Source organism: Anabrus simplex, chromosome 1 (assembly GCF_040414725.1).
Source record: "Anabrus simplex isolate iqAnaSimp1 chromosome 1, ASM4041472v1, whole genome shotgun sequence".
NCBI classification, from domain to species: domain Eukaryota; kingdom Metazoa; phylum Arthropoda; class Insecta; order Orthoptera; family Tettigoniidae; genus Anabrus; species Anabrus simplex.
In genome coordinates, this window is record NC_090265.1 from 104,503,923 (window position 1) to 104,648,101 (window position 144,179).

Below are 144,179 nucleotides of genomic sequence, written 5' to 3' on the forward strand. Positions count from 1 at the left end.
AAAAAATCAGAAAGAAGATCTCATAAGTTCAAGCGCGCTCCTTAGTTGGGCGTAACAAACCAAGAAGAAAATAGTAATTCAGCTTGATCTCCATAAATTTAGAACCATCCCTCGTCACCATTTATGCATATATTCAGAGGAAAGCTAGTTATGATATACATAAATATTTAATTATGAATTTTTTTTCACAGTGAAATGTTTACTGAACTGTTGTTTCACACGTATAAAGCCCTGGAGCACATATATGATGCTCCCTCGTACGTATAGGGAAGTAACATTATAAGTAAACCTGTCACAATGATTCACGCGCTGGTGAGTATAAGAATGTTGTCTTCCGAGGGAATCAGTGCTGCCGATTTTTCTGTTCTTAGATGGCTAAAGAGACCATTTATAGAACCACAAAATCTACTGCAAGGCTGCCGCATCAAATCTACTTGTTGTAGTATATGATGGCCATTTTCTCGTTCTTTCTACGATCTTTTATTGGAATAGTGTCTTCGCCGCTGGTGTTCAAAATGTTCGAGAAGCCAAGGACAATACGTCGCCACATTGTCCCACCTTCTCAGATAGTGTAGTCAACACAGAACATACCTGCTTCTTCTCTGAACCTACCCTATATACATATGAGAACAAACACCATACATACCGGGCGAGTTGACCGTGCGGTTAGGGGCGCGCGACTGTGAGCTTGCATCCGGGAGATAGTGGGTTCGAATCCCACTGTCGGCAGCCTTGAAGATGGTTTTCTGTTGTTTCCCATTTTCACACCGGCCAAATGCTGGGGCTGTACCTTAATTAAGATCACGACCGCTTTCTTCCCACTCCTTGGCCTTTGCTATTCCATCGTCACCATGAGACCTATCTGTGTCGGTGCGACGTAAAGCCACTAGCAAAAAAAAAAAAAAAAAAAAGACACCACATAGATACAGGTTATTATTCAAAATCTTAAACGGGATAGTAGGCCTTTACAAAGATGGATTTTGAGCTTTCTACTTTTAGGCTCATGTGTTACAATCAGCTTCGTAGCCAGGTCATGGAACTGGGATCATGCATTGTTAATTTCCAGAGCTCGGAGGCTGGGCGTTTAATCTTTCTCGAACTTTCCTGAAACTCACACAGGACATACTACAATACACTAACACACAGTTTACATAACACGGCAGATGTCACCTTCACTCGTTCCAAGGGCTGCTCAGGGACCTAATATCCACACGGAATTATTACTATAGTACACGGGTATGATGATCAAGGTATCCTGTATCGCTTACAAAAACGCAACAATAACATATAACAAGACCAAATCGAAACCCCATGGGGCAACAGGCCCGAAGATTCATGCCCTTCCATGCGACCGCTCCTCAACTCGAGAATCTGCGAATTACGAGGTGCAGTGTGGTCGGAACGAATTTCTAGACCGGCGCCACTATTTCACCGCCAGATAGCTCCTCAATTGTAATCACATAGGCTGAGTGGACCTCAAACCAGTCCTAAGATCCAGGTAAATATCACTGATCAGGCCGGGAATCTAAACCGGGGCCTCCGGACAAGAGATAGACATGCTACCCCTACACCGCGGGGCCGGCAGTAACATATACAACTTACTAATACTTCCATAATAATAATAATAATAATAATAATAATAATAATAATAATAATAATAATAATAATAATAATAATAATAATAATAATAATCCGTCTCATTGCTTAGTTGAAGATGTTTCAGATCTGAAAGAACTATCTTATATAGGCCTGTATATATTTAGAAATAAGTTTTTAAGTTTTTAGCGGTCCATCCCTTTTACTCAGTTGAAGAATACTTCGAAATTATGAATTGGTTATATAGGCCTACTGAATTTAAATTATATGGTATTATATTTTGACAATGCCTATTATATGTAACGTACTTAATGACTGAGTAATATCTATTTATCGTCATCATCATCATCATCATCATCATCATCATCATCATACGGCCTCAGCCACCCTCTGCATACATTTTAATCTGAATTTAGGATGCTTGATGATCAATTTCGACGTTCTATTTTTATCAAACTTCCGAGAAACGAATAACCGAGTTTTGATTAATTTTATCGGTGAACACCAAGTGTGTCATCAGAAATTTTTTTTATTGCCGACATTGTAGGACATGGAGTGCTGAGTGGTCTTCTTTCCGTCCTTAAAAAATCCACCTACCTCTGCTGATATTTAACCCCAGGTCGTGAGATCCAAAGGCTGACCCTCTACCAATGATACACGAAGGGAGCTATTATTCCCATAATAAGTACGTAATGTTGATAATATTCCATTCGCAAACTTGTAAGTGAGATGGTCATAAATCATGACTAAAATGTTTGCTTTATTCTTGGTTGGGAGATGTTCGCCTGCGTGGGCACAATCAAACATCTGCGCTCATTGATCCTCAGGACTGATTCCATTCTCTTACGAAGCTCCCCGAGGAGTATTTCAGTATTCCCGTGACGTTACACAACCAGCTCGCCGAGAATGAGGTCACCCCTCGGCCATCAAGAATAAACCACACCTGTTCGCCGTTCTATCATTTCTTTTGCTTCTAGTCTCATTCACAAGAATCAAGTGGATTAATAGAAATATGAATATCTTGGCTCATCGCCCGAGCAGCTGATATATTCATGTGTTCTGCGAGGGTAGATTGGCTGTTTGCATTCCCCTCAGTTTCAAAAACTTCGTGCTCATTTACATACATGAATTACAAATGGCTATGATGCGGCGAATTTCTTTTCCCACTAAAGGGTAAATATTTTATCTTATTTTTATCTTGGACGGGATCCGGATGTTAGGACTGCGGTGTATATTTAACTACTATTACCCACGCACTTCGCTACACGTATAAATAGGAAGTTTCAGAAAAAATATCTAACGATAAATGAACACGTAAAGGATCTGTTACATAATAATTATTACAAATATAATATTTAATTATTATTATTATTATTATTATTATTATTATTATTATTATTATTATTATTATTATTATTATTATTATTATTATTATTATTATTATAGAGTATGGAGTGACCGAAGAGATACGATGTACGCCTGAGACGTGGGACTGCAGGCAGTCTACGCCTAAGATGATATACTACACCTTACAACGGTACGACAAAGAAGTTGCCTGCATAGCAAGGTGGAGCCAGCCAAAGTTGGGTTGTTTGAGGACATTTAAGTACGTGTCGTTGCCTTTCGGAACGGACGATAAATTCTGATACCCTGACGTCTCTTAAAATCCATCCCTCTCGGTAGGGGTGGTAGATAGCATGCACGGTATTCCCTGCCCGTCGTAATAGGCGACTAAAAGGGCCCAAGAGGTTCTTAACTTGGGAACGTGGGTTGACACCACGGGGTCCTGATCTGAGTCCTGGATTTGCTTCTACTTACTTGTGCCAGGCTCCTCACTTTCACTTGTCCTATCCGACTTCCCTTGGTCAACTCTTGTTCTTTTCCGAACCCGACGGTATTAGGTATTGAGGCCTAGGGAGTTTTTCGTTTTCCACGCCCTTACCTTGGCGGCTCTGTCTTTCTTTGGCCAATACAATTTTTCGCAGTGTCGTTACCCTTCCATTCTTTCCCTCTGATTAGTGTTAATGGAGGATGTTTGCCTAGTTGTACTTCCTCTTAAAACAGTAATCACCACCAGCACTCTCTTAACATCTATAACAAATGAACAGGCAGAAAGCAAATATTTATCATCATCATCATCAGTAGTAGCCCTATGGTGTAGCTGTAACATGCCTGTCTCTTAACCGGAAGCTTCAGGTGAGACAGAATGAGGCGTGGACTTGCTCTATATACGCCGAACCGCTACCCTTTAAATCCGACATTTAGAGCATTAACAACGGTGTTAGGAAAAAAACTGATAGCGGTATTTGAAAGAGGAATAATTGAAGATTTCTGTCCCTTCAGAAGGGTTATCTTCAGCCTCACAGACCAACTGAAGAGCTGTCTCGCACGAGAAGCCACCGACGCGGTGAAGAATGCCAAGCAATTCACCCGGAAATGTCATCATGCCACTTACTAGACACTGCAATATCTGCAGATCAGCGTACTGGCCTTTGGTGTGTTCCATTTAATAACCATATGTCGTGGAAACTGATACATGAGGCACTTCGATACCCGGCCGGTCTGAGGATTTAAACTGCGTATAGTTAATTCCTCTGGTTCGGAGACTGGATATTTCTGTTCATCTTAGTACACTTCTGTCAATCAATCAATCAATCAATCAATCAATCAATCAATCAATCAATCAATCAATCAATCAATCAATCAATCAATCAATCAATCAATCAATCAATCAATCAATCAATCAATCAATCAATCAATCAATCAATCAATCAATCAATCAATCAATCAATCAATCAATCAATCAATCAATCAATCAATCAATCAATCAATCAATCAATCAATCAATCAATCAATCAATCAATCAATCAATCAATCAATCAATCAATCAATCAATCAATCAATCAATCAGGGCTGTTGTCGAAGTGGAAGATTCCCTACCAATTGTTTCTTTAGCCTTTTCTTAAATGTTTTCAAAGAACTTGCAATGTTTTTGAACATTTTCCTTGAACAACTCGCTACACTACCAACCACTACAGAAACATGTAATAGTGAACACATCCGTTCGTATAAGGTTATCGTCCGGAAGGGCATCCGTCTGAAAACTGGACTAAATGCACGAAATTCCTATACTGATAAATTAAGAGAAAAGCCAAGGGAAAGATTATTATTATTATTATTATTATTATTATTATTATTATTATTATTATTATTATTATTATTATTATTATTATTATTATTATTATTATTATTGTATGAGCCTGAGTGAATCCAGAGGCCATAGAGGTAACAAGGAGTTGGGGAATATCCTTTAACAAGTTAGGAATTCTTAGTGGTAGGGTAATTCCATCTTTACAGTACTATAAGATGTTTATTCCTTTTTTAAAAGGGACATGTTTCGTCTCTCTTATATGAGACATCTTAAGCTTTGATACAAATATAGTAAAAAAAAACACGTAATATTCCTGACATTATGTGTTTTACGTGTGTTCTCCGGGTACCCCGGTTTTCCCTGTCATCATTCATTCCAGCAACACTCTCCAGTATCATTTCATTTGCATGGTGTGAAAATAGCAAACCACGGAAAACCATCTTCAGGGCTGCCGACAGTGGGATTCAAACCATAGGTCGTGGAAACTGATACATGAGGCACTTCTCGTTGTCCCAACCTCATCCCACTTTTCTTTTTGTTGGACACTTGATGAGCCTGGTGTACGAGACTCCGATTGAATCGGAGAAAGGTCTCACCGCTCGAATGCTTGCAGTTCTCTTCCTCTCCAACAAATGCCTGGAGACTTTGAAGTGTGCGATAGACTATGGGAAGTCATTGCAGAGCTTATATTACAGAAGAGGCCGGACTGTTAAACAATTTTTGTAAAGGATTACAATTAAACTGAAGGTAAGTTTCGTTTTCAGTTACGTCAAGGGGAGTCAAGATTGAAATTTTGAATCTCTACAAATTACCACTTACCAAAACCAAATTTAAAACTCAAGCACATATTAATATGATACAGCCCGACACAAAACTTGGAACTGATTAGTTAATTGGTTGCAAAGTTATTGAAAAGTGATTTTTATATTCTGCAAGGAAAATGTTCCTTGTGTCACAGTTTTAATTTCTTGGGCTGTAAATAGTCTAATTTTTAAGGATAACCTCAGGCTTTTCAATCAGGTATAAACTATTGGATACATATATTTTTTCAATTTTCATTATTACTCAATAGGCAAAAATCTAGTTAAGTGCTACTTCAGGAGTAGAAATATGAAGGTAATATTCAACTGATGATAAAATGCAGAACTTAATTTCTCTACATATTCCAACGTTCTCTAAAAATCTCAGGTGAATCGGACAAGAACTCTGTCGCAAGGGACATTTTATGCATGGTAAAGATCTGAAACAGATTTAAAGCAGATAAAGGCATTTAATTGAAAGTTTTAAGAAATATACTTGCTATGAAAAAGCCTCCGTGGCTGAGGCGGCAGCACGCCGGCCTCTCACCGCTGGATTCTGTGGTTCAAATCCCGGTCACTCCATGTCAGATTTGTGATGGACAAAGCGGAGGCGAGACAGGTTTTCCTCCGGGTACTCCGGTTTTCTCTGTCATCTCTCATTCCAGCAACACTCTCCAGTATCATTTCATCCGTCAGTCATTAATCATTGCCCCAGAGGAGTGCGACAGGATTCGGCAGCCGGCACATTCCCTATCCTCGCTGCTAGATAGGGTTTCATTCATCCCATTCCTGACCCGGTCGAATGACTGGAAACAGGCTGTGGATTTTTTTCATTTTCATTCATTTCACTTGCTTTGAAAGTGCTCTGGACAGTAATTACTCCCTGAAATGTCTCCCCACTCTTACGCACAGTGTAGGCCTACTACAGGTAACCAGCGGTATTATTGAAAAGGTAGTCCGAAAGACCTTTGAAGCTAATTTTGGCAGATAGTGTGAGATAAACAAGCGTAGGATTGCTCTATATACGTCAAACCACTACCCTTTAAATACAGCATTTAGAGTTTTAAAAATGATGTTAGAAAAAAACTGATAACTGGATTTGAATGAGGAAGAATTGGGAACATCTTTAAGTTTTAAAATTGCAAATTCACTTTTTTGGTCAAAAGTGCGACATGTTTGTCATGACTCCCCTTAAAACACCTCAAGTTTCAATTTATGAGCTATAGTTATTTGACAAAAATATTTTCTTTGGTCACATTAATAGTTCCTAGAAGTTTGAGTATTCACTTTTGTTCGAGAAAGATGTAGAATATATTTCTGAAACCTTTTCCTGAGTGTACTGATAATATTCCATATTGCGGATGCTACTGTAAATAGTTTACTGCGCAGTAGATAAATCTTGCCAGTGTAAATGACGTACAGTGTATTCCGATAACTTCAACAGACGCCTGATTACATTAGAACACAAGGAACAACAGCAACTTAATCCAATTAGCTCTGATGTGTTTGGTCCAACTTTCACCAACCCCATAATTCTGCTGATGAACGGGAACTGAGACTACTTAGCTAAACACAACACGCTCCAGCTTGTAAAATACAACTTGATTCGGCTGAAAGGAAAAGTGAAGAGCTTCGTATGATGTAATTACTTGACTGTACAACTGAGCAATAAATTCTGCTGCATACGAGAGATACACATTATTAAGATTTTTTCAGCGGGAATGTGATAGGGATGTGAAAGTAGCTGCCGACGGTGGGATTCGAACCCACTATCTTTCGAATACAAACTCACAACTACGTGACTCTAACCGCATCGCCAACACGCTTGATATATACAAGTCAGTGCTCGAGGGTGTGAAATCAGGTGTGTACAGGTGTGCAATCGTTGGTGACGTCGATATATGGAGTTTTAGGGAGGCCGTAATTTGTATTCTAATTGAATATCGACATACCAGCAAATGTACACGTGCTTCGCTACGGTATTCTACATTGTATTCAGATTTCTACATAAATTACTGTACGCGCAGTGAATAAGATTTTATTAAATTCCCAAAAACCAAAACCCAAACCCCATGGCACTACAGCCCATGAAGGGCCTCGGCCTACCAAGCGACCGCTGCTCAGCCCGAAGGCCTGCATTACGAGGTGTCGTGTGGTCAGCACGACGAATCCTCTCGGCCGTTATTCTTGGCTTTCTAGACCGGGGCCGCTATCTCACCGTCAGATAGCTCCTCAATTCTAATCACGTAGGCTGAGTGGACCTCGAACCAGCCCTCAGGTCCAGGTAAAAATCCCTGACCTGGCCGGGAATCGAACCCGGGGCCTCCGGGTAAGAGGCAGGCAAGCTACCCCTACACCACGGGGCCGGCTTTTATTAAATTCCCTTTTAGCGTTATGCGAGAACAACAGGGATGTTGTGCCGTTTTCATATGACGTTGACTAAAACAGCACGAGTGCCAATGAATGGAACCAGAATCGGAAGGACTTACAAACAAGGCACCGGAGTAGCCTTGATATGTGTCTATATATATACGTCACGATTTAAAAATGTCAATTGAGAAGAAATGGACTTCATTAACATTTTAAATTCAATATTGCACAATCTTAGTTATGTAGTGACAATTTTAAGTGTTATATGTTTTGTAATTTGTTATTTCACAATACTAAACCAACAGAAATGCATGTAAATAGATGTTACGCATGGTAAGATATCAATATTATATAATCACAGAAGTGACGATATCTATAAAATAGCAAACTTATATTCCTTGAAATGGTGTTCAGTCCGTCAGCGATTCCGCTGGTGGGATCCTCAACAGCTCTGCCACCAGCTGTCATAAATGGCCTAGGCATCACTGAAGAGGCGTTCTAAGGAAATGAGGAGTGAGTTTCCCGTTGCTTTTCTCACCGAGCCAGAGTTGCTATTACATATCAGTCTGCCAAGCCCACTGAAATGCATGCATCAACCGACCCTATGAGCAATATTTTCACACCATTCATAGTAGGGACTGGCTGCGTAAGGAATGGCATTACTAGCATCGCTCATACCTCAGTCACTTTCATATTGTCAAAGCCAAGGATAAGATAGAGACAGATCAATGAAAGTAACAAAATTGCTCTAGCCTATACCAGAAGACATAGTGCACTGTAAACACTCGGTCCTGCCAGCAAAGGCTTCTAAAAATGGTAAATGATGTTATTGAAAAATAATCCGTTGCATGTCACTGTTATGATGAAAAAATATAAGATAGAGGATTATTGAAAAGGTTTAGACACATAAAGGAGGTTTTCGAGTTGGTAGTACAAAATATTTAAGGAAAGCAGAAAAAGTTGGAATTGTCTAGTAGAATATACTGTTGTTGTTGTTGTTGTTGTTGTTGTTTGAATCATCAGTCCATAGACTGGTTTGATGCAGCTTCCCATGCCACCCTATCCTGTGCTAACCTTTTCATCTCTACGTAACTACTGCATCCTACATCTGGTCTAATCTGCTTGTCATATTCTAACCTTGGTCTACCCCTATTGTTCTTACCACCTACACTTCCTTCAAAAACCAACTGAACAAGTCCTGGGTGTCTTAAGATGTGTCCTATCACTCCATCTCTTCTTCTTGTCAAATTTAGCCAAATCGATCTCCTCTTACCAATTCGATTCAGTATCTCTTCATTCGTGATTCGATCTATCCATCGCACCTTCAGCATTCTTCTGTAACACCACATTTCAAAACCTTCTATTCTCTTTCCTTCTGAGCTAGTTATCGTTCATGTTTTACTTCCATACAATGCCACGTTCCATACGAAAGTCTTCAAAAACATCTTTCTAATTCCTATATCAATGTTTGAAGTGAGCAAATTTATTTTCTTAAGAAAGCTCTTCCTTGCTTGTGCTAGTCTGCATCTTATGTCCTCCGTATTTCTGCCGTCGTTAGTTATTTTACTACCCAAGTAACAATATTAATCTACTTCCTTTAAGACTTCATTTCCTAATCTAATATTTCCTGCATCACCTGCCTTTGTTCGACTGCACTCCATTACTTTTGTTTTGGACTTATTTATTTTCATCTTGTACTCCTTACCCAAGACTTCGTCCATACCATTCAGCAGCTTCTCGAGGTCCTCTGCAATCTCAGATAAAATAAAAATATCATCGGCAAATCTCAAGGTTTTGATTTCCTCTCCTTGGATTGTGATTCCCTTTCCAAATTCCTCTTGGATTTCCTTTACTGACTGTTCTATGTAAACTATGAGTCTAATAATCTTAATCAAGATTGTTACAGGCACATTCTGCTCGAGAAAAACGCATGCTTGTCTGGAAAATAAGCAAGAGTAAAGAGATGGAGGGCTCAAATGTAAAAGTCTGCGGATGCAGAAGGAAGTACTGGACCGTGCGCAACCTTAACCCTGGTCGACAAATCAGTTAATCTTTATATGTTAAAGTTAAATTATGTTATTTCCTGCAGTTTTCCTTCTTTCATTGTATGTAATTTCAAGTAGATTTAGATGTCCTAAACTACGATTTTTTATGGAGTATACACATAAGTAATGGTGTATATTATAGTAATTCAACATATTACGACTCGTATATATACACTGACTGAAAGAGCAAATGCAACACCAAGAAGGAGTGGTTCGAAAGGGATGAAAGTTGGGGAAAAAACAGAGACGGCACGGACGAATAATTGATGTTTATTTCAAACCGATATGTAGGTTACACAATGCGCACGGCATCGACTCAGTAGGATGTAGGACCACCGAGAGCGGCGATGCACGCAGAAACACGTCGAGGTACAGAGTCAATAAGAGTGCGGATGGTGTCCTGAGGGATGGTTCTCCATTCTCTGTCAACCATTTGCCACAGTTGGTCGTCCGTACGAGGCTGGGGCAGAGTTTGCAAACGGCGTCCAATGAGATCCCACACGTGTTCGATTGGTGAGAGATCCGGAGAGTACGCTGGCCACGGAAGCATCTGTACACCTCGTAGAGCCTGTTGGGAGATGCGAGCAGTGTGTGGGCGGGCATTATCCTGCTGAAACAGAGCATTGGGCAGCCCCTGAAGGTACGGGAGTGCCACCGGCCGCAGCACATGCTGCACGTAGCGGTGGGCATTTAACGTGCCTTGAATACGCACTAGAGGTGACGTGGAATCATACGCAATAGCGCCCCAAACCATGATGCCGCGTTGTCTAGCGGTAGGGCGCTCCACACTTACTGCCGGATTTGACCTTTCTCCATGCCGACGCCACACTCGTCTGCGGTGACTATCACTGACAGAACAGAAGCGTGACTCAACGGAGAACACGACGTTCCGCCATTCCCTCATCCAAGTCGCTCTAGCCCAGCACCATGCCAGGCGTGCACGTCTATGCTGTGGAGTCAATGGTAGTCTTCTGAGCGGACGCCGGGAGTGCAGGCCTCCTTCAACCAATCGACGGGAAATTGTTCTGGTCGATATTGGAACAGCCAGGGTGTCTTGCACATGCTGAAGAATGGCGGTTGACGTGGCGTGCGGGGCTGCCACCGCTTGGCGGCGGATGCGCCGATCCTCGCGTGCTGACGTCACTCGGGCTGCGCCTGGACCCCTCGCACGTGCCACATGTCCCTGCGCCAACCATCTTCGCCACAAGCGCTGCACCGTGGACACATCCCTATGAGTATCGGCTGCGATTTGACGAAGCGACCAACCTGCCCTTCTCAGCCCGATCATCATACCCCTCGTAAAGTCGTCTGTCTGCTGGAAATGCCTCCGTTGACGGCGGCCTGGCATTCTTAGCTATACACGTGTCCTGTGGCACACGACAACACGTTCTACAATGACTGTCGGCTGAGAAATCACGGTACGAAGTGGGCCATTCGCCAACGCCGTGTCCCATTTATCGTTCGCTACGTGCGCAGCACAGCGGCGCATTTCACATCATGAGCATACCTCAGTGACGTCAGTCTACCCTGCAGTTGGCATAAAGTTCTGACCACTCCTTCTTGGTGTTGCATTTGCTCTGTCAGTCAGTGTATATTCGAGTATGGATTTTCGAAATATATATGTTAACAGGCGTGTGCGGGATCATTAATTGAGAAGTTCCGACCTCGATAGTTTCAATATCGGCGAATATTATTATTGCTCCTCAGTGAACAGTCTAACGCAAATACATGTGATGTTCAGTGATTAGTAGATCATTTATGTCGAGGTTATTTAAGAAGTGCTAGCTATTTGCTTTAAGTCGCACTGACACAGATAGGTCTTATGGCGACGATGGGATAGGAGAGGCCTAGGAAGTGGAAGGAAGCGGCCGTGGCCTTAATTAAGGTACAGTCCCGGCATTTGTCTGGTGTGAAAATGGGAAACCACGGAAAACCATCTTCAGGGCTGCCGACAGTGGGGCTCGAACCCACTATCTCCCGATTACTGGATACTGGCCGCACTTAAGCGACTGCAGCTATCGAGCTCGGTGAGAAGTGCTAGCAACATAGGAGGAAATGATAATGTGTTTTATGATGTGTGTTATGTGTGTTATCATATATGAATGTTAACAAGTGAATTGCCGAATTAATGACTAAATATTGTTCACGACATGGCTTATAATGGAATAATTACGCCAGGTATTGCATATAATGGTGTCAAATATTGATATTACGCAGGTAAGCCATGTACTTGGTGTTGATTTGTGGATAATATTGGACACGTGAATTTATGTTGGTTGGTTTACGGCGAAGAAGTTTGCGATGTCCTCATACGTTGTTTCCAAAGTAAGGTGCGCTTGGGGATTATTGATGATAATGGCAGGCCGCGTTTCTTATTGCCATTCAAAATCGAGTTCGGGAATTTCTACTATAACGGCAGGATCACTTCACATTCGAGATGGGGAGTTTTTATTATAAAGACAGGACCCTTTTCCTCATGCAAGTCACAATCTAGTTGGGGATATTTGATTACAATCGAGAAGTGCAGCTCCTTCTAACTTAAAAGGGATCAAAATACGACAAAAGTTCACAGGACCGAAATTGAAGATCACTTCAAACTGAGCGCGACTGTGCTATCTGCTTTGTGATACGACTTACCTAAGGGATCGACGTACGAAAAAACGTCATAGGACCGAAGTTGTAGACTACTCCAAACCGAGCGCGACTGTGCTATCTGTTTTGTGATACGACTTACCGTTTACCCAGAAATTTATCCGAAATAAAGGTCTGCACCGTCGCTAAAATTGCCCCCATTTTTCGATGTTTTTCAGGGCCAAAATGTAACACATTTGAACATTTTGAAATGTATTCTCAAAGGTAGGTGCCCTGGTTTCGAAAGCAGCATTTGTATACATATGGACAAATTAAGGAAGAAAGAAATGCAGTTAAGAAAACTGACACTAATTGAAGATGGGATAATAGCTGAGGCCAGTAGGATGATAAGTATGTAAATACCAAATGGATGTATTGGAAAATAAATTGTTCTTCACAAAATTGTGATGATATGAGTTCTGTATTTAAGAAAACGGTAACAGAGGATAAATTAAAGCAGAAAAGATGTAGAAAACACAGTAAAAATTATACCACATGCCATAAAACACCTTACGGTGTGAAATAATAGGCTACACTCCTCAGTACTGTTGAAGTATTAACAGCCACTATCAGTGCTATTCGAAGACGATTGTAACCTCCAACAGTATTCTGCAACTATCCTGCAGAATGGCAGCTTGTCGTCTTCCTCGCCTTCTGCCCAAGGAACAACCACGAGTTTACAGGAATGATGACAAAAATGGCATTACGCTATTTCTCTGTTGGCAACCAGCCAGAGACGTTGCTATGATAACCGGTAGGTTCGCTGTCGGTCATTCAACGCAATTTTCTCAGTCATTAAGAGTAAGGGAAATTATGTAGATAACAGAACATGTATAAAATGAAGGTACGTTTCATTATAGTCTACAGATTTTACGGAAAGTCGATAGCGTATGAGAAAATATCAAATAACTAGTCTGACCTCCCTATAAAACTCCAGTCTGTTCCGTGATTTTTAAACCATACGCATACCTAAACCTGCTCCTGTATGAGTATACTCTACATATGAAGTCTGGACGAGTACGGCCGTTTCGCTGTAATGGTGGAATAGACTGACAGACTGAGAGACAGATAGACAGACGGACACGAAAGCTAAAAACCACGGATACGGTCTTGAGTTGATCTAAAACGAATAAATATCTGAAAGTGGGCAAAATATACATACAGCAGACCCCTACAACTTTATTTATATATAGGTTTATTTATTTATGGTATTGCTTTTTTTGCATTATTATCCGAGGACATGTTCGGATCGCTTGGTGCATGTCTTTCTATGAGACGCTCATGGGTGACCTGCGCATCTGAATGTGAAATAATGACGATAATAAGGCAGGGAGAGGGTGAAACCTGGTGTCGGCGCATAACTTATTCCTATCGAATAAAACTGTGAGAACTGCTCAGGCTTAACATCTCCATCCAACGGACGAATCACCATCAATAGATGTATACGCCTTCCCTCCTGCGGCGAGGTATGGTATTGAATCCAGGATTTTAGCAGGCAATCTAGTGATTAGAAAATGTATACGACCACCTCTCCTACCCCGCTGACCAATATTCTTTCTTTCTTCCTTTCTTAACCTATTTAACATCCAGGGTTGGTTTTTCCCCTCGGACTCAGCGAGGGATCCCACCTCTACCACCTCAATGCCAGTGTGCTGGAGCGTTAGACTTAGGGTTGGAGTTTCAACTTAGAAGGAGGACCAGTACCTCGCCCAGGAGGCCTCACCTGTTATGCTCAGCAGGGGCCCTGTGGGGGGATCGGAAGATGGGAAGGAATATATAAGGAAGGGGAAAGCAAGCGGCCGTGTCCTTAAGTTAGGTACCATCCTTTAATTTGCCTGGAGGCGAATTGGGAAACCACGGAAAACCACTTCGAGGATGGCTGAGAAGGGAATCGAACCTCCCACTACTCAGTTGACCTCCGGAGGCTGAGTGGGCCCGTTCCATCCCCCGTACCACTTTTCGTATTTCGTGGCAGAGCTGGGAAACGAATCCGGGCCTCCGGGGGTGCCAACTAATCACGCTAACCACGGCACCATAGAGGCAGTCTGGCCAATAATCTGATGGTGAATTTTTTCCACCTGTGGGACTCGAGCCGGTTAACTATGGTGTCAGACCATATGGATCTGACACCTTAACTTTATTTCTTGGTGAATCTGCTGATGTTGGTTGCTCTAAGCAGGAAGTTGAGGAGGTCGATAATGTTCCAAGTTGCGACTTCGTAAGAGCTATATAGAGTTACCCACACCGTCATATGCAAATTAATGTGAGAGGATGATGGGCCTCTCTTAACCGCTATAATTAATGTGAGAGGATGATGGGCCTCTCTTAACCGCTATAATTAATGTGAGAGGATGATGGGCCTCTCTTAATCCCTATAATTAATGTGAGAGGATGATGAGCCTCTCTTAACCGCTATAATTAATGTGAGAGGATGATGGGCCTCTCTTAACCGCTATAATTAATGTGAGAGGATGATGGGCCTCTCTTAATCCCTATAATTAATGTGAGAGGATGATGAGCCTCTCTTAACCGCTATAATTAATGTGAGAGGATGATGGGCCTCTCTTAACCGCTATAATTAATGTGAGAGGATGATGGGCCTCTCTTAACCGCTATAATTAATGTGAGAGGATGATGAGCCTGTCTTAACCCCTATAATTAATGTGAGAGGATGATGGGCCTCTCTTAACCCCTATAATTAATGTGAGAGGATGATGAGCCTCTCTTAACCGCTATAATTAATGTGAGAGGATGATGGGCCTCTCTTAACCGCTATAATTAATGTGAGAGGGTAATGAGCCTCTCTTAACCGCTATAATTAATGTGAGAGGGTGATGAGCATCTCTTAACCGCTATAATTAATGTGAGAGGATGATGAGCCTCTCTTAACCGCTATAATTAATGTGAGAGGATGATGAGCCTCTCTTAACCGCTATAATTAATGTGAGAGGATGATGAGCCTCTCTTAACCGCTATAATTAATGTGAGAGGATGATGAGCCTCTCTTAACCGCTATAATTAATGTGAGAGGATAATGAGCCTCTCTTAACCGCTATAATTAATGTGAGAGGATAATGAGCCTCTCTTAACCGCTATAATTAATGTGAGAGGATGATGAGCCTCTCTTAACCGCTATAATTAATGTGAGAGGATGATGAGCCTCTCTTAACCGCTATAATTTATGTGAGAGGATGATGAGCCTCTCTTAACCGCTATAATTAATGTGAGAGGATGATGAGCCTCTCTTAACCGCTATAATTAATTACGTATTCTCATGTTGTGCTCGTGTGCTGGATGTACACTGTACTTCGGTCGTTTCGACACTTGATCGTTATAGAATTAAGGATATTATAACTAAATGTTTGGGACATTCCTAATCTTGTTAAAAGAGCTATGTTTCGACGCAGAGGGTTGTGTGTGAGATTTGATTAATAAGTTACTTCATTTACTTCCCCTGTTCAGGCAAATTGGAATATTTTCATAATACAGCTATCGATACGCCTGTTTCACTTACCTCCAAGTCCGCAGGAATTCCGTGGATAACTGGTTAAAATGTTGGCCTTTGGTCAAAGGGGTCCTGGATTCGATTCGCGACTTGTTCGGGGATTTTAAATTTCATTGGTTTTTTCCTCAGGCTCGAGGATTGAACGTTAGAACCATCATCAACATTAGCTTTAATCCTAGACAAGGATCCATTCTCACAGACGGTCAGGTCCCCCAAGGGTATCAGGTTGAAAAACCTGCACCAGGCATCTCTGGAGGCCACTCGCAGTTACTATTATTATTTTTGTTTTCACAATTTGTTTAACGTCGTACCGACACAGAAAGTTCTTATGGCGACAATGGAATAGGAAAGGCCTAGAGTGGGAAGGAAGCGGCCGTGGCCTTAATTAAGGTACTGCCCTAGCATTTGCCTGACGTGAAAATGGGAAACCACGGAAAACCATCCTCAGGGCTGCCGATAGTGATGTTCGAACTCAATATCTCCCGAATGCAAGCTCACAGCTGTGCACCCGTTACCGCATGACCAACTTGCCCGGTACTATTCTTCTTCTTCTTAATCTGTTTACCCTCCAGGGTCGGTTTTCCCTCGGACTTAGCGAGGGATCCCACTCCTACCGCCTCTATGGCAGTGTCCTGGAGCGCGAGACATTGGGTCGGGGGATACAACCGGGGAGGAGGACCAGTACCTCGCCCAGGCAGCCTCACCTGCTATGCTGAACGGTGGCCTTGTGGAGGGATGGGAAGATTGGAAGGTATAGGCAAGGAAGAGGGAAGGAAGCGGCCGTGGCCTTAAGTTAGGTACAGGTACCATCCCGGCATTTGCTTGGAGGAGAAGTGGGAAACCACGGAAAAACCACTTCGAGGATGGCTGAGGTGGGAATCGAACCTACCTCTACTCGCTTGACCTCCCGATGCTGAGTAGACCTCCTTCCAGCCCTCGTACCACTTTTCAAATTTCGTGGCAGAGCCGGTAATCGAACCCGGGCCTCCGGGGGTGGCAGCTAATCACGCTAACCACTACACCACAGAGGCGGGCACTATTGTTACTAAGTAAAATCAAAACCCATAGCGCAACACCCTGAAGGGTCTTGGCCTACCATGAGACCGCTGCCCAGCCCGAAGGCCTTTAGATTACGAGGTGTCATGTGGTCGGCACGACAAATCCTCTTGGCCGTTGTTCTTGGCTTTCTAGACCGTGTATTATTATTGCTACTACTATTGTTATTATTTTTCTCCTTGAGGTTCTGGTTTGTACGGGATTCGTAGAGTCTTCTACAGGCGAGAAGATGTGCTTAGACTTGGATGTATCCTCATTCGCACTCCGCGCCGCATCTTGCCAGAGAGACACCACCAACCCCTATCCCCTTTTCCGAATGTTCGTCTTACACTTCGAAACGAGGCCTAAGTCTGTTACAGCTTCTCCAAATGGTGTAAATGAGACTCTCTCCTCTTCCTTAACTTCCATGACAGATCTTCAGCTTATTCTTCCACTAATTAAATAGAAAGAAAAAAAAAGGCTTATGGCTTTTAGTGCCTGGTGTGTCCACGGACAAGTTCGGCTCGCCAGATACAGGTCTTTTGAACTGACTCCCTTAGGTGACCTGCGCGTCGTGAAGACGACACATACACCCAGCCCCCGTGCCAGTGGAATTAACCGATTATGGTTAATATTTCCGACCCTGCCGGGAATCGAACACGGGGCCCATGTGATCAAAGGCCAGCCAGCTAACCATTTAGCCATGGAGCCGGACTCTTCCACTTACAGATAAGATTAGTTTCTTGGAATCGCGGGCCTGAGTAGGTGAGATATTAGAATGGTGGCCTTTTGACCCGAAATTAGCGGGTTGGATCTCGACTTAATTCGGTGTTAAAAGATTTACCACCATATAAATGAATTCCAGCGGGACAAAAATCTCGCATCTTACGTCACCGAAAAATCACAAAAGTAATTAGTGGGGTGCAGAACTAATGAAAATTATTATTATTCATATCTTAACATGAAATCAAATTGCAGCCTGAAATCGACATAGCCCAATAGTCTGTGCGAGGAAATGTTTTGGCCTTGAGAGGCTACTCAGGATTGTACAACCAACTGGGTCCCATCCATTCTATGCGTTGTGCTCCAAGGAAAATATCACTTCGCTAAATATCATGTACACCAGGTCATGAAAACGACCGCAGTGGAAACAGCTGTCCATTCGACATATACTACAATTGCCTTTCGTTTATATAATGTTTATATAATAATCACTCCTTATTGTTACAATTCCCTTATATTCTCGCATACTACGATTAGATATACAAACCATAATTATAATGGTACATTTCTCTCTTAGTAATTCTAATGAACTGGCATAAACGGAATTACGAATTACTTTCACAGAGCGAGTCGACTACGTGGTACGGTTCATGAACCTGTAATCTTGTATTTTGGAGACTGTGGGTTCGATCCCCACCGCCAGTGTCAACAACCCTAAAGATGATTTTCCGTTGTCTCCCCATTTTAACATCAGGTAAATTCCGGGCCTATACCTGGATTAAGGCTTCTCCTACTAACCTTACAAGTCTAACCCTTTTATATTCCATCATTGCTGAAAATCCGCCTGTGTAATGCGACGTTGAATGCCAGCAAAATAATAATTCCTGGCAACAAAAATCCCACGTTTGTCATTATCATTGCGTTATTTTACATGAATAATTGATCTCTATTTTCCATAATATTTTAAAATATTTCGGTGTATTATTCTGCTGACCAGCATTTGGATATAACAGAGCCATAAGTTTCTACTCCAGTTCATTACCTACCATTAAACAGGCTGGACTCCTCAGGGCAAAGTGATGCGTTTGTCAACACGATAAAAACATTGGCGTATGGCTTTTAGTGCCGGGAGTGTCCGAGGACATATTCGGCTCTCCAGGTGCAGGTCTTTTGATTTGACGCCCGTAGGCAATCTGCGCGTCGTGATGAGGATGAAATGATGATGAAGACTACACATACACCCAGGCCCCGTGTCAGCGAAATTAACCAATGAAAGTTAAAATTCCCGACCCTGCCGGGAATCGAACCCGAGTCCCCTGTGCCCAAATGCCAGCACGCTAACCATTTAGCCATGGATCCGGACAGTCAACACGATAAACATGGAATACAAACAGAGCTCTCCACGCCGTTAGAAAAAAATGTACTCGTATATTGCAGTCAAAGCATGTATCAGCTAAGCTCACTGTGATTTAGCCCACACAGGCAAATAATCGCCCCCAAATAGTCCTCAAGCATCACATAAAAAACAGGAGGAATCCAAGACGGTATGTTACGACAGTGTCAATCCAGCCTTATAAACGGATGTTTCCACGGTGACAATTCTTAATTACTACGACATTGATACAGAATTGGTAAAATTTTCCTTTCATCCAGTAGCCTTCCCGTTGATTCTTAAAGGGTGGGAAATAAAGGTACTGGAAGCTGAATATGAACAAGTGACGCACAGGTTCAAAGATTTTATAGAAATAATTGTAACCCACTGGTAAATGAGATAGGCAGAGTGTGGATACACAGCAAATAAATAAATAAATAAATAAATAAATAAATAAATAAATAAATAAATAAATAAATAAATAAATAAATAAATAATCCTTCTGGCGTCCTCTCTCCACAGACACTTGGTGACCAGCATGGGATGATTATTTCTATTTTAGTACTTCCCGTATTAGAGAAACAATATCGTAGATGTTGAACCATTGTCGGAGGTTCTGCATCCAGTATAATCTCCTTCGCTGAAGTATTGATTCAAACGGGAAAAAAAGGAAGTAAAAGAAAACCCCTCAAATATGGATCAGGGCAGTTGTTGGGTTACTATCAAATCATCATCATCATCCTGTACTGTAAAAGCAATGCCTTGTCGCTGTAGCCACATCTGACGATCTTCTGCTAGCCTCTTCATGTTGCTGTATGAAGCACATGCCAGTTCGCCCAGGAGTTCCTGATGTATGACAGCCTTGGTCGTTCCCTGGGTCTCTTTCCCAGTACTTTACCTTCAATGATGGTTTGGAGAAAAGAGTCATATCTCAGTACGTGTCCAAGGAACTTTGTTTCCTCTTCTTTATCGTATTTAATAAACATCGATCCTCTTTCACGCTCTTTAAAGCAAGGTCATTTGCTTTTTATCCATCCAACTGGTTTTTGTAATTCTTCCCCAAAACTACATTTCTGCAGCCTCAAGTTTTGTTTCTTCCTGTTTCTCTAATGTCCATGTTTCGCATCCATACAGTAGAACACTCCAAACAAAGGTTTTTCTGGTCTCCAAACTGAGATGGTTGTTTAGCAGTAAATTTTTCTTATTTTGGAAGGTTTCTTTTTCTAGCACTATTCTTTTATTGATGTCTGAGAGTGATCCATTTAACACGCTACCCAAGTAGGAATATTCTGTTACTTCTTTTATCGGCGTGTTATTTAAATTTAACTGTTTTCTTGTTTTCTTTATATTTATTTTAGTTTAAATTTTTCTAACGATTTGTTGAATGTTCTTAGCATCTGACTGATATCCTTTTAATAATTAGCTAAGAGAGCAATATCATCTGCAAAGAGGATACTGTGACCTGAATACCGTTAAAATTCACCCCTTTAGTATACGCCTTCATTTCTCTAAATGTATTCTCTATGAACAGGTTAAAGAGATATGGTTACAGTGTGCAGCCTTGTCCTACTCCTCTTCTGATTTTTGCACCTCTTGTAGTACCATTAATATTAACTTCCGTGGTCTGAGCTTTATATACATTAAGAATAAGACGCATGTCTTTCCAGTCAAGTCCCATATTCCTAATTACTTGGAAAAGCAATTTCCACTCGCATTATTGTCCGACTCGTTGGCTGAATGGTCAGGGTACTGGCCTTCGGTTCAGAGGGTCCCGGGTTCAATTCCCGGCCGGGTCGGCGATTTTAACCTTCATTGGTTAATTCCAGTGTCTCGGGGGCTGGGTGTTTGTGCTGTCCCCAACATCCCTGCAACTCGCACACCACACATAACACTACAGTATCCTCCACCACAATAACACGCAGTTACCTACACATGGCAGATGCCGCCCACCCTCATCGGAGGGTCTGCCTTACAACGGCTGCACCTGGCTAGAAATAGCCACACGAAATTATAAATTATACTCGCATTATCGAAGGCTTTTTACAAGTCAATAAATATATATAGCCTCCGTAGTTCCTTTCTATGTTCTCAAGCCATATTGATCATTATCCAATTGTTGTTCAGTTTTCCGCCTAATTCTCTCTTTGATGCGGAGTAAAATTTTAGAAATGTGTGAAAGGATCGCTGATGTTCTAAAATTCGAACTATCGCATGCACTTTTTTTTTTGTGGAGTGCAATTGTTCTACTTGTAATAAAATCTATGAAAGCATAGTGTTGATTAATTTTCTCAAAATAAAATTAACTTCTGCAAAGTAATAAAGTTGCGCCCGCAGAACTTTAGAATACACTTCTCCAAAAGAAACCACTTCTGTATACAGATAGCATAGTTACAGGATTCATATTATTAGGAAAATACGAGAAAACGATTCTTTTGAATTTCGATCTGTTATTAGTTTCACCACTGGCATGATCGATCCACTAAAACTTTTCCTACCTTTCACATTTAGACCATACTGAGTCATCAAATTAATATTATTCTCATTTTCATTCTAGGCTCAGTAGAATACCTCGGTTCAGTTTTTATGACTCATCTGGGCATTTAATAATGGACTTTCTAGATCCATCTGTCGGTCTTCTTGAACATTATTTTTCACTTTCCATTACGTTGTACCGACACAAGTACTGTATATCTTACGGCGACGATGGGATAGGAAGGGTCTAGAAGTGTGGAGGAAGCGGTTTTGGCCTTAATTAAGGTATATGCCCAGCATTTGCCTGGTGTGAAAAATGGGAAACCACGAAAAGCCATCTTCAGGACTGCTGGCTGTGGGGTTCGAACCCACTATCTCCCGAATGCAAGCTAATAGCTACGTGACCCAAACCACATGGTCACTTGCTCGGTATGAAGAGATGAGAATCTACATGATATATATATATATATATATTTATTTATTTATTTATTTATTTATTTATTTATTTATTTATTTATTTATTTATTTATTTATTTATTTATTTATTTATTGCACATTGAACTTTGCAGGCTTCTGCCCAAATACATGTTCACAATACCCCCAAAACAAAATGAACCATTCCTCCTACCGCCTCCTACCAAATATAATTACTAATTTATATCTAACCAAAGACATATAAAACTAATAAAACAGGGAAATTTTTAGCTCCTACTCGGAGACATGGCAGTAAAGAAAAAAATGCCTTTCGGCGATATAAATAATAAATAAATAAATAAATAAATAAATAAATAAATAAATAAATAAATAAATAAATAAATAAATAAATAAATAAATCGGCACTCCTACAGAATATATTGAAGGAAACATGTCTGCATTCCACAATACGCTACGTTAATTAGTTAATTAGCCTCGTTGGTATTTCCTTCTTTTCCTATTTATACCAGACGGTCAAGAAACAAGGTCTCTGTTGGACGACTTATAGTTAAATTTAAATTCGGTAAACACGAAATGTCTTATCCGTGATCTGTACTAAGCAAAATCGTACGACGTACATTGGCTAATTGACTCTTTTCACCCCCTCAAAAATTTGCTGCCGGGCTGAGTGGCTCAGATGGTTGAAGCGCTGGCCTTCTGACCCTAACTTAGCAGGTCCAATCCTGTCTCAGTCCGCTGGTATTTGAAGGTGCTCAAATACGTTAGCGTTGTGTCAGTAGATTAACTGACACGTAAAAGAACTCCTGCGGGACTAAATTCCGGCACGTCGGCGCCTTCGAAAACCCTAGAAGTAGTTAGTTGAACGTAAAGCCGATAACATTAATACTATTATCAAATATTCGTCTACCTCTGCCGGGTTCTGAACCCTTGGTCTCTACCACTGTTCTACAGAGAGAGTAATGAGAATAGTATCAATGCGGCTCATACTCCCTCGCTTCCCTCATCCCATTGCACTCCAGACCGCCCGTATCTTCTCCCTATAAATTATAACGTGAGTCTACGAGGTCATCTATTTACATAACCGAGCTGAGCATACACTACTGAAATATACTATATATATCATTCTGCCAGTCTAGTCATATATTAAGCATAACAGTCAGGTGGCGTAATACTTTTAGGATATATGACACGCTACTAAATTAATATGTTGCACGACGGGCTGAAACTGAAATCTTTAAAAGGGGTAGAGATTTATAATATTTTATATCACCCAGTCCATGGGCAGTTAATTGCTATTTGTGTGTACTTCACTACGTGATGGAATATGGAGCTCAAAAAATGTTTTGCATATTCTGGTCTAGAGCACTTACAGGATTATTTAGCTATGTGTATGTACATTAAATGTAACATAACATCTATCCAATCTGTCACACACACAATTTCAACATAAATTATAACAGTGTAACATCCGGTAAGCAAATACAAACTACCGAAGCGTAGTCCGTTGTCTCCAACGGCAGAGTAGATAAGTACAGAAGTATTTCATTAAATGATCACGGTGATAGTTGAATATTAATAGCACAGTCATCTCCGTACAGGCCATGAAGACCCTTGGAGGGGTGGAAGGTAAAGGCTTCCACTATCCGTAACCTCGGCACGTGATGGTGTAGGCTGAGTGAACCTCAGGGCCATATGTACCTTCGGAAGTGGAAATCTCACGTTCTTCCGGCGAACCTATAATGCCTTTACCATCCCGGCCAGGCAGCCCCTGGTTGAATATTAATCCAATCATAATTTTTAATGGTCCGCCTCTCTGGTGTATTGGTTAGTGTGATTAGCTGCCATCCATGGAGGCCCGGGTTCGATTCCTGGCTCTGTCACGGAATTTGAAAAGTGGTACGGGAACTGGAACGGGTTCCGCTCAGTCTCTGGAGGTCAACTGAGTAGAGGTGGGTTCGATTCCCACCTCAGCCATCCTCGAAATGGTCCTCCATTGTACCTAACTTAAGGCCACGGCCGCTTCCTTCTCCCTTCCTTGTCTATATATTCCAGTCTTCCCATGCCCCCACAAGTCCCTTGTTCAGCATGGCAGGTGAAGCCATCTGGGCGAGGTACTGGTCAATCTCACCAGTTGTATCCCCCGTCCCAATGTCTCACTTCCAGGACACTGCCCTTGAGGCAGTAAAGGTGGGATCGCTCGCTGAGTCCACGGGAAAAGCCAATCCCGGAGTGTAAACAGATTAAGGAAGAAATAAATAAATATACCGAGCTCGATAGCTGCAGTCGCTTAAGTGCGGCCAGTATCCAGTATTCGGGAGACAGGAGGTTCGAACCCCACTGTCGGCAGCCCTGAAAATGGTTTTCCGTGGTTTCCCATTTTCACACCAGGTAAGTGTTGGGGCTGTACCTTAATTAAGGCCACGTCCGCTTCCTTCCCACTCCTAGCCCTTCCCTGTCCCATCGTTGCCATAAGACCTATCTGTGTCGGTGCGACGTAAAGCAACTAACCATAAATAAATAAATAAATAAATAAATAAATAAATAAATAATAAATAATAAATAAATAAATAAATAAATAAAAAATAAAAAATAAAAAATAAACATTATTTGTTAATACTTGTTCATATTACCACCAAACGTTCTATCATTGACACGTTTACGGAACATAAACAATACTGTACGTATATACGCATGACTTAAGTGTTTTGATATGATCTGAGGATGTTCTTGTAAAACGAAATAAGTCATTATTTGTATAATAGTTTGTACGTTTTTACAGGATATTATAATGTTATATTTTATATTGAAATTGTGTGTTTGACAGACTGGAAAAATTTTATATTACACTTAAATAAGTCGACACTGGAAAGTATGACTTCCTTCTCAACGAAGTATGCACATTAGGCTTTACTTCACAAAAGAAATATACAAAGCGAAACAGCACAGTCAGCTACACACATTCAATAGAAATGCAACAAACGCACAAAGTTAATAATGTGAGATTGAACATAAAATTATCGTTCATTGTATGGCAGGACGGTGCCATTTATGGCCACCTCGGTCCCTGAAGCAAGTTCTAACACGATGAGGCATATTCAACACTAAAGGTTCCAGCTTGTTTTGGGGCGGATTATCTACTTCTTGATAGCCGCTTAAGTACGTTACTGAATGTTTGCAGGGGAATTAGGACATTCGGTAATTCGATGCCCGGAACGAAAGGATTACAATTGTTAGGGGAAGAATTTAATATTTCAGCAGTTTACATCATTACCTCTCAAAAATACAGTTGTTACACATAAAAAAATGAAAATTGGTGTATACATAGGCCTACTTCTTACATACAGTACCTTGTTATAATCTGGAAAAGATTTACAACTCAAAATGGCCCTTTCGAACTTAGTGGCTACTGATGGTGATTTGTCCGTCGGGTGGAGACGTTAAGCCTCGAACAGACCTCATTTTGTGTGCCGGTGCCGGGTTTTACTAAATAACGTCATTTATTTCATCTCTAACTCCTCTGATGAGGTTGACGTCAGGAAAGGAATCCGATAGTAAAATCTCGCTACGAATATCCATCTCATTTCAAAACTATCCCCGTGTAGAATCGGTAAAAGGGTTCAACACACACGTCTTAATAATAATAATAATAATAATAATAATAATAATAATAATAATAATAATAATAATAATAATAATAATAATAACATACATACATATACATACATTATCATTATAGACTGTTATGCCTTTCAGCGTTCAGTCTGCAAGCCTCTGTGAATTTACTAAACGTCGCCACAATCCTATAATAATAATAATAATAATAATAATAATAATAATAATAATAATAATAATAATAATAATAAAGTCTTCTTTGACTATCTACGGTCATGCGACACATCACTGTGCTGTCCTGATAAAGAGCTCTTTGTTAACTTGTCAGAAAATCTATTCACACGAGTCTCTGGTATTTAAGTAATCTTTAACATCAACCCACTGGAATTCGATCACGCAACCTGTTCGGTCAAATGGAGCAGACAGCATTCCCAGATGGAGATAAGAAAATTTCACTAAATCTTTGCACTACGATCTTGCAATAACAGCATTGTGATTCTAACAGTCTCTAATGCTATTTTCTTTGTGTTAATAGGCATTGTTTCTGTTAAGAAACATACACTCAGCGCTCAAAAGACACTTTCCGAGGCTTGCTGGAATTGATGTGTTGGCTACATTTGCGAAACCTGTATGCACTTCCATTCTACGAAAACAGCACATCAATTATACATCTCGTTTAGGAATATTTGCAGCTGTAGTTTTAAGCTATTCATGCTGTGTATGTATGTATGTATGTATGTATGTATGTATGTATGTATGTATGTATGTATGCACTTTTCATACATAAATAACTAAAAGTAAAGTAAACTCGTTCCCGAGGTAGTGCAGATTTTTTCAGGCACACCCCCAATGGGGGTGAGCTGCATGTACCACTTTAACAACACACCAGTCCTCCTGCCATTCTTCAATTTCTGGCAGTACCGGGACTAGAACCTCGAGGACGGCAGCCAATAACACTAAACGTTACGCTACTGAAGCGGACATAAATATCTGATTGATTAAGTTTAGATAGTAAATCGTTTAACCATATAATATATTATTAATGTTAACATACCTACCTTCTTTTCAAAATGAAATCTAGGATCTAACTGGGGAATTGGTAGGCTTGCCAATTCTCTAAGATCGAACTGTTAACTGCATGCAGTGATGTGTTGGCGGGGTTCCCTTCCTCCTATGGCGCAACAACCTCAAAAAATGCAAACACACTAGTCCTATACCGGGTGGCTGGCGTATGTGGGGTTAGAAGCACGAAAATATAGGACAGAGCGAGTAGGGTGGGTAAGTAATAACAAGCTATATCGATAAGTGTTTATGAATCAATGACTATATAACACAATGTCTAGTACGGAAGAAATTAGGTTCCTTCCTAAAAAGCCAGTGCCTCGTAACGCACTATTCACGGTTGTTACACTTCACGAGCATGCACTTAGCTAACGAGATTACCACATACTGGGTAAATTGAAGTCTCCATTAAACTCCTTAATTGCTTCAAATCATTCTCGTTTAATGTATATGCAATACAACTCCTCTCAATGTAAATACGTTTACAGCAGTTTCAATTAAGAAGTTTTATGTAGCACACTATAACAGTCCTCAGGATACGACAGTACCAATTAAGGTTGGTCACAGTACAAAATATGTCTTACTTCTTTGCTTCCTTTAGTCAGAACTAAATTTCGGACAGTAATCGTTGTGAGAATTTGTTGTGAATACATTTTTGTGAGTCCTCGTACGAGGTGATATTGTATGCGTGTAAGTAACTTTCTAGGACTTACATTGTTAACATTTTCTAGGATTGCAGAAAAATAATGTAAATAATGTCCGGCTCCATGGCAGGGTCGGGAATTTTAACCATAATTGGTTAATTTCGCTGGCACAGGGGCTGGGTGTATGTGTCGTCTTCATCATCATTTCATCCTCATCATGACGCGCAGGTCGCCTACCGGAGTCAAATCAAAAGACCTGCACCTGGCGAGCCGAACATTTCCTCGGACACTCCCGGCACTAAAAGCCATACGCCATTTCATTTTTCAACGAGAAAAATGAAAAAAATCTTGAAATACATTTACACTTTCTTCTTCTTCCTCCTCTTAATCTGTTTACCCTCCAGGATTGGTTTTTCCTTCGGACTCAGCGAGGGATCGCACCTCTACCGCCTCAAGGGCAGTGTCCTGGAGCTACAGACTCTTGGTCGGGGACACAACTGTGGAGGATGAACAGTACCTCGCCCAGGCGGCCTCATCTGCTATGTTGAACAACGACCTTGCGGGGGGATGGGAAGATTAGAAGGGATAAACAAAGAAGAGGGAAGGAAGCGGCCGTGGCCTTTAGTTACCATCCCGGTATTTGCCTGGAGGAGAAGTGGGAAACTACGGCAAACCACTTCCGGAATGGCTGAGGTGGGAATCGAACCCACCTCTACTCAGCTGACCTCCCGAGGCCGAGTGGACCCCGTTCCAGCCCTCGTACCACTTTTCAAATTTCTTGGCAGAGCAGGGAATCGAACCCCGGGGTGGCAGCTATTCACACTAACCACTACACCACAGAGGCGGACAAAAATTAAATATTCTGTGATGAAATTCATCTGAACAGAGCTGAGATATCCCTACTTCTTAACACGAAGTTCTATTTGCTAGACTCACCGAGAACAGTAAACTAGATAAATATATAACCTGTTAACTAAGGTTATACAGCTAATATACTTCAGGGATTCATCAAGCCGTATCACTACCGGTATGTTCACTTGTTCGAACAGTATTATTCTACATAAGAAATGCCTTTCGATTTCAAATGTCCTTCATCCATTGTCCACCTTGGTAAGGATCCAAGGAATATGGCAAGTGCCTATCACACCCACTTGAGCCTAGGACTCGAACCCGGTCACGGATATAGGTCGGCTTTTTTGTGAGTTGATTTCATCTAGTTCCGCACCAACATGCTATATAATCACTACCGTATATTATCGGAAGTAATGATAATATCAGTAAGAACGAGTTTCTCTAGAATGAGTCACAATTGTGAGTGACTGTGTGATCAAACAATAGCGAAAGCTAAATTTAAAACAGAAGTACAAAACGTTGTGGTTCAAGATTCAAAACATTCTTTCTTTCTATCTTTCTTAGTCCATTTACCGTCCCGGTTTGGATTTTCCCGCGGACTCAGCAGTGTTCTGGAGCGTAAGACATGTGGGCTGGGATACAACAGCGGAGGAGGACCAGTACCTTGCCCAGATAGCCTCACCTGTTATGCTGAACAGGAGCCTTCTGGGAAATGGGCGGATTGGAAGGAATAGGCAAGGAAGAGGGAAGGAAGCAGCCGTGCCCGTAAGTTAGGTACCATCCCAGCATTTGGCCTGGAGAAGAAGTGGGAAGCCATGGAAAACAACTTCTAGGATGGCTGAGGTGGGAATCGAACCCCCTCTACTCAGCTGACATATCGAAGATGAGCGGACCCCCTTGCAGTCTTCGTACCACTTTTTAAATTTCGTGGCAGAGCCGGGAGTGGAACCTGAACCTCCAGGGATGGCAGCTAATAATGCTAACCACTACACCACAGAGGCGGACTAGGTCACATTTTTTCGTTACAAATGATCCGTCTGTACTATTGCCGGATAAATCGGAAGATTGTGGGTTCGATTCCCACTTGTGTGCTATTGGCTTCTCTTCGAAATATAATTATATATGATGAACTCGACCTAATAAATTGAAAGTCTCTTTGGAGTACAATGTAGTCGTAAAAATTGAATATTCAATGATGAAATTCATCTCAACAGTGCTGAGACATCCCAAGTTCTTAAATTAGAAGTTATATTTGCTCCAATCATCAGTGAACAATACATCAGATAAATCACACTAATCACTACATGATTATCAATTATTTTTGCGGAAGGAAACCACAATATAATTTCTCCGTTTGGAAATACGAAGCATTCAAGCTCTTTAGTATCATTCAATCGGAAATCGTATTTAATTGTTTATTTTTACAGTCCAAGTAGGAGCACATATCTCTCCTAGTGCACTCTCACTGCATTGCTCTATAGCCCTGCTAAAGCATCTTGCAGCGGTTTCTCAACCGGATTTCACGAAAAACTGAAGATCTTGTGGCCATGATATCAACAGTCACGTAATGCTACAAGCTTGCTTGTTTGCATCAATGTTTCTTAAACTCTCCGTAACTACACAAGTGTTGGCTGGTCTTTATGCTCTAATTTCTTGATAGTGGCAAAGACTAGTAAATACCTCTTTAATCTGTAGGTTAATAAATGATACTGTATTACATCCCCATGTGAAATATTCAGTCAAATATTACTGCCAGCAGACCATATATTCCACATATATAAGTGCAAGTGAAACACGCGTTAACACTCGAGTTAAACAAACTCTTTACCTGTAGTGATATCGTCAAAGGAATGTCACAGTTAATGCACATCAAAGCCATCATTAGATCAAATTCCACATTTATTATCCACACCTTTATTTCATGTGGACGATATCAAACCGTGTTCACTAATTTTGAAGTTTCACACCGTTAATTAACACTCGTGAACTGATCTAAATAAACCAGAGGTTTACTGCACTGTAAACAAACCAGTAATTGCTTGCCAAATGATCTGTTTGAATTTTAACTTCAGTGTGGAATGCATTCCGAATGCATTAATGTACAGCACCATTTCGCTGTTACTTTCAACAGGGCCTTAGCTTTCCAGATCTTTGCCTGGACTAGTGGTTTTCTTTTTTTTTTTTGCTGGTGGCTTTACGTCGCACCGGCACAGATAGATCTTATGGCGACGATGCGATAGGAAAGGCCTAGGAGTTGGGAGAAAACGGCCGTGGCCTTAATTAAGGTACAGCCCCAGCATTTGCCTGGTGTGAAAATGGAAAAACACGGAAAACCATCTTCAGGGCTGCCTACAGTGGGATTTGAACCTACTATCTCCCGGAGGCAAGCTCACAGCCGCGCGCCTCTAAGCCTCTCTGTCTGTTCTTTGTTTTTTTTATATTTGTTGTTGTTTGAGTCATCAGTCTATAGACTCGTTTGATGCAGCTCTCCATGTCACCCGATCCTGTGCTAATCTTTTCATTTCTACGTAACTACTACATCCTACATCTGCTCTAATCTGCTTGTGATATTCATACCTTGGTCTATCTCTTCCGGTCAACTGAACAAGTCCTGGGCATCTTAAGATGTGTCCTCCATTCATGGGCGCCCATATGACAGTTTGTAGGGGGGGGGGGGAGGGGAGCTATACCTGTGGGTATTTTTAAAATTTTGGAAGATGAATGGCGACTTGTATTCCACAGCAGAATAACACCCATGGTATCCCCTGCCTGTTGGTGGGGGCTGTACTACAACTTCTACGTAATACAGACTTTTAAATCATTTTATTGAAAGAAAACACCTGACCACATTACCCTTTTGCCTTTCCCTGAGAGCTAGAGGGGGGCCGCGGCCCCCCTTGCCCCTGAGCATGGGCGCCATTGCCTTCATTCTATCCCTTTTTCCATCAAATTTAGCTAAACCGATCTCCTCTCACCAATTCGATTCTCACGCGGAGAGTTGGGAATGTACAGGGGAATAGAAAGTCTCAAATTAACAATCGCCCATACTCGGAAAATAGCCGCCAAGAACAACCTGTCAAGAGCTACGAGAACGTAAATTCACGTCCTGGTGTTCACTACCGTATAAAAGGACTCTGAGTACAACTTTACAAAGAGTACACACCAGCAAACTCCTGGGTGCGAGATCACACCGGCTGTAAAGATGACTGCTAATATTTCTGCTGTGCGCTCGGCGCCAGGCAGATTCCTGGAGAACAACCTCTGTCGTATTGCCAAGGAGGGCAAGAAACTTTTAGTCATGTCGTGGGATTCTACAGACACGGGGAGCTCCTAAGATACACGCGGCACCACCAGATCAGATCCTTCATTGTCGAAGAACTGAGAAAGAAGGATTTCAATGTACATGAGGAGGTACATGGGCTGGCCTTAAATTGTAGTTCTCAGAGAATTGACATCATAGCCTTTAAAGACAACAGTTCTCAGGGATCCATCTTAGATCCGACTGTCAGGTTCGAGTACCATAGCGGTCTGCCAGATGGGGTCAATCTAGAAAAGATTCAAGAAAAGTACAAACCCACTATCTCTTACTACAAATCTAAATACCACCTTCAGGAAATTGAAATAATTATCGGAGCTGGTGGTGCCGTACCTCGTTACCTTGTTGACACGTGGAAGCGGTTCCAACGTCCAATGAAGCTCATTCCCAAAATTGTAACTCTCATCCCCCGAGGCTCCATCAAGATCCTGAGACACCACCTCTACAACACTGAAATGCCGCACTAATTACACTGTTTATCATATCCCCTTTATAATGTGGAGTTTCAATTCACTATAGAACTTTATAGATAAAATTTGATATGTTTTACCTTGTTGTAAATACAGAATGTTGTTCCTAAATAAATGAAAATATATATGCATTCGTGATTCAATCTACCCCTCTCACCTTCAGCATTCTTCTGTAATACCACATTTCAAAAGCTTAATTTCTCATTTCTGAGCTTGTTATCTTTAATGTTTCATTTCCATACAATTCCACGCTCCAAACAAAAGTGTTCAAAAACATCTTTCTTTCCTATATCAATGTACGAAATGAGCAGATGTCTTTTCTGAAGAAAGACCTTCCCTGTTTGTGCTAGTCTGCATTGCATGTCCTTAATTCTGCCACCGTTAGTAAGTTTACTACCCAAGTAACAATATTCATCTATTTCCTTTATTGGTTTATAAAATGTCCGGCCCCATGACTAAATGGTTACCGTGCTGGCCTTTGGTCACAGGGGTCCCGGGTTTGATTCCCGGCAGGATCGGAAATTTTAACCATCAGTGGTTAATTTCACTGACACGGGGGCTGTGTGCGTGTGTTACCTTCAACATCATTTCATCCTCATCACGACGCTCAGGTTGCCTTCTTCTTCTTCTTCTTCTTCTTCTTCTTTTCTAGCCTATTTCAATCCACTGCTGGATATAGGCCTCTTCCATGTGCTTCCATCGTCTTCGGTCTTGAGCCACTTGGAACCAGCGTGTTCCAGCCAACAGCTTTATGTCGTCGAGCCATCTCTTCAGGGGTCTTCCAATGCCTCTCTTGTGTCCCCATGGTCTCCAGTGAACAATCCTAGAGGTCCACCTGTTGTAGTCTTGTCGAGCTACGTGTCAAATCAAAAGACCTGTACCTGGCGAGGCGAACTTGTCTTCGGACTCTCCCGGCACTAAAAGCCATACGCCATTTCAATGGTTTATCAAATGAAAAACTGAAAACAGGACACGAACTTAAAAAGGAAGGGTAAGATGAAAGCAGAACAAAAGCTTTGGCATGAACAGCAAAAAGCGGGAGACGAGTGCTTTGTTTAGGACCGGACCCTGAATGACGCGCAGGTAACGTCGCTTCAGCAGCTTACACTATACGGTGTGGTCAGGGTATGAAAAATCCCACCACCAGAGTGGGCTTCGGCTTAACAGTGGCTAGTTTTATTATCCTTGCAGCTATGAACTCGGGAGGCGGAAGACCTACCCAATCTCCTGCAGTAAGGCAAATGCCGAGACATACCATTATATAGAGGCCCGTTATCCTCCTCACATCCTCCGAACCTCATATCACCGCTTCAGTTCACCTTGGCCTAAGAGAGGGCGTTACCCTTCAGGGTACTGAGTAACAGAGTGAGTTGGCCATGCGGTTAGGGGCGCGCAGTTGCGAGCTTGCATTCGGGAGATAGTGGGTTATAATCCCACTGTCGGCAGCCTTGAAGATGGTTTGCCGTGGTTTCCCATTTTACACCAGGAAAATGCTGGGACTGGGACTGTGCCTTAATTGAGGCCACGGCCGCTTCCTTCTCATTCCTAGCCCTTTCCTATTTCATCTCCACCATAAGACCTATCTGTCTCGGTGCGACGTGGAGCCAATTGTAAAAGAAATGTACGGAATGGAAATAGTCGTAGTAGTTTAATTTCAATACAGAAGTTATATGGAAGGTATTTCTTCTTCTTCTTCTTCATCGGTTTACCCTCCAGGGTCGGTTTTTCCCTCGGGCTCAGAGAGGTATCCTACCTCCACCGCCTCGAGGGCAGTGTCCTGGAGCTTCAGACTCTGGGTCGGGGGATACAACTGGGGAGGATGACCAGTACGTCGCCAAGGCGGCCTCACCTGCTATGCTGAACAGGGGTCTTGTGGGGGAATGGGAAACTTGGAAGGGATAGACAAGGAAGAGGGAAGGAAGCGGCCGTGGCCTTAAGTTTGGTACCATCCCGGCATTTGCCTGGAAGAGAAGTGGGAAACCACGGAAATCCACTTCTAGGAAGGATCAAGTGGGAATCAAACCCACCTCTACTCAGTTGACCACCCGAGGCTGAGTGGACCCCTTTCCAGTCGTCGGACCACTTTTCAAACTTCGTGGCAGGGCCGGGAATTGAACCCGGGTCTCTGGGGATGGCAGTTAATCACACTAACCACTACACCACGGAGGCGAACATGGAAGGTATTTAAGATGAGAAATATTTTTATGCACACATTTAAGCATAAAAACTAGCGTAAAATTCTGGTTTGAAAACCTTAGTCTGCTTATAAAGTAGTCATCTAATGGACCTGGTTCAAGCTATCCGTTAAATAATGCTCCAAAGAGCCTCTTTTGTTTTGTAATGCAGAGGATTCCTTTGTATTAAAACCTCCTTATATATATATATATATATATATATATATATATATTTGGTATTGGCTTAACGTCGCACTAACTGATCGAAGATGTTTGACGACGCAAGGATAGAAGACGGCTGCCGATGGTCGGATTCGAACCCACCATCCCCCCGAATGCAAGTTTACAGCTGCGTGACCCTAACCAAATGGCCAAGTCACTCGGTTTACTTTTTACCGTGAAGGCATGTCTCTACTCATGATTTTAGTAGCATCTAGTACTGCAATGTATCGCAACATTTTAAGATTTTGGATCAGTACATAACCTGGATTTAAGTTTATCTGAAACACCCTTAACGAACTTTTCAGTATTTCCGTATTTTTTGAGACTCTTTTGGAGTAGTGTTCAAGCATGGCCATTTGAAACACCACAGCGGAAGGACGAAATTCAAAGAGAAAGAGTATGGAGAATGTCAGAAGGGAAACTCTAATTAGGGGAGTTAAGCAGAGTGTCTAGGACAAGGGTGTCAAACCTTAAACGCAGTGCCCGTGTTAGAAATACCTGTGCATGCGGACGCAAGTCTCTCTTCCCTTAAGTCAGATGTTACTTCCCCAAGTTGCTGACTCAGGGCTGGGCACGCCTGTCGATGCCAGGCTCCAACTACCTGCTTTGATCTACAAGGAATGTTTGAAATATACAGTACAGCCATATAGGCTGTGGCCCAGGGATTGACACAGTATTTTGTTAATGTACTCTTGTATCTGTGTACCTTTGCGTACTTGCTGCAGTCTCTGTTCGGCTGATCCTGAGTACTTTTCTCTCCAGGGATGCTCTTCATCATTCTAAGGTCACCTCGATAACTTGATAAATGATTGTCTTATGTAAGTTCCTAATGAAGAATATGGTAGGCTAAAATGTAATAATAACATGTGGCTTGGTGAAGAAATAAACGGAGATCTTCCATATTCCCCGCTTCCCTAGTAAGCCCACAGAATAACGTCTGGGCTTTCTATGATAGTAGTGGAACTATTGGGTCTCCAACCTGCCTTTGGGTAGACAACCAAGAAATCAAATAACATTAACATACAAATACACTCTAGATAGGTCGAAATTCACTTTGTTTGATGCCCCTAACGTCTAGACACTGAACATGCTAATCGGGAGTTGATTGGAAGTTACGAGACAACAATATCCCGGAACTGAACCTTCGGATTATAATTTACTAATGAACTGCTGCTCAGTGACATTATCACAGGGAGGCGTGCAATTAAGGGTTACGGAGCAATTAACTGACGGATTGACTGAGAAAGAGAGGACCAGAATAAGTTTATCGACTCTAAATGCACGAAAATTGATGGTTCCATCTCCTTTACTAAGAGCAGAAAACTGTAACAGGCAGCCGGTGTTATTAGGAATGTTGAGCGCACCCATTCCGTAACGAAATCATCTGAGATAGAACAGCGGTGACTGTGGGGCGCTTGTAGGTTTAAAACGTCAATATGACATATCAGTCCCAATGAGATATGAATTCCATTACTTGCTGAAGTGAGGTATACTTTCAATTGTAACAATTTCAGAACTCTCTGCATCTTCATCCATTAGTTGAACGTCAGTATTAGATGACACCTATCTTGAAACTCAAGGTAACACATACATAGAAAGTTTCAGATATTAAGTGTCTAGAGAATGCAATATATCTTAAGAATTATCATCCTCAAACACAGATTTTTACATTTGCATACAGATAAATCCACGTATAACCACCACTATTTTCTTTCTTAACACTCCAGCGTTGTTTTCTCCCACGAAATTCTTCTTCTTCTTCCTCCTCTTAATCTGTTTACCTTCCAGGGTTGGTTTTTCCCTCGGACTCAGCGAGGAATCCCACCTCTACCGCCTCAAGGGCAGTGTCCTGGAGCGTGAGAATTCGGGGCGGGTGATACAACTGTGGAGGTAGACTAGTACCTCGCCCAGGCTTCCTCACCTGCTATGCTGAACAGGGGGCCTTGTGGGGGATGGAAAGTTCGGAAGGGATAGACAAGGATGAGGGAATGAAGGGGGATGTGGCCTTAAGTTAGGTGCCATCCCGGCATTTGCTTGGAAATAATTGGGAAACCACGAAAAACCACTTCGAGAATGGCTGAGGTGGGGATTGAACCCATCTTTACTCAGTTTACCTCCGGAGGCTGAGTGAACCCCATTCCAATTTTCGTACCACTTTCCAAATTTCGTGGCAAAGTCGGGAATAGAACCCGATTCTCCGGGGGTGACAGCTAATCACGTTAACCACTACACCACAGACGTGGAAGAGCCACTATTTTACGTTTTTATATATGTTTTGAGAGAGGGTGTGACACGCAAATGATGCGCTCATTGACATCTCACTAGCGCGGTCACAATTCGAATCTATCCATTAGATATACGAATTCGGAAATGAAATATCCAGTCACTGTGGTTTGGATTTTTAAGTAACGCTAGAAGTCCCGTGGCTGTGATCGCATCAACATACATCATACGTACGTCTTGACTGATAACCTCCCCGGAATAAGGATGTAACCAACAAATTTTTGAAAGGTCCTTTTACAGGACCAGAGCCTTTCCTGGGAGTATCACTCCAAAGTGTGAAACTGGTAATATCCCAGTGGGCAAAAAAGTCTCACTTAGACATTTGGAAGAGGTCAATTACGGCAAGGCAGGCACGCGAACTTATCGAAGGACCCAGCCAAAGAAATGAAAAGGTCCTAATAAACTTGAATATGACCAGAGTACGAATGGTAGTTGGACTGTTGACAGGACACAACACCTTACAGAGACACCTACACATTATGAAAATCAATCGAGATCCGATGTGCAGAAGATGCGGTAGGGAGGAATGGACATCCGCGCATGTACTGTGTCAGTACGAGGCTCTTGCACGTACTAGATATCGATGTCTTGGCTCACACTTTGTGAACTTGGAAGACATCAGGAATGCCAACATCCGGACACTGGTATCCTTCATAGGAGCACAGGGGCTGGACTAGACAAACCCGTTTAAAGGACACAAGGGGTCTTCGTAGACCTGGGTGTGGAGCCCTGCGAAGGCAAGGCTCACCCATTCTTTATCTATTGATCTATCTATCTATCTATCTATCTAACAAATTTTTGAAAAGTGAAATTTCAGTAGAAACAGGACTTATCATCATGTATCTATGCTGTAGTGTCATCTTATGTCTTACATTTGAACATCAAGCTGGTTTATAGCCAGCACAAAAATGGAACATCAATCCAGATGACGGACTGTGCTTCTGTTGGTTCATCACCAGGCGTAATAGATCATTTAAATGAAGGCCGTAGACGATATCACACCTATATTTTGAAATATTTTCATTTGGGTTCGAAGTGCATGCACAAGATTTCTATTCTGTTATACAAAAATATAATACATACAGTGCTGGCAAAAAGTTTAAGGACACCTGTCAAAAGCAGATAATTATCTACAGGCCTTAAACATTGTGCTAACATACATTTTTGGCACTGGAGCTGAAAGTACAGCAGAAATGCCACCCATTAATGAAAACCAGAGGTCTCTAGCTCCACCCATTCCCAACTTAAGGTAGTTTTGTAAGTTAAGGCATGGTTTAAAAAGCCACATATTTACAACAAAATAAATAATAACTTGAAAAACGGTTTGAGCCAGTTTTATGAATTTTGTTATACAAGCAGGTGTACTAGGTAGAAATCAACCAGTTATTACTAAACGCCATTTAAAAAATGTGTATTAAAATTTCAGGGGTGTTGATGTTTGCTGAATTTTATGAAAAAGAGAAAAAATGTAGGAAGAAGAAAAATAATTTTGAATTTCCCTCCATATGATGGCCATGTAGCCAAAGACTTTCCAGCACACTGCAGTGACCCAAGGAGAGACGTTAGGAAGATGGCTACATGGCCATCATATTGAAAATAAAATGATTCAAAATTATTTTTCTTCTTCCTACATTTTAACCCTTTTTCATAAAATTCAGCAAACATTCAACACCCCTAAAATTTGAATACACATTTTTAAATGACTTTTAGTAATAACTGGTTGATTTCTACGTGGTACACCTGCTTGTATAACAAAATCCAGAAAACTGGCTCAAACCGTTTTCAAGTTATTATTTATTTTGTTATAAATATATGACCTTTTTAAGCAAACCTTAACTTACAAAACTACCTTAAATTGGGAATGGGTGGAGCTAGAGACCTCTAGTTTTCATTAATGGGTGGCATTTCTGCTGTACTTTCAGCTCCAATGCCAAAAAATGTATGTTAGCACAATGTTTAAGGCCTGTAGATGATTATCTGCCTTTGACAGGTGTCCTTAAACTTTTTGCCAGCACTGTACTTGCAGATTATTTTCTATTGCATCACCTCAATTTTGTACATTGCGTTTTAAACCTTCAGTTATAAATAAAATGGTTTCTAATAGATGAACTCATTTGTACACTTGCACATGCAATTAGTTAAAGAAGTGTATACCATGAAATAAACCGCTTTCTTCAAAAAGACTGATCTGTTGGTTACATCCTTATTCCGGGGAGGTCTTCAATTATAGACTTATGCATTCCAGCGTTCAGTCTGTTTTCTTTTTTTTGGAACTTGCTTTACTTCGCACCGACACAGATAGATCTCATGGCGACGATGGGACAAGAATGGGCTAGGAGTGGGAAGGAAGCGACCGTGGCCTTAATTAAGATACAGCCCCAACATTTGCCTGGTGCGAAAATGGGAAACCACGGAAAACCATCTTCAGGGCTGCGGACAGTGGGGTTCGAACCCACTATCGCCCGAATACTAGATACTGGCCGCACTTAAGCACCTGCAGCTATCGAGCTCGGTCGTTCAGTCTGTAAGCCACTTTGAATTAACCAACGCCTCCACAATTACCGTGACTTCGTTTAGCGCCATTCCACTTATCTTTACATCGTTGAAGCTGAGCCTAACCATCGTCGTCTCAGGCCCCCTATACTTATCTTACTCTCTATGACAGATTCTATTAATCTCCTAGGTAACCTATCTTCCATTCGTTCAACATGACCTCACAAATGAAAACGGTTTATACGTACAGCTTACGCCGTAGAGTTCATTCCTAACTTACCCTTCATCTCCTCATTCCGAAAATCCTCCTGCCATTGTTCCTACTTGTTTGCACTGGCAATCATTCTCGCCACATTCATGTCTGTTATTTCTAACTTATAAATAAGATATCCTGAGTCCACGCAGCTTTCACTCCCGTACAACAAAAGTACAGCAATTTCAGTCACCATCTCACCACAAACGGAGGAGGAAATTGAACTATTAACAAAAACCATGTGCTTTAAGAGGAATTTAAACACTGCTCCATTTGCGAGGTGAACATTTTTGAAATGGCTTACAACTTTCTATAAGAAGCAGAAGAAGCAGAAGAATATATAAATGCGAATAAGCCCATTAGAACTACGCAAAGTACTTAGAGACGTGTGTTTGCCTTTCTTTGTGCCCATATATCTTTCGTTCGTTTACTGTGAGCTTCCTTTCTGTCTTCAGACCATATTGTTCCAGTCTTCTTGTTTGGTCTTTCCTCTTGGTCAACTTGTCATTTATGCATTTCGGATTTGAAGATTATCCTGTTTTGGACAACTGCCGGTGGAATTCCTGCCTGTTTCAAATCCGCTTCTTAAGTGCGGTCAGTATCCAGTATTCGGGAGATAGTAGGTTCGAACCCCACTGTCGGCAGCCCTGAAAATGGTTTTCCGTGGTTTCCCATTTTCACACTAGACAAATTCTGGGGCTGTACCTTAATTAAGGGCACGGCCGCTTCCTTCCCACTCCTAGCCCTTCCCCGTCCCATCGTCGCCATAAGACCTATCTGTGTTGGTGCGACGTAAAGCAACTAGCAAAAAAAAAAAAAAAAAAAAAAAAAAAAAATCCGCTTCGATTTTGCCAATCTATTTCATTAGTCTGTTTTAGACTTACTCCTGTTTTCATAGAATTCGACCATTTGGCTTTATCTGGATGCATTCTTTTAATATGTCCATAGAATCCTAGCCTGCGTTTTCTAATGACACTGTGAATATTTGTGTATAGTTTGATTTCCTGTCTGCCTCTAAGTTGGTATTGTCAGCCGGTGAGTTTTGAGCCTAGAATTTTTCTTATGACTTTCCGTTCCTTTTTCTCAATAATGGAATGAGGCCTCCGAAGAGGCCTGGTACAGATATTTCGAGTTGATGCCGTATAGGCGACCTGCGCATCTATGCAGATTGGGAGCTCCCTGTGATGAATTATAATTATGACGTCACACGCACCTAGACCCTGAGCCATCGGAATTAACCAATGGAGGTTAAAATCTCCGACTGAGCCGGCAATCGAACACGAGACTCCCTGGACCCAAGGCCAGCACGCTAACCATTTATCCATGGAGCTGGACTATCAGTGATCACTTGATGCGGGTTATTACATCTGGATGAGCTAGCTCGGTCAATCGATATATTATTATGGAGACGTTAAAAGGAGAACATACATGTTTACATAATCTAAACCAGAGATTATCACTTTAATAGCCGAGCAAACATACGTCCGTGCCTGAGCTCTATACCACGCTGTTTGCGGAGAGGGATAAACACCGGACACTGTGCAGAGAGAGACGCAGCCATGACGTCGCCACTCGCTCAACCCGACTCGTCGGTCTCGTCTACATCGTCAGTAAAGACGTCATGGTGCTGCTCCAACATAGAAAACAATTTATGACCTCTTTTTATCATCCAACACAATGGTGCCCTTAATTGCTTCTTTGCAAACACTCTCAGATGACATTTAAAAAATATTTAACGCAAAGCAACGAAAGTAAGAAATACCTCGGCTAGCCGTAAAGCTTATGAAACGACGGAATGAAACAAATGTACCGGGCGAGTTGGCCGTGCGGTTAGGGGCGCGCAGCTGTGAACTTGCATTCGGGAGATAGTGAGGTGAAATTCCTTGAATATTTTGAAGGAAATACATTCTTGTATTGTTGGATATTTCGATAATGATGATGTTTGTTGTTTAAAAGGGCTAACAGCTAGGTTATCGGCCCCTGATGGTACGAGGTGAACGAAACGAAATTAAAACTTCAAAATGTATCCACTGACTAGAATCTAAACCGAATGGTGATGAAAAAATGATTGTGAGACGAAAACAATCAGTGGATTCAGTTTACAATGCTTCATTACTGGGATGATACCCATTATCTGGAGGGGTCCAAAATCCAGGTCACCGGCCCCTCATAATGGTACTCATCACTGGTAAAGCAGAACCATGGTGTACCTCCTATAGTGGTACTCATCACTGCTAAAGCAGAACCATAGTGTTCCTTCTATAGTGGTACTCATCACTGGTAAAGCAGAACCATAGTGTTCCTTCTATAGTGGTACTCATCACTGGTAAAGCAGAACCATAGTGTTCCTCCTATAGTGGTACTCATCACTGGTAAAGCAGAACCATAGTGTTCCTTCTATATTGGTACTCATCACTGGTGAAGCAGAACCATAGTGTTCCTCCTATATTGGTACTAATCAATGGTAAAGTAGACTCATGGTGTTCCTCACATAGTGGTACTCACCACTGGTAAAGCAGAACCATAGTGTTCCTCCTATAGTGGTACTCATCACTGGTAAAGCAGAACCATAGTGTTCCTCCTATATTGGTACTAATCAATGGTAAAGTAGACTCATGGTGTTCCTCACATAGTGGTACTCACCACTGGTAAAGCAGAACCATAGTGTTCCTCCTATAGTGGTACTCATCACTGGTAAAGCAGAACCATAGTGTTCCTTCTATAGTGGTACTCATCACTGGTAAAGCAGAACCATAGTGTTCCTCCTATAGTGGTACTCATCACTGGTAAAGCAGAACCATAGTGTTCCTCCTATAGTGGTACTCATCACTGGTAAAGCAGAACCATAGTGTTCCTTCTATAGTGGTACTCATCACTGGTAAAGCAGAACCATAGTGTTCCTTCTATAGTGGTACTCATCACTGGTAAAGCAGAACCATAGTGTTCCTCCTATAGTGGTACTCATCACTGGTAAAGCAGAACCATAGTGTTCCTTCTATAGTGGTACTCATCACTGGTAAAGCAGAACCATAGTGTTCCTCCTATAATGGTACTCATCACTGGTAAAGCAGAACCATAGTGTTCCTCCTATAGTGGTACTCATCACTGGTAAAGCAGAACCATAGTGTTCCTCCTATATTGGTACTAATCAATGGTAAAGTAGACTCATGGTGTTCCTCGCATGGTGGTACTAATCAAAGGTAATGTAGACTCATGGTATGTCACACACAATGGCACCACTCACAGGTACCACATACCTATGGTGTTTTGAACATAAGGGTACTACTTACAAGCAATGCAAACCCGTGGTGTTCCTCACATAGTGGGACTAATCACGGGCGGCGGTATTCCCGTAGTGAGTCTTACTTTGTGGAACTAATCACAGGCCACGTATACTCATGGTGTTGTTCACATAGTGGTACTAATCGTAGACAATGAAGACACATGGTGTATCACACATTATGACAACGCCCACCGGCAAAAAACCCATGGTGTTCCTCACATAATGGTACTTCTACTCTCAGGCAACACAGATCCATGGTTTTACTCACATAGTGGTACTAATCACGGGCGCCATCCAAATGTGTGGTATTTCTCACTTAATGTCACTAATCACATGCAATGTAGACCCATGGCATTTCTCATAAAGTGGTGCTACTCATAGGGGTACCGCAGACCCACTCTGAACAGAGTGGAACCTACCGGTGAAATACACACGGTGACCATTATCACAAACAACGCCCAGACCTGTAGTGTTTCTCGCATAATGGTACTGCTCCTATGTAACGTAGACCCATGGTTTTTCCTCGCAAGGTGGTATTAATCGGAGTAACGTCGGCCCATTGTGTTCCGCACATAATGGTAATAATTACAAGTATTCTCATGTCTCTAATTTTTTTTTTTTTTTGCTAGTTGCTTTACGTCGCACCGACACAGATAGGTCTTATGGCGACGATGGGACAGGAAAGGCCAGGAATGGGAAGAAAGCGGCCGTGACTTTAATTAAGGTACGGCCCCAGCATTTGCGTGGTGTGAAAATGGGAAACTACATCTTCAGGGCTGCCGACAGTGGGGTTCGAACCCACTATCTCTCGGATGCGAGCTCACAGCTGCGCGCTCCTGACCGCAAGGCCAACTCGCCCGGTCGGTTCTAATTTCATCATTCCTCGGTTGCCCCTTTTAGTCGCCTCTTACGACAGGCAGAGGATACCGTGGGTGTATTCTTCGTCTGCGTTTCCCACCCACAGGGGGTGTTGGACATTTCTGTAAATGGATCTCTTGTATAATGGTAGATACGTACATTCATTGAGGAAACTGATGACTTACATGGCCACTTAAATTGCAACGAGGAGCGTGATATGTGAGTGACATATGTCACTGACTTCTCATCAAGGTATCCGTAGTTCGAATTCCACACAGGCCACATGGAATCCGAAACGAAAATTTACGTCTCTGTGATTCGGTCTCCACGTAAACCTAGAGGTTCTCTGGCTATGAGCGTATGATTATGACATCAACAGTCATATAAAACTATAAGGTTGCGTTCGTGGAGCAGAGAAACATTAGCAAATTTGCGGAATCGTATTTGTTGTTAATAGACTTTATCTTATGCATATTTCTTGACGGAAGTAGTATTTTTGGATCTGTCTCTTGGCGCAGTCAAGAGCAAAATGTAGCTTCCACCGAAGTCTCAGTCTCACCCATGGCTGTGACAATATGGAAACTGCTGAGGGTATGGGTGGTGCTGAATTACGACATTCATAGAGATAGTGGGTTCGAACCCGACTGTCGGTAGCCCTGAAGATGGTTTTCCGTGGTTTCCCCATTTTTACACCAGGCAAATGCTGGGGCTGTACCTTAATTAAGGCCATGGCCGCTTCCTTCCCATTCCTAGGCCTTTCCTCTCCCATCGTCGCCGTAAGACCTATCTGTGTCGGAGCGATGTAAAGCAACTAGCAAAAATAAGTACTGAAAACTTTGGGCTGCGAAGACATGGGAGTAAGGAGACCAGATGCTCAACTGTGTGGTGTGTTTCGAGCTGTCAGTGGTGAGTTGGCGTGGAATGACATAAGTATAAGAATAACCTTGAGTGGAGCTTTAAAACTAGGAAAGGTCATAATATGAAGATAAAGTTAGAATTCAAGAGGAAAAATTGAGGCAAATATTAATTTATAGGACGAGGAGTAACGGACTGGAATAAATTATCAAGGGGCGCTTTCATGTTCGATAAATTTCCCACTTCATTGAAAATATTATATTGTAGGAATAGCTAGGTAAACCATTATAAATAATTGATAGGTAATCTACCACCTGAGGGCCCGCCCTAAATGCAAATCATTGATGATTGATTGACGATAAGCTGAATATTCGGAAAAAAGTAATGTTAGTAGTGTGTTCCTTAATCTAGAGACTGACTGCAATACGGTCTTCATTACTTTTTGCACTTCACGGCCCGAAACAATGTCACATAGGATATTGGTACACACACAAAGGATGCGTAACTTCTTCGTCGCTAACATACTCAATTTTAGGCTCTTACATGTGAAATCAATTCTATATTAGAGGTACTTACAGCCCGTCATTTAATCTAATTCTTCTTTGTATACGACATTCATCGTTCTGTTACCATGAGCACAAACGAAGTGTGATTTAACACGTTGGCTGCCGCCTGGCGCGCTTGTGCGTCATGTCTTGCCTGCGCTACATGCCATGTGCGTCATTGTAAATCATCCAGTTTTCCTTGTTTCTACTCGTAGGCACTGTGATTGTGCTTCCTTCTTCTGTAACGGCACACTCCTATTGAGGTTCCAGTTACGTGTTCGGGTTATTGGTTCGTGACCAGTTGGTTTCAAACATCGTGTAATAATGGATGCAAGTAGCAATGAAAATTCCACTGGTCGTTCAAATTCCAATACAAAGGTAAATGCAAAAAGTAAATCAGAGAGGAAACGACGTAAATTATACCAAATAGGGAAAAATGACTGACTTCATTAAATATTATTGCCCTCAGTTTCCTGAAAATCCTGCACTTTGCGTAGGGACTTGCTTTTATGATTTACTGCTAGTGATATACATGATTCTAATAACTACAATAATATTCACTACTGCATAGAAAGCAGTTCCTGAAAGACATTCTTGGCGTGAACGATTATTACATAACACTAACATCATTTGTTACAAAGCAATATAAATATGCTGTAATAACCGACACATCAGCGACACACATGCATTTAGGTTATTATATCGTTCTTCAGTACCGATTACTCACATCGATGAATTTGCATGTGCATGTGTAAAAAAAATCACTTGTAATGATAAACTTACCATCTATTACCTTCTAACCAATTTGTTTTTGCTAGTTGCTTTACGTCGCACCCACACAGATAGGTCTTATGGCGACGATGGGAGGGGAAAGGGCTAGGAGTGGGAAGGAAGCGGCCGTGACCTTAATTAAGGTACAGCCCCAGCATTTGCCTGGTGTGAAAATGGGAAACCACGGAAAACCATTTTCAGGGCTGCCGACAGTGGGGTTCGAACCTACTATCTCCCGAATACTGGATACTGGCCGCACTTAAGCGACTTCAGCTATCGAACTCGGTACCTTCTATCCAATAGAAAGGAAAACATATCGGCTCCTGGGTCGATTTATACGTTTGATTAAGGCTGCAGTGGGTGTGTTAATTTTACTAACAAGGGAGTATGAGACGTGCAGTTAGCCGGGTGAGAAACAGCTCGACTCGACGTCACGTCCTGCGACTCTCGGAGTCTGACCCTGTGACATTTTGATAATCATCGCCAAGCACGGAATGACGGGTAACTGCAAACGGAAACTAGCAGGCAACCTAAGTTATGTTACTGTCGTATGTGTGGAAGTGTGCGCTGCAGCTACTGAGTGTAGGGTTAGGAATGGTGGTTTGGTACTCGAAATGATATACTACCTAAACATTTCCCTGTAATATGGAGGAACCACATACAATTACTACACTCACAACGCCCGGTGTAGCGGTCCAGATTTGAACTCTAGGCCTCCCAACAGTACGGTGAATAAAGGCCTCAATATTTCACTAGGAAATGAAATATTATTATAATGTCACTTGCCCAGTTATATAGCGGAAAGTGCATACGAGTAAACAATTTTAGAAATTGATTTCCATTAATGTTGGTTCATTTGGACTGGGACGTTATTTGGAAGAGTAAATTCCCTGTTTGTCTTCCAATAAATCTCCCGTCCATTCAGGGATGTTGAAATATCACACAATTCGCGGCCTTATTTCAAAAGCCTTTCGCGATAACGGATGAAGAACTGAACAGCTTAGACGAAAATGGTGGCACGAGAAGAGTAGTTATTCTAGCCATCGATAATCAGAGAGATCGTTCTGTAATATTTGATCCAACGGTACGTATAGAATCAGGCGAACGACAGCCGCACGATGTGCACTCTGAGAAGCAGACAATCTAGTTCCAGTTTCCATTCAGAAATATCATGTGAACTCCGTCGCCGTTTACGGATTGTTAATGGGTGCAAGAGGTACCATACCGGGGATGATGGCCGAGTTATGTAAGAGGTTTACCCTCAAAGAAAGCTACATAGCTACGACTGCCAAGGCGGCTGTGTGTGCGATCGTGCTTCTTTTAAGGAACCATTTATATTAAAAAGCACACAAATTTTACAATACTATGTATTATGGCAAACCCGTTGAAGGTCAGTTTGATAAGTAAAGGTTTCATATATGTATTGACTTGAAGACCTAAATATGAAATTTGATTAAAATACATTCTGTATTTTTTCAGTTAAAAGATATCTGCTCTATGTGCAACAGCTTTTGGGCTATGTCGAATAGGACTTAGATTGTAAAACATTCCGTTAATGACAGCTCTCTATCGAAAAAATGTATATAGAAACAGTTTTCCATTAAGTTCGGTCATTTCAATTAAGGTTGGTCATGTATATTTATGGGAGAGTAAAATCAGTTTCGATCTTCGAATAAACCCCAGACCATTCATGGATTTCGAAATGATATTGACCGCAAAATCTTTCTGAGGCTATGTGGATTCCAAATACGAAGTTTTATTGAAATATATCGAGTAGTTTTACAGTTATAAGAACTCAAACAGACAGCAAAGCTAAAATAGGTGTGGATGGTCATTATTACACCAGAAACAGATAATTATAAGAAAACTTCGCCAAATATTCAATTTGCAGACACAAGTTCATTTTGATTGTACTTAGGACTGGTACCTTCTTATGAAAATATTCAACGGGAAACCTTACTAAAAATGCCACCAACTCATTTTTAAAATTTTTATGGCTGGTTCCTATCCGCTTAATCCCGGTCAGTCATATTATGTGGTTTTGAAGACTGAAGGGAATGACCAAGGCAATAATTGATGTACCGATCATTGAACAATATCGCTAAGTGAATAGCTACACATTACAGTTTTGACAACGCAGTACTTTATTTGCTCAAGTATTATGAGTGCAGTTTAGAATAATAATTATCCTCATTCCACTAAATGAAACGAGTAGCCGTTAAATTAAACGGTAAAATATCCATTTTACATGCATATTAATTCCATTGATTACTTGTTAGCTGTGCAGGCTTGGTTTAAACCAAACATATTTTGTATCCAGGCTGTGTGGTCGATAGCCCTACTGCAAGCTCAACAAGGTTCCTGTAACGGCAGTCATATCCCTTACGAATAATATTACGTAAATGGTGATCAGAGAGAATAAATTATCCTGCAGCTGCATTTAGCTGCCAGCAGTATCGAATGCCAGGTGAATTATTAAAGTATACGGGGAATCAAGTCCATTGATTAAGCTGCATGTAAAAATGGGAATATGCAAACAGAATACATTTTGAGGCTAGGATTTGTTACGATGCTAATTAGTATGCTACAGATCTGCAGCTTAGATTTCAGTCTTTAACAAGGGACGGAAGAGGATCAAATATGAATGTAAGTCAATGGATTTCAAATTCGTAATACTTTAGTTATAAGACAGGTAAGTAATTGTTATTGTTCGGCTCCTTGGCTGAAAAGTAAGAGTACTGGTCTTCGGTTCAGAAGAGCCTCGAGTTCGATTTCTGACCCCGTTAAAAAGTTTGAACTGCATATGCTTAATGCCATTATCTCGGGAACTGGGTACTTTTATTCGTCATTTTACACTTCTCTTCATATACACACAACACACCACATAAACAATAATCATGGAAACATGGAGTAGCGAATACATCCCTCCACGCAAGGTTGGCATCAGGAAGGGCATCCGGCCGTATAAATGGACAAAATCCACATGAAGTGCTACCACAATAAATTGAGAAAATATTCAAGAATACTAAAGGGAAAAAGAAAGATAATAAAGTTCGGCTGGTAATTTCTACTAGTCGAGAACGAATTTGCACTGAATGCGACTTTAGAAAACTCTACCTTACAGTACCGGTCAGAAGTTTAGGACCACGTAAAGAAATCACGAAATGTCATCTAGAACAAACATTGTGCCACGAGATATCTTTAATTTTCTTTCTGAGCTCTCACATCTAATCGGATATATGTCACCTGATTTCATTGAGTTAGTCGAAATAATGTGGAAGTTATGAATTTTTAACTCTTGGACGGTCACAACAAAAGATCAGAAATGTTGGTTATATAATGTACTGTACACTCGAATTGGTTGCAAGTATCACCGTCAAGAATTTTTGTAGACTTAGTGATAGGTGGGGCCATTTTAGTATAAATATAAAACTTCCGAAAATATGCGGCACCTCTTTTCTGGCGTGTTTTATTTTTTTCGAACCAGGGCCAAAATGGTTGATTTTTCTTTGCCTTTGTCATGTATGGCCCAAGGCCTCAGGACGAGCTATCGGCATGAAACTTATCTGCCCTGATAGTTCCATTTGCACTTTGTGGATGGCAACCAAGGACACATTTCTGATGACGATAGCTCACACTGACACCTATGACAAGAACAAGGAAAAACTGACCATTTTAGAGCTGATTTGAAACAAAAAATAAAAGCACAAAAGTCGGTGCCGCATTTTTTCGGAATTTTTCTATTTATACCAAAATGACCCCCAACTATTGCTAAGTTTGTAAAAGAATCTTGTTGGTGATACTTGAAGCCGATTAGAGTATATAGTACATAATATTTACAAAAATGTTGACTTTCTGACGTGACCTTCCAACAGTAAAAATTGTATAACATATACACTACTTGGAGTAAATCACTGAAATCATGCGACGTATATCATATTAGATGCGAGAGCGCAGGAAAAAGATACAGAGGTCTAGTAGCAAAATTTTAGGTTGTAGATGAAACCATGATTTTTTAATGTGGTCCTAAACTTTTGACCGGTACTGTACTCAGGAATGCACAAAACAATTTTCCTCTCCCGTATCATGCGTGATAAAATATTTTGTTATGCTGATGTTTCATTAGATAATATCATTGAATACGTCAAGTTCCAGTACTCTTTTGTTTATTTCCTTGCGACTGAAGAAATCATAACTGACACTTTAAAATTTGCGTATTATTTGAAGAAAGTTTTTCAGATGAAATGTAAGAATCAGAGCTACACGCGAGTTCATACTAGGCCTACCAAAAGAACAACCAAACCAAACCGCATGGAGCAATAGCCCCGAAGCGATATCTCGTTATGTCGAAAGAAGTTTCCTATTTATATTGATAGATAAAGTTAATGACTTTAAGACCTGAATAGCCAGACTGTAATCATTACCATTATATTAATAATCTACTCCCACTTCATGACGACAAATATATTACTAAACAATTGTTACATAATACTGCAGTAGAGACTCAAATGATGGTCCCTAAAGCAGAAAGATGGCAAGCGCTTCCCTAGCAAGACATGCCAACTACAATCACGCGACCTTCTGACGTGATTGGCTGAAGGAAATCCCACTTAACGCATACTCCTCCTGCTACCAAGGCTAGGAAGTGTAGGAGTAGCGTCAAAACATTGGCATTCGCTATTTATAAAGAGACAACTGTTACTTTTTTTTCCCGCTTTGCGATAGCATCATACGGTTTACTGTAGAATGTTTATCAACAGGTGATGTGGTGAGGCAGAGAAAAGATGGAAGACGATCACACCTGATTATGGTGGTGATTTCCGTTTAAAGAGTAAAATAGTAAATCATCCCGTCCAAAAACTAATTAGAGTAATATATAGTAGCGTTCCTTCCCTTAAAAGAACGCTTGCTTTTTTTGCTATTTGTTTTACGTCGCACCGACACAGATAGGTCTTATGGCGACGATGGGACAGGAAAGTCCTAGGAATGGGAGGGAAGCGGCCGTGGCCTTAATTGAGGTACAACCCCAGCATTTGCCTAGTGTGAAAATGGGTAACCACGAAAAACCATCTTCAGGGCTGCCGACAGTGGGGTTCGAACCCACTATTTCCTGGATTCTAGCTCACAGCTGCGCGCTCCTAACCACACGGCCAACTCGCCCGGTAAAACAGACAGGCTTTATGGCGACGAAGGGATAGGAAAGGTCTAGGAGTGGGAAGGAAGCGGCCGTGGCCTTAATTAAGGTACAGCCCCAGCATTTACCTGGTGTGAAAATGGGAAAATGAAGAAAACCGTTTTCAGGACTGCCGACAGTGGGGTTCGAACCCACTATCTCCCGGATGCAAGCTCACAGCCACGCGCCCCTAACCGCACGGCCAACTCGCCCGGTTTAAAAGAATGAATGGATCAGTAAAAGTTAGAGAAGTGTCATGATGGGCATGAATATAAAATACTTACTAGGCCTCGCAAGCCTAATACTATCGAGACTGAAAGAGAATATCGATGGCTTACTTCTAAAATCTCGTATGTCCCAATGCACTAACTATCCATTATATTCCATAAGACTGGTCACGCTTCCCAGCCACGTGTGATAAGCGGCCCATCAGAACAATTTTCGTTGCGTTCATTTTTTCTAGGGTTATGTGTAAAGGAAAATGAACCGTGAATACATTATCCTTTTGGGGTGCGTAAATTCGCTTGCAGACAACATCCCTACAATACGGTACGGTAAGGTATATTTTCCTTTACACATTATCACAGGAAAATGAACACAACGAAAGTTATTCTGATGGGCTGCGTATAAATATGTGGCTGGAAGGCGAGACCAGTCTGAAGGAATATAAAGGGTAGAAAGAGCAATGGGACATACAAGGTTTTAGAAGTAAGCCATCGATATGTGTTGACCAATGGAAGCCGGATAGGGAAGATGGAAGTGAGAAGCCTTCCAAAAGTAAGTGGGATCAATGGTAAACTTAGATAGGGGTCTCGCGGTTGCCTATCCACACTCCGAACATTCTTCGGAGTTCCCCATCCAGCCGCATATTACTACCGACAAAAGATGCCATAGATGCATTATAATGTCGTTGAGCCTGTAAAAACCGCTAACATTTCAGGTCAGAACTTTGCCCGGGAAGGCTCTGTCATCTGAGGCAGAGGTATTCAAATTGTTGGTTCGTGTACCCCCAAAATCCAATTGTTTTGCCTTCGTACCACCGAAGTCAGAGTATATTGCGATTATACCAAAATAACAAATGATTGTTGCTGAATTCCAAATAATATTATCTATAATCGTCATCATCATCATCATCATCTGGCACTGAGGCATGAAATAGTTATCGTTATAGTTATCTGAGGTCGCATGCCCTTCCGGACAGCACGGGATTTTCAACTGAAAGTCCCAACATTGCAACACCAGAAATCAAACCGCGATCGCCAGAATGATTAGCAAGCAGCTGAGATGCTACACCACCCTGCTCCCCAATAATAATAATAATAATAATAATTGTTACCGAGTTTTTGCGGTAGTTAGAGGTGAAAGAAGGTGCGGGGTGGTGAACAGGTCTCAAGCTACGAAAGTAAAATTAATTTAAAATTTAACAAGGTTATATCTTCTTTTCAAACTAAGGAAATAACAAGCATGGCAGGTACAGAGTAGCAAGTCAACAAAATGTAGTTACACAATTTACTGGATTTGGGCTTCGCGCCCCGACTTCACAATGCTTGGGCAATCAGCCCAACCTTACTTCAAAATAAGTTTTAACAGAGGGGCAGAAAACCCCATTCATGCTCAGGAGCACTTGCTCCAAATTACACAGAAAAGCCTCCTCGAGGCATACAACACTCAATTTTCAAGAAAGAGCCACTCGCTCTCAAACTTTAAGCCTCTGAAAGGCCACACCAAACTCCAACTTCAAGTTGTCCTCTCAGGACATAGACACAGGGGTAAAATACCCAACCTACTGAGGTCTATTAAGTGAGAAGATTAATTACATGACCTCTGAAATAACAATTTGAGAGGAGGCGAACTTGCGCTCCTAATAATCTTTGTTTAAAACCTACTTGGCACTAGGCCGTTAATACAAGGGCTAATCCCATACTAAAGAGGTGACTTAAGAAAGAAACAATTTACATTACGTTAAAGAAGAATACGTTGAGAAAAATAAGTTCACCTCAAAACAATATGAGTGGGAGCTCGAGAGGGTTAAGCACTCTCTATCCCGATATGTAGTTTAAAGAGAATAGATACCAAAGGTCTTTACATTTTAAGGAAGGTTACATTATGGAAAAACTTCGGACCCGCCCCGAGAGTTAAACTGCTGAGCTAGCAAAGAAAGAAGTTATTAATCGGCCATTACCTTGTTGTTGACCGGTGCCGAAGAAAGAGGCGCTACCCGCCCCCTGCTATGTACTTTACACACTGAGAGATGGTACAGAAGTGGCGCAGAGACCCAAAAATCAGCAGTTTATATACTCTCGCGGAAAGTTCGAGGCGTTTTAGGGAAGAAAACACCCGCCCACAATCACTTTATTGGGTAGGGTACAGCAACATATTCAAGTTGGGGGAAGATACATCAGATTGGTCAGAAATTAATTAAAGAAATTCGGGATTGGCTAAATACAAAACAAGGGGAAAGAGAGGGGTATACAGCCAACTTAAACAATGACTGAAAGAAATTTAGCAAAGAACAAACTTTTGAAATTAAATTTTCTCCAAAAAAAAAAAAAAACAGTTCTTTCACTCCGCACTAGGGTGCACTATTGTTGATCTTCAGTAGTGTCCTCTAGAAGAGAAAGTTCACACTTCTTACTACAAGCAAAACAAAAATACGTCGAAAATGACACAGTTCAAAAACTCCAAAATTTCCACGTAGTGACATCTTCTGAGAAACTTAAAAATTAATACCGTCAATAAAGTTCAGACTTCCTCCAGCAGAGGAGTTTCAACTGGCGCAAATTTTAAATTAGCGGCGTGGAGGTGTACCACCCGGTACAGACCTCCCCCCCCAAAAGTTCCTCCAGGGGTGACACATGAAATTTGTTTGAAAGCAAGGTCCAAGTTTTGATGTTGATATGGAGATTAATTGCAGAAGTATTTATAAGATTTTCTTAATTTGGTTTGATTCAGTTTCAAAATTTTTGTAGTTACTGGTGAAGTAAAATCTTTATGTTTGTAGAGGTTGAATTCAGAAGGAAGACTTTAGTTTTTAAAGTTGGGGAAAATTTTCTAAGTCCACCAAATAGTGCCGTAGAATACCCAAGAAAAGGTAGTAAAGTTGAACTGGAATGTCCATATAGCTGGATATGTACTTCAAACGTTGATGATTTTAACGGCCAGACCAGCCGCCACTGCTTGCGTTCAGAGGAGGCCGCCCGGGCCCCTCAAGTACCCTGAGATACCGCTCGCCCGCACTATGAGGGGAGCCGAGGTGTTGAAGCACGCCGCGCCCGCGGTGAACAAATACAGGCTGCGGGCCAGCAGCAGGTCGTGCGCCGCACATCAGCCTTGGCCGGGAGGAGAGCTCCGGCTCGCCGTGCACATGTCGTCCTCGCTGGGATCGAGGGGGCCCTTCCTCTACCCCAGTCGCGGCACAGTGCCGCGCGGCTGCGGGGGCACTGAAACATGAAAGTTAAGCGGCAGAATTTCTGTTGGACCAGAATAATAGTAGGGTACATTCATTGTGGAGAGGTTGAGGGGCCAGCAGCGTGCAGCAATTCATTTCAGAAGCGAGCCACTGTGTGTAGTGGAGCAGGAGACGGGAGCGTGGTAATGGCCGTGGCAAGGACAGGATGGCAGTTTAACGGTTCGGGGCAGGTTTTACAAAAATGCTTACATATAAAACAAAATATTATAGAAGGGGCAGAAAGCCTTAAAAGTGAAACTCAAAAAAAAATATAACCTTCATATTCCTTTTAAATTATATGAAGCAAGTTAACACAAAATTTACACTGGTTTCACCTGTGACAGATGAACCCTAAATATCCTCTCGGTGGCTGGATTACTCAATAACAACGTAACCGGCGTAAGGAAATCGAGAATGACACACGGCGCATGAAATCTGGGGGCAAGCTTGCCCGCGGGAACAAAATTCTTGACCATTACCTGGTCACCTACCTTCAAATGGGTGGGTCTCCGTCCACGATCATACCTTTCCCTAACCTTTTCATGAGAGACTTTAAGATTGGCTTTAGCCTTCTTCCAAAGATCTTTAATATTATCCGGATCTATTGTCTCGGGTAGAATGTCACTCAGAGACCAGAGGTTAGAGAGCGGCGTGTTGGGAACGAACTTGAACATCAAAGAAGCTGGAGTAAACTTGTGAGATTCATGAACCGCCGAATTCAAAGCAAAAGCTAACCAATGCAGGGACGTGTCCCACCTGGAATGATCTTCATGATGATAGGCAATAAGCGCGGACCTGAGATTACGGTTAACCCGTTCAGCCAGAGATGGTTGAGGGTAATAAGCAGAAGTAGTTACATGAGAGATGGACAAGTCGAAACAGAATTTACGAAAAAGATTTGATGTGAACGCCTTAGCATTATCAGACACAATATATTGGCACGGACCAAAAGAAGCAAAAATAGAATTTAGGCAAGTAATGGTGGACTGAGCGGTAGCCAGCTTAGTCGGAAATAACCAGGAAAATCTTGTAAAACCATCTACGCATACAAAGATGAACTTGTTGGCATTTCCCTTTGACTGGGGGAAGGGTCCTACATAATCAATATACAGGCGTTCCATGGGGCGCGACGCTTGATGTGAAGACAAAAGGCCTACCTTGGTGGACATGGTGGGTTTACTGAGCAAACAAGATTTACAAGCTTTTACAAGTTCACGGATTTCACCGTCCATACCCTTCCAGATGAACCTTTCACGAATCTTTTCACGAGTTTTAAAGATTCCAAGATGCCCTCCTAATGGGGTCTCATGATTGTACTTGAAGATCATAGGCACAAGAACAGCTGGAACGACAACCTTCATCATCTTATCATGCCTCGAAGGGCAACATAGAACACCATTCCTCAGAACATAAGGGACAACATGTTCCCCAGAAGAAAGGGTTTCCATTATCGGAGCCAGAGTCGGATCTTCACGTTGGTATTTCTCGATATCCCTAAAGAGCATGGGAGCATCTGTTAAGATGGCATTAACATCAGATAGTATGGACTCGGGAGGTGATGAACTGTCGACCGGTTCATGGGTCTCGAGATCGTTGGAAAACATACGGCTGAGTCCATCAGCGACAACATTTTCGGTACCTCGGATATGCCTGACATCAAATTGGAAGGCAGAAATACGGATGGCCCAACGGGCTATACGACCAGTACGACGCGGCCTACCTAAGACCCAGCTTAAGGCTTGATTATCTGTCTCCAGGTCGAATTTGACATGTTCCAGATAGAGACGGAACTTTTCTAAGGCGAATAAAACTGCCAAACCTTCGAGCTCATAGATGGAATACTTGGCTTCTTGAGCCGACAAGGTCCTAGATGCATAGGCGATGGGTCGCCTCCCTAGTTCAGTCTCTTGAAGAAGGACTGCAGCTACTGCTGACGACGACGCGTCGGTTTGGACGATGAATTTCTTAGAGAAATCAGGCATAGCAAGGACAGGGGCATTACAGAGAGCTAATTTCAGATCTTCAAAAGCGGCTTGTTGAGAAGGTCCCCACTCGAATTTGATGCCTTTCCTACGAAGAAGGTTCAAGGGCGCCGCTCTATTAGCGAAGTTAGGAATAAACTTCCTGAAGAAATTCACCATACCAATGAACCTGGCGATACCTTTGATGTCCTTGGGAGGTTTAAAATCACGGATGGCCTGTGTTCTAGAATGATCGACTGCAACACCATCAGGTGACACAATATGCCCTAGGAATGACATAGAGGGCTTAGCAAAGGCAACCTTGGACAACTTGACAGTTAACCCAGCCTTACGAAGGCGATCGAGAACTTCTCGCAGATGATCTAGATGTTCTTCAAAAGTCTCTGAAAATACGACGACATCATCCAAGTAGTGGTACAAGTACTCAAATTAGATGTCGGAGAAGACCCTATCTAGCAGCCTAGTGAGTACAGCTGCTCCCGTGGGGAGCCCGAAAGGCACGCGGTTGTATTCGTATAAATTCCAGTCCGTGGCAAACGCTGTAAGATGTTTAGACTCCTCCGCAAGGGGAATTTGATTGTAGGCTTGATTCAAATCCAAGATGGTGAAGAACTTGGCCTTACGGAACCATGAAAAACAAGAATGAAGGTCGGGAAGGGCCACAGATTGTAACACCACCTTCCGATTGAGAGCCCTATAATCAATGACAGGCCTGAAGCCTCCTTGGGGTTTCGGAACTAGAAAAATAGGTGACGAATACGCCGACTTAGAGGGCCTAATAATACCATCCTTCAACATCTGATCGATGATTTCTTTCAGAGCCTTCATTTTAGGTGGAGATAGCCTATAAGGTGGAAAACGGACAGGAATCGAATCCGTGACCTCAATTTAGTATTCGATAAGGTCAGTAACACCAAGAGTATCAGAGAACACCTCTGGAAATGACTGACATAATTTACGAATACTATCAGCCTGCTCCTCAGGTAGATGTCTAAGGTCTAACAACATCTCATCCTGGGTAGGCGAAATAGATGAACATGATACAGAATTACACTTTAACAAGGGAATTTTACAATTGGAAGTAAATTTGAATGTGCACGACTTACTCTGAAGATCGAGCACAAGACCAGTGTGAGAAATGAAGTCAGCTCCCAATATGATGGGGCAAGACAGGTGCTTAGCCACAAACAATTTGATTTTCCAAGTAAATTTAAAAATACGAATTTTGGCATTTACAGAACCTAGGATTTCTAATGGAGATGAATTAGCCGAAACATATTGAACAGGAGAAGAGACATAGTCAGGTAGTTTACAAACAGATTGCAATTTTGAATACCATTGGTCCGAAATAATTGAACAAACACTGCCTGAATCTAATAGAGCTGTTATAGGCTCGTTATTTAACTCAATCTTAAGGAAAGGAACAGGTGCGGGGGTATCTGCCGCAATCCTAAGACACTCTTTGGGGCATTCAAAAGATGAATTTGACGACTGAACGTTCCCTGAATTTACGACCTTTTTGCCAGGGGCTGAGTCTTGGGAAGCAGAATTAGTCGACACAGCCGAAGCCGCTAGTCACTTGGTATTATTGGCATTGGTGGGATTTGCTCCAGAGGTTGAGCAGGAGGGGGTGCTATTCGAATTGGGACAATTCTTGGCGATATGTGAGAAAGCCCCACATTTAAAACATCCTTGTGATGAGCCAGCTCCATTATTTGCCCTACTAGCTTTGATCAATGGACACTTATTGCGAAGGTGGTCAGGCGACCCGCAAGCATAACATTTACGGGGTGTGACTGGTCGGCGAGGTGGAGGCCGAGGATTACTAAACGAAGGAGGGGGTTCTTTCGCGACACGCAAAGAATCGGCGTATCTAACTCCTTCCGCTGAGACGGCCAATGCTTCAAGTTCAGAGAAGGTTTGCTGGCACGCCGCGAAACACAAATATGACCTATAGGATGGTGAAATTCCTTCTACAATAGCCTGTACAATCTGCTCTTCAGGAAAATGAAGAGCAAACACCCTAGTATAAAATTTAATGTCTTGGATAAAGTCTGCCAAGTTTTCATCCAAACGCTGTACACGATAATAGTACTTCTGAATAAGGGAGGACCTGGCCCTAGCCGGGATGAAGTTAGCTAGCAAGTGGGCGTGGAAATCCTCAATAGATGATTGCTCGGCAATGGCTCTTACGATTTTGTCTGAGAGAATACCAATAGCATAGGGATAGATGATTTGCAAAATCTGACATGGGGAAAGAGAAAACACAAGGGCATGATCCTGAAATTCAACTAAAAATCTTAAAAATGAAATTACGTCACTGGTGGTATTAAAGGAAAACTTAGAGATACCTCTGAGCAACATTGCCAATGGATGAGGCAAGCTGCTAAACCCGGGTGACATAGTAGGTAAAGGTTTCAGTGGCAAGGAAGTTAATTCCGAACGTATATTATTCAACGATGCACGGCGTTCAGACTCGTTGTCAAATGGGGCAGAGATAGTTTGAGCAGCAATGGTTATCCTATTGACTTCTCCCTTAGGAGGCTCTTCCTCGCTACCTACATTCATCGTGGTGGGTTGATCAATTTTGGGAGGAAATTCCCCAGTTAACAATTGAGTGACCTTGCTAGATAATTCAGAAATACTCTCAAGCAACGTACTAGCTTCCTTCCTCTGAACGTCATTCAACTTCAGAGACAACAGATCGTTAACCCTATTTGAAAAATGATATAGCCTGGCTTGCACACGCTTAATTTGATTAGGAGAAGGATCATTTTCATCAAAAAAACTAACTACCGATGCTAGCCCAGTAGTATTCTCGGTGATCGTGGAAAGAGAGTCATCAATTTCTTTTTCTCCCAAGTTGGGGATGGAAATAGGCAAATCAAGGGACTCTCTAAGCTTGTTGGTGTCTATCGCAACCGTGCCTCCAGATTGCACATTTCTGATAGTTAACTCATAGATCAACTCCTCCTTGCGCAAGTAGTTAAGATGGAGAACATCGCGAGGGCCGGGCATGATGACAGAACAATTTTGAAACAGGAAAGATAAAAATTTCCAGCAACTGAGAAAATTGTTAGAGTTTGAATCAAAGCAATGTTTAGCCGTCAAAAGGGGCTAAATTGAGACCCACATAACTACGCTCTGCTACCACTTGTTACCGAGTTTTTGCGGTAGTTAGAGGTGAAAGAAGGTGCGGGGTGGTGAACAGGTCTCAAGCTACGAAAGTAAAATTAATTTAAAATTTAACAAGGTTATATTTTCTTTTCAAACTAAGGAAATAACAAGCATGGCAGGTACAGAGTAGCAAGTCAACAAAATGTAGTTACACAATTTACTGGATTTGGGCTTCGCGCCCCGACTTCACAATGCTTGGGCAATCAGCCCAACCTTACTTCAAAATAAGTTTTAACAGAGGGGCAGAAAACCCCATTCATGCTCAGGAGCACTTGCTCCAAATTACACAGAAAAGCCTCCTCGAGGCATACAACACTCAATTTTCAAGAAAGAGCCACTCGCTCTCAAACTTTAAGCCTCTGAAAGGCCACACCAAACTCCAACTTCAAGTTGTCCTCTCAGGACATAGACACAGGGGTAAAATACCCAACCTACTGAGGTCTATTAAGTGAGAAGATTAATTACATGACCTCTGAAATAACAATTTGAGAGGAGACGAACTTGCGCTCCTAATAATCTTTGTTTAAAACCTACTTGGCACTAGGCCGTTAATACAAGGGCTAATCCCATACTAAAGAGGTGACTTAAGAAAGAAACAATTTACATTACGTTAAAGAAGAATACGTTGAGAAAAATAAGTTCACCTCAAAACAATATGAGTGGGAGCTCGAGAGGGTTAAGCACTCTCTATCCCGATATGTAGTTTAAAGATAGAATAGATACCAAAGGTCTTTACATTTTAAGGAAGGTTACATTATGGAAAAACTTCGGACCCGCCCCGAGAGTTAAACTGCTGAGCTAGCAAAGAAAGAAGTTATTAATCGGCCATTACCTTGTTGTTGACCGGTGCCGAAGAAAGAGGCGCTACCCGCCCCCTGCTATGTACTTTACACACTGAGAGATGGTACAGAAGTGGCGCAGAGACCCAAAAATCAGCAGTTTATATACTCTCGCGGAAAGTTCGAGGCGTTTTAGGGAAGAAAACACCCGCCCACAATCACTTTATTGGGTAGGGTACAGCAACATATTCAAGTTGGGGGAAGATACATCAGATTGGTCAGAAATTAATTAAAGAAATTCGGGATTGGCTAAATACAAAACAAGGGGAAAGAGAGGGGTATACAGCCAACTTAAACAATGACTGAAAGAAATTTAGCAAAGAACAAACTTTTGAAATTAAATTTTCTCCAAAAAAAAAAAAAAAACAGTTCTTTCACTCCGCACTAGGGTGCACTATTGTTGATCTTCAGTAGTGTCCTCTAGAAGAGAAAGTTCACACTTCTTACTACAAGCAAAACAAAAATACGTCGAAAATGACACAGTTCAAAAACTCCAAAATTTCCACGTAGTGACATCTTCTGAGAAACTTAAAAATTAATACCGTCAATAAAGTTCAGACTTCCTCCAGCAGAGGAGTTTCAACTGGCGCAAATTTTAAATTAGCGGCGTGGAGGTGTACCGCCCGGTACAATAATAATAATAATAATAATAATAATAATAATAATAATAATAATAATAATAATAATAATAATAATAATAATAATAAATTGTATATAATCGTCGCTGGGCAAAGGAAACCTCCTGCGGAATAAAGTTTACAGAAAAACTCCAAAATTTAGCGGTCAGCTATGGCCGGAGAACTGTGCCTGGCATTTTCATTGCTTACTGTTAGCCCAATTATTCCACTAATGGAGTTTTCTGTTCCATTCTCACGCAAAGCGGCAAGCCTTGACAAGACAGGTGGAGAAACTTGGTTTTTTCGTAAGTAGAATTACAAGGTTTTCATATATAGAGTATTATTAATACAACCCCTAGTGGTACGCCTACCACACTTAGAATACCACTCATCTAAGGTTCAATACTGTGTGAGTAGTTTCAAAGAATTCTCGTTCTTATGGTGCATCCGCTGCGGGTCAGTGTTTCTCGCACAGTATTATCACTCAACAATGGATTTCTATGCAGTAATAGGTTAGAATGCAAACTAATCTAGTTATTGATACGGAATCTGACTTTTTGTTTTATCCGTATGACTTCTGCAATTGACAACAATTTTCTTTCGGGAAATGCTCTGTTCACTCAATTTTGCTCCATGACATGTTGAGAGAAGTCTCGGTAACTCTCAATTAATTTCTGCCAAAAACTGTATAAGTAAGGAGAAATTGAAGGAACTTACTAGAAAATTGAATCTAGCAAAGAAGTCAGCTAAGGATAACATGATGGCAAGCATAATTGGCGGCCATACAAATTTTAGTGAAAAATGGAAGAGTAGTTATAGGTACTTTAAGGCAGAACAGGTTCCATGAAGGACATTCCAGGAACCATTAATGAACAAGGTATGTGTGTATGCGAGGATCTTCAAAAGGCAGAAGTATTCAGTGAGAAGTATGTAAAGATTGTTGGTTACAAGAATAATGTCCAGACAGAGGAGGTAACTAATACTAAAGAAGTATTAAAATTTACCTATGACAGCAATGACATTTACAGTAAGATACAAAAGTTGAAAACTAGAAAAGCAGCTGGAATTGATAAGGTTTCGGGGGATATACTAAAGACAATGGGTTGGGATATAGTACCATATCTGAAGTACTTATTTGATTATTGTTTGCATGAAGGAACGTTACCAAATAAATGGAGAGTTGTTATAGTACCCCATGTGTACCAAGGAAAGGGTGATAGACATAAAGGTGAAAATTACAGACCAGTCAGTTTGATATGCATTGCATTGCGAAAGAATTCTTTCTGATTATATAAGACATGTTTGCGAAATTAATAACTGGTTTAATGGAAGGTTGTTTGGGTTTAGGAAAGGTTATTCCACTGAAGTCCAACTTGTAGGATTCCAGGGTAGATCATGGGAGAATACTAACCAAAATGAGTGCAATTGGACTTGACAAAAGGGTGACTGAATGGGTGGCTCTGTTTCTAGAAAACAGAACTCAGAGAATTAGAGTAGGTGAAGCTTTATCTGTCCCTGTAATAATTAAGAGGGGAATTCCTCAAGGCAGTATTATTGGACCTTTATGTTTTCTATACTAATATTATAAAGAGGAAAAATTTGTATGTTTGTTTGCAACGAATAGATTCAAAAACTACCGAACCGATTTTAAAAATATCTTCACTTATAGAAAGCTACATTGCCAGGGAGTAACATGGGCTGTATTTTATTTTCAAAACAATTCGAGGTGGGGGGCACTGGGGGAGATATAAAAATAATAGGCTTATATAGGAAAAATATCGAATTTGTAGTATAAGGACGAGACAAAGCTCAATTTAATCCTCTTGACGCAATGAACACAACTAGGTAAGCCCTACGGGCCCGAAAACCATGTTTTAAGGCCGAAAAACCAACCGTTACGGAGATATTGGCACGCTACCCCTGCTCTATGAACGGATAAAAGAAATGAACTGCTGTAACCATGGCAACGTCAGCTCCAGGATTCTAGAGCAGCGAGATTATGCATGTACGTTTGGGCATAGCTGCTAATTTTACACGTATTAGTTACTATCGGAAGACGATCACTGTGGGGGTGTCATCCCTAGCGCCCTTAAGGGAGGGCGCAGGGGGTTTGTTATAAAAATAATGGAGAATAGTGTCGAATTCATAGTTTTCGGGGTTGCTGAGTTGAAAAGTAATACTCCAGAATTTTTAAAAGTCCAAGTTCAGCCCTCTTTTGGGCGGGAAACGAATGGGGGAAATATAGAAATAATTAAAAACAGTTTCGAATCCATAGATTTCAGGGTCTATGATGAATGGTAATACTCCGGATTTTTTTCAGGTCCAAGTGGGTTGGGGCTATGGGGGTGAGATATAAAAATAATCGAAAAACTATATATAAAATCTTATCTTCTTATTCTCCTTCTTACTATATAAAATGTATGTGTGTGCGTGTGTGTGTGGGTGTGGGTGGGTGGGTGGGTGGGTGTGTAAATGACACATCTCCTTCTATACCATTGGAGCATTTTCACCAAACTTGGTGCACTTATCAGTTAGTATCAGGAGACAAACCGCGTGGGGGTAAGACACCCCTAGCACCCTTATGGGCAATGGGCGAGGCGAGGGGGTGGTATAAAAATAATCTAGAATAGTATCGAATCCATAGTTTTCGTGGTCGCTGAAATGAAGATTTTGTCATCTCTTAGGGGTGGGGTGCGAGTGGGGGACAGTCTCATTGACAGTTGAAATCCTGTACATCGTATCTATAGTGCGACGGCTAAATACATATAGTTATCACTCATTAATTTTGACAGGATCAAATACTCCCAATCGATTCGAGCTTCCATAAGGATGAAGCTTTACTCGAAAATTAAATAATCTAAAACTTGAAATCAAACACATCTAAATAATTCTAAAACTACATAATAGATCATAACATATCAATCTGCAAGTCAAAAAGGAATTCTATAGAAATTAACTTCACACATAACTAACTGGAAATGCAAATCTTAAAGCGAAATATTCAGAAACTATCCGGGCAACGCCGGGTACTACAGCTAGTCTTATATATATATATATATATATATATGTGGAACCCGAGTGACTTAGGCCCATGGTCAGTCATGATTTGATTATTAAAATAATATATGGTACATTTATTGAAATACAGAAGTGTACTTGAAAATATTTCATCTGTGTCGAAATATGAGCGAGGAAGGACGACAGACTGGAGCCTGACGGATTAGCTCGACACACCAACATTTAGCTACTTCACAGCAGGGGATCTCATTAGTTGGCGAACAAGGAAATACAAGTCTACAAATAAGTCTTGGTCAAAAAGAGAAAGTGGGTAGGTGATACAAAGGAAGCTCGCTACATGAGTAATGTACTGGGATATTTTTGGCAGGACGGAAATTCCGTGACGTCATGGAAAGCTACAGCGGCTGCGAGGACATTCGCTAGCCTAGGTTCGGGCAGGTGGAGATTTAAATCACGTGACCGCTTGCCGGCCAATCGTAAAAATTTGATGGAAGACTCAGGGATACCATCTTAAGGAATGATGGATGAGATATTCTCGTAACTTCAAAAGTAATTAGTAATAAATTATTGTGAGTACACGGATCGATGTAATGAATTTATTAGATGTCACGCATGGAAAAATAATCAATAATTATTGGCAAATCAAATAAATTGAAGGCTGGATTTCTTGGAAACCAGACAGCTTGAATCTCATTGGCTGGACGAAGACCACGTTGTAAGGGACGCTTCCGAAGGCGCGAAATGTGAGGAGCTAAATCCACCCGTATCTCCTAAATCTGTGATCACCAGGAGTTTATATTTAATCCAGCAAATATGCTAGCGGAGTGGATTAATTTGATGTAAATTTTAACGTCCAATTCAGAGTGCAAGGGCCGATATTAAAATTCCACCCCCTCCCTCAGGGGTATGACGTCAATGAATCCGCGGGAGAAAGCTTCATCCATATATACGGGACGAGGGATCATCGCCAACACACTTGAAATGAATCTCTGGAGGTGAACCGTCGGTCGCAGCTAACTTCGAATTTTACGGGCATACAGTAACTCAACATTTAATGGCGCGAGCATCCGCCAGTGTTTGTAAAATGTGATCGCGCTCAAGCAACATGAACTGGAAATGGTTAACGTAGGACAGTGTTTGTCAGTTATAACTATCAGTGAAGTAAATTAATTGCACTGTAGGAGAGTAATATAAATTGTACCACAATAAGTACGTACATAACAGACTGTGTGACGAACAGTACTTTAAGGGAATAATAGCCTGTACTTTGCAATATCGAACCGCTATCATGAACACTTCAAGAGTGCCGTATGAAACGGGCGTATCGCGTCAGACGACATAAATCGCGACGGGCGTAAAATTTGACACCTCGTCGTACGTGTCCAGGTCCATTGTGCGGTAATTGGACGAAGATTAAAATAGTGTAAATATTAAATTTTTGGGTCTAGGATATTAATTTGTTGTATAAAAGTTAAAGTGTTCAGTGTTAACGTTGTCAATGGTGAGGGTTTGTGATAATTAAGGTATTAGTGTAAGATGGTAATGTGCCAGGAAATCTTTTGTGGAACTACGCCATCAAGAATGGAGGAGTAAAATGCAGAGAGGGGCCGAAAGGAGCCTCTCATCTGCAAAGCTGTAATGGAATACCGAGAAACTAAGATGAGTACATAATGTATATAATATTTGGGAAATGTTAGCGTGATTGGGAAAAATGGGAACAATTTGATTATACTTGGTTACCTTCTGTAACAAGATGAGTTGCTTAACGACCCCATCCTAAATTTGTAGCACGGACAGTAGTAAATATAACAATGTAAATAATCGGGTCTTTTCCTGTATTCAGTTTGTTGGAGATGTAAATTTGTATATATAGTGTAGTACGTTAAGTCATGCATGCATTCATATTTCTTTGTAGTCAATAATTTTCTTTATATTTGATTTTGGTTATTATAGTTAAATAGACCCGATATGTGTTTTTCTGTTTTGTCATTTTAACGAGCTATGTAATGACACTGAAGGAAAATCCAGCTTCGCCATACCAGTTGTGTTTTGTTGTGATTAGTATGTTCATATTTTCAAAGTGAAGTTGTTCAAATTTGTGAGAAGCGATTATAATAATAATTTTCCAAGTAAATCGTATCTGGGATTGATTAGTGCCAGAATAAATCGAATTTGTAAAAGGGGTTATGCGTTAAACATATTAAGAATGGACTACCGTGTAACAGGCGAAATTAATTTTTTTAAATTAATAATAATAATAATAAATAAAAATAAAAATACTTTTTATTTGAAGAAGAAATTTTTTAAAATATAATTTGGAAATAATAATAATTCATGAGATATTGGAAATTTTTAGTGATCAATGCGTAATAATAAATTCAAGTGATCAGGTGTTGAGTTTATCAGGAATCATTTAATGACGGGAGGTCGTTTTTAATTCGGAATTAAAGTGTGTGGTAATTTAACTTGATAAATTAATAATATAGAAATGTAGATCGGTGCTAATAATCCGTACATGTTAATGAACGTGTGGTTTAAATTACGGTCCAATATATTTTTACGTATAAATGTCGTGTCTTAAATTTGCAATTCATTAGCCGGAACACGTAGGACTAATATTACGAAACCATGATTGTCAAATTTTGGTAAATATAATTTCAAGATGTTACGATTATTTGTGGAGAATGAACTAAGGCGTAGATCAAAATGAGATAGAAAATGTTAAAGAATCTGCAGTCAGATAATAAAAGGTCGTACGATGTCAGAAGTGAATAAATAAGTCAGTTGATAATTCTGTGAGAAATAAATGAATCAAGGAATATTGAGATAGAAAAGGAAATAAATTCCGTACGAGAGACACTTAGGATATTGAAATGAGTGTAAAATGTACGGGCAGTGTCACAGAGAAATACTGAGTTACGTAGCGGGTAGAATTCGGACCCGTGACAGCATGTACGAAATAACTAGACTGCACTGCTATTCGTCGAGATACTACGGATCTAAGGATAATGAGAGTTCCGAGTCCACATAAATGATCGTATATTGTAATCATTGTAATGACGAGCGATGACAATCATGATGTCGTGATAATAATAATAATAAATATTGCAGATAAATGATTGGACCGCCTTACTTAAATGAGCGTTGATAAAGATGTTAAACGGGAATCTAAATGATAATATGCAACCGATAATAATAATAATAATAATGTAAGGACGATGTTAAATCCTCGCGGTCAGCTTAATAATAATTGTCATAATAATAACAGTAATGATGCCGTTGGTTGATCAGTGAAATAATTATAATTGCGACCGATATCTTAATATATTTGGCGGAAGTGACCGGTTCATTAATAATAATAATAATAATAATAATAATAATAATAATAATCTTGAGTGACGTGAATAATAATAATAAAATCTGGAGTCACCTATTTAATAATAATAATAATAACCACAAGAGGGATATAATAATAATAACATTAATAACCATTTGTGTTTGAATCCCGCATAATAATGACGATATTAATCAAACGTGACAGTGCCAGGAACCGTTGAGTATAATAATAATAATAATAATAATAATAATAATAATAATAATAATAATAATAATAATAATAATTTCGAGGATGATAATTTCATGAATATTCTGACGATAGTGGATTTAATTAATTGGTGACAACATCCCTCGATTCGTATGTTTGAATAATAAGAATGATAAATATTATAATCATTTTGTTGCCTCGTTATCGTACGGTTTCCGTACGGGACGATGTTACAGTAATATTTGGTGTGTTTGTTTACTTCGCCCGCGATGCGAGGGGAGGTCATTGCCACGGTATTTCCCACCGCTTCTCGTTATCTCATCTGTGGCAGTAGTCTATTGAGGCTACTTTGTAACATTTCAGATCATGTGTAAATAAAATGTAAATGCTAATTCATTGGTATGGCATCAGCTGGACATCGTAAGATAGGAACTGTCCGTGGAATCCATTTTTCGTAATTCACGAGAAACATTACCCAGTCCGAGTACCGGTCTCGGAAAAATGTATATAGCCGGAGTACGTCATCTTAGTTAAATCGAGAAGCCGACCGTAACATGGGTTATGCTCGGGCTCCCGATAGAAGGAAGCTATATCCTTGAACAACGGTTCGATTCAAATGGAATCGACCCGTAAGTTATACTCCACTTGTAATTTCTTTCAGAAGCAACCCAGCAAGATATTGATACCACTTGCGGTATAGCAAGTGATTTGTTTATGTAACATGTGTGGGAATTTAAATATCGTTGCCAAATGTATCAAAGTTTCGTACGTCGGATGGCGTAATAAACTGCTTTTTCTGGCAAATTATTTCAAAGGAAACCATTCTCATAATCTTTTTATTGTAGTTAGTTGATGCCCTTTTTAAAGTTAACAGTCACTTCCTAGTCCTATCATGGAGTCCTTAAATTCAAGTTTACAATCGAGCCTTCCCCATTTTAATTTTAAATTGCTCCGTTCATTCCCGTGTTCATTTATGCCGCTATAGTTATATTTGATGACTTAAATAATGAACCGACACCCCTGAGATAAATGCTAGTCTGGGACTCAGGAGGTGGACGGGTGCAATATATATATATACCAATGATATGTGTAAAGGAGTGGAATCAGAGATAAGGCTTTTTGCAGATGATGTTATTCTGTACAGAGTAATAAATAAGTCACAAGGTTGTGAGCAAATGCAAACTGACCACGATAATGTTGTGAGATGGGCAGTAGGCAATGGTATGATGATAAACGGGGATAAAAGTCAGGTTGTGAGTTTCACAAATAGGAAGAGTCCTCTCAATTTTAATTACTGCATTGATGGGGTGAAAGTTCCCTTTGGGGATCATTGTAAATACCTAGGTAGTAATAAAATGAAAGATCTTCATTGGAGTAATCACATAAATATGATTGTAAATAAAGGGTACAGATCTCTGCACAAGGTTATAAGAGTATTTAGGAGTTGTACTAAGGATGTAAAGGAGAGAGCATATAAGTCTCTAGTGAGACACCAACTAGAGTATGGTTCCAGTGTATGGGACCCTCACCAGGATTACTTGATTCAAGAACTGGAAAAAATCCAAAGAAAAGCAGCTCGATTTGTTCTGGGTGATTTCCGACAAAAGAGTAGCGTTACAAAAATGTTGCAAAGTTTTGGCTGGGAAGACTTGGGAGAAAGGAGACGAGCTGCTCAACTAAGTGGTATGTTCCGAGCTGTCAGTGGAGAGATGGCGTGGGACGACGTCAGTAGATGAATACCTATGAGTGGTGTCTTTAAAAGTAGGAAATATCACAATATGAAGATAAAATCGGATTTCAAGGGACAAATCGGGGCAAATATTCATTTATAGGAAGAGGAGTTAATGATTGGAGTAATTTACCAAGGGAGATGTTCAATAAATCTCCAAATTCTTTGCAATAATTTAAGAAAAGTCTAGGTTAACAACGGACAGGGAATCCGCCACCTGGGCGACTGCCCTAAATACAGATCATTGATTGATTGATTGATTGATTGATTGATTGATTGATTGATTGATTGATTGATTGATTGATTGATTGACGATATAACACTGAGATTAAAGAACATATATTTTCTCATAAAAACTTGGTGCAACGGAAAATATATAAGCTAAGTGCAGGTCATTTACACAAGTTTAGAGCAAGGTATGGTTCTTATTGTCATGTTATAAATTAAATACAAACCATGATGAGATATTGGACACAAATTGTATTTTCCTCTATATTTCTTGGCCAATGGGCGCCACCTTTCCAAACTTAAATTTTGAGAGGAGGGAGTAGAGAGAATATGTGTACTTTTTTTTTGTTCAAAGATAAATACTGTCTCATTGATTCTAGAGCGGAGGCTTACTGTTCTAGGTGACTATTGATGTACTCACGGAATCTCTCGTTTTACGTGCAATTCAAACCCTTTGGACATGACATTTTATTTCAAAATTCTACATGTTATTGGTGGGCGTAGATGTACGCCTATTGTATGTCTCCATCCACAGTCTCGAAATTCGTGACAGTCTTGAAATTTCCAGATCTTCTACGCTAAGATATTGATGATTCAGATATAGAACAAGTCAAGTCGTTTACGTACATCGGTGAGAAGATTACAGAGGATGGAAGATGCACCACTACATTTAAATGCCATATTGCTCCGGGGAAAATTTATACAGAAGAGGAGATTATTGTGTACCAGTCAATTTAGTCTTAAGCCCTACCGATCCCCTCTCCCCGAATGATAATGCTACCTGCATTTGTATGGATAGTTGCATTTATTGCCTGTGGAACGTAAATGTAAATGTAAAGAACTATCTTGTCGAAGGCACAGATATGTGGTGCTATCGTAAGGTGATAAATTTGACGTGGAGGGATAAGACGTTATACACCAAGGTTCCATACACCATGAATCACCGGAGGTCATTTCGTTGGACCGTCTGTAACCGTCGTCTAGCATGGTGACGTCACACAACTGTGGCAGAATGATTCACTGAAGGAAAACATTTACGAGGAACACCTATAAACACCTTCCTTAAACAAATTCTAATTGTCACGCAGGTTGAGAATTGTGTTTCAGCGAAGAAAGTGGCAAATGACAATATTAAAACTGAAGCCTACAAATAGTTGGATTTTATGGTTCGGAATTCGAGGGAACTAAAAAATGTTGGTATATTAATTACTCTCTATAGTACATTTGTGCATAGCAAACTTGAATAAGCATGTGTTGTTTGGACACCTTACTAGTAAGTAAACTTGTGTCCTCATCCCGAGGTGGTGCAGCTCTTTTCAGGCGCACCCCTATTGGAGGTGAGCTGCATGTACCATTTTAACCACATACCAGCCCTCCTGCCATTCTTAAATTTCTGGCAGTACCGAGAATCGAACCCGGGCCCTCACTATCAGTCCCATATAAATAACAGTGAATAAGTCCAGAGAAAAGTTTCTTCGCATTCTGTACTGCGTACAAAATACTTCAGCACTGAAAGAAAAGGTTTCATACAATAACTTTATAATTGAATTTAATCTTTCATCATTATGTAACACAAGGGATATTCTGCCACAAATATTTGGTGTGTGATGACGGTGAGCTACTCGCTAGAGTAAACATTAATGTGAACAGTACAAATTTACGGACAAGACAAACGTTTTACTGTGAACACTCAGACAGTGAGCCACAAACATTTTCCAGTACTTAGAATGTGTCATCTTTTTAACAAAATTGCTACATGTAATCAGGTAATTTATTTTACAATGACTGTTCAGAACATCCTGTATCGTGTGGAAACTGTAGTTTCACACAGATAACATCTTCTGATAATCAAATATTGTATCATTTAGTAGTGAGTTTAAATAAGAAACTGATATAACAGTTTTTTATATATTATGTTGGAAACATTGTATATTCACGCATATACTAAATATGCTGGTGCAAAAAACAAGCATACCGGGTACTGAATTTATTCTACTCTCATGTTTGTTTTTCTTATCACTTTGTTATGATGTCTCGCCGAGGTTCGGTTCGTGTGGCTGTGAGTTTTCAATCGGAAGGTAGTGGGTTCGAAACGCACAGTCCGCAGCCCTCAAGATGGTTTTCTGTGGTTACCTATTTTCTCAGCAGGAAATTGCTGAGGCTGTACCATTCTTAAGGCCGTGGTCGCTTCCTTCCCACTCCAATTCTTGTCGTAACACAACGTCGTCGTAAAACATGTTTGAGTCGGTGCGTCGCAAAACGAAGAGCAAAATATGTATACTGTATAGGCAATATATAGGCCTACTGGAATTACAGAGGTTGCCGTTGTAAACACGCACTTACATGGACTGTGGACAAAACATGTCGAAGTACCGAAAATGAATAAAAGCTACAATATTTTAGGTTCCTTCCCTGTATTAAAGATGACATTGAAGTTTTTCTCTTGCGTCAATCCACAGGTGTTAAATTTTCTGTTAAACTTTCTATTTATTTATGAACATGTTTAAATTTGTAATTCCAATTCCGTAAATCTCCCCTAAGTACAAATCAACCATGTTATTTCTAGGCACGACTACATTAAAACAGTGAATGTTTCTTGTACCGTGACCTTACAAACACGAATCACTTTCAAAAGCATGTAAGTGGTAAGATTTCACCGTGAATATATCTCTATTACGACAGGATATAGTGATTATTAAGGGCAGTAAATATTGCAATAAATCGTTCGCGAATTACCGACTTGTATATAATAATAAAAATGGAAGAATGAGCAGTATTAGTTGGATAAAACATTGCACCTGCCACATCTGGGCAGAGAAAGGGATACAAACACTAAATTGCAATTAAACCGCCCATAAAAGTAAAACTATTCATTTAAGCTGATCCGGAGAATATACAAGCGGTTTAACAGACCTGCCCTCGGCCTCGTCTTCGCATGTTGGGCGGGGCGGAAGAAATACGACGAAATAATGCTTACCACTGAGATGCGGATGCGAATGCTGCGATGGTCGGCCACCGTTACTCAACTAGATTGACTGCACAATGGGCATATAGGAGGTTCTTTAAAAGTCACTCCTAGAACCAACCATAATATTACGGGCACATTCAAGGACATAATGAAGAACATCCCGCACTGTAAGCATACGTGCGTCACATTTTTGTGCTGAATCTTGTGGCGCCATGCATTATCTGATCCTGTAATCATTAAGAGGGGAATTCCTCAAGGGAGTAATTTTGGACCTTAATATTTTCTTGTATATGGATGATATGACTTAAAAAAACTGGAATCCGAGATGAGGCTGTTTGCGGATGATGTTATACTCTGTAGTGTATATGCCGGGCTGAGCTGCTCAGACGGTTGAGGCGCTGGCCTTCTGGCCATAACTTGGCAGGTTCGATCCTGTCTCAGTCCGGTGGTATTTGAAGGTGCTCCAATACCTCAGCCTCGTGTCGGTAGATTTACTGGCACGTAAAAGAACTCCTGCGGGACTAAATTCCGGTACCTCGGCGTCTCTGAAAACCGAAAAAGTAGTTAGTGGGACGTAAAGCAATAACATTATTATTAAATAAGTTATAAGATTGTGAGCAACTGCAAAATGACCTCGACAATATTGTGAGATTGACAGCAGGCAACGGTATGATGACAAACGGTGTTAAAATTCAGGTGGTGAATTTCACTAATAGGAAAAGTCCCCTCAGTTTTAATCACAGCGCTCATGGGGTGGAAGTTCCTTTTGGGGATTATTGTAAGTACCTAGGTGTTAACATAACGAAGGATCTTAATTTGGGTAATAACAAAAACGGAATTGTAAATAAAGGGTACATGTTATTGGGGTATTTCGGGCTTGTAGTAAGGATATAAAGGAGAAGGCATAGACGTCTCTGGTATGTGACCCTCACCAGGGTGACGTGTCTCGAGAACTGGAAGAAATCCAAAGAAAATCATCTTGATTTGTTCTGGGTGATTTCCGAAAAAATAGTAGCGTTACGAGTATGTTACAAACTTTGGGCTGGGAAGACTTGGGAGAAAGGAGATGAGCTGCTGGACTAAGTTGTATGTTCCGAGCTGACAATGCAGTGATGACGTGGAATGGCATCAGTAGACGACTTAGTTTGAGTGGACATTTTAAAAGTAAGAAAGATCACAATCTATATATATCAAATAAGGGTTTTTTCTGTACATTGCTCAGAATTTAAAAAGGATGCTATTTCTGTATCGGGCGTGTCCACAGTAGCAAGGAAATGCACTTTTTAATTTTCCGTAATTTATGTCTGTCTGTCTGTCTGTCTGTCTGTCTGTCTGTCTGTCTGTCTGTCTGTCTGTCTGTCTGTCTGTCTGTCTGTCTGTCTGTCTGTCTGTCTGTCTGTCTGTCTGTCTGTCTGTCTGTACACGCATCACGAGAAAACGGATGAAGAGAATTTAATGAAAATCGGTATGTAAAGCCGGAAAATAATTCGCTACAATCTAGGCCATAAACAATCATATTCACGCTGAGAGGAATGGTAGTTTAGGGTAAGGCCTAAAATTTAATTCTCAAATATTTATGTTATTAGTAGTCCTATCTTAACGAAAATCGGTATTCAAAGTCGGAAAATAAGTTGCTACAATCTAGGCCATAAATAATCTTATTCACCCTGAAAGAAATGGTAGTTTAGGGGAAGGCCTAAACTTAAATTCTCAAATGTTTATGTTATTAGTAGCCCTACCTTAATGAAAATCGGTATGCAAAGTCAGGGAATAAGTCGCTGTAATCTAGGCTATAAATAATTTTACACACGCTGAGTGGAACGGTATTTTAGGGGAAGGCCTAAAATTTAATTCTCAAATATTTGTGTTATTAGCGGTCCTATCGACAAATACTACATTACTAAAGTTATATAGTATTAAATTTCCGGTCACTTATGTTTTATACATTTTTAACTTACCGGCTATGATAACAGAGATATTCATGAATTTGGATATTTGTTGCAAAGTCCATATCAGCGCCGAGTCACGAGAAAATGGGGAAACAGAATTTAATGAAAATCGTTATGTAAAATCGGGGAATATGAACCTACAGTCTACGCTATAAATAATTTCGTAAGACGCCCTAATATCGCGGAGTCGAAATTAAATCTAATGTGAAGGCCTATAATACAGAAAGCTCATAGCTACCGACCAATAGCATTGCTGAGTGTTTGCTATAAACTCCTTGAGAGACTTGTGTACAACAGAATTAGTTCGGCCATTAATGAAGTGATCCCAGTAGAGCAAGCTGGATTCAGGCAGAACCGAAGCTGTGTTGACCAGGTGCTAGCACTAACAACTCACATTGAGGCTGGTTTTCAAAGGGGCTCTAAAACATCTGCAGTCTTTGTAGATCTAAAGGCTGCATATGATACTGTGTGGAGGCAAGGTTTGATGTTGAAGCTGCAACGAGTTATCCCTTGCAAAACTGTAACCACACTGATCAACAATATGCTAACCGAAAGGCTCTTCCGTGTTGTCATGTATGATGACATTAGTCGTCTTAGGAAACTAAAAAATGGCCTTCCCCAGGGATCAGTATTGGCACCTCTTCTATTCAATCTCTACATATCAGATATTCCTGAGACAAAATCAGTAAAATTCTCTTATGCAGACGACCTAGCCATTGCCTTTCAACATCCAGATCTCAGCCTTGCCGAGGCCATCCTGACGTCTGACCTGGATACACTTAGCTCTTACTTCCGAAACTGGAGACTACAACCCAGTATGAATAAGACAGAATCTGCTTGCTTCCATCTCCACAACAAGTTGGCTAATACAAAACTCCAAGTACGCTTCAATGGCTCAGTGCTAAAGCACAATCCTAACCCAAAGTACCTCGGGGTAACGCTTGACCGAACCCTATCTTATAGAAAGCATCTTGAAAACCTCGGATCTAAGTTGAGATCACGTAATAATATTCTGTTTAAATTGTGTGGAACTTCATGGGGTGCTTCAGCGGACACATTACGACGTACTGCGCTTGGCCTCGTGTATTCTGCAGCTGAATACTGCTCTTCAGTATGGCTTAACAGTTGCCACGTGAAGAAAGTCGATGTACAACTTAACACCACCATGCGTATCATCTCTGGTACTCTGAAGCCTACTGCAACGCACTGGCTGCCAGTCCTGTCCCACATTGCTCCACCAAGCCTGCGACGTTCAAGAGCCCTTGTTCAAGAATATAATAAGATCATGTCCAATCCAACTCTACCTATCCATAGAGATGTTGCATATCTCTGGAGACAAAGGCTGAAATCCCGTAAGCCACCGATGAAAACAGCTAAGAATCTAATGGATGCTGGTTTCAATTTAAAAGAGGAATGGAAAGAGCAATGGATTCGTACAGCTCCGGAGTGGCCAAGCCTCTTTAATCCAAACCACGCCCCAGCTGGTTTCAGCTTGCCAAGAAGAACGTGGGCATCACTAAACAGGTTCCGCACAAATTGTGGAAGATCTGCATTCTCCCTTCACCAGTGGGGCTTCAGGGACTCTCCAGCGTGTGATTGTGGTGCTTTAGTCCAGACCATGCATCATATAATGGACGAATGCCCTCTGCGTGCTTATGGTGGAGACCGAAAAGACTTTGCTGATGTCTCAGTATCCCTAGTGCAGTGGATAAACAATTTAGATATTCATGTGTAATTGTTTCCTACTTACCTTGTATTCTTTGCAGGTTTTTCTTTTGTATAATTATATACTTGTCCATTCTGTAAATTCCATACGCTTAATAATAATAATAACATTGAACAACAATAACATTATATTGACCATTGTTGTTGTGATCTACTTTGTGTCTTCTGTTGCCAGTCATGTCCGATAAAGGGGATTACTGCCGTATACCGAGTATATTTTATTTGTTTTACGTTGCACCGGCACAGATAGGTATTATGGCGACGATGGGATAGGAAAGAGCTAGGAGTGGAAAGGAAGTGGCCATGGCGTTAACTAAGGTACAGCCCCAGCATTTTCCTGGTGTGAAAATGGGAGACCACAGAAAACCCTCTTCAGGGCCGTCGACAGTGGTTTTCGAACCCACTACCTCCCGAATGCAAACTCACAGCTGCGCGCCCCTAACCGCACGGCCAACTCATCCGGTCGTATCGAGTATAACAGCTTGCCTGAATATTGGCGGGAAGTAGCTGGAGAGTTAGGTAACTTTCTTCTTAAGCATCCCGTAGCGAAGCACGGGTACATCAGCTAGTATGAATATAAAGTTGGAATTCAAGAAGAGAAATTGGGGCACATATTCCTTTATACGAACGGGAGTTAAGGATTGGAATAAATACCACCATTCCAAACTTCAGTTTTGAGGGGCTCGGTGGATCTTTTGTAATTAATTAAGGAAATACAAGGTAAACAACATATAGGGGGATCTGCCACCTGGGCGACTGCCCTAAATGCAGATCAGTAGTAAGTGATTGATAGTCGTTTCATTCTGGTTCTGATGGAGTGAGTTCGATCCCAATTTAGCTCGATGTCATTGGAAGTTGTATGAATATGTCAACTCAGTGTTCTTGGTTTCCAACGCGTTTAAGAACTCCTGTGTAGTAAAATTTTGACATTCCGGTGTCTCTTAAAATCTGGAGCAATTTATTGATCGTTAATCAATAAACTTGATCTTTAACTTATTTTGTACTTCCAGATAGAGTAGCACACGATGCGTTCGAACTGAACACAGCATTGTGTTCCGCTCGGATGCGTAGCTAGGCCAACGCCAGTCTACTCTTTTTGATCATATACCTCTCCTTATCGTACGTTCATCTCTAGCCATCGTGATCCCCGAGAAGGCTGTTTTTCAGGCTTCCCCATCTTTGCTGTCTTTGGAAAAACTCACACACCAGAGGGTTCAATCCAGTTCTATTCCTGACAATGTTTCACCATTGAGTGGGAAATCGTCTGCGATGTCTCTTTCCGAGAAGAGTTCTATGCTGACACTCTCACGTCGCATAGTTTGTCCAAACAATTGTAAACCTCTTTGTTTACATACTAATGCCAATCTGATTCTGAGAATGAGTTGATTATTAATGGAATTGTTGGTGCGAAGTTCTGCCTAAGGTATGTGTAATATTATTTGCCAGCACATTTCAAAGATATCAATTTTCTTGAAATCTGTATAATGAAGAGACCATAGCTCGGGTCTACAGAGGGAAAATGAATAGGACCTATACGAGGTCGGATACCCCTATCTCATGACAAAAGGGACAAATCATCCCTGCCGGGACAAAATATTCTATGTGAAATATTTTAGCTTACGTTAGAACTTTGGACGGTAAGTTTCTGTTATTTAAGATGTAATATTGTGTGAATATTTTCAAGGCATTCTCGCTCATGATATTATGTGCTGCGGGTCAGTATTTCTTCAAAAATATTATTACCGGGTGAGTTGGCCGTGCGGTTAGAGGCGCGCGGCTATGAACTAGCATCCGGGAGATAGTGGGTTCGAATCCCACTGTCTTAGCCTTGAATATGGTTTTCCGTGATTTCCCATGTTCACACCAGGCAAATGTTGGGACTGTACCTTAAGGCCACGGCCGCTTCATTCCAACTCCTAAGCCTTTCCTGTCCCATCGTCGCTATAAGACCCATCTGTGTCGGTGCGACGTAAAGCTACTAGCAAAAAAATATCACATAGGAGGTTTTGTCCCGGCAACGACGAAATTCGTAATTAAAGTTTTGGACATAGCTATTCTTTCAATCTCAAACGAGCAGATCTAATGAATACAAATAACAAACATTGTTGACAGAAATTAAAGTGATTCGTTATCTGGTATGTTTACTGGTACGTTAAAAAAACCACTTTCAAGAGAGCAGTATTATTATTATTATTATTATTATTATTATTATTATTATTATTATTATTGAACCTCTAGTCCGCCGTCGTAACGTAACGGTTAGTATTATTAACTGCCATCCTTGGGGGCCTGGGTTCGATTCCCGGTACTGCCAGAAATTTAAGAATGGCAGGGAGTCTGGTATGTGTTTGAAATGGTACAAGAAACCCACTTCCATTAGGGGTGTGCCTGAAAAGAGCTGCACCCCCTCGGGATGAGGACATACTGCTATTATCTCTTAATCCTATTGATCAGTGCCCTCATTCGGAATTCTAGTAGAGGTCCCCTCCGTCTTTTCAGCTCTGGTTCCACTTTAAAAATTTGATTGCTTTTGAACATCCAAGTGAATTCATCTCTGTGAATGATTTTATTTTCTGTGAATCCGATCTGTCTCAGAACTTTCCCACATTGTTGGTCTCTCAGATTTTGCCTTTGGTCTGGCAATTATTATTATTATTATTATTATTATTATTATTATTATTATTATTATTATTATTATTATTGCAAGCCACGATAATTATGTATTTCTTGAATATTTCACAGTAAGACATCAAAATACAAACCCCTGTTTGTAGAGGCTGTTTGGTATTTACCACTAACATAATCCTCTTACTATTCAAATGTACTGAGTTGTCACTGTTGGCAGGACTAATTAACACATATCTGACACGCTGCCGATTCATTACCACTCGCATCGCAAATGTTGTTCCCAGCTGATGAGGTATAATGTCCTTTTTTAAATTCACGCGGCATTTCACGTCGCAAATGTTGGAGATTAGCACGCATTATCTACATGATGGAGTATGAGCTCTCTCGCAGTGGCAGGAATACCAGCTAGTTTCTGGCTGATTGTTATATACGTAATAATAATTATATTATAACTAAGTAAGCAAAGATGTAAGGAATATCTGTCCTTTATGAAGGGATATAGCATCGTAATTAATTGCTGAGTTAAATGGAACATATACATCCATTTGGAACAGGACTGTTGCCATCTATGCTGTTCGTATTCCCACCAAAGATTTTTTTTTACGTCGCATTGACGAAGATAGGTATTATGCCGACGATGGGATAGGAAATGGCTAGGAGTGGTGAGGAATCGACCATGGCCTTGATTAAGGTACATGCCCAGCATTTTCCTGGTGTTAAAAGTGGGAAACCACGGAAAACCATCTTCAGGGCTGCCGACACTGGGGGGGGGGGGTTCGAACCCACTATCTCCGGGATGCAAGCTCACAGCTGCGCGCTCCTAACCGCACGGCCAACTCGCCCGGTGGTGAGGAATCGACCTTGGCCGTTATTAAGGTACAGCCCCAGCATTTTCCTGGTGTTAAAATTGGGAAACCGCGGAAAATCATATTCAGGGCTGCCGACAGTGGAGTTCGAACCCGATATCTCGCGAATGCAAGCTGACAAGCTATATAACACAAACCGCGCTGTCATCCGCTCGGTCAGTAAAGATCAGATTGCCTGTCACTAAATTTGTGGCCATATGCACTCTTACCTAGCACCCCAGTAACACAATGGAAACAGTAGAACGACAATGAGTTGAACCGGGGATAAAGTGACCATGGTTTTAGTTGACTGCGTCGGCAAATACCTAATGCGAAAACGGGAAACCACGGAACGCAACCTCAGGGCTACAGACGATGAGTTTTTATCTTCCGAATGCAAGCTTACAGTTACATTATATGAACTTATAAGACAACTCATTCAATACGACTGATTTTATCTAAGTCGATTTTTGTAAGTGTTGATTAACAGGAAGGATGTTAAAATAAGATACTATTTACGAAAAATTTCAATAACGTGACTGTGACAGTAATGATTTTAAAATTTAAAATTTAAAATTTCTTTGTTAGATATTTAAACGCACTAGGAGTACGGCTAGCACTAGGGATATAGCATCCGTGACGTTGATTAAGCTACAACTTCGATCTTTGCTTGATGTGAAAATAGAAACGATGGAAAATCATCTTCCGGGCGACCGACAGTGGGGTTCGAACTCACTATCCCCTAAATGCAAGCTGAGTGCTACGTGTCTCAAACAACGTAGCCACTCGCTGAGCGCTTATAAATTGGTTATCCCAAGTCTACCCAGCACCATTTCGTTGTAGCCTGAAATTATTATTATTATTATTATTATTATTATTATTATTATTATTATTATTATTATTATTATTATTATTATTACAAATACACACAATTTGAGTCATATATTTATATCAATCCTTTACTCATGGTTTATGGACAGACAGACATTACCCAACAAACGTATTACCACGTTATCAAGGGAAATAAATATTGTTGTACCGAGCTCGATAGCTGCAGTCGCTTACGTGCGGCCAGTATCCAGTATTCAGGAGATAGTAGGTTCGAACCCCACTGTCGGCAGCCCTGAAAATGTTTTTCCGTGGTTTCCCATTTTCACACCAGGCAAATGCTGGGGCTGTACCTTAATTAAGGCCACGGCCGCTTCCTTCCTACTCCTGGCCATTTCCTGTCCTATCGTCGCCATAAGACCTATCTGTGTCGGTGCGACGTAAAGCAACTAGCAAATATATATATATATATATATATTGCTGTTTATAGACGTCCTATTATTAACTCGTTTTAAAAACCTTCAGACTAGATACATTAAAAATTGTTTAGAACTAATAATAATAATAATAATAATAATAATAATAATAATAATAATAATAATAATAATTTCGTGTGGCTATTTCTAGCCGAGTGCAGCCCTTGTAAGGCAGACCCTCCAATGAGGGTGGGCGGCATCTGCCAAGTGTAGGTAACGGCGTGTTATTGTGGTGGAGGATAGTGTTATTTGTGATGTGTGAGTTGCAGGGATGTTGGGGACAATACAAACATCCAGTCCCCGGGCCATTGGAATTAACCAATGAAGGTTAAAATCCCCGACCCGGCCGGGAATCGAACCCGGGACCCTTTGAACCGAAGGCCAGTACGCTGACCATTCAGCCAACGAGTCGGACTGTTTAGAACTTTTTATGTCTCACAGTAAATTGATGGCTTCCTACCACGATGAATGTGTAGACCTACTAAAAAGCTATTTCGTAACGTTTTTCCTCAGAATGTAAATGATTGAAACCTTAATTTTGTTTATTGTTCACTACGTTCTCGACACCGATATACGTCATCTGTGCAGAAAATTTAAGCATGTGAGTCAACTCCTCATGAAAGGAATTGTCATAAGTAAGTGAAATAGGAATTTTCTGGTGCAAAGGTTAATTAACTCGAGAATATGCATGCAATATTGCATATATATGCCTTTGCTGGTGGGACCTAGTATTTACAGTGCACTAAGTCTTCTGGTATGGGCTAGAGCAATTTTGTTACTTTCATTGATCTGTCTCTGTCTTATCCTTGGCTTTGACAAAATGAAAGTGACTAAGGTATGAGCGATGCTAGTAATGCCATTCCTTACGCAGCCAGTCCCTGCTATGAATGGTGTGAAAATATTGCTCATAGGGTCGGTTGGTGCATGCATTTCAGTGGGCTTGGCAGACTGATATGTAATAGCAACTTCTGGCTCGGTGAGGAAAGCAACGGGAAACTACCTCACTCCTCATTTCCCTAGTACGTCTCTTCAGTGATGCCTAGGCCATCTATGACAGCTCATGGCGGAACTGTCGAGGATCCAACCAGCCTTCGGGCTGATGACTAAACATACACACATACATTGCATATATTCATTTCGTACCTTGAGAATATTATGGAGAGTGTAATTTGAATGAATCAAATCGTAAGAATTGTATCATCTCTGAAGTAAATACATATTTTTTCCTGAATTATTTATTATTCCATCCTCACGATTAGAAGATAATTAGCAATTCGGTTTGAAATGTTTTCTCATTCCGTCTAGAATACGACGCAGTGGTATTTCAATCAGTAACATCATGTCAGACGCGCAGTATAGGGGTTGTGATTCTGTCTGCTGCTTACACGGAGGCACAGCATTCAATTTCTAGGCAAGTCAGGGATTTGTATCGGGATATGAGGGCTCGTTCGATGTCCACTCAGCCTACGTGAGAACTGAAAAGCTCTTCTGATAGTGATGGGTAGAGGTATCGGTCTAGAAAGCGAAAAGTAGCCACCAAGAAGATTCGTTACGCTGAACACGCATCATTTCGTAATCTGCAGGCCTCCAGATTGGGCAGAGGCTGCGTGGTACGCCAATGCCCATCAAGACTAACTCTATGGGGGAAGGGCTTGTAATCAATATAATAATCATCCAGTCGTCCGACTCGTTGGCTGAACGGTCAGCGAACTGGCCTTCGGTTCAGAGGGTCCCTGGTTCGATTCCCGGCCGGGTCGAGGATTTTAAACTTAATTGGTTAATTCCAAAGACACGGGGGCTGGGTGTATGTGTTGTCTTCATCATCATTTCATCCTCACCACGACGCGCAGGTCACCTACGGGTGTCAAATAGAAAGACCTGCACCTGGCGAGCCGAACCCGTCCTGGGATATCCCGGCACTAAAAGCCATACGACATTTCATTTCATCATCCAGTTATTCACCCGAAGGTTGGTTTGCAGCCGCAGAAGCAAAGGTAGCCATCCGCCATGCATTCTTGTATTCAGAAAGTCATTTCATTTCTCGATACCTTGTGCAGTCAAATTATTTTTGAATTTGTTCTATATAAGACGAGATTGTTCTTCTTCTACTATTTCTTCCTTCGTATCTTACCTCCAGTATGGTCGTAATAGCCCTCCATGCATTTTCGTCGGACAGAGATTTTCCACAGGCACAGTTATTCTTGTATTTTATAAGGACTTGTTCAGTTATCATCTTTTTGTCCAGCTAATGTTGAGCATTCGCCCGTAGCACCAGAGCAGGAAAGCTTCAAGGCTGCAATTTTCATATTCTTCTTCCTCGTCGTCCAAATCTCACATTTTTACAAATCTGTGCTCCAGATGAATATTTCAAATACATTTTTCCTTACTTCAGTACTCAAGCTGTTGGATGTTAGAAGACTTTTCTTTATGAAGAATGCTTTTTTGGCCTGCAAGATTCGACTAGTCATATTTATCACATATGCCTGTAGAAGGGTTGCATTCCAATTACAACAGACATAAAATAATAGGTACCTGTAATGCAAATTATAAAAGGATCTCGTAAAAATATTAAAAGTCTGACTCATTGACTAAATGGTCAGCGTACTGCTCTTCGGTCCAGAGGATCCCGGGTTCGATTCCAGGCCGGGTCGGGGATTTTAATCGCTTCTGATTAATTCTTCTGACCCGGGAACTGGGTGTTTGTGTCTGTCTAAGAACTCTGCTCTTTATATTCAGACAACACATCACACTACCAAACACCACAGAAACACGCAATAGTAATTACATCCCCCCATATAGGGTTGGCGTCAGGAAGGGCGGCCGTAAAACAGGGCCAAATCTAAATATGCGACACCGTTCGCACTCGCGACCCCACTGGTGTGAGAAAAGTGGTATCAGAAGAAGAAGAAGAATCTCGAAAATATTAACAACAGATTCCAAAAAGGTTATAATAATGAACTTAAAGAAGAATTGACTAAAATTTGTATATACAGATCAGGATTGGAATCTATCAACGTTGTAATTACTGGATACTAATTTTACTTATGCGCAGGCTCCATATACTGACAGGTGAAGTGCATGTTTAATGATGTTCAAATAAAATTCCAAGTTTACAGACCATTGAAGTCCATCTGGATTATTGGAAATGAGATGGTTGAATGAATTCAATGTCTTTTTAAAAATTTTATTTTTGAAGACAGTTTAAGTATATTCTTTGAAGAAATTCAGTTGACATTCTACGTCTGTTAGGGACACTGAGAGAGCTATGGCATGGTTTTGGTATAAGTCATTGAACGCTATACACATTCTTGCCAATGGCGAATTTTTTGTGAGTTATTGTTGGGTAAGGAATTATAAAAGTACGTCCATGTACGCAAGTTTGATCTGCATACTCTGAAATGTATTCTGGATAGCAGATCACCACTATCTACAATTCTATTTATAATTTTGTGTAAAAACAGTTGCTGATATAATTCTCGACGAGCGTTTATTGAGATCTAACTAAATTCTTATAATAAGTAGCTATATGAAATGTTCAACCTAAATGCTGACTGATTATGCTTCATGACGTCACGAATGAGTTGTAGAGAACACAGAGTCTTAATGTTATTTCATTTTTTCCCGCTTGTATAATAAAACCTCGTTGTTTGAGTGCTTCAAATACTGTTATTTTAATATGTGAACTGAATGAAAGGTTACTAGTCATTGCAACTCCAAAGTCATTTACTGATTCAACTCGTTTTGAATTCTGTCCATTCATTAAGAAATCGTAGTGAAAATTTACGTAAATTTACTGCCCAGGTAACAAACGTGGTTCACTTCTTCAGTATCATGTTGAAGCTATAGCTAGTATCTCATTTCTGTTGGCGACTGTTACCTTGGATTTACTGGCATTACTCTTCATGATGTAACTAGAGAATATGACTTTATTCAACAAAACTAACTTGATGTAATCTTCACTTTCTGTTATTTGTATGTCATCAGGGTATACTTACTTTTTAGAGATCCATGTTCCATCTTATCCTATTATCGCATTTCCTTTACGAGTTTACAGCGTAAGGTTTCCCTGGTGGGCGACCGAAAATACAAGAGCAATTCCTAGTTAGGTGGAGAATACAGCACGTAGGCGGTATAACGTAGCTTGTGTATATCACATCGACAGTATATTTATACATGATCATCAGAAATAACAGAATAATCATCACTGTTTGTGGTTAATTTTGATAACTTCAGTTTAAGCCAAAAAGGTAGAATTTTTCAAATAAAGCAAGCAGTCTACTTGTTCCCTGTCTGTGTTCGCAAAGTGTGTAACAGTAGGAAATGATATACGGAAAACATTAACAAGGTAGCCGACAAAATATGTACTCACGAATAACTTCTAAATGTGAAATGCGTGTAAGTGTTGAAGCGTATGAACGGTAATGATTAGAGTAAGTATTAGTAGTATTGTTAGAGAGCCTCCGTGGTTCAGGCGGCAGCGCGCCGGCCTCTCACCTCTGGGTTCCGTGGTTCAAATCCCGGTTACTTCATGTGAGATTTGTGCTGAAAAAAGCGGAAGGGGGGGGGGTGCAGATTTTTCTCCGGGTACTCCAGTTTTCTCTGTCATCTTTAATTCCAGCAAAACTCTCCAATATCTTTTCATTTCATGTGTCAGTCATTAATCATTGCTCCAGAGGAGTTCGACAGGCAGCACAATTCCTATCCTCGCCGCTAGATGGGTGCTTCATCCATTCCATTCCTGACCCGATCGAATGACTGGAAACAGGCTGTGGATTTTCATATACTTTTCTCTTTTTTTGCTAGTGGTCTTACTTCGCACCATGTAACTGTTCCACCTCATCATAACACTTGGGGAGATGTAAGTTATTATCTTGGGACACATGAATATTAAATAAACTATTTGTGGCTTGCCCGCAAATTGCCACGCAAATAGAGACAATCAAAATTCCATGGTTCCCCATTTCTATATGTAATATTTGGGAGATCATAATTCATGTGCGTCATTACACAATTTCTCGCAACATGTTCTGAAGACTGATAATCTGATCTCTCATTACCGTCTACTATCAGTTTAAATTACTGTGTCTCCTTGTATCCTGATTTCGGCTTGTACTTTCCTCTACATTTCGTTCCCTCTGAACATTCCAATTTTGCTGGTGTGACTGATTACCTACAGGTTGTTGTCTCGGTTGAAACTGACCACGGTGATTGTGTTCTTGTCTTCTGGGTGGTGTCTGAAAGTTTGTGTGCTCACGTGTACTATTACTACTTCCTAACGCATCGAAACTTGCTAGCAATCTTTCCATTCCCTGAATAGACTCTATCTGTTGCATACAGCTAGCTTCGCGGATTTTGTTGGGAAAATGTCTGAGTAATAACTTCACAATTTCTCTCTCCGCTGACATCCCATCTACGTTTTTACAAATCATAACGTGGGCTAAAAAATATTCGGTCATAGATACTCCTTCGTGTGGCCTAAATTTCCCAAAGACAATGCGTTCTCTTTCCCTGCTTTGTATAGCTTCACTCCAAAATTTGTCTGTGAAATATTTCTGGAATTCTACCATACTGTTCATGCTGCTCTTATACACCGCAAACCATGATTTCATTTCCCCAATAAAAGCTTTACCAATTATTTCTAACGCTTCTTCCCATTCAATGATTCCTTCTTCTATTCGCTTTTCAAACCGTTTCTTAACAGTGTTTAAAAAACCTAAAGGGTTTGTCTGCCTCCCATTGAATTTAGGTAAATCAGTTTCATATATGAAATTTGTACCATGGCACTGACTTCCTATATTTCCTTGCTTTTCTTTGATTTCTTTACGTATTAGTGCCTCCGACCTCTCAATACGTTCATTCATTCTTTTCTCTCTAGTTTCTACGTCATTTGCAATGTGTTCCTGTCTTTCCTTGGTGGCTTTAATTTCAATAGCATTTTCCTCTGCTTTCTTAAACTTTTCATTACATATTTTGGCATTAATCTCTACCTTACCACACAGATCATCGTATTGCTGTTGTACTCTTTCTCTAACTTTACTATTTTCTTTCTCTACCAACTCTATGACTTCGGTTTTATGTTCAGTTAACTTTCTTTCTACCAATTTCTCATGTTGGCTGCGTCTCATCTCCTGTTCCGCTAACTGATTCTCAAAAAGTTTCTTCTGCTCTAGTGCTTCATCTAATCTATGATCTAAAGCATCCATCCTAGCATTCACTTCTCTGCTAATTTCGGTTTTCGTCTGTTCTATCTTCTTTCTATTTTCTTTAATCTCTGTCTGGGTTTTCTCGACTTCCTTCCTAATTTCATTCGTTTGTTCAAATATCCCTTGCATCATCACAAACAGTTGTTCCATATTCTTATCACTATTCGTATTACCTTTCTCGCCCTCCATCCTAGCTACATCAGATTCTGTACTATTTTCCATGTTCCCACCACTCTCTACGATTTATCTACTTCAATACTTTCATCTACAACATTCCTAGAATTCAGTGTCTCGCCTCCCTTTACTAAGTTTCCGCTAAGTTGCAGCTTTCATATCCTTTTCACCTTGTGCAGCCATGATTCCCCCAAAATCACACATACAAATTATATGGACACTCACTTAACCCCCACAAACACAGATTCTACTTTACTGCTTTCCTTCCACGAATACTTAATGGTTTTCGAGCTCCACGTTGGTGCGACAAATGTAACTGTTCCACCTCATCATAACACTTGGGGAGATGTAAGTTATTATCTTGGGACACATGAATATTAAATAAACTATTTGTGGCTTGCCCGCAAATTGCCACGCAAATAGAGACAATCAACATTCCATGGTTCCCCATTTCTCTATGTAATGTTTGGGCGCCATGGTTACAGTTTTAAATAAAACTGTAAACCAAAATTTATATTTACTAGCATAGAGACTTATACTTAAATTACAGGGGTAGGATTTTAAATAATTAACCATTAAGTATCACTTAAGAAAGAAAATTAACGCAATATAAAATACAAATGAATTTATTATACAAAAAAATGAGGTGAATCGGAAAAGTTTCCTTAAAGCGTGGAGGAATTTATAATTTACTGAATTTACTATTGCTTGCTTTATCTAATTGAAGCTCACCAATTGCAGCTTTCGTTGACGTCATCTGGTTTCCGTGGTTATTCGTTCTCTTCTTCTAGATGTAGACTCTGCTCCCTGGACATCCTTCCTTCCTTCTCTGATATGGTACGGGCTATCTGGACTAGTACTCCCTACATGCCTAGTCTTTAAATTAGACATTGGCCCTATACTTGTATAAAACTGATCAGCGTTGATCGTATGAGGAGAAAATTCAGAGATATGAATTTTTCCATATTAGTAGAAATCTCAATCCAACTGAGCTATACTATTTATGCGGTACAGACTTGTACCAAATTCCGTAGACTTGAACTAAACATAGTTCTTCTTCCACAATATTTACTGAATATCACACAAGCCATAAGCTTGTTTCGTTTCTCGTAGATCCGATAACATTACCGCAGCTGAGTACTGTATCGAAGCGATAACACATTGTACAAAAATAACTATGTCGCGGAGCGACCACATACTGTATCAATAATCAAATAACGTCGTTCAAAGTAGATGTTCACAGTAGAATTACTAGTGATGGAGTATCTCGTTAGGATGTTAGCTTCACAGCAGAAGTTGTACTTAGTTAGGTGCCGTTCTCGTGGTGAGAATCACTATATATCCGGGCTCACCCCCACTCTTGGTAACAGTTCAATCTCAAAACTCATATACAACGAAGTTTCTGATTCGATAGATCGAAGCATCAACTCCCCTTCCCTCCTTCCTCGACAAGTTCAGAAGGCGTGGCGATGATATAGCTGACCCTCTTGCAAGCCTCGCGCACGGGTCGCTGTTTACTAGCCTTGGTCATAAAATAAACCCATGACTAACGCAAAATCCCAAGCTTCAAGAATAACCCTCCGTATACACAAACATGAGATGAAATGAAAACAACTGTCTCAACTTATTGACCGTATTTACAACATAATGAATTCTTATCCTACATAATATAAGAATTTAAATACTAAAACGATGTTATTATATATGCAATATGATTCCAAAATGCCTTGATTACAACTGATTGACGTTGAATAAATATGTTATTACAAATAATTGCCGATGGCGGATAAACTTGATATCAAATGATATCGCGTAAAATGATATTATATTAAATTAGTAAGGCTGGAGAAGCCTGGACGGTTACAACCAACACAGATAGGTCTTATGGCGACTATGGCAGAGAAAAGGCCTAGGAATTGGAAGGAAGCGGCCGTTGCCTTAATTAAGGTACAGCCCCAGCATTTGCCTGTTTTAAAAATGGGAAACCACGGAAAACAATCTTCAGGGCTGCCGACAGTGGGATTCAAACCCACCATCTCCCGGATGGAAGCTCACAGCCACGCGCCCCTAACCGCACTGCCAACTCGCCCGCTGATTTTCATTTTCATTAGTAGTATTGATTAGAGGGCTAATGGGAGCAAAGGGAGACACGGAGTAATGCATCAAAAATTCTATGGACTGATGACTCAAACGCAATGTACCTTGTTGCAAAGCACCTCACAAAATCGGCTTAAGTCCGGATGTCTTTTAAACTGCTAGGGGTAGAATATATTTTAAAACGTACCTGAAATCACTGAGATTCGATTTCAGAGGCAAAGGGCTACATCAATTCATCTGTGTATCCACGAACCTAGTTTTGTTATGTGCTCTACAACACGTTCTAAAATAAAACAAAATCCTGTAACACATACAGTCCAGTTCCAGCCCTCCGTCTACAACTTAAATCCTTAGATTAGATGGGAACGAACCTCGACCTCCAGAAAAGAAGCAGGCACGATAAACCTAAGCCATGAGCCGAGCAATTAAAAAAACACACACACACCCAAGAGACCTGTGAGAATATTATACTACAAGTACAATAAAAATACAAATTTAAGAACTTAAACTGGCACAAGAATAAACATAAGAATAGTAAAACTAATAAGAAATAGAACAAGATCAAGAAATAGAACGATACTAAGTACGAGGTATAACTAGATTAATACCAAGAACTAGAACAAGTACTAGAACCAGAACAAGGAAAAGAAGAAGAGGATCATGGACTAAAACTATTAAAAAATAAAACAATTTTGATGACGACGAGAAAATTAGGAATTAGTAGAAGAGCAGGTTTCAGCAATTTAACTTGTTAAAAATTGTCGGCAGACGGAACAAGGTCGTTATTGATCTGGCACAACTCAGTCAATATTACCTACAACATCAAAGCAAACGATATCCGGGTTTATGGACACAGCATATATATTTCATTGCCCTGATGTCATTAAGTCCAGACCTTATGGGGAAAGTTTTGAGTGTTCAAACCTCTGTGTCCACAACCAGAGAAATGAACTCTGTTGATAGAAAACTGAGCATGTTACGACCTTATTTCCAACTGTATCATCACTAATATCACAAAAAAGGTTTAAAATATATACATATACGACATTCTACGCATCTCTAATTAATGAATAAGCTCACACTTCAGAACTCGCTAAAGCAGTGGCACTTAAGACTCTAGTTATGTAATGGATTATGAAATTTCAAACCTTACTGTGAGTGTCAACATTCAAGATAATATAAATATAACTACTTCCAATAGAATTAAAATCTGTGAGCTAATTTTCATTTATACCATAAATGTTAGTAAATCTCTGAGATTATTTCGTGATCTCTTTTACATGTATTTTTTTTTATCTCAATTCACTCAGAATGAGATTTAGTACTTCTCTCCTCAAGCCTTCAATTCTATTAATTACTCAATTAAGCACCGGGGAACTGAGATCTATGCAGCAATGATTTCTCTCTGAATTTCACAGCTATATCAGAGACCTGAAGTGCTTTTATTGCGAAGTGTGCAAAATTTAGGTCAATGTTGCCTTTGAGAGTCGAGTCTCACACAGATATACCACTGGCAGGGAGAAATGATTGAAGGCTTGGCGTAAGATAATTAATACATTTCCACGCTCCCAAGTTCCCAGTCTGACTATTCTCTAGGGTACGACAAAGGAATGGATGTAACGTTGGAAAAATATAGTACAACCATAGGAACATGTGTGTATCCAGAAGTGGTCGTATTTCCAAACTTTGATATATCTTCCTTGAACAACAAATTCTCTCACCCTTTTCTTTAATGAAACACGGGAGGTTTTTAAATTATTTGTAGGCATAAAGTTTTCATACTGAACACACATTGTATAATCAATAAGGCAATGGCATTTTACTTACGAACATAAGTCCTATCAACAATAAAAACAGAATATTAAGTCAAACTCTTTATCAATACCAAGAGAGTGGCTGACTAAGGGACAAATACTTCGGACAATAATTGACCAGCTAACAGTTAAATGGAGGACTCCATCATATCAAGCACTGCACACATGTTGAAAAAAGTATAATGATAAACATGCAACTAATGAGCAAATTTAACGTAAACAATCTACACAATTTTAATTTAATCTGAAACGAGAGGAAAAAAGCATAAGGTACAATGAAATTAGACATTGGCATAAGCATAAAGAAATAATCCAGAGCCACCTCGGAAAAAGCCCCGAGCCTATTCTCTAGAAATTTGGTGGAAACTGGTACACTCAAAATATTCATTCATGCAAATGATGTAAACGGATAAAGATCAAATCTCAATTTCTAGAATGACCTTTCACTACTAAAACAATATCTCCCATATTTCATAGTTAACACGAGAGCCACTAATTATGAATAAAACACTGATCACAATGTTGCAAACGAAAATAAAAATCACGAGCATTAGAGGTATTTATCCCAGTAAAAAGCCGTTATTTATCATGCCAGGATCACAAATCAGCTCCACTCCGTTGAAGAACAGCGGTATTAAACAACTAAATCGCAAAGAAACTAAATCGCAAAACGACCAAACACCAAGTGGTAATAGTTGTAGGGAAAAACAAAAGAAGTTATGAATTACGAGTAAAAGGAACGCTGGTTTGTCTCTCCTCTGCGGCCAACAGTAAAATCTAAAGTAAACAGAGTAATTAGACACTGGTGGCATACAAAATGACTAAAATAAACCGGAATAGATAAATGTTCTGAGGCATTTACAGCCAACAGTGACACATTTTAAATTGCACAGTGAGAATAGAAATACCCCGATATATTCAATCAGAGTGCATACACGTGACAACTTCCGAGGTAAATCGAACCCAGTTCTTCATTAAAAATAAAGTATGCCTTTACCATCTCGAATAGATAAAAATCATAAACAACGGTATTAGCTGAAAGATTATTATCCATTAATTCGAATAATTTAGTTGAAATAAGGACTGAACTTAATAAATTCAGTTTGGAACCATAGTGGGCGTACAACCGAGAGTTCTGTATGTAAGGTTTTCTCAGTTCGTGACATTCTCAATATAAGCATAGAGATACACTAGCGCTCTGAGAAATATATATATATTTTGCTAGGGGCTTTACGTTGCACCGACACAGATAGGTCTTATGGCGACGATGGGATAGGAAGCGGCCGTGGCCTTAATTAAGGTACAGCCCCAGCATTTGCCTGGTGTGAAAATGGGAAACCACGGAAAACCATCTGCAGGGCTGCCGATAGTGGGATTCGAACCTACTATCTCCCGGATGCAAGCTCACAGCCACGCGCCTCTACGCGCACGGCCAACTCGCCCGTTCTCTGAGAAATAACGATGATGATACATCTTAGTCTGAAACTCATATATTTACTTTAGCTATCGTCTACCAGATACTGAGGCAGAGATGGTTTTGAATTGCAAGCACATACACGACTGTATCTACAAAACAATTTGATGATGTGGGGAAAAAGGAACGAAAAGTAATAGAAATAGCTTTTGTTAGCTCTAGTGTTTTCTGTTACATGCTGTTATTTCCCAGGTACATTGGTGTCTCAAATTTCATATCCTTGCATTACTGATATCTGGCTAAAAATCTCTGCTGTTGTGATATCCGTTGTACTACGAATGTTACTTTCTAGATTTGTACAAAGGTGTTGTAAGTCATTAATATTGTTCGAAAATTTCCCTCTAGTGAATGGAAAGGAACCGATGGTAGAAAAACAAAACAAATAAATCTATCTGGACCGGAATTTCCATAAGATTCAGCCATCCAGACTATTATGTTTTCCATTTGGCTGCGTTATGACATAAAAGCACTTAAACAACTAAATAATCCAGGAATCTAAGAATCCAGCAATGGAACACTAATTTGATCCTCTTCTGTATCGCAAATACCAAACGGAATACATTTGAGGATACACATTTAACATTCGAATTCTGGAGCAGTTACCACCAACAAAATACGGTATATTTCCTAAATTTCACATACTCTCTTGCGGAGAATAACAATAACGTTATTTGATTCATGTCCCACTAACTACTTGTACGGTTTTGGGAGACGCCGGTACGCCGGAATTTTATTTCGAAGGAGTCCGTTAACGTGCTAGTAAACCTACCGACACGAGGCTGACGTATTTGAGCACCTTCAAATACCATTGGACTGGGCACGGATCGAACCCGCCAACTTTAGTTCAGGAGGCCACCGCTGTACTGCCTGAGCTACCAAGCCTGGAAAGGCCTGAAGAGAATACATCTAAAGAATAACGTCGACAGAGAGCATGTGTATTCAACCCCCAACAAAAAATATCAATACGATCATAAATATGTTCCGGGTTATTTCATACATGATTGAATTTTCATTTTGTTTTTTGTAAGAGCAAGATAAAAACTCTCTCGTAGGTTAAATTTTCAAATGGGGTCTTTTGTATAGAAACAAGATATGGCATGATCTTAAGATGAAGTTTTACCTCATTTTTGATCTGGTATTTAGAACCTTTTTTAAGGATATACACATGTTCTGTATGTATAGATTCACTGATGCATACGTGCACTGTATGATTTATTTGAAGGAATATTAAAGTATTCCATTTATACTTTAGTTGAAGTAGGAGTCAGTCTCGTTCTTTGGCTGGACAGGCACTGTGCAACCGACTCAGTGGGTCCAGTATACAGTTCCCGATTGAGCCGAGTAGTTTTAGCCATATCTGCTGTATATATGCGTGTCCAATCAAACGACACTTCTCCAAAAGGCAGCAATGTATATGTCTACATCACTTGCTTGAACACTATCTTGGACATCTTAGACTGAGCAGGTATGTTCTAGCTATGAGCTAGCCATCAAATTGTCTTGATATTGCACAGCAATACACTCACACTGAACGTCCGCATCAACTAGCAGAAGCTACCATCTCTGGTTAACTCTTAGAACTCAGAGACTGCAAGATTTTAGTTTCGACTATGGAGGTCCATTCTGTTAACTCAATGAAACCTGTAGACGACCTCTACGTTGAATTGATACCGTTAACTCAAAAGAAAGACGTGTATGCAGTTGAACTGTATTATTATTATTATTATTATTATTATTATTATTATTATTATTATTATTATTATTATTATTATTATTATTATTATTATTATTATTATTATTATTATTATTATTACATTTCCTAAACCAAGAAATCAGCAATAGAAAAGTATTATTAATGGTGAAAATAACTTAGTTTTTTTGGATTTAAAAGTCATTTTATAACACCATGCTACCCTTCCTTTTCATTAATAGACTTTCTCGGATATTAGAGTGAAATATTGGAGAAATGACGTGAGATAGCACTTAAATAATGGTAGTCGTACATCAAGTGCAACATTTATCACCCAACTGTCCACTATGGCTATACATCCACAGCTCACATTCTAATTACTAATGTCCTCCGGACATACGAAGATGTATTTGTAAAATAATTGGTGTACATATTACTCTAATTAATGTATACGGTCTGATCAATAATGTGATGCGAAAGGTGTCATAGTAAATCAATGATACATTCTGCTACAGTTGGAAGTAGTTATTTGGGTGGGGATACGTCACACATATATATAGACACTCCTTCTTACATCACTTTTCCCACACCTATAGGGTTGCGGGTGCGAACTATGAAGCACATGTGGATTTGGCTCTGTGTTATGACCGGATGCCCTTCCTGACGTCAACCCTGCAGGATGTATTCACTATTGCTTGTTTCTGTGGTGGTTAATAGTGCGGTGTGAATATGAAGAGGAGAGTGCTCGGACAAACATCAACACCCCATCTCCGACCAGGAAGAATTAATCATACGCTATTTAAATCGCCGAACCCAGGACCCTCTGAACCGAAGGCCTCAACGCTGACCATTTAAGCAATGAGTCGAACTCACATCTACTGACACTATAATAAAATATTTGGTGGGGACATATTATTAAGTCCATTTGCATAGTAATCCATAGGCCTACAGCAGAAATATTCAGCCTTGGGTGGCTGCATCCCGCTGTACAGTAGCGATAGAACAATTGCCATCACTCATTCACGAATGCAACGACTCAGCTGTTCAGTGAGTACCTGACTGTCAGTGACCTCGCTATCATTTGCTGCGGTTTGCCTACGCTAGTGCTTATTTAAATGGGAAGTTTCAATGAGGAGTTGATGATGGTATTGCTTGTTGTTTAAAGGGGCCTAACATCTAGGTCATTGGCCCCAACGAGGATTTCAGACACCTTATCTTCTTCCTCCACCGCTTTTCCTACACCTGTGGGGTCGCGAGTGTGAAATGTGTCACACACACACACACATATGTATGTATTTATGTACGTAAGTAAGTAAATAAGTAAGTAGGTAAGTAAGTGAGTGAGTGAGTGAGTGGATTTGGTCCTGTTTTACGGCCGGATGCCCTTTCTGGCGCCAACCATATGTGAAGGTGTGTATTATTGTGGTTGGTAGTGTGGTGTGTTGTCTGAATTTGAAGAGGAGAGTGTTGGACAAACACAAGCACGCAGTCCCCGAACCAGAAGAATTAATCAGACGCGATTAAAATCCCCGACCCAGCCGGGAATCGAACCCTGGACCTTCTGAACCGAAGATCTAAACGCTGACCATTCAGCCAAGGAGTCGGACATTTCAGACACCCTATGTTATTTCATTATCGCAAGGGTAAAATCGCTTTACAACCTGGGAGGAAGATGTTTGTAATTTACGGTAACCGATTGGATATGCAAGGAATGGTTTTCTATTTTTCGATCTGGAATTCGTTCCTTAAAGGACAAAACTCATACCAGATGGCTGGTTGTTACAGACGAAGAAACACTCCAGGAGTTGATTAAAAACAACCCAAGGGTGACAGCGGGAGAAAAATCTCAAGTGATGAATATATCATCACGTAATGTGGAGAAGCACCTGAAGAGGCTTGGTTACATACTTCGTTGCGATGTTTGGATGCCAAATGAACTTAGTGAACGAAATTTGGTACAGCACATGCCCATTTGTGACTAAAGCCCAATGAAATGATCCATTCCTGAAACATCTGGTGACGGGCGATGAGAAGTGAATCAATTATAACAATATTGTAAGGAAAATATCATTGCGAAGGAAGGGTGAATCTCCACTAGCAGATTCTAAAACAAGTTATCATTCCGGAAAAGTACTCCTTTACATTTAGTGGGATTGGAATGGCATTCTCTACTACGAATTGCTTGCTAATAGACATCAATTCAGTGGGAACGTCATCAAAATAGCAAATAAGCCACGCAACTTGGGTGAAACTTTAAGCAGGAGAAGAAATAGCCTCGTTTGCCACTTGCTTCATCATTCTGACTAGTGCAACACCCTGTTTGAAAAGGAAAATGGAAGTTTGAAGGACCGAAGGTAAACCTAGAGTGCAATATATAAAGAACATTAAAGGCAAGCACACCAACTGCCACTTGAAGCTGTTGGACAAAGAATGGAAACGGGTCCCTCGGACTGAGCAAGGGATTCCACCTGTACCGCCTCAAGGGCAGTGTTCTGGAGCGTAAGACATTGGGTCGGAGATACAACGGGGATGGAGGACCAGTGCCTCGCCAAGGCGGCCTCACTCACTATGCCGAACAGCGGCCTTTTGAGGGATATGAAGATTGAAGACATAGACAAGGAAGAGGGTAAGACGCGGCTGTGGTGGCCTTAAGTTAGGTACTATCCTGGCATTTGCCTAGAGGAGAAGTGGGGAACCTCGGAAAACCACTGCGAAGATGGCTGAGGCGAGAATAGAATCCCCTCTACTCAGTTGGCCTCCCGAGGCTGAGTGAACGCCGTTTCAGTCCTCGTATCAATTTTCAAATTTCCTGGTAGAGCCTGGAACCGAACCCGGACCTCCAGGGTTAGGCAGTTAATCACACTAACCACTAAACCACGGAGGAGGATATGTCCATAAATTAATATGTAATAACGGAATGAATCTGTTAAGATGTAATGGTAAGGGTTAGTCTGCCCGAAGGCAGGTCCTAACCTCCGCAGAGGTGTTCCTGAGCCGGAGTTTACGTGTGGTAGGGTGGCCAGTTCCTTTCCGCTCCCCCCATTCCCTTACCCCCACCAACAGCGCGTGGCAACCCATCCAACTCCTGACCACGCCCAATGTTGCTTAACTTCGGAGATCTCACGGGATCCGGTGTTTCAACACGGCTACGGCCGTTGGCTAAGATGTAATATCGGAATGAATTTGTACTAAAATTACTATTCACTATCTAATAATTTAAACGTCCATTTGTTGTACAATGTGGTCAGAAAAATTAAATATTTATTGAACTGGCCTACAACAGGCGACTTGTGCACACCTGCAGCTGTGGTGACAGTAGTGCCAGAAGGTTGTGGGTTTCGTTACATAGTAAATGCAATGAACACAACTTAATACGTTTGAATTCTATTTCCAGTAAAACAGTGTTCTTTGTCTTTACTTGTTCACGTACTGAACGTTAGGAAAGCGTCCTCCTGGCTTTCTCTCCTGCTGGTCGCCTGCCAGTGAATCAGGTGCGCTGACTTTGGGTAATCATTCACACAGGCATGTGAATGAAGAACAACTACATGCAAACATTCCTTCTTCTTTATCTGTTTACCCTCCAGGGTCAGTTTTTCCCTCGGACTCAGTGAGGGATCCCACCTCTACAGACCCAAGGGTAGTGTCTTGGAGCTTCAGACTCTGGGTCGGGGGATAAAACTGGGGAGGATGACCAGTACCTTGCCCAAGCGGCCTCACCTGCCATGCTGAAAAGGGGCCTTGCGGGGGATGGGAAGATTGGAAGGGATAGACAAGGAAGAGGGAAGGAATCGGCCGTGGCCTTAAGTTAGGTACTATCCCGGCATTTGCCTGGAGGAGAAGTGGGAAACCACGGAAAACCACTTCCAGGATGGCTGAGGTGGGTATCGAACCCATCCCTACTCAGTTGACCTTCCGAGGCTGAGTGCACACCGTTACAGCCCTCGTACCACTTTTCAAATTTCGTGGCAGAGCCGGGAATCGAACCCGGGCCTCCGAGGATGGCAGTTAATCACACTAACCACTACACCATAGAGGCGGGCGCAAACATTCCTGTTTATTAATAATATTCACAAAGCAGAACAATAATAGAGCTTGTTTCTCAAACATATTTGTGAACGAGCTTTCAATAATATTCACAAGTAAACGAAAAATAGAACTTGATTCATAAATAAATATTATGAAGGAATGTTTTATCTACGAAGTTATCAAAAGTAATCACAAGTAAAACAAGTTAGAACTTGCTTCATAAATATTTTTTTGAATTGATGTCCGATTACAGAAAACATATTTTTCATTTCATAATACGAAATGTGAAAAGCACTACCACTAGCTGTACCGCCTGAACAGTCTCCATTCGTAAATGTAGTTCTTTGCAGGAATGCCCGCGTTCTAAACTCATTTCCTGATATAAAACCATCTACCACATTCTCCAGATTTGCCTCAGCAACCTCCGAAGTCTAACAGACTCAATGTTTTAATGGGACTTAACATTAGGAGGAAAAAGTTTCGGAAATGGGGGGAAAATGGCACTGTGCCCCACTAAGACCGTATTTGTGGGTCATAAATCGCCTTGCCTCTCCAAATTTGGCGCCACTGCCGATGAATGAAAGACTAATAGGACGACATGTTCTGTTAGTGGCTTTTGGACTGAAGGCTGTTAATTCTCCTTCAGGTACACCATAAAGACTTGGAATTAAAATAAACCACTGGGTGCATTCAACGAGCCATTTATTGTTCTAAGCCATGGACTAACACGCTCTAAGTCGATTACCTTCATGTATTGTAATTGACTTCACGTAGCTTAAAACACTACGAATTCTACTGCATTCAGTAGAGTTTCTTGTTAACAGAGCTTGTTGACGAGTAGAGACAAACGCAATTAATTTCATCTCACAGATTCGGCTAATGAATAATGCACGCCTCCTAACAAGTTTGAAAGATTCCAAACTAAGATTTAATTTTTAACCACCTAATGTCGTTACAGTTCGTCGCCAGACTTCCATTATTTTCCTTCCTTTCCTTGGTTGATGACGTAATTAAGATGTTGTAAAATTAAGGAATAATTTGTAATATGAGGTATTATTTTGTGCCACAAATCTTCATCTTGGATCTTTCTAATCCACTGCTGGAGAGGAGTCACTTGTGTTGTTTAATGGGATCTTCATGTTGGAGCTCTCCCACTTTCCCTGTAACCCTCAGACGTGCCCTGTAAGAACATCTGATGGTGACTGCTTAATTGTGGATCTTAATCATACTTCAGCTGTTTTAAAATTGACTGGCAAGTACTCTTAACAGGCCACAGTATTTTCAGATTTGTTCTCCGCCAGAACAGTTCGAAGGTATAGAAAAAGTATTCTTAATAGTGCAACGTTAAGACGCATTAGAGAAAGAAGACGACAGATCGGACCCATTGTACCCATTTCAACGCTGGACTTAACTTACGATAGTACAGTTGATATGCAGGTGGGAATTTGATGGGACTCAACCGGTAAACGCCCCTTTATTGTTGACTTAATTATTATGCTCGATTCTTGGATATTCCCTGAATTTCAGGCTGATTTGAAAGACCAGGATTTCCGTGATAGATAATTTCCTTTGTCGTGAGAGCTATAGCCGTGGGAGCACTTAACTCCACGTGAAGAAACATATCTATGGAGATGAGTGACATAAAATGAGAAATATATTGGAATTCTTAGTTGTGGACTGGGCAGGGGTTTACAACACTACCATGTAATAAATATGCGAATCCTAATTGCAAACATAGTGGGATTTACGAAGGGACATAGGAACTTAGGACGACCAAAGTATTTTCAGTGCCAAACGTTCGAGTTGAAGTGATAGAACTAATGTATTACATTTTAATAGACGGCGGGGAAGAAGCTAATCAGTTGGGCACTGGTTTCAGGATGACGAAACTAAGTGAAAATATGTTGAAAAATGGAAGATTTTTACACCTCTAGTCACTCTACCTCAACAACCATAGATGATGATGATGATGCTTGTTGTTTTAAGGGGTCTAACATAGAAGGTCTTCGGCCCCAACAACCATAGAAAACGAGTATCTACAGGAGTACCTAAAGTTCTAGGTGGGTCCACTGTCTGTAGTTTACTTTATTTTGTTAATTCTTCAGATATTTATCCATTTTAGGTCAACTCAAGACAATATCAGTGGTTTTTACCTTTCGTGTCTATTTGTCTCTCTGTCTCTCTAGCTGTCTGTCTGTCTGTCTGTCTGTCTGTCTGTCTGTCTGTCTGTCTGTCTGTCTGTCTGTCTGTCTGTCCCACCATCATGACGAAACGACTGGATAAATCTCGACCAAACTTCATATTTAGAGTATACTCATCCAGGGGAAGGTTTAGATATGCATATAATTAAAAAAATCGCCGAATCGACTGAGGATTTATACGAAAACGAGAAGAGGTTTTTCAATTTTCTCTTGTACTATCGATTTTCTGTAAAATCTTAAGACTGTATGTGAAACGTCTCTTCATTTTAAAAACCTTTTTTTGTGTATATAATTTCGCTTACTCTTCAAATGACGAAGGTAATTACTATTTTCTGACGGGTTCATGCTCTGCATTGGGTGATCGACAACGAACCTACCAGTTACCATGGCAATGTCTCTGGTTGCTTGCCAGCAAGGAAGTAACGTAATGCAATTTTTGTCATTATTCCTGTAAACTAATGTTTTTTCGTTGGGTAGGAGGCGAGATAGACATCAAACTGCCATTCTGCGAGATATTTGCGCAATACCTTTGGAAGATACAATCCTCTTCGAATAGCTCTAAGTGTGGTAGTTAACATTTCAAGAGTACGCGGAGAGTAGGTCATTATTTCACACCGTAAGTTTTTCTGAGATTTGCTATAATTTTTACTGTATTTCACTTCTACTTCCGTTTTCTTTAATTTCTTGCCTCTGCCTTGCATCTTTAGGCTTAAGTAATAACACCGTAAGTCATCTTATCTAAGAATCCCTGAACCTAAATTTCTCCTCTATTACCGCTTTCCTAAATTCGTAACTCATATCATCACAATTTAGTGAAGGATATTTCATTTTTACAAAACATCCACTTCGATTTTAGCTTTAGATAGAGCTGAATTTCTCGTCTATAATCAAAATCCCCAACTCGATTCCGACTAACATTAGGAAAAGGAGCCTGCCATTATAATGAAAAGCCATCTCCATCGTGAATGGCAGTAGGAAAGTGAGCCTGCCCTTATAGTAGGAACTCCCAAACTGGATTGTGAATTGCGGTAGGAAATGTTGCCTATCATTTTCATCAAAACTTTCCAACGCGCACCTTACTTCGAAAACAACGTATGGGGTTCTCCCCGTGATTCTTCTCGGATAACGCTAAGAAACATGCAATTTAATATAATCTTACTCACTGCGTGTACAGCAAATCCGTATACAATATGGAATACCGTAGCGAAGCACGGGTACATTTGTTAGTTTATAAATAGTAATACTTCCAAATAGGCGATGAAATGAACAGGATAACCACAAGACTCTCTGTACGTGGACAATTAATCTTTTATTAAATGCATAAATTGCATTGCAATTTACATGTGTATGCTGATGATCTTCAAATATACCAGTCCACAAAACTGAAAGATATTTTCTTAGCAACTGATAGAATTAATGCTAATTTATAAAACATATCATGTGCATGTGGAAGCTCTATATTAATAAATCCCTCCGAAACAAAGGCAATCATAGTTGGACGATCGAAATTAATAAACCAAAGACTTTAGAAATCCCATCACTCACTCTATCTGGTACCAAAACTCCATACGTAAGTTCAGTATATAATCTAGGCGTCATTATTAAATGAGAATCTAAATTGGAATTAGCCTGCGTAATAGAGTATATGCCTCACTCCATCCTCTGAAATACCATCAAAACACGTTACCATTAAATATGAAAGTCAGACTTGTAAAACCATTAGTTCATCGAATATTCTGCTATTGAGATGCTATATAATCATTGGTGCAAGTAATTAACAAATTAGAAACAACTTTTCCTCCTGAAATTCGAAGAACTCAGAAATATTCATGTGTAACCATCTTAGTGTTCCGATCCGTAACTGTGAGATCTCCTCATACCTGTTCTCAAAATTTCCTTACTTTCCTGTTTTTCCCAGGATAATATGCACGCTCTATTACCACTATTACCATTCCCTTTAGCAGGTCAGCCGCCTATAATTGCCCATTTATTGTGACAGGAACTAGATTGTGGAAGCCGGTTTCAAATAACATCCGCAGGATGAATAGTTTAGCATGGCAGTCTTCATACAGAAATTACCACTTAGATGCTCAAACCATCGGTATGAATCGTAATGATGAGTGAATGAATGTGTTTGTGTGTGTGTGTGTATAAAGTAGATAATTAATTTTCATTAATCTCAGGATATTAGTAGTTTGAATATTGATATGTACATATTAATTAAAAGTTGTTCTCGTGTTGCATATACCTCTTATTACGATTCAGATGAGGCTTATTTATATTTATATTTTATATGGTTCATCCTTTTTACTGTATAGCAATGTGATTGTCAGAGAAGCGGATAAGTCCTAACTTCACCGCTACTAAAGACATATAAATATTTAAAAATAATTAATATATCGGACTATATTATTTAACATGAAAGCTTTTGAAAAACCTCACTAATCTGTGTACGAAAGATAGCGTATAAAGAGAAAGAATAGTTTTACGAGGCAATGAAGTGCTAGGAAGAGGGAGAGAGAGAGAGAGAGAGAGAGAGAGAGAGAGAGAGAGAGAGAGAGAGAGAGAGAATACAAGAAGTAGGATATCATAGCAGGCATCAAGGAAGGACTACGAAATGTATGGAAACGGATTGAGATTGTTCAAAGTAAAGGAGTGATTATAAGAAACACGTGCTTACCTCACAGACATAGACATATTTATCATCAGACATGGTAATTAAGATTCAGTTTAAGTTAATATTACTTTTAGTAAATATATTTTTAGAGCTGTGTCTCATTTTATTTAGACGCTGCATTAATTAGCCTCATTGTTACTGAACTATCAATAATTCAAATAAATTAATTGCATTCAATTCCTTCTTCTTTTCTAGTTATAATGATTGAAACATCTAATATTGCACAAATAACACTAGATATAAACTCGAGTAATTCTACTGAGGACACAAAAACAAGTCCCATGTTCAAAACAGTCCTACTTTCTGTGTTTAATCTACGGTTACTCTGCTAAGTATTAGCGTCGCTAAGAGCTGGGCTAATATTACAAGAGAATTTTTCCCACCTCTTACATTTTAACATCCTGAAGAATGGCGTCCATGAATCTGGCGGAGATTTTTCACTAGCGGTAACAACATTTATGTCGCACCATGTGTCACTTTTATGTCCCATACATTGTAATTTGGCCTTACAAGAAAGGAGTGGAACTGCTGATGATTACATTAAAAAGGAAGATAACGGCTTTGCCTCCAACAACTTGTTTGAGTTTATGTATTTAACGTAACATGTAACACAAAAGGCTTCGTATAAACATTAAATCACCATTCAAGGCTATGAAGGAAGGATTATTGTACGATATGAGGCAGGAGATATATTGCTTTTCGTGAAATTACACAAAACCGGTGAAGAGGAAGTATCTTCGGGCAGCGGCGTGAGTTTAAGAAAGAAGTCGCGTGAACTCTTCAATCGATGCTTGACGTTTAATGTACACGAAGGAATCATGGCTGATTACATCGATCAAAACTTTAAACAAACACATACATGCATACGAATTAATAATTGACTCTTAATGCCTTTCAGCGTTCAGTCTGCGTTCCTCTCTGAATGAACTAAGTGCCTCCACCATCCTCTATTTACAGGTAGCTCTTTGGCCTCGTTTAGTTCCCTTTCTCTCATCAATTAATCACTAAAACCTGAGCCTAACAATCGTCAACTTATTCTTCCTCTACTTTTCTTACCCTCCAAGGCTGAGAGGTTGCCTATCCTCCTCTTCATTTACCTCACATGACCCGAACACTGAAGCCGATGTATGCACACAGTTTCACCCATCGAGTTTATTGATAACTTAGCCCTCAACTCCTCATTCTGAATACTCTCCTGCACTTTTCTCACGTCTTCGTATTCGTAATCCTTCTCGCTATTTTCATGTCTATGTCATGTGGCGTGTTAGAGGCGTAATCAAACGACCAGCTTTTACTCTTGTTTGGAAGTTGTTTGGGAGCTGACTACTTCTTAAACAGAAAAATCAACATTAAGTATTTAATCACTTGGTTTATAGTTTTTTTACTTCGCACCGACACAGGTCTTATGGCGACGATGCGATAGAAAAAGCCTAGGAGTGGGAAGGAAGCGTCCGTGGCCATAATTTAACCTCTACTGCCCAATGTGACTTCGAAGTCACACATCATTTTGTATACATTTTCTACTGTTAGCAGTTGAGCCACTACTTCCCAGTGTAACTTCAAAGTTACAGTATGGTTGCCGTGATTTTCAGCTATTTATAGTTTAATAGTTATGTGCATAAGCCACAAGTACGCGCCAAATGTATGGTTGGAAGCATTTCCCAGGCACATGGCGGATAGCTAGTTTTACAGTTATGTTTTGTGTTATTACTAACGAATTATATGCATAAAAAGTATAGAAACCAAAGGTAAGCATTTTAAATACTTTATGAGACTGTTATTTTATAAATTAGTCGATTTTGTACCTTATAATTGAAAAGTAAAGCTTTGTAACCTCAAAGTCACACTGGGCTATAAGGGCACCATAACCTCATTTTATGTTCCAGAAGTCATGAATATCTGGTCCTTTTATGAAAAGCCTACAGAGAAGGAAAATAACGTCCAGATTAGGTCAATATCTGGATATGAATCAGAAGATTCTGTATTAGCTTCTGATTCAGATAAAGATGTTGAAATAAGTAAGAATGAAACTCCAAACTTTATTTTTCCAGAGAGCGATGACAGCGATACAAATGAAGAAGAAGATAATGTAGGAGTAGAAGATGAACATGAAAGAATGTGACCTAAGAACGAAATTGAAAATGCAACACCTAATCTTACTGAATGTTCGTGGAAGGCAATTACTAGTCACTCGATTATGTCTATTCCATCACGGAAAGGAAAACTCCCCTGTGGACAGATGTTATTCAGTTACCAATAACATATTTCAAACAATTAGTAGATGATAATGTTCTAGAAAACGCAGTATATCAATATAATTTATACTCTGTGCAGAGAAATCCCTCAAAAGCCTTACAGTCGGACAAAAGTGAAATGAAACATTTTTTGGATGGTGTCTATTTATGTCTTTTTTTTTTTTTTTTTTGCTATTTGCTTAACGTCGCACCGACACAGGTATGTCATATGGCGACGATGGGATAGCAAAGATCTAGGAAGTGTAAGGAAGCAGCCGTGGCCTTAATTAAGGTACAACCCCGGCATTTGCCTGGTGTGAACATGGGAAAACACGGAAAAGCATCTTCAGGGCTGCCGACAGTGGGCCTCGAACCCACTATCTCCCGATTACTGGATACTGGCCGCAATTAAGCGACTGCAGCTATCGAGCTCGGTTATTTATGTCTATCTATGGACTACCATCATCTCGGATGTATTGGAAAACTAAGACTCGAGTACCTGCTGTCGCTAATACAAAATCGGTGGGAACAAACAAAACTAAATATTAATTTCAATGACAATAATGCCATTGATCCAGATGATATGATTTATAAAATTCGACCATTTTTATACGCTCTAGTGCAGAATTTCAAAACAATACCCATATATAAGAAGCTGTGAGTTTGTTTGACTTGTATTGTTGTCCTAGCGCTCTGGGGTGAGTTGATTTTCGGATTGGCTGTACGAGTGTGTTGGAGGATTATTAAAGTACCGTAGTGCATCAGCTTTTCATTACTGAGGGACAAAGCTGAGCTCATCCGAGCAACGTGAAGTAAGGACGTACTTGGAAAGTCAGAACTGTGTATCTTAAAAGTTGTATATGTATGTGGCCATCAAGCCATGAGTGAGAGCATCACGCCAGACACGCTGTCTGCGTAATGGACGGCGAGCTTTTATGTATTCCCGCTGGAACGGTGCTGCTGGAATGGGAGAGATTCCTGCTCTTGATGGCCGAGGTAGGTTTCCAGCATACATAAACAAACTTCCTTGTCGTGCGTGCTTAGCTCAAAACAGGGACTGCGCATTTATTTTTTTATTTTTTATTTTTTTCTTAAATACTGTAATTTCTTGCGTGTATTGGTGTTAGGACAGAAAATGCGGTAACTACATATTTTATGGAAATTCTCCAACTTAGGACTTGAATGTACTCCACGAGCGCACATTCTTAAAAAACCGAATATATTAATTTTTTTGCTAGGGGCTTTACGTCGCGCCAACACAGATAGGCCTTATGGCGACGATGGGATAGGAAAGGCCTAGGAGTTGAAAGGAAGCGTCCGTGGCCTTAATTAAGGTACAGCCTCAGCATTTGCCTGGTATGAAAATGGGAAACCACGGAAAACCATTTTCAGGGCTGCCGATAGTGGGATTCGAACCTACTATCTCCCGGATGCAAGCTCACAGCCGCGCGCCTCTACGCGCACGGCCAACTCGCCCGGTAAATATATTAAAACATTTGATAATTAAAGTATGTGTTTTCAATGATCTACTCTTTGAACAATTAATGACTTGATGTTCACTAGCTCAACTGCAAGTGCAGTGATATATTTGATTTCATATGGTACTCAATTTTTCACTTACAGTACATTTTTGTCGAGGACTAAAATATCGTGGGGATCAGCTGCCAGTATCTCTTCAGATTTATGGAGCCAGAATTTTGCTAGTGATGTAAGCACACTACGGAACACTTACGACTAGTTATTTTTGGATGTTCGCTATCGTTCCCAATACCTCTTGAGTCCTGCTATTGTTTTTTCCCTTCTATCCTGTGAAGTAGGTATGCCAGATTTAACCACTTTTGGTAGAGGAGACCACGAATTTACCTATTTACAAAATTTAGGGCGGTCTGAGACATCAGTATCAGAACTCCCAGCGGAAGCTAAGTCTTCTTTTTACTTCATTGAGTCACAGGATTCCAGTCTTGTAGCTTTCGACAAGTGACAAGATCATATTCCTAAGTCTGCTGTTATCCATTCTCAGAAGGTGCCTGCAAAACCTTAGCTGCCTACGTCGGATCCTAGTACTAGCCGTTTCCAACCCTTGGTACAGTTTACTTTATATGCTGACATGAATAATGAGTTATTGTGAAGATGCATAGCTTGACATACATGTATCCTATGCTGATAAACCAGTTTAATCTCGTGCCCTCATCCCGAGGTGGTGCAGCCCTCATACCAGCCCTCCTGTTATTCCTAAATTTCTGGCAGGACCGGGAGTCGAACCCGGGCCTCCGAGGACGGCAGCTAATAACATTAACCGTTACGCTACGGAGGCGCTACGATAAACCAGTTATAACGAGTTAATAATGAATGTATGAACATACCGAATCGTCTCACGTGTATAAAAGGGATGCTCCGTGCTAGTCAGTAACTAGGTGGACACTGAAATGTTATGATATAGGAACAGTTAATCGTATCGAACTTCTCTGTGACCACTGAGCTTTGTGTTCGGAGGATGAAATCCGGTGCTGGCAGAATATTTGTATGCATTTATTTCAATCTCGTGGGAGGCGATGTAACAAAGATCCAGTTATAATATAGATCACATATACTCGATGTACTCTTCCGTTTGTTTTTTCAAATCATGTGCAATGGTTAGTAAGGTGGTTTGTGGGTTGATCTCAATTGCATAATCAATTTTACTATTTGATTTTTACGTCACGCCGACACAGATATATCATATGGCGGCCATGGGATAGGAAAGGACTAGAAGTAGGAAGGAAGCGGCCGTAGCCCTAATTAAGGTACAGCCCCGCATTTGCCCGGTGTGAAAATGGGAAACCACAGAAAACCATCTTTAGCGCTGCCGACAGTGGGGTTCAAACCCACCATGTCCCGAATGCTAGCTCACAGCTGCGTGACCCTAACTGTACAGCCAATTTGCTCGGTAAATGCATTGCCCACAGCTTTGTTCGTTATCACTGCGAAGCTCTTCAATAGACATTGTTTCACTCAGACGTCTTTCAAGCCTTCGAAACATATCCGCTGTCTGTTTGTAGTTACGTCTTCGTCAAGTAACAACTCTTTGACTACTACTACTAAATGTTTTCATTCCTACCCTGAAGGAGGAGACGGGCCTCTTAGAAGGTTACGCCGTTTTTCAGGCGGCAGATTTGGTACGGTGAAGGTGGTGTGGGGTGAAGGTGAGGGAGATGGGCGGCCGTAGCCTATACTACGAACTGTCCCGGCATTCGCCTTAGTGCAGGAGAATGGAAAACCACGGAAAACCATTCTCAGGTCAGCCGAAGGTTTGGGCCAGCCGTGAAGTCCAGCCCTGTCCCGTCTCCCGAATACAGAGGCGTAGAGCTACGGTAGACAGTGTTGCCAACTTAGCGGATTTGGCGGAATTAGAAGACTGTCGGCGGAGAAATATATCATTTAGCGGACAGTGGACTTTTTGGCGGAATTCTAGATTTATTATAGCGGAATTTAGCGTTTTATCTATTTTACGTTTTTAAAAAATATTGTACTCCAGTCTGTCTCCGAGCTATTCCGTATTTCTTGTCAGGAGCTAGCAGTCACATGAGGAAAACATGTTATATGGATTTGATGTTATGAGATCATGGTATCATAAATTTGTAATGCGTGGGGAAAGGGTACTTATCCCTTAGTTGACGAATGACGACAGATAATGAAACTGTGAGAGAGTAGCATATGCTATGATGGAAGACCGTTTAATGAACTAGCCTGTTCTGTGTGTGGCCCTTGAGGTAGGGGCTTCACCTAGTTTGCACCCGGCAGTAAAACGCCTACAAGTTTTATCTCGCCGGCTCGCAAGCAGAGGGTTAATCCCAGTGAAATTCACAGATGAAGTGAGTGCAGACATTTACTTTTATTATTATTATTATTATTATTATTATTATTATTATTATTATTATTATTATTATTATTATTATTATTATTATTTCCGGCTCCATGACTAAATGGTTAGCGTGATGGCCTTGGTCACAGGGGTCCCGGGTTCAATTCCCGGCATGGTTGGGAATTTTAACCATCATTGGTTAATTTCGCTGACACGGGGGCTGGGTGTATGTGTCGTCTTCATCATCATTTCATCTTCATCACGACGCGCAGGTCGCCTACGGGGATCAAATCAAAAAACCTGCCCCTGGCGAGCCGAACATTTCCTGGAACGCTCCCGGCACTAAACGCCATACGCCATTTCATTATTATTATTATTATTATTATTATTATTATTATTATTATTATTATTATTTGAGATCGGATTTCTTGGCGGAATTTTAGCGGATTTTTAGTAGTATTTAGCGGATCTTGAAAATATAAGTTGGCAATACTGCGCCGAGGCCACCTCTCCTCTGCTTGTTTGGCCGGTCACAGTACAGAGCTGTTGGACCACGGACCAGCCGCGGCCACTTAAGGGACGAAACCCACTCTGCATCTACCGACAACTCTTTGAATAAGCGTCATGCATCCCATTTTTACGTCTGCTTTTCCGTAAAGTAATTCCATATCTACGAAAACATCACTCGAATACATAGTGGTTGTCTATACAAATCCTATGATTCGAATGTGTAGACAGGTTGACCTTGCTGCAAACATTACAGCATGCTGAAGAGTCACGTCTCTCTAGTGGCAGTCATACACTACGAGTGGAATATGTACCTATTGCTTGGTTGAATGACTCTAGCATAAAGTTTAGAATTATATTCACAATGAATTTGTCCATAGTTGATGCTTACGTTGCGATATTTATTATGTCTCCCTTATTTATTATAATTTCCTTAAAATGACAGCTGAGACTTCAGAAAAGTCAAATCTTCGTAAAGGATGCCTGCCTGAATGCGACATGAAAATGAAAAATTCACAATTCTAGCCTGTCAGGTAAGTAACTCGATGTTGACATCTTCCTAGGGACATGAGCTACAAATATTAGGTAAATAAAATATAATAAAGTATGGGAATATATTCCTTATTTACATCTAAAAATTAAAATCATTTTCTTAATCATCGTTCTTCGGTCGATTAGACCAAGGCCGACTGGATCCCTCGCTGCGCTTCGACTAGCTAGAGCGACGCATCAAGTGGGCCGTGATTAGATTAGCAGTTTGCCTTTTTCTACCACCACGGGCGCTAATGTGAGTCAATGCATCGTTTCACTTAGGCCCTTATAACTATATTCGATGTGGGAATTTTTCGAAAATCAAAAACGCCTGAGGGCATTGAACAAAGGAACTCATTACAAAAAGTTATGTAAACAAGTTAATTTGGATAGGATTTGAATAAAAAAAGAAAACGAGTAAAGAAACAAGCGATTTTAACCGGAAGTAATTCTCAAAATTTCTTTTTCTTTTTAGTTTGATAGAGCTGTCCAAGACTCTCAAATTGTAACCTTTCCGTGCCCTTTTTCCCTTCAACTTTCGACACAATTGAGGAAATTGCTTAATTTTACGTTTTTCGTAGTATCGGGACCCCTAATTTGTCTGCTAAGAAATATTTTGAACGTTAAAATGTCCGACTCGTTGGCTGAATGGTCAGCGTACTGGCCTTCGGTTCAGAGGGTCACGGGTTCGATTCCCAAACGGGTCGGGGATTTTAACCTTCATTGGTTAATTCCAATGGCCCGGGGTTTGGATGTTTGTGCTGTCCCCAACATTCTTGCAACTGACACACCACACATAACACTAACCTCCACCACAATAACACGCAGTTACGTACACATGGCAGATGGCGCCCACCCTTATCGGAGGGTCTGCCTTGTAAGGGCTGCACTGGGCTAGAAATAGCCACTCAAAATTAATATAAAATCGTTAAAAAAGCATGAGTGAAAGAGAGTTTGAATACTCACTGCTCCAATTAGCGAGGTATACCTCATCATCATCATCATCATCATCATCTGTTTACCCTCCAGGATCGGCTTTTCCCTCGGTCTGAGCGAGGGATCCCACCTCTATCGCCTCAAGGGCAGTGTCCTGGAGTTTCAGACTCTTGGTCGGGGATAAAACTGGGGAGAATGACCAGTACCTCGCCCAGGCGTTCTCACCTGCTATGCTGAACAGGGGCTTGGTGGAGGGATGGGAAGATTGGAAGGGACAGACAAGGAAGAGGGAAGGAAGCGGCCGTGGCCTTAAGTTAGGTACCATCCCGAAATTTGCCTGGAGGAGAAGTGGGAAACCACGGAAAACCACTTCCGGGATGGCTGAGGTGGGAATCGAACCCACCTCTACTTAGTTGACCACCCGAGGCTGAGTGGACCCCGTTCCAGCCCTCGTTCCACTTTTCAAATTTCGTGGCAGAGCCGGGAATCGAACCCGGGCCCCCGGGGGTGGCAGCTAATCACACTAACCACTACACCACAGAGGCGGACAGCCAGGTATACCTGCCGTGAATAATTACACGCAAGTTTCTGTATTATAACTCATTAAGAGGAGAGCGAAAGTTTTCACCTCGGAACATTGTTGACGTGTTACAGCTTTAAGCTTTAGCTTACTGATCGGTCTTACGGTAGTAATTACAGGCGTAAGCTATCACATCTGCTGCACAGCATTTACGTGCCATACATTATACAATAATGTCAAGAACACGTTCCTATCAATTTTGATGTGATGAGACTGTACAGTAATGCGGTAAATTAGTATGTCTGTAATTGGTCCTAACCTATCATGTCTTCTACGATACCACAGCCTCTTGGACCAATGATGAACATAGTTTTCTAGTGAAAAATATAAGGGTGGATATGGTTTGTAGAGTATAGTAACATTTCGCGAAAATGATTAAAGAAATGGACATAACTCTACATAAAAAGGTACAGTGTTTTTCAGATGGGCTTCACTTACTGCTTCTTGTACGGATTTTACATTACACGGGAAAACTTATACAAGGCTATGTGTAAATAAAATTGCTTAATTAGATTCAACTAAGGGATATTAAATTTTTAGCACGTTGCATGTGTTCAAGAAGAAATCGGCCAGCCGATCGATCCGGTGTACTTCTAATTTTAAGATAATTCTGTAGGTATCGTTGGTCAGTTTTGGTGCAACTTTTTTGTGTTTTTGTCTAGTGATTTTTGTTGTTGTTGTTGTGGCCGTATAGTAGCATCATAAGCGTCCGTGTATTAAATCTACCAGGAAGATATAAAAGCTTGTCAATTAAGCACAGACAAAGTTACTTAAAGAATGTCCGCCTTCTTGTCCGAATCGTTAGTGTTAAGGCCTTTGGTCGAGAGAGTCCTGCGTTCTATTCCCGGCCGTTTCGAGGATTTTAATCACGTCTGGCTAATTCTTCTGACTCGGTGACTGGGTGTTTGTGTTTGTCCCAACACACTCCTCTTCATATTCAGACAACACACTACCCTACCAACCACCACAGAAACATGCAATAGGGATTATATTCCTCCATTAGGAAGGGCAACCGGCCGTAAAACAGGGCCAAATTCGCATGATGCATGCATATATAAAGCATTGTGCACCCGCGACCCCGAGATGTGGGAAAAGCGGCATAAGAAGAAGAAAGCTGCTTAAAAATATACCTGCTTGATGTGAAAAATCTGCGCCTATTTTCTTTGGAACTTTACAGTAGATGTTCCCCTATACATAAATAACAATTTTCGGTTTATCTTCTGATCAGTCTGGCACCATGACTGAATGGTCATTGCAGTGAACGTCGCTTCACAGGTCCTTGGGTTCGTTTAACGGGTGAACTCGGGATTTTAACTGCCTGTGGTTAATTCATCCGACTCGGGGACTAAGTGTAAGCGTTTGTCTTTATAAATGTCTCTTCATACAGGCTACAAAAAATGAAATGGCGTATGGCTTTTAGTGCCGGGAGTACCCGAGGATATGTTCGGCTCGCCAGGTGCAGGTCTTTTGATATGACTCCCGTAGGCGACCTGCGCGTCGTGATGAAGATGAAAAGATGATGAAGATGACACATACACCCAGCCCCCGTGCTAGAGAAATTAACCAATGATGGTTAAAATTCCCGACCCTGCCGGGAATCGAACCCGGGACCCCTGTGACCAAAGGCCAGCACGCTAACCATTTGGCCATGGAGCCGGACATCTAGGCTACATACAACACTCCACACTACCAGTCACTGCAGAAACATTCAGTAGTGAATATATCCCTCCACACTGGGTTAGCGTCAAGAATGACATCAGGCCGAAAAATTGGACCAATGCCACGTTATGTGTTGACCAGAATAAATTGAGAAAAAGGCCAGGAGGAAGTAGAAAGAAGAATTTGATCTTCTGGTCCTTACATATTTCTTCCGATATGCAGTGTGCAACAATAAGGTACGGACAAACGTTCAGGAGACATTGCTCATACGAAGAAGAAAATATATGGACATGGGACCGGAAACGCTTTCTTCCATGACAGATTTTATACAACTCTACATAGTGCATTAATCACGGAAAATACTACTACTACTACTACTACTACTACTACTACTACTACTACTACTACTACTACTACTACTACTACTACTACTACCACTACTACTACTACCGCCAGTAGTACCGTCTCTGAAGGGGACAGCGGGCCTCCTGGACGGGAACACCTTCACCAAGATCTGTGGTGAAGTGAAAGAAAGGGACTTCGCTCTCCTTTGTAATAATAATAATAATAATACTTTATTTTTTAATCATTTTAGCCTCTAGGGTTGGTTTTGCCTTCAGACTCAGCGACGTTGTCCCATCTCTACCGCCTCAAGGGCCGTGTTCTGGAGCTTCAGACTTTGAGCCGGGGGATACAACTGGGGAGGAGGACCAGTGCCTCTCCCATGCAGCCTCAACTCCTATGCTGAACAGGGGCCTTGTGGGGGTTGGGAAGATTGGAAGAGGTAGACAAGGAAGAGGGAAGGAAGTAGTCGAAGTGGGAAACGATGGAAAACCACTTAGAGGATGTCTGAAGTTGGAATCGAATCCCTCTACTCAGTTGACCTCCCGAGGCTGAGTGGACCCCGTTCCATCTCTCGTACCTTTTTTTTTTCAAATTTCGTGGCAGAGCCGGGAATCGAACGCTAGCCTCCGGGGGTGGCAGCTAATCACACAAACCACTACACCACAGAGGCGGACAATGATAATAATAATTGCATAAGAAAGGTGTCAAGCAAAATGCTGTTTACTACAGGGGAGTATCATTACTGTAAATCGCCTACAAGGTATTCTCAAAAATCTTGCTGAAATGCCTTTATGGCTTTTTTCCTCTTTTAGCAAACAGAAAGATTTTGTTGGTGATAATTACGGCCAAGAGCACTGAACAAATACTTTATTTGCAATATGCTCATTTCAATATTTAGAGTAGTGTAGAATACTTTACGAAAGGTCCACGGTGTAGTGAAGAAAATAAAACGCGTAATTCAGGTCATGTTTGTAAATATGGTACTTATCGGATGATTGAAGTCAAATCTTACCAGAGTTCGCTTGATAGCCTGTTCCCCAGCCCTCGGGGTTTCATGTGAAAGGCGATAAATCTCCTCCTCGCGAGTCTTTTAAGACATGCAACAGTACGTCTACTATGGGGGTCAATCGATACATTTTGTCTACGCCCTGCGAAAGAGGAACCCACCAGGTAACTTGGCTACAAAAGAAGTTCAAGTTATTCTCCATTACAACTTGACATAGCCTGTATACTGGCGGTCGCTTTAATGTGCCATCGCTTGCAAGGCGTTCTCCTTGCATGATTGCATCTGTTAGTGCTATTCAGATTATTTGAATATGAACCATAGATATACACTGAATGGGAAAGTTGTACCACGATCATACTGGATAATAGAAAATTATATTTTCAAGGCATCGTGAAAATCATTTATGTTGTTTATACATACTGTAGGTACGTTTTAAAATGCTACTAGCCGTAGCCCGTAAAAACATGACAGTCAATGTGGTAAATACAGTAGTTAGTGAAGGATTTCCATATATAAGACATTCTTTGTACAATCACTTTTTGGCAGTATTGCAACTTTAAGGACGTCAAATGTTCCCACTCCAGACATTTCAACATATGCCATGGATGAAAGCTGGCTGAGGTAAATTGAAACCTGCACGTTCCAGTGTTTCCCCTTGGACTTTATTGATCGTGATACAAAATGCCACGCGAATTGGAAATTGGTGCTACTTAAAAGAAATTGGAAGTGTTTTATCCGATGGAGTCAAATCACCTCGAGGGATTATAGCTTTCTACCATTTTTTAATGTACAGTGCAGTGATTGACTGTTGGGAAGCAAAATGGTGGCTATTCCTGTCCACGCTACTAATATAACACGAAGCCCTAAATTGAAACACTTTTGTATTAAGCATCGGTATAAAAGATAATCGGAAACAACGTGAATCAGGTAAATTAGCGTTAGAGGGTTTGTCATGCTGATAAATAACTAAAAAAATAAATTCGATATCTGACGCATTTGTCATTTAGCCAATCAGATCGCTTGTCAGGCGAATTCAAACGGGCTTTGAACGGCGGTGTTGCTAAATCTGCACGTGACATAAGGACAGCTTGAGAACCATGCCAAGAAATCAACATCAAAAACAAACACACCGTTGGTTTCAGCCAGTGTCACCGTAGCGTACTTGTTTTGGAGCGATCCTGTCAGCTCGGAGCTCTGTATTCAAACCCCACCACGGGTGAAGGTTTGTTCTTCGACTGGTGCTTTCCTGCCGGTCTTAAGCCGCGTACAGATTTAGGAACGCAGCCCGCAAAACCTATTTGAATTCACCCGCAAAGTGATCTGATTGGTTTACTCCAGCAGCTAATAAAATGACAAATGTGCGAGATATCGAATTATTTCTTTCCAATTATTTATCAGCATGACCCGCCCTCTAACGCTTATATACCCGGTTCAAGTTGTTTCCGACCGCCCCGTATATATGTTTTTCCAGTGCGCACGGAACCATCGACGAAAATGCATTCTTGATGTTTGTGCTGTTTTTTTGCGGCACATCAAGGTTTTCATTACTGAAAGTTGCTCCTGCTTTGCTATGAGCACAATGTCAGCCAAATCAGAATTGAAAATTGGCACATTAGCAGTTTGCTCGTAGTAAAGTTACAATCCATTGAGTTTCCATGACGGTAAATTATGACAAGGATAATTGACTTACTTTCCTAACTATTGGAGTGGAAATTCCCAGCCTTAATGTTAAAATTATGAAATGGAGAAAGGGAATTTTACATTTCTCCGGCATCACTTCAAGCCAACAAATATAAGGGGAGCTATAAAGAGAGAGTAACATTGCGTTGAATAACTTCCTCTCGACTAAGCGACTCTCTGCAACACAACACAAACTGGAACACTTGACCAGGAAGATGTCCACTGCGCATGCGTGCTTGCACCCTTCCACCTCCCCTCTCGCATCATACGCCACAGCACTCCCACAGTCCAGGTGGCCTTGAAGTACAGGCGAGCACTTTGGCCAAACAGAATGCTAAAATTTTATTTAATAATTTAAAAATATACGGCAAGAAATGTTTATGCATTTAAACACTCTGCAAATCTACAGACCAAGAGTTTTCGACAGAATGCTTTACGCTGTCAATCGGTTCGGCCGTTCCCACAAACTCCCTGTAACAAAAATTAGCCCAGTGTTTTAAAATATATAGCTAATTTTATGCAAGACAATACAGTAGGAAAGATCTTGCATCGCTGTACAGTGACTTGCTTCTGTATTCTGCGAGTGACGTCAGTCGCAAAGACAAGCGATTTGTGACAATCACAACACACCTGGATGAAGGTCAGAATAGTAGAGTGAATCACAAAAATGGTGTCGTAACATTTAGCCCGAATTCAAGGAACAGGCAGCTTATGGTTCGGCTACCTGACAGAGTAGCGTTTCGCCTGATGGCTACCATTCTAATAGTGTTTAATGAAGCTTGAAATCTATTGTACATTACTTCGATTTACAGTGCGATAAAGTCCGCTGTTAGCGTCAACCAGGACTGCGTACTCTCTTTAATTGGCTCCTCTATAAAAACAGAGGTGGGCCTGCCGAATTGCCTCGCACTTAACATACACAACAGGGGGCCATAAGTGAACCATGGACATCATTAACCCGTGCGGATAATATTAATTGATTTTTAAGTTTATTCTTTATAGAATGTTTAAAAATCTTAACAGATCCATGGAAGTATAGCACTTGACCTTGAAATTTAAAGCAAAGTCCCAATTTTATTTGAGCAGTTGTCGCTTTGTAATATAGTACATAGAAATAAAGGTAACATCTAAATAATAAACTATACTCTTAAAGTATTATACAATGCCATCAAACAGCTTTGTCAAATCACTTCTGTATCATTCTTAGATATCTTCCTTCAATCATATTAATCCATTTGGTGGCCATGATCGTTAAGGCGCTGAAGTCTAAAAACGGTCTAACACCGAGGTTAGCCGGTTTGAGTCCCGTTGGTCGAAAAAATTTTCACCATCAGAATGTTGGCCGGCAGGGTAGGGGAGGTGGTGGTATACAATTTCTAATCACTAGATTGCGTGCCAAAAGCCTGGATTAAATTCCAAACCTCTCCGCAGTGCTCATATGGAGTGAGGGCATATGACGCTGTTGATGGTGATTCGTCCGTCGGATGGGGACGTTAAGCCTTGAGCAGACCCCTTGGTGCTATTCGACAGGAGTAGGCTATGTGCCGGCACCGGATTTCACCCTCTCTCTACTATCATATATCACGTCATTCATTTCATCTCTCATTAACTCCTCTGATGAGGTTGACGTCAGGAAGGGCATCCGGTCATAAAAACCGCCACGACAAATTCATCTCACCTCATACCCGACCCCGTAGGGAAACGGGACAAGGGTTGGACAAAAAAAATATCTTATGTCTCTTGACTGCTTCATCGCTTCAGTGGCCCTTAAAATTCAGTTGCACTTCAAGACATATTTCTTCTTCCTTTTTACCCCTTCTAAATGCAACTCCATTCTTACAATCTTACCTTCTGACTGTTCTTCTTGTACTTACAGAGTATACCAACACAGGTAAGTCTTATGGCGGCGATGGGTAGGAAAAGACCAGGAGTGGGAAGGAACCAGCCGTGGTCTTAATTAAGATACAGCCCCACCATTTGTCTGGTGTGAAAATTGATAACCACGTAAAACCATCTTCAAACCCACTATCTCCCGAATGCAAGCTCACAGCTGCGCGACCCTAAACGCACGGCCAATTTACTTGGACTTTCCTTTTATTAAATGACAATTAGTGGTATGAAATCTGATGTTCGGGTCTTGGAATTCCCTTTTTAGTACCAATAATTAGTATGTGTCCGTTTAGTTCTTAATGACCGAGTAAGTAGCCGTGCGGTTAGGGTCGCGCAGCTGTGAGCTTGCATTCGGAAGATAGTGGGTTTGACAGCCCTGAAGATGGTTTTCCGTGGTTTCCCATTTTCACACCAGGCAAATGCTGGGGCTGTACCTTAATGAAGGTCACTGCCACTACCTTCCCAATCTTCTACCCTTCCGTCGCCGAAAACGTTCGATGTGTTAGTGCGACGATAAAGGTAAGGCAAGGGTTATTCTGCCCGAAGGCAGGTCCGAACCTCCGCAGAGGTGTTCCTGAGCCGGAGGTTACGTGCGGTAGGGTGGCCAGTTCCTTTCCGCTCCTCCATTCCCTTACCCCCCCACCAACAGCGCGTGGCAACCCATCCAACTCCTGACCACGCCCAATGTTGCTTAACTTCGGAGATCTCACGGGATCCGGTGTTTCAACACGGCTACGGCCGTTGGCCGAGGATAAACAAATAGCAAAAAATGTTCTTAATGAAGAACTCATTTATTTCAATTGGTTAGAAATCTGCATTTTTAAAGATATGATTTAGCTTGACTCAGGTAGCTACTTTCCGTCTGTACCGGCCCCGTTCCTTCGCCACAAGCTCAGACGAAACGCAACCCATTATCCTGTTTAATGGTCAACAAAACCGTCGCGGACAAACTGAAACATTTTTCTACGAATTTCGCTTTCGGACGTAACGCTACGTAACCACACCAATTACACGAACTCGTTATGTAATTTGAGGTTTTAACCACTACTTGTGTGTCTGAAACAAGGACGCAGACAGTAGTGTCATGGTTGTTTAACTGTCGCCCGCGTACACTGTGTGCGTATACGTTCACAAACATGCGCAGCGTGTGCGACGTAAAGCAAACTGGAAAACGTTGACTAGCATCCTCCTGGACAATAACATGAGCCATATTGGATCAAATACACTTCCTATACACATCTCACGTTTTTGGTCTATTGGAGCCCAGGATAACCGAATCCCAAATTTCCGAGTTAACCGAGTCGCTAACAATCATGCGCGATCATGTTTTACGCGGAAGCACCGGAAAAGCAGGTTTGAAAGATTTTTCTAACGATCCTTTTCATCATAGAGTACTACGAAATATTAAAAGGGGAGAATACTACGTTTTTATTTATATACACCAACTACATTTGTTTTGGTCTGTTGTTTGTCAAAGAGTAAGTTCATCGTTAGTAAGGGCAGTTGTTTACGGCAGTGTTATTGCTACGACGCGTCGACTGTACACAAACATCCGGCACGTGCGGTAATGTGCACACTGCAGTACACTCCGTGCACTCCGTCCACTTTTAGCATGATTACCAGACTCATGCCAGTTAACATTTTTAATCATTTCGGGAGCGTCTGGTATCTTACTGTAAATTGATACTTGTAGTTCTTATGAAATACAATTATTCCGATTTAACCGAATTTTCGTTCAACCAATGCACCATCGGTCCCCTCAAATTCGCTTAAATGTGACTCTATTGAACAACTTTCCTTAACATTCTGTATCGTGCCTGAATCTTGATCTAAAGTAGGTTGGTTCTTTCTTTAAAGAATAGGTAAAGTATGTACATGAAGTGGTTAAGTGTAAGAAAGGGCCGGGAGCCCTAACTTCGCCACAATGAAGACGCTTTAATAATAATAATAATAATAATAATAATAATAATAATAATAATAATAATAATAATAATAATAATAATAATAACATGTTGGAACTCATGTCTGTTTGTCAACATGACAAAGACTCTAATGCCAGGTTCTACATTCACCTGAGAAAAAACATAAATGCCTGGACACGATAGCTGACGCCGTACGATTTTTATTAATATTAGTAGCAGTAGTATGTCTATTAAAACGTTTTAGCCTAATCTACAACGCAAAGAAGAAAAAACAATTCACCTTTTGTCGGTAAAATGACACGCCGGTATTCTACACAGTAAAATTTCAAACAATCTTTTTTTTTTTGCTTTACGTCTCTCCGACACAGATAGGTCTTATGGCGACGATGGGACAGGGAAGGGCTAGGAGTTGGAAGGAAGCGGCCGTGGCCTTAATTAAGGTACAGCCCCAGCATTTGCCTGGTGTGAAAATGGGAAACCACGGAAAACCATTTTCAGGGCTGCCGACAGTGGGGTTCGAACCTACTATCTCCCGAATACCGGATACTGGCCGCACTTAAGCGACTACAGCTATCGAGCTCGGTACAAACAAATTAGGAAGCACTCCAGAAATGGGCAAAAGATTACATTGAATCTCGAAAGATTAGAGGCCGTCACAATAAAATGAGACATGCGCAAGTTTGATAACCTGATCATCTCTTTCAAATAAGGAAAATCCACTTACCGATGTCCAACGCAGACGAAAACGGGGTAGCCGGCATATATTCCTCTCATGTACATTTTTTTCTTTTTTTGGCTATTTGCTTTACGTCGCACTGACACAGATAGCTCTTACGGCGAGGATGGGACAAGAAAGACCTAGGAATGGGAAGGAAGCTGCCGTGACCTTAATTAAGGTACAGCCCCAGCATTTGCCTGGTGTGAAAATGGGAAATCACGGAAAACCATCTTCAGGGTTGCCGACAGTGGGATTCGAACCCACTATCTCCCGGATGCGAGCTCAGAGCTGCGTTCCCCTAACCCCACGGCCAACTCGCCTGGTATGTTCAAAATTAACACCCCCAAACTGTACTTGACAGTCAACTAACACATCTAAACAGACCTTTCCTAACCAATGTATCAATATTTGAATCAAAAATAATCCATTTATCAACCAAACAACAATGCGATATCGATAAGAAATATTTATAATACAACGTTGTAACATTGTATCAAGCAATATGTCAATTTTTATGTAGTGAATATATGTATTTGTGTCAAATTGTGGCTGGCTAAATGGTCAAATTTTGGCCATAATCTAAATAAATACAATTTTAAAATTCTGTACTTGTATTTCGGCCAGCGCGTGCCTGCCTCTAACCCGGAGACCCGGGTTATATTCCCAGGCAGATCAGGGATATTTACCTGGGTCTTAGTGCCGGTTCGAGTCCTGCGTGATTACAGTGCAGTTGACGGTGAGATAGCGGCTCCGGTATATAACGCCAAGAATAACGGCGGAGAGGATTCATCACTGACCACGCGTTAACTGGTAATATGCATGTTTTTGGCCTGAGCAGCGGTCGATTTGTAGGCCAAGCCCCATCAGCGCCATAGAAGTTTGTTTGTATTTATATTTTAAGTTTCGCCATTTGAAGCACGTCCGGAATGAGAAAAAAACATCAGCAAAAATACTCAGCTTTTTATATCACATCCCGTTTATAGCGCTCCTCAGTCTGCCTGCATTATGTTGTTTGAAGAAATATGTGTAGAGGAGAATCCTCTGACATGGAATTCAAGAAATTCTCATTAACATATTTTGAAGTCTGAGTTAAATTTCAAATTTCAGAATGTCGCTCTGCAGTCAGTTATGTGAAAGCAGGAACGATGTGGCAGGATTCCGTATTTTATTGTGTCTATCAACGCGAGGTATGAGACATGTACATAACTTAGGTTGTAAACAAAAACGAGTTTATGACTATTGAATTTTCACGACCGCATTGTAATCGAAACCGACTTTCGACCTATTAGGTCGTGTTACGTACATTTAATGCGTGTTGAAGATATGTTAAGTACAGAACAAACTAGACACCAGTGGGAGCCGAACCCACTGGTGTCTGGTTGGCCTAATAGGTTGAAAGTCGGTTTCGATTACAATGCGACAATGCGGTCGTGAAAATTCAATAGTCATTGACTTGGTCCTCAACGGGCAACTTAAACGCACTCTACAGTGTGATGGTAGTAGTACCAGACCTGTAGCTCAGATCCTTTCCAACAGAACAAAGTTAGCCTAGGCCGCCATAGCTCAATTGGTAGAGCAACCGACGCGAAATCGGGAGGTTGTGGGTTCGGATCCCACTGGTGTCTGGTTGGCCATTTTTATTCTGTACTTAACATCTCTTCAACACCTACTAAATGTACGTAACATGGCCTAATAGGTTGAAAGTCGGTTTTAAAACCGAATTTGTTCCTGTCCTATCAATGTTCAAATACTGTTCCACTTAACTCGGTTGTTTGAGGAGTCACACTACACCTAATCTTATATTCAGTCATTGCTTCCACACTGAAGATGTGCAAGGATAATAGCAGTATGTCATACAGTTTTTAGTGTGTGTACCTGTGCGTATCATATGGAGAGTGGTTATTATTTATATTAATAATAATAATAATAATAATAATAATAATAATAATAATAATAATAATAATAATAATAATAATAATAATAATTGTACCGGGCGGTACACCTCCACGACGCAAATTCAAATATTGCGCCAGTCGAAACTCCTCTACAGGAGAACGCCTGAACTTTAACAAACTATATTAATCCGATGGTTTCTCGAAAGATGTCACCACAGTAAATTTGGTAATTTTGCAGTGTCTGAAAGGTGTCTATTTCGACTTGTGTTTGTTTCCTCTGGATCAAGAAGTTTGGACGTTCTCTAACAGATGACTCTACAAAAACTTTGATAACGCACTCTGGTGTAAAGGAATGAACTGTCCTGAAGAAATTTAACATTCATAAGTTTTGTTTTTGCTAAATTTTGTTCTGTGGTTTGAGAGTTGGCAATGTTAATCCTTTCTTTCCGCCAGTTTTGAAATTAGCCAATCCCGAATTTCTTAAATTAATTTTCGGCCAATCGGGGCTTTCTTCCCCAACCTGTTCTGTAACCAATAAACTGCTGTGGGTCTCGAATGTTCCACGAGGGTATATAAACTGCTGATTTTCTTGTCTCGGTGCCACTTCAGTAACATCTCTCCTAGTGTGATTATGTAGCAGGGGGCGGGAAGCGCCTCTTTCTTCGGGCAGCAGTTCATCTATAAGGTAATGGCCATTTAATAACTTCATTTCTCGCTAGCTCAGCAGTTTAACCCGCGGGGCAGGTTCGAAACCTTTCTCATGTAACCTACCTTTAATATGTAAAAGACATTTGGTAAAATTCTGTCTCTTTAAGTACAAATTGGGATAGAGAGTGCTAAACCCTCTCGAGCTCCCACTCCTATTGTTTTGAGGTGACTTTGTTTTCACAACCGTTTCCTTCTTTCTTAATGTAATAAAGTCTTCTTATACAAGTCACCTCCTTAGTATGGGATTAGCCCCTGTGTATGTGGCCTAGTGCCGAGTAGGTTTTAACATTGTATTAGGAGTGCAGTCCGCCTCTGTGGTGTAGTGGTTAGCGTGATTAGCTGCCACCCCCGGAGGTCCGGGTTCGATTCCCGGCTCTGCCACGAAAATTTGAAAAAGTGGTACGAGGGCTGGAACGGGGTCCACTCAGCCTCGGGAGGTCAACTGAGTAGAGGTGGGTTCGATTCCCACCTCAGCCATCCTCGAAGTGGTTTTCCGTGGTTTCCCACTTCTCCTCCAGGCGAATGCCGGGATGGTACCTAACTTAAGGCCACGGCCGCTTCCTTCCCTCTTCCTTATCTATCCCTTCCAATCTTCCCATCCCTCCACAAGGCCCCTGTTCAAGCATAGCAGGTGAGGCCGCCTGGGCGAGGTACTGGTCATTCTCCCCAGTTGTATCCCCCGACCAAGAGTCTGAAGCTCCAGGACACTGCCCTTGAGGCGGTAGAGGTGGGATCCCTCGCTGAGTCCGAGGGAAAAGCCGAACCTGGAGGATAAACAGATGATGGATGGATGGATGGATTAGGAGTGCAAGTTACGCCTCCAGCCAATTTGGTATTTTGGGCCATGTAATTAACCTGTTTCTTTACTGAATAGGCCCAGTAGGTTGGGTAATTATTACCCCTGTTCTTGGTATGCCTTGAGGGCAGATTGAAGTATAGTTTGTTGTGGCCTTTGATGGGCTTGAACCTTGAGAGCGGGTTTGCTCTTTCTTAAATTTGATTTCTGTGTGCCTCGAGGAGGCTTAACATGGTAATCGGGAGCAAGTGCTCCTTGGCATGATTGGGGTTTTCTGCCCCTTTGTTTGAACTTGATACACAGGTAAAGTTGGGCTCATAGCTCAAGGTTCGTGAGTGTCGGGCTCGAAGCCCAGATTTGTAACGAACTAAAATTGTACCTTCTTAATTTGTTGATCTGCTATTTGGTACCTGTTATATTCTGTTATTGTTTATCTGAAAAGAAAATATAATCTTTGTTAAAGTTTTAAATTAACTTAATTTCGTAAGTTGAGACCTATTCCCGCCCGCACCTTCTTTCACCTCTGCTGGTCCATGGGTAACCCCTTAACAATAATAATAATAATAATAATAATAATAATAATAATAATAATAATAATAATAATGTTTATTTCTAAGATTACCTTACAATTTCTTTACTTCTTTAATTCGAAAATCTCGATATACACGTGCATAGAACTACCGTTCTATATACTGACTGTTTCATACTAGAGCTAATACTAAACTGAACTGAGCAAAAGGCCCTAGGAAATCTTGTGACTGCAGAAACACAGATGATCTCTAAAATAGTTTGGGCAAGAGGATTTTAGGTCCTATTCTTTTTCTCTTTCTTCCTGGTATTTTCCTCAATCATAAAAATCGTCGGCTTTAGATCATGTGATGCCCAAGACCGTGTCAAATGGTATGTGAAGATTCAAAAAGTAGACCATACACGAGCGGAACAACGCTAAAATGATGATTTTTCTCAAATTATTGGGATCGGCACTTCATGTGGATATGGCTGAGTTTTACGACTGGATGCCCTCCCTGACGACAATCCTATGTAAAGGGCTATATTCATCATTGCTTCTTTATGCCGTGATTGGTAATGTGATATATTGCTTGGAGATGAACAGATGTGCAATAAGGTGTTCACAAACTCCCAGTCACAGAGCCAGATATATTAAGCATGCGCAATTTATATCCTTTGTCCGACCAGGAATTGAACCCGGGGGTCGCCGAACGCTAAACATTCAGCCTAGGAGCTGGGCATTTTTTAAATTTCCTACTTGTATAATTAGGCCTACACACAGAATTTTACAGCAGACTCTACTTGAGTGTCCGTACTGGTAATAGTAAAATGTTTGCAAGTGGTAACGGAATGCTCTACGTTCACTCAGTTTTGAGCAGATTTCAGAAAGCCCTAGGTTCACTCAGTTTTGAGCAGATTTGAGAAGGCCCTAGGTTCACTCAGCTTTGAGCTGATATGAGAAGGGCCTAGGTTCACCTAGATTTGAGCAGATTTGAGTGCTAAACCGAAAAGTGTCATTGGGTCAAAATTAGCGCACAGAGGTAACTATTTTATCTCGCTTACTTCCTAGGTTATGAGCAATGGAACAGTTTACCCTCCAATCCTCCACGAGCCTTCATGATATGTTAGGCAGATACCTTTGCTTTGATATCCCATAAAAGATGATGTTTCCTAATTCGCCAACTACTAACTTTTGTAGATTTACATATTCTGTTACTAGTGCTTATCCTCCAACCAGCATCAGATTTCTATTTTAAACGTTTTATAATCGCACACAAGTATTTACCAGTATTTTCCATGCAATAAGTTTGAACCACTGAAGTCAAAACTGCCGTTATTATTCACATGATGACTGAGTTCTGAGTTTCACGTGGGACTGCTGAAAACTATGAATTAACAGACTCTGGGTTATTAATGAAGTTTTTATTACAATACTAAACGATTTTTGCTTTAGATGGTGATATTCAGCACAGCCCATCAGTCCTTTTCTTTGGCAGTGGAGAGCCCAGAAGATATAAGAGTCGCCTATCACCTGATAACTGTTTATTCGATGTTCCTTCATATGTGTAACTGGTGTTTAAAGACAGGGAAATAACTCTCACAGAAATAAATCCTTCCCTAATATCAAGAGTTAAAGTTCCCTTTGCTTTTAAGACGTTTATATTTCACGGTCGTTAATGTCAATGCGAATAACGCGTACACGTATACGCACAACACATTTCGCATTCACATTTCGCTTCGTCGTAAAGTGTGCGAGTATTGCCATAGTTTTATGTGGAAGGAACGTTGGATGACACAGGATGGTCGAAAGTAAATTTGAGACTCAAACAGCCGGGCTGAGTGGCTCAGACGGTTGAGGCGCTGGCCTTCTGACCTCAAATTGGCAGACTTGATCCTGGCTCAGTCCGATGGTATTTCAGGGTGCTCAAATACGTCAGCCTCGTGTCGGTAGATTTACTAGCACGTAAAAGAACTCCTGTGGGACTAAATTACGGCACCTCAACGTCTCCGAAAACTGTAAAAGTAGTTAGTGGGACATAAAGTAAATAACATTATAATTAGAGAATCAAAAATGCTTTAGGAAGTAAGAGTAACAGTCCTTGGATCGTCGATCCTTCAGAACTACACTTGCACCCTCGTTCCCCGTTCAAAGCGCCTTCTGAATATTTTCAATAAATTTGTTCGAACACTAGAAATTTTCCAGTTGTCCTATTTTTCTAATTTTTTTCAAAATTACCATTCATCAGGTCTGGCGACAGAGACGTTCTTGCTCCTTCACATTTACGTAAAGAGCAGCTCATTTACGAGCTAGCAATTAGAAAGGTTTAGTCTGGTGGGACGGTTGCAAAAGACGCGTCAAGATTAAAGGATTAGTTAGATCTACCTATTTTTATACCTGTTTATGGATAGAAGGAAGTTCGTGAGTCATTGTCCACGATCATCACTAATATCTCTGACCTTCCTTCACTTTTCTTTTTTTGAAGGAGGTGAACCCTCCGGTAACCAACTTAAACGTATTCACGGTAGGCTGTTTCATTTTTATAACGGCTGGGGGATCTGTTTTGTGGTACGTCTTAAGGTTTAGCCACCAATTACCCCAAAACGAAGGTCTGAATCGTCATTTAAATTACATCCGTATTTCGATATTTCCCGGGGCCAAAAGTTACAGCCTACATTTGGACAGCTTGAAATTTTTCCTCAAAGGAAATAGTGTAGAGGTTTCGGGAATAGCAATCGCATTAATACGGAATAATTTAGCAAGAAAATAATACAGTTAAGAAACCTGAAAGTAATAGAAAATAGGATTACAAATGATGACAGCCAGATAGGACAAATGTGTAAATACCAAGTGGATGTAATGGAAAATGAAATGCCCGTCTCCAAATTGTGAAGATATGATTTACGGATATAAGAAGGCGGTAACAGAGGAGAAATTTAGGCGCAGGGATTCTTAGGTAACCACATGGGAAGATGACTTATGGTGTTATTACTTAAACCTAGGGAGGAAAGGAAGAGGCAAAAAATTAAAGCGGAAGACAGCAGTAGAAGAGGAATACAGTAAAAATTAAAGCAAATGCCAGGAAACACCTGGCGGTGTGAAATAATGAGCTACACTCCGCGGTACTGTTCAAATATTGCTATTCGAGGAATTGAAGTTTGTCGTCTGGCTCTCTTTCTATCCAAGGAACAACCACGAGTTTACTGGAATGATGAAGAAAATGTCAATCTGGCAAGCAGCCATAGACGTTACTATGGTACCCGGTAGGTTTGTTGTTGGTCTGTCGGTAACTCACTGCAGAGAATGAAGCCGCAGAAAAGAGTAATTTTCTCCGTCATTTGAAGAATAAGCGAAATTGTGATCATAACAAAAGTTCTTTAAAATGAAGGAACGTTTCACATACAGTCCACAATTTTTACAGAAAATCAATAGTATAAGAGAAAATGGAAGAAAACTGTTCTGATTTTCCTATAAACCCACAGTCTGTTAATTGATTTTTAAATAATATGCATTTCTAAACCTTCCCGTAGATGAGTATACTCTAAATAAGAAGTTTAGTCGAGATTTATCCAGCCGTTTCACCGTGATGGTGGAACAAACAAACAGACACGAATCGCCGTTATAAGGTGGATTAGACTGGATTAACAGTTTGCCCTTTTCTACGACTACGAGCGCTAATGTCTGTCAGTGCATTGTTTCACTTAAGCACCACTACGAGCACTAATGTAAGTCAATGCCGAGTTTCACTTAAGCCTTATACCTACATTCGGTGTCCGACTTGTTGTCTGAATGGTCAGCGTACTGGCCTCCGGTTTAGAGGGTGCCGGGTTCGATTCCCGGCCGGGTCGGGGATTTTAACCTTCATTGGTTAATTCCAATGGCCCGGGGCTGGATGTTTGTGCTGTCTCCAACATCCTGCAACTCACACACCACACATCACACTATCCTCCACCACAATAACACGCAGTTACCTACCCATGGCAGAGGCCGTCAACCCTCATCGGAGGGTCTGCCTTACAAGGGCTACACTCGGCTAGAAATAGCCACATGAAATTAAACTACATTCGGTGCGTAAATTTTCAAAAAATCAAAATCAAAACACCTGAGGGTATTGAACCAAGGAACACATTACAGAAAGAATTACGTAAATAAGTTAATTTGGCTGGGATTTGAATAAAAAAGGAAACGAGTGAAGAAACAAGCGATGTTAGGCTGTTTATCAGGAACTGCATTTAGGCCGGAAGTGATTATTTTTTTTGCTAGTTGCTTTACGTCGCACCGACACAGATAGGTCTTATGGCGACGAAGGGACAGGGAAGGGCTAGGAGTGGAAAGGAAGCGGCCGTGGCCTTAATTAAGGTACATCCCCAGCATTTGCCTGGTGTGAAAATGGGAAACCACGGAAAAACATTTTCAGGGCTGCCGACAGTGGGGTTCGAACCTACTATCTCCCGAATACTGGGCGGAAGTGATTTTTCGAAATTTGTTTTCTTATTTTGATAGAGCTATCCAAGACTCACATTTGAAATCTTTCCGGGTCCTTTAGCCCTTCAACTTCCGGCACAATTGAGAAAATTGCTTAATTTTACGTTTTTCGTAGTATGGGGACCCCTACTTCGTCTGCTGAGAAACATTTTCATAATTAAAAATGCACAGGATAATTATTAAAGAAAAACGAAGGCGAAAATTAAAATAAAATCTGACGTTTAAATTCTGAAGGGTAGACGTAAACATTATACAACAGGTACTTTAAAATAATGTACAGTGCTTAAACCTTAAGTTAACAAACATTGAAATGGTGAACTTGGTTGCAATAACGAGTTATGCTGATGATAAACAATCATTTTCTCTAATTATCTGAAATGCTGCCAAAAGAAAGGCATCAGTTTAAAAGAGAACGAAATTAATTAGATTAAAGCAAAATAAAATAATAACAACAGTGACTTGTGTAAAATGAGATGATTTAGCGAACATACTATGGAAAGAAATTCTATTTTAATTAATGCTTTTAGTTCTATTCATCCAGAATATTTTTCATATATTTATCCGTTTTAGGTCAACTCAAGACCGAATCGGTGGTTTTTACTTTTCGTGTCTGTTTGTTTGTTTGTTTGTTTGTTTGTTTGTTTGTTTGTTTGTTTGTTTGTTTGTTTGTTTGTTTGTTCCACCATCACGGCAAAACGGCTGGATAGATTTCAACCAAACTTCATATTTGGAGTATACTCACTCCGAGGAAGGTTTCTATATGCATTTCATTTTAAAATCTTTGATTAGACGGGGATTTATAGGAAAACCAGAAAGGTTTACCTCCACTTTCTCTTATACTATTGATTTCCTGTCAACACCGTGGACCGTATGTGAAACGTCTCTTCATTATAAACAACTTTCGTTATGTTCATAATTTACCTTGCTATTCAAATGACGGAGAAATTTACTATTTCCTGTGGGTATCATGGTCTGCGTGTGTGACCGACAGACCGACAACGAACCTACAGGTTACCATGGCAACGTCTCAGACTGCTTGCCAGCAGGAAAGTAACGTATTGCCATTTTCCTCATCATACCTTTAAATTCATGGTTTTTCCTTGGGTAGAAGGTAAGAGAGGGCATCAATCGGCCCTTCTGCGGGATATTGGCGGAATATCGTTGGAGTTTATAACCATCCTCGAATAGCTTAAGTAATAACACCATTAGTCATCTTACCTGTTGACCTAAGAAAGCCTGCGCCTAAATTTCTCCTCTGTTACCTCCTTCTTATATCCATAACTCACACCAGCATAATTTATTGAGGGGCATTTGATTTTCCAATACATTCACTTGGTATTTACATATTTGTCGTCATCCGGCTGTCCTCAGTTATAATCCATTTTCTATTAATTTCAACTTTCTTTACTGAATTATTTTCTTCCTTAATTAGACCGTATGTATGCGAGTGCTAATCCCGAAAACTTGACACTCTTTCCTTTGAGGAAATATTCTAAGCTGTGCAAATGTATAACTTTCGGCCCCGGAAAATATCGAAATATGGATGCAATTTTAACGGCGGTGCGCACCTTCGTTTCGGGATAATTGGTGTCTAATCTGTAAGTCTTATCATAAATTAGAAAGCACAATCGCCTTTCATTTTGGAGAGATCTACAACTTTGGTCCTATGACTTTTTATCGTATTTCTATTCCTTATACGCTAAATAGAGCTGTATTTCTCGATTTCAAGTTAATTTTGTACTTTCACACGTATATGTTAACATTAATTTGGCACACTTATAGGAAAGATGGAATCATGACATTCGGCACGCACATTGGCATGACCAGTGGCAATGTGATAGCCAAATTTTATGATTCTATCTATCATATGAGTATCACAAATATAAAGTAGTATGCGAAAACTGTACAAAATTTCACACCCAATGATTCTAACTCAATCTAACTCATAAATATAGGAGATACGAGAAGATGTCATGGGACCAACCATGTAGAACACTGAAAGAGGTGTCTGATGGTGAGGTTCGTTTGCAGATATGTCGCAGAGTTTCAAAGCAGTAACTCTCGAAATAACGGTCTGCACTTCTAGAGTGTGTCTGTACATTGACTATTTTGGCGACATTTCTGTACAGTTATCCGTTTCAGGTGTAATAATGACCGTCTGCATATTTTTAGCTTTGGTGTCTGCTTTTCTGTTTGTCTGTTTGTCTATAACTTGGAAACTACTGGATATATTTCCACCAAAATTCATATTTAGGATCCACCTGTCCTTGGGTAGGTTTCAGGGAAAATATTGTTTCTAAATCCATGAAATGACTGGGGGTTTATACGAAACCGGAACCGTGATTTTACACTCCCACAAAATATACACAACCAAACTTAATAGAAATCTACCTGCCTTAATGGAAATTAATTCTTAAAACTTTTTTCTCATGTGCATCATTTCGGTAAGAGGATTTATAAGGGAGTTATCATTAACCGGACGTAACTTAAGCGCGCGTGTTGAGCGTATTTCTTACAACTTGAAAACTATTGAAGATATTTGAACCAAACTTTATATTTAGCATCCACCTTTCCAAAGGTAGATTTTAAAGGTCAATAACATTTCCTGTTCCTGGAATGGACTGGCGGTTTATAAGGAACCGAGATGGTGAATTTACTCTTCCACAATATATACAGTACATGACCAACCTGACTGGATATCGACCAAATATGTTGGAAATCCATTTCTAAAACATTTTTCATGTGTATCTTTTCCTTCGGACAACGTTCTTAGATTACAGTAGATTCTCCTGGCATATAAATAAAAATTTCAACACATTTGAAATAAACGATAGGAATGAGATTGCCCGTCAAATTGTTCACCTCTATAATAAGGTCAATAATGCACGGAAGTATGTTATTCGTATCGCCAGAAATCCCGCACACTTGCCTACGCGCGACAATCGTGCTGGTCACATTGTCAACAATGACAATGGCAGCAGATGTAATTTACCTCCAAGTAGCGGTCTTGCATCTTGCTGTGGGGTCCAGAACATCTATAATAATAATAATAATAATAATAATAACAATAATAATAATAATAATAATAATAATAATAATAATAATAATAATAATAATAATAATAATAATAATAATAATAATAATAATAATAATAATAATAATAATAGAGTCTCCGTGGCTCAGACGGCAGCGCGTCGGCCTCTCACCGCTGGATACCGTGGTTCAAATCCCGGTGACTCCATGTGAGATTTGTGCTGGACAAAGAGGAGGCGGGACAGGTTTTTCTCCGGGTACTCCGGTTTTCCCTGTCATCTTTCATTCCAGCAACACTCTCCATTATCATTTCATAGCATTTATCACTCATTAATAAATCACCTTCGGAGTGGTGACCCCATTGTAACAACAGCCTATATATACTTCATTCATTCCATCCCTGACCCGGTCAATGACTGGAAAACAGGTAGTGGGTTTTCATTTTCAATAATAATAATAATAATAATAATAATAATAATAATAATAATAATAATAATAATAATAATAATAATAATAATAATAATAGTAATAATAATAATAATAATAATAATAATAATAATCATCATCATCATAATAATATTCTGGACCGTCGTCAAATGTGCGGACCTCGCTGGAAACGGGTACTGGACGGATAATGACTAAGAATGCAGTCCGGCCGCGGGTTCAGGACCGTCAAGGCACCCAAGACGACACCACGCCTGATCTCCTGAAGGATTTGATCCATATTAAAAATGCTTAACTTATAGGAAAAGATGGCAAAGATTTATGGACCCAACTGACCAGGTGGAATACCTGGACCTAGCCCCGGGAAGTACGAAATCGATTGCTGGGAAGAAAGATTGAAAATGGGAGGCAACTTGCCGTAATTTTACAGAAAACGAGTCAGATCGCAAATTTTTGCGGATTCTCGGAGAAAACGAGTCACGTCGCGAATTTCGGCAGATTATATATCTAAAACAATAAGCATTAGGGCCATCGCATCAAAAGGTATGCTTTACACATCGAAAAATTACATGAAGTTGTTGGTGAGAGAAATGTCCCCAGGCCCCAGGTTCGATTCCCGGCCAGGTCATGGGTTTTTTCCTGGATCTGAGGGCTGGTTCGAGGACCACTCAGCCTGAGTACTGTAATTAAAATTGAGGAGCTATTGATGGTGAGGCAGCGGCTCCGGTCTAGAATTGCTATGAATAACGACCGAGAGGATGCATCATACCGACCACACGACTCCTCGTAATCCGCAGGTCTTCAAGCTGAGCAGCGATCGCTTCGTAGGCCAAGGTCCTCCCGGGCTGTTGCGCATGGGGTTTGGCTTTTGACTCTAAAGACAACTAAGTAAATAAAATTAATGCAACAACAATGGCTATAATAGCTACTATAGCGAAGGGACTATTTCTCAGAACGGGAATTCAAATTCAAGCAAGCCTGTAGATTTACGTGACTGTTTACATAGTGATAACCACAGGACTTCGAGTTTCACGTAGAGTACAAACCATATAAACGTGACTTTCATTTATAAAATTCCTAATACATTGCCTGCGTTTCGAACCATTTCCACCTTTATGAGGTACCAGCGACAATGTCACTCAGCTATCACGCGTAGACAGACGATGATATGGAACTTTCTTCTTCTTCTTCTTCTTCTTCGTGTACAATTACAGCACCATGCTTCCTTCTTTGATCCATTCTATCCAGTCTAAGTAGCTCTTCTTATTTTCAGTTTCCTTTCGACGCTTTCTGCGATCTGTAAGTATCTTTGCCTGAATTTCCTCCTACTTCCTTTTCACCCTGTGAGGCAGCCGTCTTTGATCAATAATTACCTCGTTATGATCCAGATGTGCGACGGCACACAGCTATTGACCAGAATCTCACACCCGCTTATGAAATACGGCACAGTAGTAGCTCTGCTTGTTTGCACAAAAGCTGGCACAAAAAGTAACCAAAGATGTTAAACAGAAGATTGTATATTTCATGGTTAAACAGGAGCATCTTCCCGGAAAGATTACGTCATGGCGACTAGAACACCTGGAGCCATCTGGTGAGTTCAGCTCATAAGTAATGGAATAATTACAGCCACAATGCAGTTTTACGATCTCGCGATTAAATACTACACTTTTATTCACTAGAGTCGTAGTGTGATCATATAAACTGTTACAGAGTTTTGTGAGGTCGTATCCGTGGATAATCAACTAGTATTAGTGAGTAGATTTATGAACACATTTTAAGGAAAAATTCTGGGGTTCAGGTGTCTATCATAGTTTACAGCAATAGTAACAGTAAACACTTATTAATAAATACAGTGTTATTCTATATCTGAATTATTAACTTTCTGCCATGTATGTCTTTCTTTCTAAATCCGTTACCCTCCAGGGTTGGATTTTTCCTCGGACTAAGCGAGGGATCCCACCTCTACTGCCTCAAGTTCAGTGTCCTGGAGTGTGAGACTTCGGGTCGGAGGATACAACTGAGAGGAGGACCATTACCTCGCCCAGGCAGCCTCACCTGCTATGCTGAACAGGGGCCTTATGGGGGATAAGAAGAGCGGAAGGTGTAGATAAGGAAGGGGAAAGGAAGCTGCTGTGGCCTTAAGTTAGGTACCATCCCTGCATTTGCCTGCAGGAGAAGTAGGAAACCACGGAAAACCACGTCCAGGATGGCTGAGGTGGGAATCGAACACCCCTCTACTCAGTTGACCTCCCGATACTGCCCCGTTCCAGACCTCGTACCACTTTTCAAACTAGCCGGGCTGAGTGGCTCAGACGGTTGAGGCACTGGCCTTCAGACCCCAACTTGGTAGGTTCGCTCCTGGCTCAGTACGGTGGTATTTGAAGGTGATCAAATACGTCAGCCTCGTGTCGTAGATTTACTGACTCTTAAAATAACTCCTGCGAGACTAAATTCCGGCACCCCGGCTTCTCCGAAAACACTAAAAGTAGTTAGTGGGACGTAAAGCCAATAACATTATTATTATTATTATTATTATTATTATTATTATTATTATTATTATTATTATTATTATTATTATTATTACTTCCCAAATTTCGTGGCAGAGCCGGGAATGGAACCAGGGACTCCGGGTCTGGTAGCTAATCAGACTAAGCACTACACCAAAGAGGCGGACTCTGCCATATACGTACCTTCTTAAATAAAACGCGTCTACGAAGCACTGCATGTCTTAGCGAATTTACACGGCAATTTTGGCTGTGATTTTCCATCGCACTATTTGCATTCACTCCATGAAATTCGCCATAGTGAATGGCCCAGATGGTTAAAGCACACGCCTTCTGAGCCAAAGTTGGTGGGTTCAATCTCGACTCAGTCCGGTGGTATTTCAATGTGCTAAGATACCGCAACATTGTGTCGGAAAGAATTCCGGCATAACAAACTGACATTTTCAGCACCTCAGTGATTTTGCTAACCGTAACAGTAATTAGTACGACTCAGGACCAATAACGTTATTATAAATTTATCCAAGGAACTCCCTAGAGTGTGTGTGTATCTACCATTTAGTCCTGATTTTTGATACGGAGTCGGAGAAGAGGTGAAATGAATTTACATTGCGCATGCCCTTCCTGACGCCAAACTCATTTAAGGAGCTAATTAAAATGGAATGAATAATGGCGAATAAGATTGGGAAAGGGGGCGGAATGAATAGGCTGTGGCCTAATAATAAGAACTGTTCCGGAATTTGCCTGGAAGTGAAAATGGGAAACCATAGAAACAATTCTCAGGTCTCCGACGGTGGGATTCGAACCCAAGCGTTTCCCGAACGCAGAGCTTGTTGGTCCCATAGCCGTAGCACGTTAACATGCGCGGCCAATCCGCTAGGTACCACCTAATAATAATAATAATAATAATAATAATAATAATAATAATAATAATAATAATAATAATAATAATAATAATAATAATAATAATTGTACAGATACGATAAACTTTTTGGATTCTGCAGTCTCAAAGAAACAGAGAGTGCCAATTCTTTGCGGTTCTTTACGTTTTATGTCTTACTGACTAGAGTACAGCAAAAATAACGAGTACTGAAATTACAAACAAGCTCTGAACATCTAACAGTACTGAATGTCCTCATAAACCTGCCGTTCTGCAACAATATTTTCGACATCGCTTAATTTCACCTACCCTTCCCACCTCCCAGATCTCAGGCTCCCGGATTTCGACAAATGGGACAAGTTGAAAGAATCCATTAACTGGTCAGGTGACCCACCTAAGAATATTCCCGAATTACTCTGTGTAGCCATCTGACAGATTCACTTCCGATGAATGACTCGTCACTGACTCGCAACCGACTCACTCAGTTGAATTCATGCACCCGGCTACGCTCTTCCTAAATGGCCGTAGAAGGATGCACTCGAAATGAGTGAAATAATTTAACGGCGAACACGAACTGAGAGAATTCCAACTGTCTCAACGAAACTAAATCACTCGAATCGAGCAACTTGCTGCTCCAGTAACCTAACTTAACGTAATCTCACCTCACCTCATCTGATTTAACCTAATCTATCCTCACCTAACCTAACTCCGCCTGTGTGTGGGGGCGATAGAATAACACCCACGGTATCCCCTGAATGTCGTAAGAGGCGACTAAAAGGGGCCTCAGGAGCTCTTTAACATTTTAGCGTGGGTTGGCGACCGCAGGGCCCTCAGCTGAGTCCTGTATTGCTTCCACTTACTTGTGCCAGGCTCCTCACTTTCATCTATCCCATCCGACCTTCCTTGGTCATCTCTTGTTTTTTGAGACCCCGACGGTATTACGTATGGAGGCCTAGGGAGTCTTTCATTTTCATGCCCTTCGTGGCCCTTGTCTTCCTTTGCCCGATACCTTCATTTTTCGAAGTGTGGGACCCCTTCCATCTGTCTTTCTGATTAATGTTACATAGAGGAGGGTTGCCTAGTTGCACTTCCTCTTGAAACAATAATCACCACCACCACCACCACACCTAACTTAACCTCACGTAACGTAACGTAACCTAACCTGGCCTAACCTAACCTTACATAATGTGACGTAACATAAGCTAACATCGCCTCATCTAACCTAAGTTCGCTCAGTTAGAGTGTTTGCTGGAGAAGGCAGTTTGTGTTCAGTCGCTCAATTCAGAACCTTGCCATTCTGCAACAACATTTTCGACATCGCTTAATTTAACCACATCTCAGATTCCTGGATTCCTACATTGTTCCATTGTTAACCAGCTTGCAGTTTCTTGTAGGGACTTCCTTATCGCGAGCTTCAACAATTCGCCGGCGCAGTTGTTTTGCTCACTGCTGGCACCATCCACATTGTCACAACTGCGCCGCGATTATCATCCAGCGCTGTCATTATTGTCGTCCACCCCACTCCCGGCCTTGATTGTCACTATATTAACAATTCCTTGGTTTGGGATTCATGAATGTACCTCTAAAATGGAATGAAAAACTATCCTTTAGTCATTCCACTACAACTTAGAATCTACATTTTTATTTTATTAGCTCTTGAAATTGTCAAGCTTGCTACAGGAATAAAACACAACAGAGACACAAAATATGGTTATACTCGTACAATTGCTGATAAAAGATAGGAAAGTAGTAGAAAGGATTAAGGACAATAACACATTATTATGCAGCATATACGTGATTTCGCATGTCACGGATACTTGAGGATGCGAGAAAAGAAACAGATTTACATAACGAAGATCGCAAAATAGTATAATTAATATTTCCTTTACATGTTTTGTGTTGTATCAGTGTTTTTACGCATATGTTCATATTAAGACGTGTTATCACTTGCTGCAACAGAGCAATGCAGTGAAGGCAGAGTTGAAGAGTTGTTCCTTTTCGTCTGTGGTGTGAAGACCTCGTGATGCTTACTCAGCGACTCTGTCGTGTTTACTTAGAAAACAGTGTTGATGTCGAGAACATTCTGCAAGTTAGGCATCGATCCAGTCTTGAAGAGTAAACTGTTCTGTAGACTAGTACAGATTAGGTTTAAGGTCACAGGTGGGTCCTGTTTTCAAGCTGTAACTTCGTATAGGTCATGTTACCGTGAGAAATCTGATAAAATAGAATAATATGGCTTAATTTCAGAACTTGATAACTTTATAGACATGATAGTTAGTAATGAAAATACTTGGGGATACGGGACGAGAAATGGATTGGCATAACGAATACTGAGTCAAGGAAAGTGTAGTTTGAAGAATTCTTATCTTTTGGATGCTTTTCATTTTCTCGTGATAATTAATGAATAGTTCCTTTTAAGGTTACATCAGGGTTACAAACTACGCGTACCTAGTTATACCAATGTGTCTGTCTTCCCCAGAGTACTGTTTCCTGATAACGAGTCGGGAATGAGTCGATACGAAATTGTAATGGCATGTTTTTACTATCGGAAGTCCTTTCTTACGCCATCCTTATTTGAGGAGCTAATGGAGATGAAATGTATGATGGTGGATGAAATTGAGTAAGGAGGTGGAACAAATCACCTGTGGCCTATGAATACGACTGTCCCAGCATTTGCATGAGAGTGAAAATGGGAAACTACAGAAAACCATTCTCAGGAACCAACGCGCCTTCGGAACGCAGAGTTTGGCTCCACAGCCGTAGAGCGTTAACACACGCAGTCACTCCACTCGGTCCCTAAGAATAAGAATAAGAATAAGAATAAGAATAAGAATAAGAATAAGAATAAGAATAAGAATAAGAATAAGAATAAGAATAAGAATAAGAATAAGAATAAGAATAAGAATAAGAATAAGAATAAGAATAAGAATAAGAATAAGAATAAGAATAAGAATAAGAATAAGAATAAGAATGCTGTTTGAATCATCAGTCCACAGACTGGTTTGATGCAGCAATCCATGCCACCCTATCCTGTGCTAACCTTTTCATTTCTACGTAACTACTGCATCCTGCATCTGCTCGAATCTGTCTGTCATATTCATACCTTGGCCTTCCCCTACCGTTCTTACCACCTACACTTCCTTCAAAAACCAACTGAACAAGTCCTGGGTGTCTTAAGATGTGTCCTATCATTCTATCTCTCATTCTATCTCTCGATCTCCTTTCGCCTATTCGATTCAGTATCTCTTCATTTGTGATTCGATCTATCCATCTCACTTTCAGCATTCTTCTGTAACACCACATTTCGAAAGCTTCAATTCTCTTTTTTTTTTTCTGAGCTAGTTATCGTCCATGTTTCACTTCCATACAATGCCACGCTCCACAAGAAAGTCCTCAAAAATATCTTTCTAATTCCTATATCAATGTTTGAAGTGAGTAAATTTCTTTTCTTAAGAAAGCTCTTCCTTGCTTGTGCTAATCTGCATTTTTTGTCCTCCTTACTTCTGCCACTGTTAATTATTTTTCTACCCAAGTAACAATATTCATCTACTTCCTTTAAGACTTCATTTCCTAATTTAATATTCCCTGCATCACCTGCCTTCATTCGACTGCACTCCATTACTTTTGTTTTGGACTTATTTATTTTTCATCTTGTACTCCTTACCCAAGACTTCGTCCATACCATTCAGCAGCTTCTCGAGATCTTCTGCAGTCTCAGATAAAATAACAATATCATCTGGAAATCTCATGGTTTTGATTTCCTCTCCTTGGATTGTGATTCCCTTTCCAAATTCCTCTTTGATTTCCTATACTGCCTGTTTTATGTAAACACTGACAAGGAGGGAGACAAAATGCAGCCTTGCCTCACTCCTTTCTGGATTGCAGCTTCTTTTTCAAAGCCGTCGATTCTTATCACTGCAGACTGAATTTTATACAGATTGTAGATAATTCTTCGTTCTCGGTAACTGATCCCAATCACCTTCAGAATTTTAAATAGCTTGTTAGAATCAACATTATCGAATGCCTTTTCTAGTTCTATGAATGCCATGTACGTGGGCTTGTCCTTGATTCGATCCTCTAAGGTCAGGCGTAAAGTAAGGATTACTTCACGTGTTCCTACATTTCTTCTGAAGCCAAATTGATCTTCTCCCAACTCAGCTTCAACTTGTTTTTCCATTCTTCTGTAAATAATACGTGTTAAAATTTCGCAGGCATGAGATACTAAACTAATGATGCTGTAGTTTTCACACCTGTCAGCACCGACTTTCTTGGGAATAGGTATAACAACATTCTGCCGAAAATCGTATGGGACTTGTCCTGTCTCATACATCTTACACACTAAATGGAATAACCTTGCCACTCAGGTTTCTCCTAAGAAAGTCAGTAATTGAGAGGGAATGTCATCAATTCCAGGTGCCTTGTTCCTATTTAGGTCGCTCACAGCTCAGACAAACTGTGACATCAAAATTGGGTCTCCCATTTCATCAACATCAACAGCCTCTTCTTGTTCCAGAACCAAATTATCTACATCTTCACCTTTATACAACTGTTGGATATGTTCCTGCCATCTTTCTGCTTTGTCTTCTTTCCCTAGAAGTGGCTTTCCATCTGAGCTCTTAATATTCATACACCTAGATATCCTTTCTCCAAAGGTTTCCTTGATTTTCCTGTATGCAGCATCTACCTTTCCCAGGACCATACAACCTTCGACATCCTTGCACTTCTCCTTCAGCCATTTTTTCTTAGCTACCTTGCACTTTCTACTCACTTCATTCTTTAATCGCCTGTATTATTTTCTGCCTTCATTTCTAGCATTCTTGTATTTTCGTCGTTCATCAATCAGGTCTAGTATCTCCTGAGTTATCCACTGATTCTTAGTTGATCTTTTCTTCCTTCCTAACATTTTTTCAGCAGCCCTGCTGACTGCATTTTTCATGACTACCCAATCTTCCTCTATTGTGTTTCCTTCAGCCTTTTCATTTAGTCTTTTTGCAACATGTTCCTTGAAACAATCCCTCACACTCTTTTCTTTCAACTTGTCTAGATCCCATCTTTTTGCATTCTTTCCTTTCTTCAATTTCTTCAGCTTCAGATGGCATTTCATGACCAACAAGTTGTGGTCAGAGCCCACGTCTGCTCCTGGGAAAGTTTGGCAATCCAACACCTGTTTTCTGAATCTCTGCCTAATCATAATGAAGTCTATTTGATATCGTCCAGTGTCTTCAGGTCTCGTCCACGTATAAAGCCGTCGTTTGTGGTGTTGAACCAAGTATTGGCAAGGACTAAATTATGATCAGTGCAGAATTCAACCAGCCGACTTCCTCTTTCGTTCCTTTGTCCCAATCCGAATTCTCCTACTGTATTACCTTCTCTTCCTTGGCCTAGCACTGTATTCCAGTCTCCCATCCCAATTAGATTCTCGTCACCTTTTACATATTGTATTTAATCTTCTATCTCTTCATATGTTCTTTCGATTTACTCATCATCCGCTGAGCTAGTAGACATATAGACCTGCACTATTGTGGTAGGCATTGGTTTGGTGTCTATCTTGATGACAATAATTCTTTCACTATGTTGGTCGTAGTAGCCTACCCGCTGCCCTATTTTCTTATTCATTATTAAACCAACTCCTGCATTTCCCCTGTTTGATTTTGTGTTGATAATTCGGTAGTCGCCTGACCAAAAATCCTGTTCTTCCTGCCAACGTACTTAACTTATACAAACTACATCTAACTTTAGTCTATCCATCTCCCTTTTCAGATTCTCTAATCTACCACAACGATCCAAACTTCTAAAATTCCACACTCCGAGTCGCAGAATGTCATATCCATCTTCCTGATGATCGCCCCCCTCTCGTGTAGTCCCCACCTGGAGATCCGAATGGGGGGCTAGTTTACCTCCGGAATATTTTACTCGGGAGGAAGCCACCATCAGTACATCATTCATACAGAGAGAGCTACATGACCTCGGGAGTTAGTTACGGCTGTAGTTTCCCGTTGCTTTCAGCCGTGTATCAGTATCAACATAGCTAAGCCATGTTGAGTATTATTACAAGACCATATCAGTCATTCATCCAGACTGCCGCCCTTGCAACTTCCGAAAGGCTGCTACCCCCCTTTCGATAAATAATAATAATAATAATAATAATAATAATAATAATAATAATAATAATAATAATAATAATAATAATAATAATAATAATAATAATAAGATTAAGATTAAGAATAAGATTAAGAATAAGATTAAGAATAAGAATAAGAATAAGAATAAGAATAAGAATAATGCTTATTCTTCACATAGGTAAACAAGTCCGGCTCAATGTCTAAATGCTTAACGTGCTGGCCTTTGGTCGCAGGGAACCCGGGTTCGATTCCCGGCAGTGTCGAGAATTTTAACCATCATTGGTTAATTTAGCTGACATGGGTCTGGGTGTGTGTGTCGTCTCCATCATCATTTCATCCTTACAACGACGCGCAGGTCGCCTACTGGTGTCAAATCAAAGGACCTGCACCTGGCGAGCCGAACATATCCTCGGACACTCCCGACACTAAAAGCCATACGCCATTTCATTTCATAGGTAACCAACAAGAAACAAGGAGAAGATTGAAATTATTATTATCTTATTTTTATTCTTACATTTATTTATTTATTTATTTATTTATTTATTTATTTATTTATTTATTTATTTATTTATTTATTTATTTATTTATTTATTTATTTTTCGCGGAAGTCTGCGACCCCTTAATTCCCTGGCCTGCCTGCATTGTAGGCCCTAAACGTTACGTTACTGTATATTTAGGACAAAATGATATCACATTTCTTATCTCCTGGGTCGAAGATCAAGAATATGCAGAGCTTTGCCTTCTACACCCTCTATTTGGCATTTGGGGAGAAAGGGAACTTTACCATCCAGTTAGGGACATCAAAATACAAAGTCGAAATGTGCACTCCTAGTATTGCAATCCTCATTAGTTCCTCTAAACCTTTATAGTCTTCAAAATGTACAATGCGGCGATACTAATGTTGAAAAGGATGAGGAAAATGTATTAAAACAAGAGACAAGTAACTCTGCTACTGCACTACACAGTATCAGAACATAGCAGGTTTCTCTAATTGGCTCGGGATATGTCGCGCGACAGATGTTGCATTGATGCAGTCATGTTTCTCTCTCTCTCTCTGGCAGAAACCATGAATGTATTGTGTTTCACGTCAAATTAATTTCCGAACTTTGGAAACGACATGGTTACCCTTTTCATTTTTTGTTGTGGCTCACCAGTCTGACTAATTATACCGTAATAAAAGCAATTAGCTAAACAAAAATTATCACATATTAAAATTTGAAACAGGCTCCACAGTATAACCAAACTCCACACACGAGATATTTAAAAATGTAAAAAAGCAAGCAAAGCAAAGCCAAGCCATCTCCGTACAGGCCATGAAGGCCTTTGGAGTAACCTCGGACCTCGATGGGGTTGAGTGGTTAGCTCTACGCCTGGTACTCATTTTTGGTGTAGGCTGAGTGAACCTCAGGGCCATGTGCACCTCCGAAAGGGGAAATCTCGTTTGTTAAATTTTTCGACTTCCTGATGGGGGATTCGAACCCACGTCTTTCCGGGCGAACCAAGCACGCCTTTACCGCCTCGGCCAGGCAGCCCCTTTTAGAAATGTAACCCGTACCTAAACGATAATATTTCTAGATTATTAAATGTTGTTGCTGTCGTT